Source organism: Phodopus roborovskii, unplaced genomic scaffold, assembly GCF_943737965.1.
Source record: "Phodopus roborovskii unplaced genomic scaffold, PHOROB, whole genome shotgun sequence".
Classification (NCBI taxonomy): domain Eukaryota; kingdom Metazoa; phylum Chordata; class Mammalia; order Rodentia; family Cricetidae; genus Phodopus; species Phodopus roborovskii.
Genome location: NW_026126517.1, coordinates 26,560,630 through 26,704,808, shown reverse-complemented (window position 1 = coordinate 26,704,808; position 144,179 = coordinate 26,560,630). Strand labels below are relative to the sequence as shown.

The 144,179-nt window shown below is 45.3% G+C and overlaps 3 protein-coding genes across 4 annotated transcripts; 2 read left to right on the top strand and 1 right to left on the bottom strand.

Annotated features, from left to right (window-relative positions):
• Positions 1–999: 999 nt before the first annotated feature.
• Ttc12 (tetratricopeptide repeat domain 12) lies at positions 1,000–43,647 on the top strand. The gene is made up of 22 exons (XM_051197381.1): positions 1,000–1,064; positions 2,456–2,528; positions 9,943–10,103; positions 10,617–10,638; positions 11,279–11,356; positions 12,158–12,279; positions 15,223–15,282; positions 21,370–21,441; positions 22,760–22,820; positions 23,173–23,361; positions 24,418–24,487; positions 25,396–25,484; positions 28,124–28,292; positions 34,236–34,328; positions 35,685–35,745; positions 36,404–36,541; positions 37,012–37,110; positions 37,565–37,633; positions 38,752–38,853; positions 40,261–40,360; positions 41,328–41,553; positions 43,484–43,647. Exons 2-22 carry the CDS (start codon positions 2,471–2,473, stop codon positions 43,557–43,559), a joined length of 2,115 nt encoding a protein of 704 aa, XP_051053338.1. The 5' UTR covers positions 1,000–1,064; positions 2,456–2,470; the 3' UTR covers positions 43,560–43,647.
• Positions 43,648–61,434: 17,787 nt separating this feature from the next.
• Positions 61,435–72,537, top strand: Ankk1 (ankyrin repeat and kinase domain containing 1). The gene is made up of 8 exons (XM_051197380.1): positions 61,435–61,687; positions 66,561–66,855; positions 67,885–68,036; positions 68,262–68,311; positions 68,806–68,961; positions 69,566–69,684; positions 70,290–70,326; positions 71,234–72,537. Exons 1-8 carry the CDS (start codon positions 61,503–61,505, stop codon positions 72,535–72,537), a joined length of 2,298 nt encoding a protein of 765 aa, XP_051053337.1. The 5' UTR covers positions 61,435–61,502.
• A 5,970-nt stretch (positions 72,538–78,507) lies between these two features.
• Drd2 (dopamine receptor D2) lies at positions 78,508–140,226 on the bottom strand. 2 transcript variants are annotated; one of them, XM_051197378.1, is made up of 8 exons: positions 139,897–140,226; positions 90,318–90,633; positions 86,910–87,019; positions 85,862–85,998; positions 84,496–84,686; positions 83,402–83,488; positions 81,600–81,930; positions 78,508–79,792 (listed from the first exon to the last, which is right to left on the bottom strand). In XM_051197378.1, exons 2-8 carry the CDS (start codon positions 90,600–90,602, stop codon positions 79,599–79,601), a joined length of 1,335 nt encoding a protein of 444 aa, XP_051053335.1. In that variant the 5' UTR covers positions 90,603–90,633; positions 139,897–140,226; the 3' UTR covers positions 78,508–79,598. The 2 variants fall into 2 exon arrangements, with proteins under 2 accessions (XP_051053335.1, XP_051053336.1); XM_051197379.1 differs by lacking the exon at positions 139,897–140,226 and adding an exon at positions 139,123–139,141.
• Between the last annotated feature and the right edge of the window lie 3,953 nt (positions 140,227–144,179).

Here is a 144,179-nt window from a genome sequence, read left to right as displayed (position 1 = left end):
GATCAAAATAGAGTGTATAAAACATTTATTATTTTTTTAAGCAGGAAGAGAAAAGAGCATGTAACAGGGGCTTAAATAGGAGGAGCTGTCTCTGCCTCCTTGTGTTGTATGTACTCCATTGGCAAGTACTCCTGCTAGACTGCCTCTGTACCCGGCACCCATGGAGGCTTCAAATAACTCTTCTACTCTCTGAGGTTATGTGTTGTAGAATCTTGCCATCCATGTTGGAAGTCGCAGGCTCTACCTGGACCTCTCTGCCCTGGTAAGTGCTACCACTGGGGACTGCTCAGCTCCTGCCACACAGTCAGGGGGTCATCAGCTCAATCTTCTTCCCTTCCAACTTCTCACCCACAAAGACCTAGCACATCACATGTTGAAACCTGCTTCAGGAACAGACTAGCACTGGGTCTGACGGCACATAGCTCTAATTCCAGCACTCAGTAGGCTGGAGAAGGAAGATAGGGAGTTTGAGGCCAGGCTGGGCTACACAGTGACAACCCTTGGGTGTGTGTGTGTGGGGGGGTGTCTCTTTAATAGTGTGTGCATGTATTGTGAATGTGAATGAATGTGTCCCAAGCTCTCGCTGGCCTAAATCTTGCTAGGGTTCTCTGCATACCACTTACTCCTGTAGTTAAGATCCAGGCCCCTTAACCATAATGACCCAATGAGAAAGTGCGGATTTTATTTTTGTTTGTTTCATTTTGTGAGAAAAATTGAGACACAAAGAGAGTAGTACCCTACTGCTTTGGAGACCACACATTGGTCATTAAACAAAGCTGGACTCACACCCAAGTACGCTGGATGGCTGACTTTGTAGGCTAATGATTAGAAACCAATTCCCCTCGTTCCTCAAAAGTGAAAGGGCATTACCAGCATCACTTCAGAGACCAGCACTTAGCTGCTAAGGTCTCTGGCTCTGGGTGGGACATCCCAGGCTCAAACTGGGCAGCTCGTTCCGAGAGTCATAGGAGGCCCCGCCCTGCCCAGGCCCCGCCTCTCCCCGGCAGAGGCCAGTCACAGTTTGCCCTCCACATCCACTTCCTGTCCGATCCTGGGCGCTGCAGGTCAGTTCAGCTGGGTGGCCTGGAGTCTGCCCTGGGCCTGGGCCTGGCCTGGCCTTAGAGTTGAACAGAGGCCACTGGCTTGGGACCCCAAGGATAGGCAGGTACCAGCTGCAGGCTGGGACCAACCCTGAATGCACAAGGCCAGGACGCGGAGCGGTTGCCAGGCAACAGTGCAGCTGTCCCCGCCCTCCAGTGGGGTGTACAGGATGGAAGGGCGGGACGTGGTCCTATCCTATCTGGTCCCACCTGTCCGGTCCCACTCCCTCCCCCCCACCCTCGCTCCCGCTCCCTGCCCGGGAGCTGTGACTGCGCAGCGGCTGACCCCTGACTTGAGTTTACTACTCTGGAAAGATTGGCGGTCTCTGTCGGTGAAGTGTTGTCGGTCCGTTCTAGCCTCACACCCTTGGAGTTTCCAAGGTTTGAGCCATATGCAAGCCTAACTTCTAGATAAGGGAGCCTCACTAATAACTCACCAAGTACCAGTTGCTATAGTCAGCCCGGTGGTGTCCTCTGGGCTCTCAATTTGGTTTCCGTAACATTGCATGGAGAAACTGGGTAAACTGTCCATGACGAAGTTCTAATTCACAGTCGTCTTTTATGTGTTGTATAACTGTGCGTTTTATGACTGCACTACCAAGCCTATGTACCAGTCAGAACCACAGTATAGTGAATTTAAAATGTGCATCCCTGGGGGGCATTCCCACGTGGGCCAAAGCTGGGGAAACTTCAGGTGATATTTAGCTGTGTGGATACCTTTGGGTACCACTGAGTTTATCATGCAGTCTTCATGTCCAAAACCAAGTGTAATAAAGCCTATGTATTTTGGTGGGGTAGGGGAAGGTACCGAAAAGCAGACCGTGGTGTACTTTGACACCTTTTGCCAATTTGTACCGTCTCTTCGTCCTCAGAAACAAGCCAGAGGCATGGGTTTTAAACAAGTGTGGACATGTATATGCAGATAGTCCTCTGTTTACCTGATGCTACCTGGCCCTAGGTAGTATCATCTGATTAGGCATGCCTGCCATGACCAAAGTTGGGCATTACTCTCTTCTTCTAACACTGGCATTCCATCGGCTGCCCTCCCAGCTTCCTTTGCATCTGATTCCTAAATCACAGTGGTTGATGATGCCTTTGGAGAAATTATTGGTAGAGCAATTTCCCCAGCGGAGGCAGGGCTGGCAGCTTTCCGGAAGTATTGCCACAAGTAATGTGTCCCTTAGCCTTAAACAGCAGTCAGAGGAAAATTGTTCACCCTGCTGTTATTCATGACATTTACAAACACAAATCTGCCTTAATAATAATCACTCGGCTCTTAGTCTCAGACAGATAATAAGCCCGGCAGTTTTTCAGTGTTTTATTATTAATTTCATAATTTATACCACCTTCCTTAGAGATTTGTGTCTGCAATGGCTGATGATCAAGAGAGAGACTTGCAGAGATTTCTGGAAAATGTGGATGAAATCAGTAAGTATTTGTAAATCATAGACTGAGTTCTGTTTTGGAGAGGTGGAATGGGTAAAGAGAAATGATCACTCTAAGTTAACTCCTGGCTTGTCTGGCAGGTTTATGACTAAAAAAAAAAAGTGTAATTGAAATTAAACAGAAGGGCTATTGAGAATTCAGTTACAGCATTGGGGCAGTATTTTCTGCCTGTTAATTGGTATTATAGAAGCAGTTATAGTCTCACTGAAATGTAGGCTGACAGCTTTCCTCCAAGCCCTTTTCCAGTCAATAAGAGCTGGTGTTTCCATGTTGCCAGGGAATCTAGGTGTTCCCTCTGAGGTCACCCAAGGGCTTATGTGATCATTTGGGTCCCTCTTGTTATAGGCAGTGTGTGGCTTTCCCTCCAGATCCATCAATTACATGAATGGCTTATGAGTTCCATCTCCTCTCTCCCCTTGGCTAAGAACACCCTTCCCGAGCTCAAACAGGTAGGACTTCAGAGAATATACTCTGAACCCACAACACACACAGAAGAGATTCCGTACCAGTCCATCTCTCTCCAGACTTTATGGAGCTTGGTTGAGGCTAAGAAGCCCGATTTAGAAATGGAATAACCTCATGTGGATACACACTTGTGTGTTCTTTGTGTTCCTCACCAGCCTCTCCTCCACTCCTTCCTGAATGCTTTTGTGGCCTTGATGCTCTGCTCACCCATCTCTTCATGTGCATCCAACTGTTGGACTCTTTCAGAGTCTCAGGCTCTGTGATCAAATGCTGTAAATCACAAATGCTTCCAACCTGATGTGTTCGGAATTGAGTGATCATCTCTTAATTTCTCTCCTCTCCCGCTCGTAAGTCAAACTCCCCTCTCTGCTGATTGTTTCAGTTGGTGGCACTGTCACCCCCAAATCTACAAGTCAGCGGGACTCCTCCCACCTTTACACCCTGTATCCAATCGGCCTTCAGGTTTGGCTACCCCACCCCACCCCCTATCTGTCGTGTCTGAGCCACCCTTTGTTCTGGTTCCTCTCTGCAGACTCTTAACAACCTCTAATCTGTGTTCCTGCCACCAGGCCTACACTCCCCACAGAGTAATGTATCTAAAATGCAGATCTGGCCAGACACTTCTCTGCTTGTGTTCTCAGTCACAATAAATCAGGAGCTCTCATCAGGACTAAGTCCTCACCTGACCTCTCATCTCTCTACACCTCACACAGGAGCAGCAACAAGCTGCTTGCAGTTTGCCCCCACACTCTGCTGCTCCATCTCTGCACTTGGACTTTGTCATTCCCTCACCTCTCTTTCCCTGTGTGGTTTTTATTCATCCCCGATCATTCAAGTATCATGTATATCAGCATCATGCAATTGAATTTTCCACAAGGATCCAAATGGGCGGGCACTCTGAGCAGTGGGAAGGTGACCAAATTGCTAATCCTATTGCAATTCATCAACTAAATTTAATGGCCAACATGCATATAGATTCTATGCATCCATTCCTCAGCCCCCTGCTGTGTATTATAGCTAAGTTCTACACAATGCAGTAAAATAATCATTTTTCTTTATGACATCCATAGTTCAGTGCGAAAACAGATATTAAAAAAATAATTCCAAGGTGATGTGTGGAAGAAGTAGAGGGTTGAAAAGTGCAGAAGTATCTGACCCAGTTCAGGCAGTTATCTGATAGCACTGTATTCACAAAATACCAGATGCTACATGAATTAAACAGGGAAAATATATTTTATCACTGTTTTTCAAACTGGACTATAAGCACAAAAAGTTGACAGGATTGATTTTTCCTTATAGCTCTGTATTGGTTTGTAGAAGGCCACTTCTCATTGTGTAATTACGTGTGTGTATGTGTGTGTGTGTGTGTGTGTGTGTGTGTGTGTGTTCATATACAGGTGTGTGTTCATGGGTATGAAATGCACATGTCTACTTTAAATTTTTTTCTTTTAGGTAGAGTTTCTCACTAGGATCTGAGGCTCACCAATTAGGCTATGGTCCCTGACCAACAAGCCCCAGGGATCCACTTTCCCAGCACTGGGATTACAGATTGATTACCACACCTAGCTTTTACAAGGGAATTGAGGATGAAACTCAGAGCCTCAGATTTGTGTTTTGGCAAGGACTTTACCAACGAAGATTTCTCCTTAGCCTCTTTTGTGTACCTGCTTTGGGGGATTTTTTTTCTTTTCCAGTGAGTAAGGACTATACCTAAATCCCCCTTTACTACCCAAGGAGAGCCAGGGAGAGGTGGTCAGAGACAAGTCAGATCTTCCTAGGAAAAGTACCTTCTGCTTGATCATTGTCCCGGGTTGAGAACCAGGATATGGAGCAGTGGGTCTTAAAATACATACAGGCACCACTCAGAAACTTCGATATTACCCCTTCTCCCTGTAGCCTTATCCCAGCCATGTAAGTCCAAGTAGTTCTGGGTCTGGGGGAGTGGCTATCAAAAGGGATAGTTTTTCAGTTATTGATTATATTCTTGATCCCTTTGCCTAAGGTGCTGACTCCCTAAAGATGTCCCTGAAGCAGGGCACAGCTCAATGTGACTCTTCACAAAGACCCCACTGTGCATATTCTTATAAAGACACTAGTCATATTGGGGAGCCCCACTCCTTATGATATCACTTAATGACCTCTCAAAAGACCAAATACAGTCATTTTGAGGTGTAGGGCTTCAGCATAGGTTTGGGGTACATGCATTCTAGCCTGTAGCAGCTGTCAAAATTTCTCTCAAGAAGTGACACTTAAAAAAAATCTAAAGGATCAGTAGGAGTTGACCTTTGTGACAAATGTGAAGGAATATTCTAATTGGGAAGTGAGAAAATAGGAAATCTGGGTGCTAAGGAGACAGTGTGGTGCTTCCTAGAAACAGAAGGCCTGAAAAGACCTGGAGGGGTGTAGAGATGTCAGCAAAGAGAGGGAGTCCCATCTGAGTGAGGAGAAGCCGAAAGAGGACAGCTGAGGAAGCCATAGTCAAGAGCTCACATTTACCAAAAGCAATGACCAGAGACCCTTCAAGGGAATCTTTAGAACAGCGTATGCATTGTGGACTAGGGAATATGGTGTGGAGACACCAGTCGAGAGGCTGTTCCCAAGTACTTTAGGGAGTAGAAGCCATCCGCTGGGCTCAGAGTTGAGGCAGTGGGAAAAGAGACACTACAGAATAGAAAACCACTTAGAAATTATTCTTGACAAGCTTTAATGTTCTTGGCTGTGAGGGCTGAGAGAGAAAGAGAACTCATGGATGTGTCCTGAGAGTTGAGTGACAGGTAGGAGGCCAGTGATTTACTGAAATGGGGGGGGGCATTTGAAGCAGAACAGACTTAGAAGAAAGATGGGCGTGTCAAGTTGATGATTAGGCCATCCCAGAGAAGATGACAGTGTGCAATAGCTTGAGCCTAGAGAGACACATCTATAAGACAGAGGTAGATTGAATGCTTAAAAATATAGAAATATTTATCAAAGAAATATTATGCAAAGAAAGTAGATGCCAAACATTAATATCATACAAAATGGACTTTAAAACAAAGGTTCTACTAAATTTTATTTAACAAAATTATACATATCTTTGATGTCATGTTTTGTATATATTATGAACTAACTGGACCAACCATATTTACCTGCCAAAGCACATACCTGACACCTCTTTTGTTGAACCCATTAAATGTTTACCCTCCTAGAATTATCAAGTACATAATTTTTACTATAGTTCACTGGTTCTGTACACTATAATGGAGGCATGTGTTCCTCTTGTCTGGATAGAACCTACCTTGTACTGTTTGTTCTCCAGTCCCCAGATAGGTTCTGGTGACCACCTTTTTATCCTGTTTCTATGAGTTGGGGAGCAGGCAGCATTGTCCTGTCTGGTCTCCAAGTGATCCAATGTTTCTATCAGGAATAACGCTAGTGAATATGGGTGTGCCAATAACTCTTTGTAGGTTGATTTTACTTCCTTTGTCTTCATACCTTGAAATGAGGTTTCTGCATTTTGGCCTCAGGGGTATTACATTTAAATATGAAATAAATCTGTTAAAAAATATTTAAGATCTTCATGGAGAAAATTATAAAATTTAATTGAAAGAGCTCCTGGTGGGGAAAATGGGGATAATATAAGCAACAGAGTAAACAACTTAGTTTTACATTATAATCCAAAGTAGAAAATAAATATTCATGAATTCACACTGACATGAATGAGATTGGATAAGTAAGTAGGCAAATAAATAAAGCAAGTCTCCTACCCAGGTGGATTCTTTATAACTTGTTTTTCCTTCAGGGAGGTGAAGCATACCTTTCCTCCCCTTAAATGAGAGATTCATTTAAGGCTTGCTTGCAAAGTATACAGTATGCAAAGTGGATATAAGCTGGCAAACACAACCTTCCACAAATGGTCACAATTAATGTCATGCTAAATCATAGTGATAGCATGTACCCTAAAATGCTCTGAGATGTCTTCCTCCCCTGTCTTATGGCCCAAGTCTAGCCATGAGAAACATGCCAAATAAAACCAAGTAAGAAAGCACTTGACAAATAGTGGCCCAGTACTCTTGGAAACCGGTCAAATGAAGCCAAAGAGACGACTCAGTGGGAAGAGGTGTTTGCTGCCAAGTCTGATGGTCTGTATGTTCTCCAGAGTTCTAGCATCAGAACCCACCTGGTGGGAGGAAAGAACCAACTTCCACAGTCCTTTGACCACTGTGGCACCTGCACACTCCCCTACCTCATCCCACCCCTGAAAACACAGTCATTGGGTAAATGTTAAGACCAATGAATAAAAACTGTAGAAGTCATCATAAACATGGAAGGCTTGAACAATAGCCACACCCCTGAGAAACCTAAGGAAAGAACTACTGCAACCTGCTGCCCTAGATGAGATCCCAGACCCGAGGAAGGATGTTAAGAAGTTAATTGAGTTGGGATGAAGTGTGGGGCTTGGTCAATACAGATTGTATTAAAAGACATAAGAGAACACCTATGTATAAAAAGACATATTTTTTTTTCCTCAGATATCTTTGGCAAAGACAACAGTTGTCCTCAAGTTCTTTTGCTCAGTTTGTTTACATCAAAATCCCCAAGGTGGTTTGTGTTCAAATTTAACAAATTGACTTAAAGGTCCATGTGGAAGATCAGGGGAAAAAATGGTGAGCTAACTCTCCGCTGTATGAGACTTAAACAAAAGCTCTATAATGATGCGTGTGGGGATGAGTGTGCTAGAAAGTTCCAGCAGTGCACGAGAAAGGAATGAAGAGAGTAGCATGGATTTCTCATCTGTAACAGGAAGGACAAAACACACAGCGGGGAAGATGGTGATTCCTCACCCTCAGTGAGCTGTGCTCCTACCCTGCACAAGATTCAAGTCTACACATGAATCTGATGCAGTGACAAGGAAAGAAAATAACTAAACCCAGATTTATTTGTGTGTGTGTGTGTGTGTGTGAGAGAGAGAGAGAGAGAGAGAGAGAGAGAGAGAGAGAGAGAATGTATGTGCAGTATGTGCAGGTGCTGGAGGAGGCAGGGAGAGGGTGTTAGACCAATCCAAGCCTGCATAAAAATAAATGAAAGGGCATTGGACCCAAGGAGAACTTAAAAGTTCAGGTGACCGTTCAGAATTTATATAGAAGTCACTTAAGTCAATGCAAAGGGGACAAATGACTAAGTAGAAAATGGGCCAATGATAAGAATAGGCTTGTCATAGAAGACTAAATCTAAATGGCTCTCAAATGAATAAGAAATTCAGTCCCAATCATAATCATCAAAGTGAAAAATAACATGTTAATGGTATTCCAGTCTCATTCATTATGGTGGCAACAATTCAAAAGTTACACAATAGCAGGTGTTGACAACAATGTGAAGGAGTGCAGCATCTTTCTATTTACTTATTTTCCTTCTTTCTGTCTTTGGACTTACTCTTTTAGCTTCATAAGGTTTACGGCTTCATCATAGGTCATTTTTAAACTCTCCTTATTTGTTTACCATGGAGAGGGGTTGCTTATGGGTGTGTGAAGGTCAGAGGGCAACTTTCAGAAGTCAGTTCCTTCCTTTCACTCTGTGGACCTTGGGGATGTAATTCAGGTGGTCAGCCTTGGCAGCAGACACCCTTATCTACTAGGCCATTTGGCCAGCCAAGAAACACTTCCCTATAAAATACTTATAGGTCTGAAACTTGAAATATTCATATCCTGAAGAATATACATCTTGCACATGTAGGTATTAGGTGTTCAGTTCAGCATTTATCTACAGTCAGAGACACACACACATAATCACACACACACACAAATCCACATGAATATCTGTCAGTGCTAAACTAGATTACCCTTGACTCTGGGACCACAAGTACCATAAAAATCTGTTAGGTATATTACAAATAAAAAGTAGGCTACACAATAATGCTCATCTTACAAAACCATGTATCCAGCATATTCAGATAGATAGAAAAACTGGCCTCAAGTGACTTTCTACACTTCCAGTGTACAATACGTTTCTCAAAACCTTGAATCTGTATTGGCCACATGACTTGCACAAGCAGAGGCTCAAACCTCGTACAAGAGAGACAGCATCTTTCTGCGGTGAGAACCAAAGATGGATGCAGATGTGCACAGCTGTGTGAATTTGGTGACATGACCTTGAAAGATCTCATCCATGATGCCATCCCTTCCCTCTTGAAATGAATAAGTTATGTCCTCATTTTGGAATGATCAGGTTTACATTATCCCAAACGTGAAAGTCTTTAAGAGAATAATGGACTGCCTACCCTGGGATGACAGTAGAATTGCTGCAAGTGTGAGGATCACTGACAGTCCAGTCGAACTGGGACCACTTTTCCCAGGTATATTCCCATCTTTTCCCGGCAGCATCAGCATCCCTACTTAGGGCTGCTAGATATGGATAGTCAGATTGGAGTGAGGTGTACAGATTCATCTGGCAGATGGGGTGGGAGGGCAGAGGAGAGGAATGTGTCTTAGTGACAATCTATGAATACTCATCTGGGTAGTCAGTGCAGTGAAGAGAGGCAGGGAGGCAGTTAAAGGCAGTTGTTTTGTGAATCTCGAAGCTGCTTGTGTTATGCTGGTCTCCCACGCAAGATTGCAAGCTTTTCAAACCAAACAAAGGGATATTTTTTATTCATCATTTTCTCTAATATTCAGCAAAACATGCAACTCACAATAAGTGATCCATAGGTTACACCTGCATTGAGTAGTGGTTTAAAACTATTCTCTTGCTGTTTGTTCCCCTGCCCCAACCACCAGGCAAAACAAATGTTATTCTTAATCATTTCATATTAGTCCCAAGGACTCACTGGGCTTCCTATTACCTTCGTCTCCTATCTTAAGATTCTCCTTATTAATTTTCAACACCATCCTTTCCAAAGGATGGAGTCTTTCCTTTTGAAGAACTTGTTCAATTGAGTCACATGTGATTTCTCCTCTAGCCAATTTAATTCAAGAAATGAATTCTGACGATCCCGACGTACAGCAGAAAGCTGTCCTAGAGACGGAAAAGAGGCTGCTGCTGATGGAGAGAGATCAAGAGGAAGAGGGATGCAGGACCACCTTGAACAAGACCTTGATCAGTCCCCCACAAGCACCCGAGGTTTCTCTTTCTGCTATGGAGTTATATAAGTAGATCCAGTCAAGAGGCCTGGTGTGACCTCAGTCTGCCCAATGAAGCTGGGATAGTGTTGTTTCTCAGGCTTGCTAAATCTCTTTTCCATATGGAAAGTATAAACTCTATGGGTGCTTTTTTCTCTTCCTTTAGTGAAAACTACCTCTCTACACTCTGAGCTTGAGTGTCATGTTTAGGTTGTACTTGTAAACTCATATGTTCTACCAGTTCATATTTCTAACACAATCACAGGTTGGGAGGTGGGGTCCCTTGACTTGGATCATCTTGTTTCTATAGAATCAGGCCCAGAATTGTGCCCATAGTTACATCTCCAGCGTTAGAGCAAGTCCCTTAAATTTTGGAGCCATCAGTATTGGTGGTTAAAAGAAATGACCTATCTCCTCAATTGCAGCTGCTTTGTTCTCTTGACTTATACAGATTTACCAGAGACTGAGTTTTAAAAATTGTTTCTTTGTTTTTATGATAACCCGTGTCTTGCAGAATGCAGATGAAATGAACCCAGGTAAGGACAGCCTCTCTCTTTCCAATATGTTTTATTCCTATATGATCAGGTTGTTTTGTTTTGTTTTGTTTTATAAAATGTAACTTCCAGACCCTTAAATGATAGCCCCTGGGCTTACAAACAACCCATGAACAAAACTCTGCTAATCACCCAGGCCCTGTGCTGTGGTCTGAAGAGGCAGCATCCAGAGACTTCCCTTACATATGTGTTTTTGTTTTTGTTTTCTCCTGGCTAATTTCTTTGTAAACTGAATTCACTTATTCTTTATGATCCAATTTACCCTTCACTGCCTAGGGAATGCTGATGTTTTCCATGTTGCTTAGCTCTAAGGCTCATTATGCTGAATAGAACCAAAAAAGGTCTCTCTTCAAAGGAAAAACTCTTTTAAAAGACAAAATTCAAATCTGAAGCATAATCACACAGGTTAACATTTAATCTCAGATTAAGAAAGTGACATTTTAGCTGCCTCAGAATTGTGTGTACAAGTGTGTATTTCATGTGTGTCCATGTGTGCCTGCTTATGTATGCATAAAAATAACAGCTGTGAAGTCCCACAGTAGCTTCCTTTGGAATAGGAACTAGAGGACTGATTGGAGTATCTGGCTTTTCTTTTTAATGCTGTAAACTGCTTTGCTGTCAGAGGCCTTCTTGGCATCTGTGGAGAAGGATGCAAAGGAACGAGCCAAGAGAAGACGGGAAAGCAGAGTCCTAGCAGATGGTAATTGTCAGTCCTTAGGTCCTTACGTTTCAATAGCTAGGATGACTGGAGCTGGAAAGAGCCTATGAAAGTCTTTGTGCTGATTGTGAGGACACTGAGCTCCCTGGGGAGTGTGGGGGCTGGGGTTTGTGATGGATTGGCAAGCCAGAGGACCTGACCAGAAAAAAAAAAAAAAAAAAAAAAAAAACAAAAAAACAAAAACCATTGGTGGATCGGTGGTCTGGTCTGACCTCTGTTCTTACTCAACACAGCAGTCAGCAGGATACAGCCTCAGTCAGCATCCCAGGTAGACTAAGACAATCAGATTCCTGAATGGTGCTTGGGAAGGAGGAAAGAAGGGAGGTTCCATAAACTAGCCTGGGCTAAAGATAGAAAGAAAGGTGAAACGGGAAAAGGGGGAGATGAAATAAATGAAAATTGATGAGGAGATGGGATATCATTGGGGTTGGGTATGTGACTGGGCAGAGTGCTACCTGGGTTATCCTAAACATCTGATGGTATGTGCAATGCAGACCTTGCCCGCGCTCCCTGTTTTCTAGAAGATTATGGGGGCCCTTGCATTGGTCAAAAGTAAATAGAATTGGGAGGATCAGATGTAAGCCTCAGTTCAGAAAAAGAGCATTTCTCTTGAGGAACCAGTTAGAAAACTCGAAGCATAGACTCGAAGGAGAGGGGGAAAAATTGGACCTCGAGTAACTGCAGAGAAAAATAAGTGGTAATGCACTGAAGTGGAAACCCTGCAACCTAGAAGGGCCTTCTGACACATGACGAGGGCTCACTGCTTGCCTTTTATTCTCCTAGCCCTAAAGGAAAAGGGGAACGAGGCCTTCATCAAGGGCGACTACGAAGCAGCTGTCCTCTACTACAGTGAGGGTTTGGGGAAGCTAAAAGACATGAAGATGCTGTACACCAACAGAGCCCAGGTGGGTGACCCATGCAGGGACTCATCTGCAGTGGCGACTCAGAGGACAGGTGCTGGGAAGCCTGTCAAAACAAAAACCAGGCAGACAGCACCCTGGTGGGCTGTGTTTACCAAGCAGCTCCTGTGGTTTTATGTTGCCCATGCCAGTTTCCATGGTATAAATACTCACCATAATCAGTCTTCAGTCACCCATGTGACTGGGTCTGGAGAGAGCTGCGCATAATTCTCAACCATGCAAGTTGGGTCCTGCATGCCACTCATGATGACCCAGCACTTTATCCCATGTAGATAAAGGAGAACTAGGAGGCAGAAATGGCCCATGAGAACTTGGAATTAGCCACCTCTGTGTTTCCAGGGCACTCTCAAAGGCCATTATCCTACTTAGTTTTCTGCTCATTTTATCAAACCTGCACTTTCTATTGTGTAGTTGGGAAGCCTATAGCCAGTTTCTCAGGAATTCAAAGTTTCTGAACCCTTTTCTCCTTGGGTTTATTTAACAGGAAACCTGTTACTCAAAACAACTGTCATAACTACCATTTCCCCCCCCTCCGCCCTGTTTCTTACCTGCTGCTTAACGAAGGCAGGAGGCTGATAGCTATCATTGGAAACAAAAACATCACTAGTAACCTTATTTTGAAATACAGTGAAGTTTGGGGTGGCAGATTCGTGGATGTGATCCTATGAGAGACAGGACCTGTCAGCAGGACCCCTGTGAGACAGACTTGATGCCATGTCATTTACCAGAGAGTGTGGCAGCCATAGAGCCTTGTCAGTTCCAATCTCTGTAACTCAAGAATGCCTGTCTGGGCTTTATGGAAGAGAAGCATGCAGAGCAAGACACAGGACACCCGAAGGCTGGGGAGTCTGGAGAGTGACATTGACTTAATGATGGATAAATCCAAGAGCAATACAGCCTTGTTACCTGAGCAGTTTGCATATATCTGACTAGAGCCCAGGTGTCCTTTCCCACCCTCATTTGTGGCAAAAACTTGTTATAAGAAGCAAGTCCATAAAAAACGATGCCCAGAAGTCGCTTTAACAGTGCCCATCTTTTTGCCCTAACAAGATTACAAATATGAAGTTATTAAGGACAAAATCTGCCATATATTTCTCCTTTAATGCTCTGTCTGTCACAGTTATCCAATATCCCATTACTTACATTAACACTGGAGCCATAAGTCCATTTAAAAAATTCAGAAGAATCATTTAAGTATAAGCAATCAATACAATGCTTGCTTTTCCTTCTTAGTCAGCACCAAATTTTGTCTTGGAAAATATCTCCCTACTGATGCTCATTAAGGCTAGTTACCCTGAAGTGATTAGAAAGCAATGGAGTTGGATTGCTTTTTAAATGTTGTGTAACTCAGACTCATATCTAGTGCAGGTTGTCCATACCCCGTGATTCATCTAAATTAGCTGAATTTTTACTGTGTTCAGTTTTAAGTCACCCTTTGATTAGTCATAAGGATCACATTAAGAGTGACTGTGGATAAATATCAGGAAATGCAGTGAAACGCTTGGGAGAAGCAATTTCTTCCAGCAAATAAACACAGAATGTGCTGCCTGGTATTAGGAATCACTTGAACCACTGTCTATTTTTAAAATGCCTCTACTGTCTGCATGCCATGCTAGGAAACAATAAGGATGCCGGGAAGTGACTCTTGCTTGCTAAAGAAAAAAGGAAAAGCCTACCCTCTCATTGCCTTTGTTTCTCCCCTACAGCTAATATTATAATCAAGATTGCTGGTGTTCACTAGATAAATCTGGAATTTAATTGCCATTTAGGGGAACTGGTTCTTCTGAGAATGGGGAAAGGATGAAGACACCACAGGGTGTCAAACTCAAGCCTTAAAAGAAAGGAAATAAGAGAAATAGAAAGGAAGAAAAAAGTAAAAGGCCATATATGATAAATTGTGGGAGTCCGTGATGCCATGTTTAGGGTTGCTCGAACTTTAACTCACAGTGCTATGCATAGATCATGGTCTTGGTGGTCTTCTAGAATGATGCTGACCTCTCCCTCCCTTATGACTTTCAAGTGCGACTCAAGACCGGAAGAAACCCATAACCAGCTGCTGTCTGCTCCCTTCTCGCTTTGTCTGCGTGCTTTGATTCCCCAGGAGTTACACCTGTAATTGGCTTCTTCATGGAAATAGCTCATCTTATTGCCAAGAATGTCACAGTCTTTTGAGAAAGTTTGGGTCATGAATAAACCTAGATGTGGGGTAGGCTTCGTTCTTGGTGACTGATAGGATCCTAGAGAATCACTTCTCCTGGTACTTGGGTTTTCTTTCTTACATGGTCTTACTTGGGATGACCATTGCTGTTTCTTCTGAAACTTTCCAAAACACACATGCATATATCCCTTATCTTTCTCCCATTTTTATTATTAGTAAATATTATTTTGAAAAATGGCTTTCTGGCTACATGACCCATACTTACATATATACATATACACACATAGATTTAAAGCTAGGAACCACATTTGAGGAGATTTGAGGAGACCATGCACTATTTGTCTTTTTGACCCTTTCATATATTTCCCCGACCAATCACGTTCCCAGCCAAGCTCATGTTTCTTTGTGGCTGAACAAAATCCCATTGTGTGTCCTATCATGTTTTTATTACCTATTTGTGTGTTGATAGACACGTAGGCTGGTTCCACCTCCTTGCTAAACATGGTAGGATGTGGAGTCCTTTGGGTTAGTGCCTAGAGGTGTTATAGCTGAATCGTATGGTGATTTTCTGAGGATCCTCCATATTGACTCCCATAATGTTTACACTAACCTGTAACTCCCACCTGTGAATAAGGTTCTGAGCTTTCCCCCCATATCAAACCAATTTTCTGTTCCTTCATTAATTGCTGATGCCATCTGCTCTTTCTGTACTGACTAATGACTCCTTGATACAGAGCAGTGCCTGATATCAGGTATTTGTGTCATTTCAGGCTTATATAAAACTTGGGGACTATGAGAAGGCCCTCGTGGACTGTGACTGGGCTCTGAAGGTGAGAGACTGTTTCCATTCCCCCATGGCAGTACTGGGCTTGCCGGGGCCCCCTGCCTGAATTCTGAAGGGCATAGACAGCAACTCCATCTAAAGGGTATGGCCTCCAAAGACAGCTCCAGTTTCCTCTGTAAAATGGGATGGAATAGTTGCTGTGAGGGTCTGAACGATGCACACAGTGTGCCTAGTTCATAGTTCACTCCAGAGATGCCACGCCATTGGTCTTTGAAAGCTTTGCACTAGCCTACTCTTCACTTGGCGCTGTCTCCTTACTCCATGTCATAGCGGATACAGCATTTCCTCCTCTCCAGGACCAACCACAAAAGCCAGTTTCTACAGCGCCATCTTCCTCATCAGTCTGGGCCTTTCCCTTTCTGCTGTAACCATTTGGAAGTAGGTTACCCTCTTGTGTTTGTGGAGGGACATCAGAAGTACAAATTGCTATTTTTCCTCTTGGGTCAGGCTCAGGCATGTACACAGTGCTTTGCTCCCTGTTCCCTCCAAGAGCATACGTATGGAGAATGAAAGGTGCAGGGAGTCAAGAACCACCCAGCTCCCAGATGCCACAAATAGTCCTTGGGGGCAGTGTTTCAGACTACTGTGTAAATAACCCTAAATCCAAGCCTCCCTATCTTTCTTTGTCACATGGGACTTTAAAAAAAAAACCTACTCCCCCAAAAACCCCTTCTCAGGGGAGAGGGTACATGAGCCCTCACAGGGCCTAGAAACAGGAAGCGATTTTATGTCCAAAATGCTTAGAGATTTTGTGTGGCATTCCATAAAAATGAATGAACCTGTCTTTGTCTCTCCGTGTGTGTCTCTCTCTATATATTTCTGTCTTGTTGATCTCACTGTCTGCCTCTCTGTGTGTATGTCTCTGTCTCGCTCTCTCTTGTTCTCACTCTCTCTGTCATTAGGCTTTTCACATATTAGGCAAGAATCCCACCACTTAGCCACATCCCTGAGCCTTGTATATTCTGAGACAAGGTCTTACTGGTCTGGCCCTGAACATCCTATCCTTCTGCCTGCCTCAGCCTCTCTGATGGTGCAGGCCTCCTATGACTATAGGCCTGCACCATCAGATCTAACGTCGTAAAATGTATCTCTCTGTTGTAATGTGACAATATTATTTTAAGCAACTTACTGTCAGGTAAGATTTAGAAGCTAGGAAAATGGTCCAGGTGCCTCTTAATTCCCCAGGACAGCATGGCCTAAATCAGAAGTACACACTCACAGCCACGTACTGGGCATATTCTCTTGATAATCTTTCCATTTTTAATCTCTGTGTGCATGACGTGTGGGTGAGCATGTCATAGCACATGGATGGAAACAGAGGATGGTCTTGTCCTTCCACCTTTAGGTGGGTTCCAGGGATTAGACTACTGTCACCAGGCCTGTGTGACAAGTGCCTTTATCGGCTCAACCATCTCAATGGGTCCTCTTGCTTATTTTTTATTGTTGAGGGTATAAGCAAGGGAAACAGGTGTGAATTAGAAAATCACCCTTGATTCTAGTGGTTTATAAAGCATGTGTGAACCTGCAGGTCACCTGATTATGTCATCCATCAGAAGGCACGGTGTGGGGGAACACTGCTCCAATCACACTTGGCAGGTCTTTCAGTCATGAGAGTGGCCCCATGCTGATGCCAGCATCGTACCTCCAGCGTAGACGTGCTCACCCACTCTGTCACCTTGTTTGCGCACAGTTTCTTTTCCTGTCACCAGTCATTAGGAGAAAAGAGAGCCCAGGATGTTTTCCTTGGCCGTTCCAATGGTAACAGCAAAAACACACGATTTGCTGTGGGCTCACAGCATACATTCTGTTATTTTCCACACTTTTCTGACCAAAAGATGAAGCCTCAAAGATGAATTAAGCACTTTACTCAGAATCACAAAGCCAGGGGCCACATTTATTGTAAGCCTGTACTCTTAACTGTCTACTCTAAAAAGCTCCTGCCGGAAACCCTAAACCCTGTGATCTCTGGGAACGGATCCCATTTCTTTCTGAGAAAGAAACAAGATCTCCTCATAGGACCTCCAGGGTATCTGTTCTAACCAGTCAAGGACCAAAGAGGTAGACCAACTAGTGCTGGCCCAGGCTAACACACTGGCCTCTGCCCAAAGAGGTAGACACACCCAGTGCTGGCCCAGGCTAGCACACTGGCCTCTGCCCTAATGTTGAATGAAAGTCAACATAATTAACTTAGTGATGACATCAAAACAGAGTATGCACAGGGAGCTAGTACTAAAATACTCACTGACACTGTTAAATGTCCAGTGAGGCTTCCAACTGACTAGGTTTGGGATGACACAAAAGGAATTTGAAAACTGGTTTCCCTCTTTGCAGAAACCATGACTTCCCAGAAAAGGTTTGCTCTCTATAAAACTCTTTAAAAATCTCAGTAGAGAATATCTTTAGCATTCTGCTATTAATAGGATGGGGACTTTTGTGCCAGTTTAACATTTTTGACACTTTTAAATTGGAAGAGACCAGCCCAAGAGATATTTCAGGACTGATGTTCCTTGTCAAAGGAGATAAGGGCGGCAAAGCTGTTTTTAGTTAGGAGCAGACTCATGTCATCTTCAGCAGAGCACTTCCTACCCAATGAAATCAATCCCACTCTGAAGGCCGCACCCCTTCAAAAAACAGTGTGGGGTTCATTGGAACAAATGCATATGGCAGAAGAAGTCACAGGAAGATCTATTAGTTGCTCTTTGTGGGTGGAGGAGGAAGGTGATGTCAAGGTATAGTCACTTCTCTATGCCACACCTGTAGAGGTCGTTGTCTTCGGCCTATAGACTTTGATGTCCCAGTCGTATGACCCTGGTATTCTGCCATGAATGTGCTCTGGATATTTGGTTCTCATGAGCAGAAGTGGGAAGCATCCTCCTTTCCCCTGGTCACTCCTTTCTGCTTCCTGGAGTTCATACTTTGTGAATTTCCTATGCTTACCACTCTGCTTGCTTCCTCCTTTTCTCTAGGAGCTGTGTCTCCAGAGCTCCCCATCTCCTCTCACAATCCCCATCTCCTCTCATGGACTCACCTGCCATCTTTGCAAGTAGCTTTCAGACCTGCTTCCCCAACTCCAGATCCATCTCAGCTACATCATACAGGTTTCTTCTTGCTTAACTTTGGCACCACCACTACCGCCACCACACCTGCCACCCAGAAAGTCTACAAGCTAACACTGTCTTCTCACTCACACAGCTTCTCTTCTACCTGCCTTCATGGTCTCTTTATGTTAAGGGCACACATGTCTTCCAGCTATCTTAACTCATCATGTCTATGTATTTAGTTGGTGTTGGCCTTACTTTGACATAGCTCTGAAGTCTGTACTTTCCTTCCTGCCACTGTCACCAGGACTTCCAGCATCCGCCCTCCTTCCAAGTTACTGTCTGGACTGTTTGCTCACCTCCCTGCCTTTCTCTGTTCTGGTCATTACCGCATGCCACTCCAGACCATCTTGCCCTCTCGTCACCACTGATAGTGTGCCCGCCTCTCTTGTTATTTGAGACTTCCTTGGGGAGTCTTTTCAGCTCACCCTTTCCAACCCTGTTGTTCCTCCACCCAGTACTTCAAGTTCATCTGTGCTGTCCATAAAGGCTCCCGCCCTTTCTTGCTTCTGGACTTTACCCATTCCTTTCTTTTTCTGTCATCCTCCCTTCAATTCTTCAATTCACTCCAGATTCAGTTCAAATCCCTCCCCCACTGCCTGCTCCATTTTTTAGACCCTCTCTCTTTAGAGTCTCCTCTAATGAATCTATGGGCTAGTGTGCCCTGTAGAGTCTATGTTCATTTTTTTCATAGCATATTTCTGAAAGAGATTTGGTTTTGTTCTTGTTTTGAATATTGGGATTTAAACTCAGGATCATGAGCCTGTTAAGCAAGCTATATCCCAGTCCTGATAACATTTTTAAAGCCCTGTGTCCTGGAATTAAGTGGCCAGATTTCAAATTCTAGCTCTTTCACTTACCAATTATATAGCATCAACCCTCTCTTGCTCTGGTTTCCTTGTCTGTGAGATGGGGATGACTGGCCTGTTTTCTTGCATCTCTGTGAGGCTTACAGAAGATGCTCCTACTAGTCATCAAGCTGGATGCTAGCACATGGAACTGATCAGCCTGGGCTCTCATTAGTGTCTTCATTACTTCCATTCATTTAGCAATAGATAGGAAATATTATACATAAAGCCACACCTATGAAAGTTTCTCCAGCATTTATTGTTCCCTCTTTTACTATTATTTAGTCTTTCTTTAAACCACATTTGCTGTGAAATGTATTGTTGCTGCTGTAACCACAGCAACAGTAGCTAATAGAGTATAACCCAGCACCCAGCAGAGTGCTACATGCTACATGATTCTTCCTCCCAATAGAGAGAAAGAGAGAGAGAATTAATTAATTAATTAATTACTATCTTTACTTTTCCGATAAGGAAAATAGTTTTTCAAAATGCTAGGGCCTAACTAGCATTCTTAGTTGTCGATACACCTGGAACATTTTAGACTTCTAAGACTGACCTCTTGAACCATCTAAATCTAAACCCTAAAGATGTCTCAACTGACTCAATACCTTGCTTATAAAGGGATCGGTGAAGGTTATTTAACTGATGTTTCAAATTTTAGTTCATATGCCTATGCTGGATGGCTTCCTGCAGACTCAGGATGAGGAGGAACAGGCAGGGGGAGGGCCCTTCTGTGAATGGTATATCCCTGGATGTATATTTAAAGCCTCCCTTTTGTAGGAGGCATCCATCTAGATCGTAAGTGATATTAATGTGAATTCCTGGTTGGTCTTTATGGTCTTTAAGCTCTACAATAGCCAAGTGCTCTGATTTGAATGAAGTGTATAACAAGCCAAAGTAAATAATATTAATATTAATAATGAGAGTGAGAGAGAAAATGCATGGTGGAGGAGAGGAGGGAAGTGGGAAAGAGAAAGAGCATGGAGGAGAGGAAGGAGAGAGAGAGTATGTGGGAGAGAACCAAATGTCAAATTAGGTGCTCAGAAGCATGGAGCAGAAGTTGACTGGAGATACCTCTTCAAGGCAGGAGGCTGGAGTTCTTGATGGAGAGTCCCAAGCAGAGCAGAGTGTCTGAGTAAAAGAACAAATAGCTAAAGGCAGAGCTAACACCATCAAGCCAGGCTCTCAGGACATCCAGCAGACACTGACTGGGGAAGCTGAGGCAGTCAGCTGGAGTTCCCAATAGAGCCTCCTGGCACAGAGGAGTTTTCCATAGCCAAACCCCTAGCCTCTCCTTCCCACCATAGGCATGCTCATCAGATGACCTATAGTGAGTGCTGCTGGGAATGCTTCACCTTCCAACTGTCCTCAAGGACACAGTGCTTTTACTCGTGGGCTGTTCTCTCTCCCCTGTCACAAAGTTAGGACGGCAGCCTGTCCCCATACAGGAGGCCTCATAAGACACTTTGTCACATACTTGGGTCTGAAATGGAATGGGAGGCAATGCCACTTCAAGACTCAGCTTCCTCCTCAGTGAGCTCAAAGAACATCTGACAATTGACCAAAATAATGTGCACTATAACATTGTCCAGGCTGTGGTTTATTTGCAAGAAGGAACCTACTGCCTACTAAGTAACCATAGTTAACCATAGTTGTTTGCCCAGGGAATTCTGTCTGCTAATAAGCCAGCAGCTCTCTTCTTAGCTATGCAGTTATGCCACCCAGAAAGCTGAAAAGTTATCTGACTGAACCCCATTTAGACAGTGATTTGATTGGTCCAAAGGCAGCCAGGTCAGGACACATATGGGCCTTACAGGTGATTCTAGCATTCAGCCAATGTTGAGGGCTGTTCTAAAGTTAGGGTTTTGCTACTTCTTGAGAGAGTACCTACATGGAAGTGAGAGCTAGAAGTATCACTAATTTGGAAGAGTGCATGTCTGTGTGTCCAGGCTCCTTGCAGGCAGCAATTAGCTCAATCACAAATGCATAGAAAAGCCTTAACTGTCAACCTGGTAGCTGTCCTGAGAACCAAAGGGCCGCCCTCCTTCTGTTCCCTAGGCAGGCAGGGGAGTGCCTAATGACTTCAGATCCTGAGAAACATCTGATCAACCATTCTCTTTCACACAGTGTGATGAAAAATGCACAAAAGCCTATTTCCACATGGGGAAGGCCCACCTGGCCCTGAAGAACTACAACAAAGTAAGTTCTTAGCAACACTTAAGTTAGCTCACAAGTTGGGGAGATGTTAGCCCACCTTTTAGTGTTTTCTGAAGTCCTGAGATAATGCAATTGGGAAGGATGTTGTGTGAAATCCAGGACAGTCCCACCAGCTGTAGGACTCATGTCAGCAGAGTTCCTCAGCAGAATGTTCTACTTGTACTGGTTCAACTTCCTCAGAGAAAAGACAAGAATAAAAAGGAAAACAAAATTCACTTGCAGTCCTGTTGCTCCAAATTTTTGTGCATACTCACTACCGTATCACAGAGTTAATCCCAGTGTTGGTGGTGGCAGAGTGGTAGGGAGTGACAGAGTCCTAGGTCCCAAGCCAACAGAAACCATTACATAGGCTGGATCTGGGGCTGAGAAGGTGTGGGGTTTAAGATATATACATCCATCCTGGAATAACGCTTCTTTTGAAAGTGTGGTATTCTGATTTTATTCATTCTCTTTTTGTTATTGTGTGTGTTCATGAGCCTGGTGTGGCACAGAGGTCAGAGGACAACTCTGTGAAGTCACTTCCCCCACTTCCTCCTTGACTTGAATTCCAGGTATCAACCCGGGTCTGGTTACCAGGCTTGGGTGACAAACTCCTTTACCTGCTAAGACATCCCTCCAGCCCTCTTTTATTCAGTCTTCATCTCAATTTTCCAGATAAGCCTCGATATATATTCTCCCAAAATCTCCCTGAACTGGTCTTTCTTTTTCTAGAAACGTTCTACGTAACCATTTCCTCAGTAACAGCTAACTAATAAACTCTCTAGATCGTTCTGAAGTGGCCAGTGATTAGCTTGTTTGCTGGGTGATTTTGCAGCCTGTATCTCTAACTCCAGGCTGTTCTCTATTCCTGGGTCTCAGTCAACACTGTCTCCAGTTTTGTTGAGTTTCTTACTCCCCTGGGTATAGCTGATAGGCTCTAGTGCAAATATCAAATCTAAGTTTAGCATATACATTATGATTATTCTTACCTCTGGCAGACATGAGCCACAAAAAAAAAAAAAATAAATAAATAAAATAAAATAAAATAAAATTCAAGACTGGGTAGTAGACATCACAGTTTGTATTTAACAAACAAGTTTTTAAAATGAATTTTTGCAACAGTACCTGCAGTGCCACAGGACCTGAGAAGCCCAAGCAAAAATATCAAAAGCTCACTGTTCTCTCTGGCAGCCTCCTGTGCTGGGAGCAGGGGAAAGATAAGACGGGATAATGAAGGACGCAAGCCCTGGGATGCCCCACATCTGCCCTGTAATCACCGTTACCTCCTGTCCACATTTCAAGGTCTGTTTCTGTTTCCCAGTCCAGAGAGTGTTATCAGAAGATTGGAGAGATAAACCCCAAACTTCAGACACAGGTGAAAGGTGAGGCTGTCCCTGCTGCTACAATCCATCTAAATCCAGGTTTCCTTTGCACTCCACAGGGGTTCCCTCCCTACTTTCTCTGCACTGCCCAGCCCTCCACCTTCACAAGCTTCCTATGCTCATCTTCCCTCTGTTTTCATGTTTAGACTCCTCTTATTTCTTTTCTTCCATGCCATCCTCCCATAGACTTCTAGACTGCCCCAAATTTCCAAGATGGCCCAAGACGTAGTTTAGATTTTACTTTGCTCCTAAACAGTTTCTTCCTGAAGAAGAGTCTGAATTATTTTCTTGCATGGTTCTTTCGATTGTTAGGCTGTTGCTTCATTTTGCTTTTGCCTCCTTGTTTTGCTAGAACACCTAAATCAAGTAACTCTTCGAGAAAAGGCAGATCTTCAAGAGAAGGAAGCTCGTGAGTCCCTGGGTTCAGGAAAGAACACAGCAATGACAACTAGAAATCTCCTGGAGACCCTCTCCAAGCCTGGCCAGACCCCCTTGTTCTATGCAGGAGGCATTGAGATCCTGACGGAAATGATGACTCACTGTAAGTTAGACATGTCTGTGGTCTCACAAGCATTGTCCCTGTGAAGGCAGGGTCCAGGAATCTGGCTCTGTGGGACAAAGATCCCCTCCCTTCTATAGATATCGATTGAAAATCTACACTAATTTAGGTGCCAAAGAGGGTATAGAAGAAATAAAACTCTACCTGTACCCCATCCTCTTCAAAGAATGCATTGACTTATGCAGGGAACACCATACACATGGCACAAGACACACACGGTGTATAACTGTTCCATGAGTGCTTAGATTACATACACCACACGCGTTTTGTGTTTATTTATATTTTGTAAATATAAATATTAAATAAATCAGTGTAACCTATAAACTTTTGCCTCACATGTGTTCCACACATCTTGCTTACATCCCCACACCCATGCTAACATCCTAGACCATGCACACACCCTACACCATGTAGAGACAGAAGAAATCTCTATGATTAACTATAGGAATCACCCCAGCTGCACTTAACAGCCTCTTGGAACATGAAAATTGTTTTGGAGGAAATATCTGTCTTGTAATGAGAGCATGTCATTCTGTTACCAGTTCCTGTAAACACTGATGGCAGAACTTAAACAACTTTGGTTGCTCGGTGACAGGATGTCATTTGTACAAATGGATGGAGGCTCTGGTCCCCCTTTAGTATGGAACAGAGGTGGCCCAGATGGTTCCCCTGGCCACTTTCTTAGAAACTGTTATGTTCTTCTCCAGAGCCCAGAAACAGCCTCAATATAAACATCTAGAATCAAATGGCTTTCCAGTTCTTTCCAGGGACCAAACAGCTCCCATACACTCTCAAAAGCTTGCAGAGGAATGAACTGATATGCTGACATTTCCTAAGCAGTCCCTCTAATGGCAACACATCGAGTGGTTGATGGCAATTGATCGCATTTCTCAGAGTGTGGTGATGTGGCTAGGTTTTTTTTTTTTTTTTTTTTTTTTTTTATGATCTTGCCCTTTAACGCTGGGATCTGGTGATCAGCTTGGCTGTGCTGCAGCTAGATGCCAACCTGGTGGGTCAGTTCTTGTGGTTCTGTTTCAGGCACAGAACGGACCTTGTTCAGAACATATGGTGGATTCAGCACCATCAGTGACCATGAGGTCATAAGAAGGTAAGGATTTTTGGAAAGAGCCAGATGTCTACAAGGAAAGACAGAGAGCCGTGTATGTGAAAGCAGTTACTGGCCACAGAGGCAAGGCCTTTGGACTGTGTCCCTGCTCTTCAGGCAGCAGAGTGGCCCTGCCTTGATCTCAGAGCCTCAGGCCTTTTGCATCATATTGCAGCTGACAGAGTGAGCCTGTCCCACAGGCCATCTCCAAATGTCCCAGTCAAACAAACACCACTCCTGCTGGTTTCCCACCAACATTTGTAAGATTTTAGTTCATTCTTTTTCTCATGTTACTGGTCATTAAAACAAGTAGAAGCAGCTGTGTCCTGGCTGGCTCCATTTCGAATTTTATCTAAAACAAAACCTACATGGAAGGGGGTGGCATGCTGTGTTTATTTCATATTGTGCTTGGATAATCCAGGAGGCTTAGGATCCTGACATGGGTCCGATGTTTGCATGTTCACTCATCACTGATAGCCCTTGGCTGTCCACATCCCTGTGTTTTCAGCCTTTGCATTTGATCTGGAACTTTGGAATCAGTGATGGGTAGCTCTAGCTATCTGTCTGTCTGTCTGTTTGTCTATCTGTCTATCAATCTCCCTCCCTCTCTCCCTTCCTTCTTCCCTTTCTTCTTTCCTTCCTTCCTTCTGTCTTTTTCTTTTGAGAGATGTCACTGTGTAACCCTGGCTGGCCACTCTCTATGTAAATCACCCTGGCTTTGAACTCACAGAGACCCACCTGCCTCTGCCTAACAAGTGGTGGAATTAAAGGTGTGTACCACCATGTCCAGCTTGGATATACATTTTAAAAATTCTCTCAACTCTTCATTTACTGAGTCTGGGGGTGGAACCCAGTGCAAAGAAAACAAGACCAACCCCCAGATTCCACACTGCTCTCCCTGTCTTCTCCAGGTGTCTCTTCTCAGCAGCGAAGGATGCTGTTGAAGAGGTTCTCTGTGTGGCTGTTTTGAAGCTTTGGCAAGCTGTGTGTACTGACAATGGTAAGCCTGGTTCTTCATTGTCCATTGCCAGCTGTGTGCCCTAGAAGAAAGAGCTGCGTGGTTCAGCATAGTCGTTCTCCCCAGTGGTCAGGCCTGGGGGGATTGGTGTCTGCATTCCATGCCTTTTCCTTCCCAAAAGTATGTGGATCAAAAAAAAGCAAGGTCTATATTGAAGTCATTCCCCAGCCCCTCCCTTCTCCTTCTCTTTCTGCCCTCCCCCATTTCTCCTCCTTTCCCTATATTCCTCTTTCTCCTCTTCTCATTGTCCCCCTCCCCTTCCTCCTCCTCTGCCTCAGAACACTGGAGTGGAGGGTGGGTAAGATCACTGTCAGCATAATGAGTACCCCCGGACACCCTGTGCCTCTCCCTTCTTTGCAGACTCATGACTTCTGCTCATGTCAGGAGCAATGGAAATAGTTTCCTTTTTTTTTTTTTTTTTTTTGTCTGTTTGAAAATACTTTGGTTTTGCTGACCATAGCACCCTTTGCAGCTTGATATACATGAGTACCAGCCAACATCTTTGGACACTGATTAGCATCTGTTACTGAAATAGGAAAATACCAGCGGGATTTTGTTTTGTCAGTTATTACCTTTCTTCATATGGCATCCTCCAGAGATCATTAAGTTCTTGCACAATCTTTCTTAGTCACCTTAATTGCTTCTGTGTATATCAAGATTTTAAGTTTTTCCCCATCATTTCAAAGAAATGTGTTTCACAGGAACAGGTTTGCTCTTGGGACAGGAAACACTAGAAATGAGGACAATGACAGGGTGGAGCCTGCAAGGAGTGTGCATACTATACCAGATTAGTATGAGGAAGCCATCTCCTTTCATTTAGTAGGCAGAAGGCTGAGAACTTAAAGTAGGCTGTAGGAAACTGGCCTATCAGGAAACCCAGCTACTGGAAGGGAGCAGTCGGTTCAGCCAAGCATCTCGTTTGTCTCAGAAACCACATTAACAACAACAGATAAAAACAAAACAACAACAACACAAAAACAAAAAACAAAAACAGGTGTGGTGGCATGTCAGGAATGTGGAGACAGGTAGATCCCCAGGGCTTGAAGGACAGCCAGCCTGGACTATTTGATGATTTCCAGGTCAGTAAGTCCCTAATAATAATAAAGGAAGGAAGGAAGGAAGGAAGGAAGGAAGGAAGGTAGGAAGGAAGGAAGGAAGATAAAGAAGCCTTGAATGATGCCTGAGGATGACATGTGAGTTGTCCTCTGGCTTCTATCCATATGCACATACACCCATACATAGATATGCACACACACACACACACACACACACACACACACACACACACACACACACAGACACCCCAAAACCAGGAATTAAACAAGTCTCTTGCTCAGGACTGTGTGTTTGCCAAGATTCCTAAAGGAAGTCAAGAAAGGAAGAACTTGGTGACTGTGTTTACTCGGTGAATCAAGCATAATAACCCAGATATTTTCATTTCTGTGATCCTTGGAGGCATGTTGTTTTAATGTCTGAAAAATATTGTCACCTGGGGTATGCATATGCGGTGTCTCAGGCTCATGGAATCTTGACATGTCAATAAACACAAAGCCATTTTTTTTTTAAAGAAGCAGAGACTGTGCAAAAGAAGACACATGAGAATACATCCGTGGCATATTGTTGGGTCAGAGAGAGGTTACTTCCAGCACATCCACAGTGACACCCCTTCTCCAACAAGGTCACACCTGCTAATACTTCCCAAACAGTTAGTTAGTTCCACCATCTGGGGACCAAGCATTCAAATGCGTTAACCTATGGGGACCACTTTCATTCAAACCGCCCTGTCTTGGGAATCATTATTGCAAAAGCCAGGCAGCCAAAACCTTTAACACAGGAACCTTTGAGTATATTTCAGATTCAAACCCTCACCTCGTCCCTCCAGTTTGCTCTACTGTTTCATGACTTATCCTCGTACTCTTGCCATGTCCTGTCTGCTCCCACATGCCTACTCCGAACACAAAGCAAGCTCAATTCAATGTCATTGAATTTCAGTGTTAAGACTCTGGGGAAAGCTCATGGTATATTATATTAAGGAGGTATACTTCTCACATGATATGGTTTCTTAGGAAGAATACAAACGGTTGCTCTGGCCACCTTTTTTATTTTATATTTTTATTCATTCTACATACCAATCATAGTTCTCCCTCCTTCTCCTCCTCCTGCTCTCCTGCATCTTCCCCCAACTCAGCCCCCACTCTCACCATTTAAAGGTTGATTCTCTGATTATATTCCAGTTAAGTTGAATGCTTTTCCTTCATTCACTTCCACATTCCACCCACTGAGAAAGCTTTAGTAAGAATAGTAATAGTGTAACTAATGTATGAGAGCCAGTTTCTGTCTAGCACCATCAAGCAATGGCTCGCTGGATGCTCATTAAAAACTCTAGCAGGTGGGTCATTGTCCTCATCTCACTGATGAGGAAGCCTAGGAACACAGGAGTTAGTGATGGGCAAACGGCATCACTCTACGTATTCGGACACATGAGCCCAGTTCTTGTAAGTCATTATCCTGCCCGGCAAATGTGTTAAGAAGAGCCAGCTTCCTGTTATGGTAGTGGGTGACAGAATACACTTAAATGCTGCCATGCCAGCTCAAGGCAGATTAACCCCTGTGTTCTGCAGAGGAAAACCAGCGCCTGCTTGTGACCCACCCAGATATGGCCAGGCTGCTGCCTTCCTTCATGACCTCCAGAGTCCTGGTTATTCAGCAGCAGAGCCTGGCCCTACTGCTACAGCTCACCCAGACAGAGAATGCCCGGAACCAGGTCATCAAGCACCTGGACCTGATCCGGTAAGCCTGTGCTGCTGGGGTCTTCCCTATGGCCGCTCAGGTCACCACTATATAGACAAGCCCAAGCGTCCCTCCTGCTGTCTCTGGGGTGTGGTTACCACCAGGTTGTCATGAACCTTCTTGAAAGACACTATCAGAGCCTCTGAGAGAAGCCCTATCAGGAGGGTGTCTCAACAAGCTCCTGGCTGAACTCAGGACCACACCCAGCTTTGATTCTGTACGAGTAGAGACCATTGAACTTGGCAGGACAGCTCCTCCACAGCCTGAAAATGAACCACATATTTCTGCCTTGTTAGACTCGGGCCTGGTTCCACCCTGTCTCTCCCTCCCCTGCTTTTCCTGTGTTCTGTTTTGACACAAGACTTGTGTTTTGTTTTGCATGTCCTTTAGGTATTTCTGAAACAAGAGAGTATAATTTAATAAGACAAATACTTTTTCATGGGCCGGTTTCAAAGACCTAGACATATGGGGATAGTGTGTGTACAACTTGCACTATTACTAAAAAGATTTCATAAAACAACTTACCTGAATCACGGTGACTCTTTCTGTCTGTGCACTTCAACTTTTTAACAATTAGTTTTATTTTTTTTGTTTATTAGTGATGTATTTAGTGATAATAAGGAAAGATGTTATATGGTGTGTGTGTGTGTGTGTGTGTGTGTGTGTGGTGTATGTGCACACACACCAAGGGAGGTATACATATGTGTGGGTACAATCGTGTGTACAGGTATACATGTATATGCATGCTTGTTGAGGTCAGAGGTCAGGCTTGGGTTGTTGTTCCACTGGAGATATCCACCTTGTCAAGATGTATTCCTGTCACTAGGACCAGGGATCACTGGTTAGGCAAGGCAGGCCAGCTAGTGACCCTCAGTAGCCTATCTGTCTCTGCCTCCCTGTGCTGGGATCACAAGTGTGAGTGGCCAAGACCCACTCATTCTGGGGTGCTGCAGATCAACCTCAGTCCCCAGGCCTGTGTGGCAAGCACTGTAACTGACTGAGCTGTCTCTCAGCCTGTATTTTATTTATTTTTTCAATTTGCATTGCTTACCTGTTTTCTGGTTATAAATTTGATCATATAAAATTGAAAGGTTGAATGTCAGCCATCTCATATGCTTTAAACAGATAGAAATAACATTGTCTGTAGCCACTTTGTAAAGGTTTCAGGGTAACTTTAGAACAGAAGCTAGTCTGACAGACTTCTTCGCTGCCAGATCAATTTATCTCCTGTTTTTAGGGACTGTTGCTCCCTAATTCAGAGTGGACAGGAGATGCTACAGCAGAAAACAAGGCCACATCAGCCAACTGTCCCCTCATGCTTGCTCCCTGGGGCCCAGCTCCTACCCTCTGTCCTCTGTAAGGGAAGGATCAGGGTCTCTCTGGACCAGGCTGAGCCCTCTCACCTGTCCATTTACAGAGGGGTCCGCTGCATGCCAAGGACAAGGTGGTCTCCATCTCACTGTTTCCATCAAGTCACAGCCCCGGTGGCTTCCAGGAATGTCCAGCAACCCAGAACTCTGCCCACCAGGCAGGTGGAGTGCTAGTGAACGTTTCCCAAAGCACTTCGTACTTTTCAGGGGGCTCTGTAGCCATCAGCTCAATCCCTTTATCACCTGTTATTTTCTCTTAAACTGCCCTTTGTCTCAGAGTAGCTATAGCTCTAGTTGTGTTAAGGCTTCTGGTGTCTTTGAATTGCTTCAGTCTCAACTTGAACTCTTCCAATTGTGTTATAACTTACGCTGATACATACAGTCTCATCGACTCTTAGAGCAGCAGGGAGATCTCAGCTTGTTGCTTGCAGGCCCACTAACTAGTCTTGCTAATGTCCATCATCAAGCAATTTATTGGTTCTCTGTGCTTAAATGAAGCAGGACAGGGCAGTGCATACCTCACTGAGGGATGCAGGTCCCCATCCTCCCCAGATGTGAGCTGGCAGGAACAGGCTTCCCACTTTGTAGGAAGCAATGGGGTTTTAGATTCTCACAGTCCAGTGTTTAATCCTGGTATTATTTTTTTAGTCTCTCTCTCTCTTTTGGGAAGATACAGTGTCTTGTCTGTACACACACTTGGAATGACAGTTGAGAGGGGTAATGGAGAGCTGGAGAGATATGTGGGCAGTATAGTAGGTTCTGCCCCTACGGGGACCTCAGTTCAGTTCCCAGCACCTATATTGAGGAGCTTACAAGCACCCGTAACTCCAGCTACAGATATGATGCCTTCTTCTGGCCTCTTAGAGCATCCACATACAGACATGCAACACATAAACACGCATACACATAAACAATAGTAATTATTAAAAGAAGTTTGATAAGTACCCCACACCACTTCTTTTTTTTTTTTAAGAAAAGATGGGGCTCCATGCTAAAACTCTTGCTAATACATATTAGAGTTCAGTTCTCAGCACACTAACCTCTGCCCTCGAAAAACAAGCAAACAAACAAAAAGCCCACAGAGATATGTCTATGTTGGTTTGATCTTTTTCTCCAACCTTATATAGACAATTTGCCCAAAAGGAACTTAAGTAAGACAGAACCTGGCATGCACCTCCCCCCCACACACACACATAATAAGAAAAGACTAAGCATAATAACCTGTAGCTTGAAGACTCCAAGGTCAAGGTCACTGTCCTCTTTACCTTCCCTTTTCTATTGGTGTGATGCCAAGCCCCGTATCCCTGTATAACACAGCTTAGCATCCACCCTCTTCCTTAAGAAAAGCCACTGCTTATTTCTGCTTGGGAGAATTGTATCCTGGGCTACCCAGGAAAGTCAGCGGCAGCTTCTGCAGCAGTCAGGCAGATTGGAAGGGGGAAGTGGTGACTGTGAGGCTGGCCAGCTAACAACTGCCACCATAGTACAGAGTCACCAACATCCATAGCTGATACTGGACATGAATCTAACAATGTTTTCATGATCATTGTTTCTCTCTCTTTAGGGTAGATCATCCAAAGTCTTAAGCTGGGGTAGTAGTGAAATGATTGGCTCCATGATCCCATTCTCTGAATTGTGGTCCACCCACTGGGATAGCTGCTTTTCTCTGAGCAAAATGAGGTGACAGGAGGCACACTGTCCTCTGTAGGTAATGAGAGTGCTTAAGAGAAGTGTTTTGTCACATGGTGAGGGAGCTTACTTGTTTTATGTCTCTTAAGACTAAACCAGGATGACCCTGACTGTTGTCTGCCCTTGGTGCTATTCTGGTTCATCAGCATTCATCTTCAAGACCAAAAAAACAGAGTTAAATTGGTATAGGAGGAATTTACTCCAAAGTAAATTACTTCTGATGGATGAGCACTAGAGTACACCCTTGAGGAAGTCAAGGATTTGCAGAAGCTTGAGGACACCTGAGCTTTAGACATCATGGAGCCTATCCCCATCCAGCATGGCTGCCCCTCTGCAGTGGCCCAACCCAGTCCATCCATGCTCCCCTCTAGGGAAGACCCAGAATTTCTATTGTATCTGCTTCCATTTGACTTGGGCCTGGCATTAAGACAGTTCAGAGACTGGAAGTCTTCCCAGGTAATGAGGATGTTAGTCCACCTCCTCAGGTAACCCATCTACTGCTAGAATTACCCTGACTGTGATCCCATACCTCTTTGGCCCAGGGACAGCCCAGAAAATGGAGGGTTTGAAGAGACCATCAAATTCTGTCATTCCCCAGAATTAGGAGCCACACACTAGGCTTTTCCAATTCTAGCATCCCACTTCCTATACCGACCCTTGGGTGATTCAGCCCTTTCCAGAACATTCTGCTAAAGAGAGTCTATCCCTTAAAAGTGATGCTGTCACCCCACTGCCCCAAGGCATCTGATCCTCTTGACCAGGCCCTTCTTGCAGCATCATACCATTGCTGTCAGGATATCACACATCCTGTCCCTCCTCCCCTGCCCATAGCACTTCCTTCTTGGATTCCTATACCAACCCTCCTTGTGCCATCATCTAACTCAGGGACTTCAGGATCCTACCCTGGCTGTTTTCCTGTTTTGGACTTTAAGAGAAAGAGGCTGTCCTCTCTTGAGGGTTAGGTGGCAGCACCCTCTGGTACTCGATCCTGCCTCTTTGTCTCTGAATAACATACCAAATTAAATGTGGTTCTTTGCACTTGACTATTTCACCTGGATTTCTTGTCTTCACATAGGGCATCCATCCATCCATTTGGATAATTCTAGAGTTGACCTGTTCCACCACCACCACAGCCGTAAGACAGTAGCTTGTTACCCTTGCTATTCTCCTCCTTGATCTCTCATCATTATTTCTCAGTCTCTATAATAGCTCCTCCCTTTTAAATAGTACCTTTCATCCTGCCACTGCCACAGTCCAGTCCCATGACCTTTATTGTCGGAAAGCACAAATCTCCCTGGTGGGATTCTCTGTCCCCCTGTCCTACCTTCTCCAATCTGGCCTCCATTAAACCAGCAAAAAGATATTTCTAAAATGTGTATTGGTCCTGTTGTTTTCCTCCTTAAATTTTTAAAATGGCTCTCCATTGCCTATAAGACTATTTTTTTTTTTAACTCTTGAAAAACAATTCCTAGGAGTCACCTGGGACTTGGCTAAAGTGTGGGCTCCCAGAGATTTGAAGTATAGAGTAGAAATCTGTGCCCCATTGTACCACTACCACTATCATGCAGAAATCACCTACCCATCACACTTTGGAGAAGGTGAACCTTAGGGACTTAAACCCTACCTTTTGTCAAAGTGTCTAGAAGACCCATCATGCACTGGACTCTGTCCACTTCCCTCATGTCCCTGTTCCCTATTCTCCTCTTGCTCTCTAGGCACTAATGGTAATGAGCTGCTAGTGTCCCCAAAGATGCTTCATGGTTTGGGAGTACACAGGGTGTTCCATGTGACATGCTCTGTCCTGTCTCCATGTGCCTGGCACTGGCCTGCAAGCTTGCTAATGCCAGAACAGTGTTTCATTTCATCTTCATATTCCTAGAGCTTGCCTCTTTGCTTGGACAGTAATCAGTGGTTTAGCACAATTGAGTGAGTGAATAAATAATAGTAACTAGTATCACTGGTCTCTGAAGATGGAGCCAAGACATCCTATACTGTGGAAGCCTCTTCTTCTCCAGTCCCCTAACAACTCCTCTTAGGTAGACTCTGAGGTCCTTAGCTTGAATCTGTTCTAGCACATTCCTAAACCTTTCTTTCATTATTTGTACATGTGTCACTGTAGACCAGGAGCTAGGTGTTGAGCACAGCACATAGCACACCAGAGATACTCAGTTTGCTAGAGGGGACTCCTAACTTTCTCTTCCGGTGTTCTAACAGTACTACATCCTCTTCAGGCAGCTTGGGCTTTCATAGCTTTTTCTAGCAGCTGGACTGGACTGTTTTCCAAGGCTCTCCACACAGTCATCTCAAAACCCTTGAAACGTTTCTGTGTGAATCAGTAGCCAAAGTGAGTCTCCCAACTCTGTTCCTCACTTACAATCTCAGGCTCTCAGTAGAGGACTCTAACTCTATAAAAATCCATCTGCTAAATTCAGCACCCTGTCAAGGTCTTGTTAAATATTTATTCCATCACCTGTCTAATTGGGGTGAGGGAGGGGACTCCCACTTTAGTTATGAGTAGATTAGTAAGTGTGGCTTGTAGATGTCATCCAAGTTAATGAACTTGACAGAGACATAGCCACAGGGAAGAACACCAGAAACTCTTTCTAAGCTAGTGCCTGATAATTAGAGAACTTGCATTAAAACTGTTTAGCAACCTGAGAATTTACATGGAGGGCTGGAGCCATCCCTAAAGGATGGTGTGCATGGATGGGTAAGGACCTGGGCCTCCTGGCCAGGCATGGCAGGTCCATCCTCTCAGCTTTTCTTTCCCAGATGCTGAGGCTTTACTGGGATCCTTACAAGGGTATCTCATTGGAGATGCTGAGAGTTTAAAGACAGTCTACTCAGCGTTTTGTGGCCTTTTTCTCCCAATGGCTCTTTGCAGACTGTGTGAAGCATTGCTGTCGTTTCTTGACTTCTCAGACAAGAAAGCCAATACAGCCATTGGACTGCTCACAGATTTGGCTCTAGAAGAAAGGTAATTGTTTTATTTTGTTTATGTGAATTGACAATTCTTCAACTGTTGTTAAACTTTGCAGTCTTTGAAAAAAAATGTCACCACCTACAGAGACTAGACAAATCTCCAGATGAGCATTACAAGATGTGCTGAGTAAGGACACTGATGGTTTCCAGAGGGCTATTGCCATCCAATCTCATTGCAGCCCCTCCAGGTGGAGAATGACCCAATCCTCAATGGGCTTGGAAGCAACAACACACAGTTATCCCTTGGTTCTGTTAATTCTGCATCTGTGGATTCACGCAACCATGGATCAAAAGTACTTCTAAAACCTCTGGACTGAACATGCACAGACCCCTTCCTGTATCATTCCCTGGCGAGTACATAGTGGGTGTTTACATAGCACGTTATATTGCTGCAGTACCATAGCTGCAAATGCTAAGACATGGTCAAAGTTCCCAGGAGGTTATACATAGCTATATGCAAATCCTGTATCATTCCATGGAAGGAACTTGGGCATCTGCACAGCTCGGTGTTTGTAGGGTCCTGGGACCAGTCTCACCCAGACTGGGTGGCTACAGAAAACGGTGCTTCTTGTAGTGAGTTTGCCAGCTGTGGCTCTGGGGGTGCTTCCTGCCTCTTGGTCATCACCTGGTGCATCACAACTGCTGGAAAATCTGTGTAAGCGAGCAAGTAGAGTGACAGGGAGGTGTAGCCTGCTCTTTGGTTCCCAGTAATACTGAGTAGCTATCTCTTCTTGCTTGCTTGCTTTGTTTTCAGCTGCTGGGGGAAGATGGAAAAAAAATCCCAGATTTTTAGAATTGTTACAAATTCTTAAGTCACTTCTTACAAGCTTTTAAAACATTCATTGCACCTGTTGTGAGTCTCACCTGGAAATAGTCATGGAAGAAAGAGCTAATATGCTCACAGCTGGGCCAGCTGGGCCAGGCGGTTAGCATAGAATGTTAACTAGCATGGGAAGAGGTATCTAGACCTTCCCAGTGGCTATGATTAGTGAACGTGTGCTCACTGTTTCCCACCTGCACTGGGCACCTGGGACACACAAACCCAGAGCAAGGCGGAGGGTTACAGTCAACTTGACAGACGCCAGGGAGTTCTAGCTACTTCTTCTTCCAAGAGCTGGTGCCTGAGACTTGCTGACTGACATCAAAGATTATTATCTGGGCTTAGAAAAATTAATGTCACGTGAGAGAACCAGTCCCTTTTAATTTTAGGCACACAGAATGAGTCGTAAGTGCTTACTGTAAGTCACACAGGCCCTGTTTGTAGCTCTCTGAGACATCACCTGAGATTCCAGCCTCCAGATGTATTTTGTGTCATTTAAAAATGATCCTGCCTGATGCTCTCTCTCGACAGATTCCAAGTGTGGTTACAGGCCAGCCTTCCAGCTGTCCTCCCTGCCTTCACGGGTGTTCTGGTGAGCAAACCCCAAGCTCTCTTCTCCGTGGCAGATACTTCTTTGCCAGGACAGAGCAGTTGAAACAGGGTTTCCATCCCAGCACCCTTGTTGTCCCTCAGCTTGATTAGTCACTTACACACAGCTGGAATTTACACCTTTCTAGGTTACCAAAACAGCTGCAGACAGGACAAGTAGAAGTGGCCTATGGACAGGGCTGGCTGTGGGGGGAGGGGGGAGTGCTACCTGTGGGTTGCATCTTATATGACAGTAGGGAGAGCTGCTCTCCATCAGAGTTCTCTTTAGCATGAAGTAGTGTCTCCAGGACAGGTGTGACTTTGCCCCCCGGGTGGAAATCACCCCCATCTGGACAAGGGTAGCAGTGTGAGGACTGAAGGAAGGGCTCTCCATAGGGAGGGCGCTGTGTCTGTTGAACTATAAAAAGTTCAGAAGATCTCAGGGGGGCAAAACCACGCTCCAAGATTTTGCAGCTGGTTGGTATAGAAGCCAGACATATGACTCCATCATGTGACCGGAGTGATTTCATTGATGTCATTGGGTGATGTTAGGCTAGGTATCTGGTTTCTAGCCTTTCGGTAAGCAAGGGACACTTCTAGAAAGGCCTGTGGCATCATTTATCTGCTGCCTGAGAAGTCACTTCCTCTGAATTCATTTGTAGAAGCGAGAGCCCAAGTTAACCAGCCCCTCGGCCCTCTGCCAGTGCATTGCCCTGATAGGCAACATCAGTGCTGAGCCTACTGCCCGAAGACACATGATGGCCTGTGAAGAGTTTGGGGATGCCTGTTTGGACCTCCTGGTATCACAGCCTTTCTATTCAAACTTGGCCCTCCAGTCTTCTCTTGGAACACTGGCTTTTCTTATAGTTACTCCGTTTCCCAGGAACTAGGGCCCCTTTGTCTTATTCCCACTATAACTATGGGCTTGGTGGGATGGCAGCCTGCAATGGCCTCTAGATTAAGTCTCCCTGACTCCAGAGAGATTTTGAAGCTTTTCCGATGGAGCTGATCATCTACCTCCTCCAGTTTCCATTGCAAACCCAGGGCCTGCTGAGCCAGAGTGCCAAAGCCAGAGCACCTGAGACACCTTCTGTTGCCCCTAAACTGATGCTAGTTCCTAGAACTGGTGTCTATGCTTCCACCATCATTCAAGTCCATGATATTGACCATATAGGGAATACGGGTGTCTCATGACACTTGTCTAAAGGAAGAGACAACCATGATGAGCTACAAAGCAGCAAGATGGTTGATCGCCCTGCTTTGTTTCCAGGTCAAGTGTGAGGAGGACATGGACTTGTTCAGAGAGGTCACATATACCCTCCTAGGACTCATCATGAACTTGTGTCTTGAGGTTCCCTTCCTTTCAGAGGTACAATGCTCCTGTCACCCTCCCTGGAGCCCTGGGATAGACTTGCTGTGTTGCCCTGTTCATGTATGCACAAAGCGAACAGAAGCAAGTGTCACTGAACAGTGCCAGTCTGGGGATATGGAAGGCTGAAGGGGTGATCTGTCACTTTCCTGGATGCAAGAGTCACTCTTGTCTTCATCAAGAAAGCTGTCCATGTGGACAGAGCATGCAGAGCCAACAGGGGCTACATCTCAAGAGTCAAATAAACTATGTCTTCTGCTATGGAATAACTGTCCAGAACTAGAGGAGACGGATATGGGAGCAATAAAAGGAGCCCCTGTGGGAGAAATATGGTCATGGGTGTTGTGGTTCCCAGACAGAGTGGTTGGCTCTGTTGGATTGCTTGGAAGATACTCTACAGAAGATTCTGACTACTGGGCTATAAAAACACCTCTGCTCTTTCCCATGTTTGTAGATATGGGCCGTGAAGATGAGCCGCAAGTGCCTGTCTCTACTGAACAGCCAGGATGGAGGAATCCTGACAGTAAGTTTCTCCAAAAGTGGACTGTTTCCTGTTCTAGTACAGTTTTCCTATTAATGGGTCTAACCCCATCTGCAGGCACCACCTTTGAACTCTATGTAACACTCAAAGTCATGCCCACAAACACACAAATGAAAGAGTTTGCCTTCAGTCTGAGAGGATTAGGTGACTTCTCCCCACACATGGAACCTTGTAGAGTACAGAACCCCAAGTTAATAATCCCTTGGCTGTGTGATCTAAAATCTAACCAGTGGACACAATGTTTATATTTCAAGGGATCCTTCAGAGGCCTGTGCTAGAATGACTTTCTTAATTGTTCTAACACTTGACTAAGAAAACCACAGATGGTCCTGTGGTTAGGGCAGTGCCCATGAAGACTGTTAGCATGATTCAGGAGGCCTTTGGTTGCCACCCTAGGGTGCACTCTTCACTTACTCATTTTTCTATCAGTTGCAGGACCTAAAACCTTGACAGACTAGGTGACATTCAGGACAGGTGTCAGAAAATAGACCTTTAAAAACAGCAGGCAGAGGGATTCACCTCAAACCTCCCCAAGTTGACCTCTGACCTCCACATGAACACTGTGGTGCATGTGCATGTGCACACGCGCGCGCGCGCACACACACACACACACACAACTAACAAATAATTGTAATTTTAAGACTTTTAAAATGAAATGAGAGCTGGGAAGTTGAACCAACAGTCAGAGATTTGGAAAGATAAAGATAAATGAAAACTGAAAACTCCAAAGGTGGGTCCTGGAAGTGGAGCATCTTCTAATGAGGATGCTGTTGATGCTGAGGTCTAGCAGGCACCCAGGAAGGACTTACTCTCAGGGTTGAGCTGACTGACCTTGTGTAAAGCTGAACTACATTGGGCCTCTGTGCCAAGAATCAGCATTCCTAGCCCTTTAAGCTGCCAACCTGGCAGGTTTATTAAAATTGAACTATGTTTGTTTTGCTATGTGTTCTTTGGCTATTATATTATTTGAAAATTAAGGAATGGATTTTGCTTCCAATACTAACAATTGCTTTTGCCTAACCAGACTCCTCCCCATTAACTTTTAAAGTTGTCAGCATGTCTGGAAGGAGTATTTAGTCGTCATCTTTGTGTCCCCTCAGAGAGCTGCGGGCGTTCTGAGCCGGACCCTCTCTTCCTCCCTAACCATCGTGGAGGAGGCGCTGACAGCAGGAGTGATGAAGAAGATGATTAAATTCCTAAGGGTAAAGTAACTCCACTGTGTACAACTTTTTTTTTTTCCTGGATTTCGGAGACAGGGTTTCTCTGTAGGTTTGGAGGCTGTCCCGGAACTAACTCTTGTAGACCAGGCTGGTCTCTAACTCACAGAGATCTGCCTACCTCTGCCTCCCAAGTGCTGGGCTTAAAGGCATGTGCCATCACCAACAGGCTTACTTACAACTTGTTAAATGCCCCGAGATACCTGTTTAACTCAGAGAGCAGGGTGAAGGTGAGCTTTGTTCACTTCACGTACTGAGATGCTATCCCTGCCGAACTAGAGAGCCTCTTCCTCCTGGACAGTGCCCTGAACAGCCACGAAGACTGTTGAATGAATAAGCAAATTGTCCTTCAGCTACAGTGATAAAAATTGCTTGCCCTCCAAGCCTAGCTTTGAAACATGGTCTCTGTCCCGGAACAAGGTGCTTTGAATGGCTTTCTGCAATGTTTCTTAGGCCGATTATTTTTTCCATGGATTCCTGGTACCTTCGCTCCTTATCTGGAATGTGTTGGTTCTAACTCCATTTGTGAACTATGGAGGCTGCAGAGTTGTCAGGTGACCAAAGGATGTTGGAATTTCCCAAATGAAATGAGTACAATGAATCCAAGAGAGTAACTAGATTCACCTAGAAAGGCAGAGCAAATTATCAGGCTGCTGCTGCTAGATACCATTCATGCACAGCTCACCCATGTTAGCGCTGCAAGAGTACAAAGCCATGGGCTGAGCAGGGCAGGAAGCAAGCCCCAAAGCAGGGTGGGTGGGAGAAGGTGCTACTAGGCTAGGGCAGACGACAAGGGGCAGAGTGGAGGAGCTCAGTTAAGAATAACACTTGATCCGTACCTGTCATTCTTGCCACAACTTTTGACATTACACCAGAGACTGTGAATGTATTCACACATACACACACACACACACACACACACACACACACACACACACACACACATCCTGAAGACTATGATACTGACAGTTATGGTTGCATGATATTCCCTCTTATAATGATCTTAGTTAATGAGTCTTCACAAAGACTGTCAACCTTTATTCTCCAAAGACCAAAGGACCCAGGAGGTTCATTTGCTTCCCTTTGGGGAAATATTTGCTATTGAAAAGCAGATGTCTGTGTGTATATCACTGTTATCTAAGCCACTCTCATAAAACCTCCCAGTGATGTCAGCTGTACAAGGGACAGGCCAGCATTTCTACCTTGGGAATGGGGCTAGGTTTACATTTGGGTACAAGTGACACTTTGTCCTTGCTCACCTAAGAAACACATGCCATTGCTTCATCTAAATACCTTATAGAAGCCAAGGAGGCCACTGACATTATTGTGATGCTCACTGAGGTATTCTAGGAAAGAATGATTTTGCTTTTCTGATTTGGTCCTGAAACCTAGATGGGAGGCCAGACTGCATCGCGTTACGCCATAAAGACACTGGCCGTCTGCACAAACAGCTGTCATTCAGCTCGGGAAGAAGTAATGAGACTGGATAAAAGTAAGTGACATTTTCATGAATGGAGCCCATACCTCAGTGGGGAATCCACCCTGGAAGCTGCAGAGGGAGGAGAAACTTAGGCAGCATCACTCCCTTGTAGTGTTTACACAACAGATGTCAGTTCATTTCCCATCACAATGTGTTTCATTGGCCTTTTGGCTATGCTTGGGTAAAATGTCAGGCAGCTCAAAGATCACAGGGCAGAAGTAGAACAACTCCCTCCCCTACCCCCAAATTAACCTGGAATTGTTTCTATAGTGATACTTGAACTGGCCTAATACCAGCTCTCCTCCTTCATGGATGAAAGGGAAAACAAAGCACCTTCTGCCATCAGAAAACAATGGGAATTTTGGCATTGAGCTCAACTTGCTTCGTCAAGTTAACCTGCAGTGTGTGGGATGTCTCTCCATTCATTAGATTGGGAGGCTGCAGATTTACCACGTGACCAAAGAATGCTCTAATTTCTGTGACCTAACTTCAGTCCTAAATCCTCTATATTTTTTGAGGGAGGGTCTCCTAGCAGAGGAAGCCTTCTAATGTTCTTCATACCTCCTCATCACACACTGAAGGTGACTAACTGGACAAGGCAAACCTTCCTTCTGAAAAGATACATTGCCTCTCAGTCAGGCTGGCAGGCGATGTCAAATGTGGAGCATCTTGAGAACAGACTTTTCTCATAGTCAAACCCATGTTTAAGACAGTCTCATCTGCAGCTCTAGCTGGCCTGGAACCTGTTATGTAAATCATGCTGGCCTCAAACTCACAGAGATCTACTTGCCTCTACCTCCCAAGCGCTGGGACTAAACCACCACACTCAGGCTTCAAAAACCCCTCTATAACACAATGCAGGGACACAGGTTTTTCCTCAGGGTTCTGGAGAAGTGTGCCATCTACCCCTTCAGCTGCTGTCATCAGCCTCTTTAGGGTGTCTGTTGGAACAGCTCCTTGTGCCCATATTTCCCTGTAGAATTCAGCACTTTGATATCGCTGCTTGACTCAGAGGATGAAATTCTGGTGGGCAACGCTGCTCTCTGCCTTGGCAACTGCATGGAGGTGCCCAGTGCTGCCTTGTCCCTGCTGAAGACAGATATAGTACAAGTATTGTTGAAGCTGGCAGGCAGCGACTCACAGAGATCAGCTGTGCAGTTGAACGCAGGCATCGCTCTGGGGAAGCTGTGCACAGCTGAGCCCAGGTTTGTGGTCACCCCTGAGCCAGGCCACCCAACTGGTAGTCACATCTCAGAAAGAATAGGGCAAGCCAAGCACTGTGTGAGGAGCTCCATGGGGGTACCTCTGGCCTTCCCCATGAATGGGGGGGGTGCACATGCCTGTAGGAGTCCCCATAAGCTGTCTCTGGAAGAAGTGTCCTTTGGGGAAACCACCACTTCCAGTCTGAGAAATGGAGTTCATTTGACAGGGTGTGGTCCCATGCATATGGTCAACATCTTCCAATTTGCTTACCCCTTTCTCCTCTCTTTCACTCATACCTTAGTCTCTTCTCTCTCCCTCTATTATTCAGCTTTCCAACACTGATTAAAAAAAAAAAAAACACCCAAAAGTCCACTTAAAGAAAGACTTCTTGTTGCTTTGGGTCTGTTAGCAGCACAGTGCCTTGTGGCCAGTGCATGCGGTAGAATGAGCTGTTAATTTATTTCATGGTGACCCAGAAGCCAAGACACAGGAAAGGCCCAATTCCCCGACTACCTTTTGAGAACACCCCTGACCTTAAACCCAACATACTAAAGGTTCTGTCACTTATGACGGGGACTGGGAACGAGGCTTTAGCATGTGGACCTTGGAAGTACATTTACTATCCAGACTACAACATATCCTGTCTCTGCCTTGCCCCCAATCCTTTTCATTTTCTTTCTTTCTTTTTTTCCTCTAGTTGGCCTGGAACTCACTTTATAGCTCAGGTTGATCACAATTCCCCTGCCTCTACCTCGCTAATGCTGAGATTATGAGTGTGCACCACCATGCTTAGCTTCTCATCGTTTCTTTACTTTTCTGGAACAGACTTATATTTTGTTGTTGTTGTTTGTTCCATTGTTCCATTTTTTTTATTTTTTTTTATTTCATTTTACATCCCAACCACAGTTCTCCCCACCTCACCTCCTTTCACCCACCTCATCTTCCCCCAAGTCCACCCCCAGTCTACTACTCCTCACAGGTAAGGGCTCCCATGAGGAGTCAATATAGTCTGGCACAATAGGTTGGGCAGGGCCTGGCCCCTCTCCCATGCATTAAGACTGAGCATTGCATCCCACCATAGGGAGAGGGCTCCAACAAGCTAGTTCATTGCGTTTACATCACGTTCCTACAGCCGGGTCTTTTTTTTTTTTTTTTTTTTTTTTTTTTCTGATTGATTGGCTGGTTAATTGACTGACTTGGGTCTAAGCAAATGGAGGACTGTTGAGCATGGGTAACAGTCTCTCCTGCTGAAGAGATAGGGATGCAGAACAGCACTCTGAGGACACCCAGCAAACCAGGGCAAGAGACTTGGCGTTTGAATTCTGCTCAATAGTTCCCATTTAGTTCTGCTCCTGTCCTGGATATGTTATGTGCTTAATCACTCCATAGTTTATGTTTTGGGGTGTTTCCCCATGCCATGGTCCCTTGGATAGAAGTAAGGAGACCTTGAGGATGGGCTTGAACATGGCTCCTGCCTCACAGATGCAGACCCCCCACCCCCACATTCTGCCCCCCCTCCCATTGGAAAATGAAGGTTTGGATGACACTGAAAGCCCTTTCAAGTTCTCTCTGATTGATCAAGAGGAAGAAAAAGATAAAAATCTTTCTTCCATAGGAAGCACAGCACATTAGCTATCATGAGTTCAAAGAGGCAACCTGCTGGGGTGGGATAGAGGGTTTCCTAAGAGCACGGCCTCATCTGAGCAGGCTGTCACACCTGACACTCCAGAAGAGAGTGTCTTTCCGGTATTGTATGGGTTCCCTGAGAGCCCGGCATACCTTCTTTGATCTTTAGGGATCTCCAGTGCCACTGTCACTTCACCTTTCTACCTAGAGTGATATGGCCCATGTCCATGGCCAGCCTCAATCTGCAGATGGTGGCTGTGAAACATGGCATGTATTGACCTGAATTTTGTGTCCTGATTACCACAGGTTTGCTGCCCAACTGCGGGAGCTTCATGGGATAGAAATTCTCAACTCTACGATGAAACACATGAATGATTCTTGAGGGACATGGTGCCATTGTAGAGTATGTGAACACACAGCTGTGTGTCATGGGTTATTGCTCTGCTAATAAAGTCTTTTTAAATACCCACCCCCGATGGAATGTGATGTCTGTTGGGTTTTCACCGGGAGGAAGAGAGCCGATGGCTGACAGTAGAAACTGCTACTACTCGCTCTAGCATCCATCACTCGTGTCTCTGAAAGGCTCCTTTGTTTTCTACTGAGACCAGAAACCAGCCAGCCAAGCCTCATTTCCCAGATGCCCTTGCAGCAACACCACTAGATGAGAACCAGATCCAGAGGGAAAGAAACATAGGGGTATTTTGCAGTGGCGTTTCAATATCTGTCTGCGGTTCTCAGCTCTTTGAGAGACTGGGGGTAGCCCCAGGGTGGCTGCAGCTCCCTGAATCCCAGCTGCAGCTATGGCATGTGCTTATGGATTCAGTGGGTTGAGTGGTGACAGGTGGCTCCCTGTCAGAGATCTTTGCCCAGTCCTGGGCCTGGGAGTCAGCATCACTACCTGGTTGAGTTTACAAGTGCCCTATTTTCTGTGTGAGGTGGTTCTGTACTTCCAGTGGCAGAGCACGGGCTTCTATTTACCCAAAGCCAAATGATGTCTATTTATATCCCTAACCCACCTCTTATTCCTATTTAGCCCCTTCCTAAAGACACTGCTTCCTTTCCCAAAAGCCAGGATCACCTGTGGCCTCCCAAATGAAAGGTTTAATAAATAACAGTTCTTTAGCTGCTCAGTGCCCTCGTGGGTTGATCCATTTCAGGGAAAGAGGCAGGATCTGCACTGTACAGTAAAAGACAAGAATCTCCAAACCAAAGTTCCCAAGACAGTTCCCCCTACTACCTGCCCACTGTGTCACTGTGTGTTGTGGAATATTAACTAGGCAAAGATGTATTGCAGTTGTTGACACTGAAGATAATATCACTTTGACTCTAGGAAGGTGTGTTACTTTTGCTTAACTATGTAAAGATGTGTTGCATTTGTTTCACCTTGCCTGCCAAAGGCACCCAATTGATCTAATAAGCTGGAAGACCAAGGGCTAGGCTGGAGATAGCTAGGTGAGGCTGTCAGGCAGAGAGAATAAGTAAGAGGAGAAATCTGGACCTGAGGGAAGAAGAGAAAGAGAAGAGACAATGAGGGAGACACTTGGGTCTGGCCAGGCAGCCTCCAGCTGCAGACAGGAGAAGCAATGGAAAGTAAGATATACAGAAATAAGGAAGAAAGGTCAAAATCCCCAAAGGAAAGGGTAGATAAAGAGAAACAGGTTAGAAGAGCTAGCCAGAAACGCGCCTAAGCTCGTCTAAGCATTCATAACTAGTAAGAAAGTAGTCTGTGCCATGATTTGGGAGCTGGTTGTTGGCCCAAAAGAAAAAGCCTGGTATAACTATATGAGTTGCTTAACCTCTGTGAAATTTTTCTGCTCCATCAGAAAAACCTAGAATAATACATATCCAACCTATGTTGTGAAGGTTATACAAGAACTGCAAAGACCCCCCGAGTTAAAGGCTTGGTTCCCAGCTTGGAGCTATTGACAGGTAGTGGAAACTTCATTAGCTCCGACTTAGATTTGGTTCACTGAGAGCATGCACTAGGAAAAGCTTGTGGGATCTTGGTTGCTTCCACTTCCCAGTCATGTGATGGGCAGTTTGATTTGTTGCTTGTTCCTACCATGAAGTGTGGTTCCCAGTAAGAGAGGGCTGAAAGTCATAGACCCAACTAGTCATGAGCTAAAGCCTCTAAAAGTATGAGCCCAAACTAACCTTTTCACTGTATAAGTGCATTGTGTATACTTGTTTCAGTAATGGAAAGCTGACATCAGAGATGACAGTACCGTAGATGCTATACTACTGGACAGACGTGACACTGGAGACCTTGCCTGACATCCTGTCTGCTAAGTTTGAGATTTTGGCGGGGTGAAAAATCTCGTGCCCTTTAAACAAAACAAACAAACAAACAACAACAACAACAAAAAAACCATACACTCCTCTAGGAAGATTTTATTCAACACACCCATAAGGAAAAGAAAATTTCACTGGTAGGGATATCTCTTAGCTTAAATTAAGAATTTTGTTCCTGAAAATGAAATGGATAGTTGCATGTTGGAAGTCTGGATGAAAATCACCAACCCAGAGCCCTCTCAGTGGGATCAGTGCCCTGTGGGTGGCTGGTGAGAACATACTGGAGTACTGTTTGATGATGTTGTCAGTGTCCCTGGGTAGCATGCAAGTGACAGGCCCCAGCAGAGCGGTTGGGACCTGCCTGCCTGTTCAGTGCCCTTGTGAAAATGTACCTCCTTGGAGCAGCTGAATTTCAAGGGTGATGTCTGATGCACAGAGGAAAAGGAGAGGCTGCAAGACCCACTACCTCCAGAGCACCAACCAGCAGGGCTCGGAAGACGATTAGTGCTCAGAGTCTGCAGGCTACTACTCTCTGATTCAATGCTCTGGGACTCCAAGTTCAAGCCCTCCCTCACTCTGCTATACTCCTCTCTGGCTCAGGAAATGGCTGTTAAGAATAGGGTCCTATCCCCAAAGAATGGGACATGTCACATTCTATTGTGCTTCAGAGTATCTGCAGGAAGTTGTGATGTTCCTCACGTTGAAGGTGCATCCACTGCATATGCTCCTCCAGGTGGAGAGAAATAGACTGTCGAGCTCAGTGTCTCCTAGCCTCACAAAGACACCATGAGGTAGATGTCTTCACTATGGAAGCAAAGAAAGAAACTAAGACTTCCTTGCCTGTGGTCATGTATTCTGTAAATAGAGGAGCTGGAATTTAACCTCAAATGTGTGTTTGTTTCTTAACTTTTCCTGTATAGAAAACATTTCTCTATCTTTAATGAATACGGCTTTCTGGGGTCTTTCTTCTCTTTGAATTGTGAGTACGACATACAATGTGTCTAGCATGAGGTGGGGGAAAGTGGGGTAAGAGGGACTGGCTTAATGACCACATGATTGGACCAGAACTGATCCCTGCCCTTCCCCTTTCTCTTTCCACCACAGGACCCATTCTCCTGTTAGTCACTCCATGTCACTGAAAAAAAGGCCACATTTCTCTCCCCACCCCCATCCTAAGCCTTGGGAGGTAAAGATAAGCATTCCCCAAAACCTACCTCTGCCTCCTATACACTTCTGAGACAGTCATGGAGGATGATAACCTCGACAGTGTGGTGGTGCATGCCTTTAATCCCAGCACTTGGGAGGCAGAGGCAGGTGGATCTCTGGGAGTTCAAGGACATCTTGGTCTACAAGGTAGTTCTAGTCTAGCTCTGTGTAGCCAGGACTACACAGAGAAACTCTATGTCAAAAAACAAAAATAAAAAACAAAACAAACAAACAAAAAACCAACAAAACAGAAACAAAAACAAACAACAACAACAACAAAAAACAATCCCAGAGGGGCCGGAGTTCTGGACATTTAGAACTCAGGAGTAGAGTAACACCACTCCTCCCTAGGAGCCCCATGCCAAGGCCTGGGCTGGCCTATGCTTGTATTTTTACCTACCTCTGACCAGCAAGGCGCTGGGGTCAGGTCCTTTCCCTACTGTTACTTCCTTTGTCTTAATTTCAAGCCAGCTAAATCTGTTGATTCCAAGAAACTGTCAGTCCGACCACATACCCCCTCAATGTATCATTAGCCTCATCCTTTCCAACTGCCCTGGAAATGGGGAGGGACAACCCACTGACTATTACTACTCCTCAGCTCCTGACCACACAGCAGCCACAAGGCAGCTAAGCTTTAGCTGTGTGTGTGTGTGAGAGCAGATACCAGCTAGATAGCTTGTTTCTAAAAAGATCTCTAATGAAAATCTCAATTTTCAGAAGACAAAACAAAGAGTAATGCCTTGTTTGGGGGCCTATCGCCCTTAGATGGAACAGGCTCTGACTAGTCTTGGGCCCAGCCCCCACAAGATGCAGAGACAGCCTGCCAGGTACAAGCAGAGCAGAAGCAAACATTGTCAAGAACCTCTGCCAGCCACCTCCAAGCCTCAGGACTCCCCAGGTGTGGAGCTGGGAGATAGGCCTTGCTAATTCTAGAAGTGGGCCCCTGTTACCAGCCAGTTCCAATGAGCTACTAGGGCTGTCAGTGCTGATTCAGCTCAGCTTGAGCATTGCTCCGCTGTCACATGTCCACCTCCAAACTCACTTTGTGCTTTTAATCTTCAGCGGTTCCTTCTGCTCCTTCAGACCCTGCGGTGCCCTCCAGCTGCAGCACACATGTGTATGCACGCCCAGTTCATCTCCTGAAGCTGAGAGATGAATTTGCACATGGGTATGGGTGAGCTGAGGTGTGATGGAGATTTAGGCTGGATCAAAGACAGGGTATGAGAGTGAGAATTGTAGGTGTGTAAGACAAGAAAAAAATGACTCTTTTGCCCACGCTGGCTAAATTTTATTCAGGGCTCATCTCTGCACGTTCTGCTTAGGTGGAATGGGGCTGATTTCATTTGTCTCGTACAAGTCACTACCCCCAAGATGTCTAGCTTATGCCTTCTCATCTTACAACAAGGAAGCTCTGATTCAGAAGGGCCAGGTGAGGGATCTTTAACATCTGTCCCCTAGTTGGACAATGACCCGACCTAAGAATCAAAGAAGTATAGGGACAAAAATCCAGGAGATCCTGGGAAGCAGCCGTCCCATGATCAGAGTGCAGATTCAAAGCCCATCTCAACCCTTCATGATCTCAGAGCCTAGGTGAGTCAGCTTTGCCCCCTTCGTGCCTTGCTCATAAAAAGTGGTGCTGTAGGGACAGAGCAGGGGTTTGTCCTGAGGATTAATTAGGGTGGTTCCTATAAAGCTTTCCTCACCGTGCTTGGCTCACAACAGGCATTAAAGAATGGGATCGACATCTAGCCACTGCTAGATGCCCCTGCTAGACAATGTCAGGAATGGGAATTTTTTATCAGGGATGGATAGGTTCCTGTGTCACCCTACCTCAAAGGTGGGAGACAGAGGGCTGAACATCCAGGTTGAGTGTTTTTCAGGTAAAGATGAGGCTGTAAGTGGGCAGGGCTGGTTGGTAGGAAGTCAGATGGGGTGAGGAGCAGGTTGTCAGGCAGGGAGGTGGAGTTGGAGAAAAACATCAAGATGCTGTTGAGTTAACACTGCAGCTCAGTGGGCAAGTGCTTGTCTAGAATGCTTAGATTCAATGTCTGGATTGACAGAAATGGGGGAAAAGGGCTAGCATACGAAAGAAAGGAATAGCAAAGCAGGAACAAAAGACTGGGAAATACTATTCCACTTTCTTAGCCCTACTATGCCATCTGCTACCCAAACAACATGTGGGTGAAAAGGGCTCTAACTGTCAGAGAAGGTGTGCCTGATGCAAATGACCAGTAAAGGAAAAGATCCTCTTGTGGCCATGAACTTTGGGCTCCTGGTCTTTCCCGACTTGCAGACCAGCTTCTGTGCTCTGTAGTTTCTTATCATTAGTAACACACTGTCTCTATTTCTACCACTATCCCTGTGTCCTTTGTTCTATTCTTTGTTCCAGGAAACAAAAGAAACCTCAGTGGGTATCCTTTGGAGTGCAACCTATGCCTATAGCACCATGGAGTAATGGGAAAGATTCGCACCCAGTGGCATTGGTGTTCTGAATAAGATGTCACCGTGCATTATCAGCATCGGTGGAAATAAAGAAAAACACAAGTTTTGGGTTCACTTCAGAAGCCTCCTTTCTGCTGGGCTCCCCAGCTTCCTCCAGATCAATACCATCCTGCCCTTTGCAGCCACTGTTAGCATGGCTTCTTGAGTACTTTCACATGATTGCTGTGTATGTGCATATGTGTGTGTGTGTGTGTGTGTGGTGTAATATGTGGGATGTGTGTGTAATAATAAGACCATGGAGAATTAAACATTTCCTCAGTTGTCACCGAGAAGGACCACAGTTTATCTTCCTTAAACTACCATTAGACACCTGTGTAGTCTCACACAGCGTATAAATGAGAGCTGCTATTCATAAGGGTTAGATTGGATATAAACATGCACATCTATTATCCCTCAAATTGCATCCCCTTAGAAAGTGCTGATAAAGTCTGATGTGGCTTTTGTACATAAGCCATCCAGTGTAACCTTACTGAGCCTTAAAATAAAGGCCTGGAGTGTGGTGCCAAACCCTAGCCCAGCAGTCTGTTTTGTATTGAGTCTCAATGAGTTCATTTCATCAGCATCAGCGTGGCAACCACATCAAGCAGGCACCATTATTCCCACCTGACGCCAAAGGCCTAGGGAGGCAGGCAATGCCTTGTCCAGAATTTCCTGAGGAAAGATGGCTGTACCACAATCAGCACCCAGTCTTTACCGTGAGCATCACTACCCACTTCCTGGCCCTGTGTATCCTCTCATCAGTTTTGCAGCCCTAGACAGCTTGCTAGGCCTTTCCTTGCCCACCCCCAAGTGTGAAAGGGAAATAAAACTCTAACTCCTTTAATGTCTTATCAGAAAGCCTTGCTAATCCACCAATAGTCTGTTAGATAACAGCCTAAGTTTTCCCACTGTAAGGGATTACTTCCCATCTGATCAGCACTCGGGAGGAGGGAGCTGTGGGGTGGTTGCCATCTTGTAGAGGTCAGTTTCATCTTCAAAAAAGGGAGACACTGATTTCCAGACACTGCCTTCCTTCCTCAGATGGGCAAGAACCTGAGGTGTGTGTGTGTGTGTCAACAGAAACTCAGCCAGCCATTGAAATGACTGCATATCCCTAGAATATTCCTCATTTATTTACTCAATAAACATTATTAGGCACCCACTATGTGCTAAGCACTGTGCTACATCATCCAACATGACTTTGGGTAAAATGGGTCCTCTTCTTTTATCAGCTTTCTACTGCAGTGAGTGAGTGTGTGTGTTTGTGTGTGTGTGTGTGTGTGTGTGTGTGTGTGTGTGTGATATGTATGTGCATGTGTGTCAGTATACATGGTAAGCTGTACATGTGTCAGTTGCATGGTGAGACCAGAGTTTGAGAGATCTGCCTCAATTGCACTTCACCTTTTTGTCTTTTTATTTCATATCTTTATTTTTCCTGGATGTACGTTTTGCCTGCGTGTGTATGTCTGTTAGCCACATATGTGTGTGGTCCCTGTGGAGATCAGAAGACACCCTGGAATAGGAGTTACAGGCATCTGTTAGACACTGTACGGGTGCTGGTAATTGAACCTGGGACCTCTGTAAGAGCAGTAGGAGCTTTTAACTGCTGAGCCATCTCTCCAGCCCCTCTCTGCCTTATTTTGAGACAGGGCTCTCACTAAACTTGAAGCTCACTGATCAATCACTTGATTAATTAATCAAGACTGGCAAGCCAGTGAGTTTTGGTGATCCACCTGTTTCTACCTCCCCAGCACTGAGAATGCAAGCACTGTGTCCTGCTTTTTACATGGGTGCAGAGGCTCTGAACTCAAGTCTTCATGCTTGCACAGAAAACACTTCAGTGACTGGGGCATCTCCCCAGCCCTTCCATTATAATCACAGCAGGATAGCATCAAGTCAGAAAACAGAGTATGTGTAAAGAAACACTCTTCTTAATGCTGTTAAGGTCTGTTATAGAAGCCATGATGAGAAACGGAAGGATTAACAATCCATAGCTCAGTCACAAAGGCTGCTTGGGCCCTTCCAGGTAAGGAAAGCTTGGGGTCTTGTGATCTTGGCCTGCTGCTATCACATCACTGTATAAATGTGTATAAACTCTTGGCTGATGAAAAAAATCTTCCACTAGGCAAAGTCCTTATTTCTTCACAACCCAACTGTACTTTTGTCCCAGGAACAGAGTTATTGCTTGATTGCAATTTGTTTCCCAAAGGGTTCCTGTGCCAGAAGCTTGGTCCCCTGTATAGTGGTTTTAAGGTAGTTGTGTAAATAGAGGTTTCTGAATAATCATTCAGAGGTTTACATTAGTTATAAATATTTGGTTGATGGCTCAGGCTTATTACTAATTAGCTCTTACATTTAAATTAACCCATATTTCTTACCTATGCGTTGCCATTTGGTTCATGACTTGTTACCTCATTTTCTGCATGTCTTGCTTCCTCAGCAGCTGGCTGGCTGGCATCTCCTTCTCCGTGTCTTTGTTTGGATTTCTTGCTCTATCCTGCCTTGTCATAGGCCAAAGCAGCTTTATTTATCAATCAAGGAAAGCAACACATATTCACAGCATACAGAAAGACATCCCCCAGCATAGTTGGACCGTTAAGAGGTAGGGCCTGCCACTCCATGGGAAAGAATTCATACTTGAAACTGTAAACCTGATCAAAAGCCGACAGGCAGGGGGAAGTCCCAGGCCCCATGGGGCATCTTACTGATGTTTTACTAAATGGACAAGTTGTCAAACTATAGCCATTAGATTCTGCTCTCAGGCTTGGCCAAGAGAAGCTTCTTTTTGTAGTGGGAAGAGGTTAGTATGAACAGTCAGAGTGAGTGTTAAATGCTCATTCCTAGGTGGGAAATCTATACCACTCCCTCCAAGGTTCAAGGAATGCTGTGGGAGAGTGAGTGGAGAGTATGTGAGACCCAGAGGAGGAAGAAAGCTCTGTCTTCTGGCTGTGCTCTGGCTGTTGCAATCATGAACACGCAGCAGCTGTGGCTGCCTGTAGAGGAGCTGCACAAAAAATAAGTGTAAGAGCAAGAAGACTAATTGAGAAGAAGAGGGTCAGGGGGTGGGTAATAAGAGGGTAATGGAGAAGGATTGACAGGATCAAGAAATACATCATGCCTGTATAAAACTGTGAAAAAGGTTCTAACATTGAAAGTGGTGGAGGCCAATGACTGACCTTATGAACCTTTTAATTGTGTGATAGGCAAATTGTGTGCTATGTGAATTACTAGTCAATTGCTTTAAAGAGAGAGAGAGAGAGATGGGACTTAGCAGGAGGTTTCTGGGTCACTGGAGGCATCCCTTTGAAGGGACTAGTGCAGTCTTCACTGGTGGGGCCCCAGCCTCTCTCTCACCGCATTTTATGTTCTGTGAGCCAAGCTGATCTGAGCACTATGCTTTTGAATCTCCAGAACTGTGCACTCAATAACATGCTACTAGCCTGTATAAAATAATGGGTTCCATGGTGAGATTTTCATACATGTATATACCATGCTTTGATGGTATGGCATCAACTTACCCACTGTTTTCCCTCCTCCCTCCCTTGCCCCTTCTACCTCTCAAATGTTTCCCTTTCTTTAAACCTAGCTACAAGAAACGAGAGAGAACATGTGATGTTTGTATTTCGTATTCTAGATATGTGATATGCCCCAGCTTAATGTGTGGTAAATAAGAATCTGGGAAACGATAGGCTGATGGATGTTTATTCGGGGAGAAATCACTTACACCGGAAACAGATGACCACCACATGTTCCAGTCCCAAGAATGCCTCCGGATGCTCTCTGTCTCCCACCAGGAAGTAAGAGAGTGAGCTTGGGTCCAGGGCCCTAGACCTAGTCCCCCCAGGTCACACCAGCGCCTGTCCCCACTCCCCAATAGGCATGGTCAGTGTAACATGTGCAGTTGAGGTGGATATCTCGTTACACCAGTCCATTCATTTTGCTGCAAATTGCATAATTTCACTTTTAATGGCTGAATAAAACTCCATTGTAATATTATCTTCACACATTCACTTAATGGTTCCTTTAAAAGTCCTCCCCCTCTTCTTTTCCTCCTCCTCCTTTTGGTGGCTGTGGCATTAAGGTCAACAGTGGTGGTTTGTGCATGATAGACAACAAGCTCAGTCCTTAAACAATCCTTTTCTAGAAAAGACACTTAACCTTGGACCTCAGGTGTTTTATTACAGTAATAAAAAAAATAATCAACTAAGATAAACAAGTTGTAATTATATGAGAAGAATGTAATCTGTCCTAGTAGGCATTGGGGTGGAAGGGGGCCATTTTCAACAGTCATGAATAAACTGTAAGAAGATATGATTTCTTCTTGGCCCTCAGTGTTTATCTAGTTGACCTTCCTCATTTAAATGCTGTGGGTTCAGTCCTGAAGTCCTGATTGCACTACATATTTAGTCTCCGGATCACAACAACAAAGAACTGAATGTTTCCCCTTCGCTTTGTTTCTCAGAACTAACGGAATCCTACAAAATTCAGGTCATGGACTAAAGTAAGAAAGGCTTTAACATTTTAAGTAAGGGGGCTGCTACTGTTATCACTGATGTCACTTAGAATAGAAAGTCCCCTCTGCATGGGTAGTGGTAGATATCCCACAGTGAAAAGTTAGAAAAGCTGGCCCCCACTGGGTAGCTTCTAGCCCCAAACATCAGGGGCCCCAGTACAATCCAAACAAGTTCTGGATACACATCCAGCCTACTGCTTTGGGCCTGGTCCTTTGACTTGCCATTTATTACCTTGGAGACTGACCGATGGGCTATTTGATTTTCCAGTTTACAGGGGAACCTCCCCTCCATTCTGATGCCAACACCATTTTTTTCCTGGGGAACCATACCTCTTCCATGTTTAAGTCACATATTTCAGGTGTTGCTGACTGGTTCATTCTCTATTCCTATAACCCAATACCACAGATTAAGTTACTTGTGGAAATTAATGACTTATTTTGGCTCCTGCTTCTGGAGAATAGAGTGTACTTATGCATCTAGTCAGGGCCTCCTCGAACTGAGACATAACATGGCTGGTAAGTGGAAAGGCAAGCAGGTACATGTTGGAGAGACAGGCATGGCAGTTGTGAGGGTTTGAATGTGAACTGTCCCCCACTGGCTCAAGAATTTGAATGCATGATCCCCTGCTGGGGTGCTGTTTGGGGAGGTATGGACCTTTTGGATATAAAGTCTATCAAGGCTAGCAGAAGTGGTTTACTGAAGGGTAGGTCTTGAAGGTTGGATCCACTTCTGGTTTGGAACACACGGTGCTTTCTGGTCTGTTCATCCCATGAGGAGCCACAGTTCCTGCAGCCATGGGAGTACTCCACCATGCCTTTCCTACTATGAGGCATTGGAATTCCCTGCAACCAGGAGGCAAATAAACCTGTCCACTTTAGGTTGCTTCTCTCAAGAATTTTGGTCACAGTGATGAGAAAAGGAAACTCATTCCCAGGGTAATTTACCCAGTGGCCACAGAGCAAGCACTCACTCCTGCAAGAGTTTCCTTAGTTCATGAGTGAGTAGCAGCTTGATCTCCTTTTAGTGCTCACCTTCCCCCCCACTGTCCAATACTCAATTTGAGCTTCAGAGGGGATAAACCATAGCATCTCATCCTCAAACACCCATTTTCACAAGGCAAGTACAGTGATTCCATCCAATCCACAGTCTTAGCTTGGTAGCCTGGCGTCCAGCTGTGAGCCAAAAAAAAAAAAAAAAAAAAAAAGAAAGAAAGAAAGAAAGAAAGAAAGAAAGGAAGGAAGGAAGGAAGGAAGGAAGGAAGGAAGGAAGAAAGAAAGAAAGAAAGCAATTCCCTTCTAAAGTTCAATGACAAGGAGGACCTAGGGAGATGGCTCAGTGGTTAAGAGTGCTTGCTGCTCTTGAAGAGAACCAATTTGGTTCCCAGGCTCATGTCAGGCTTTTCACAACTTCCTGTAACTCTATGTCCAGGAAATTGGTTGCCCTCTTACGGCCTCTCTTGGCACCTGCACATATATGTACATGTACACACTTATACATGCATGCACATATATATTTAAAAAATAAAGTTCAGTGACAAAACAGAATAAGTATCCCTAATGTAAAGGAGAGACATGGGCTGGAAGCAAGGGTTAACAGTTCCCACAAGCAAGACCAAAACTCCAAACAGCAGATATTAAATCTTCAACCTGGAAGACAATCACCTTTCACTTAAAAGACTCCTCTCTTTAGATGCACTAAGTGGGCTGGACCCCAAGAGTCTATGCTTTTTCTGGGCTTTTTCTTCTCAGGCTGGACTCTCGTGATTGCAGCTCTGCCATGAAGGGTTTACATCCTGGTAGCTCTAAAGTTCAGAGGTCCCAGCAGTACCCTGATCACTTCAGCTCTACCACAGATTGCTCTGCAGCAGCTCGAACTCCACATTTCCTCTCAGCATGGTTCTCTTGGGGGTTCATGTCCATGGTCTCACGTCTATTGATGTATTCTTTGAGATCTAGTGGGGGAAGACCATGGCTCTATGGGTCTTATATTATTTGCCTATAAAAACACCACCATGTGCATGCCATTGAGGATTACAGGCTGCACTTGAACACCTGAGTCACAGGTTGGTCCTAGGGCTGGGACTGCTTAACCATGTTTAGTTAACCAAAGAATGTTATCCTAGATTTGGGGAGCAGAGACCCAAGATAGCCCTGACCAATGATCTCTTCCTGCACTCAAGGTGCTAGAGACAATCTCAGAGATCTCTGTAAGACTTCAGAACCCATTCCCCACCCCCCACATCTTGTTTCTGATGAGCCACACCTGGTTTCCTTCATTCCCCCCCCCCCTCTCCCTACTAATTCAGTTAGAAAACAGTTCCTCAGGTGCACACTTGAGCACTTTTTCTCTTTGAGTTGCCAGATCAGGTGTTCCAGGTTTCTATGCCCTGCTTTACTTTTAATTATAAATTCTGCCTCTAGCTCATCCCTTTGTTCTCACAGATCACCCTATGTGGCCATGAGCTGCATGACGCAGCATGAATGCTTTGCTGCTTAAATGGTTTTTCTGCCAGATTTCCTAGTTCATTGCTCTCAGTTTGGACCTTGCACAAGATCCTGAAACACAGAGAGAATTCAGCTAAATTTGTTGCCAATTTATCACAAGAATGGCCTTTGTTCTGTGTGTGCCTCCATTTCTGTTCTGAGATCTCATTCATTAGTTTTACTGAACACATTTCTGTCAGTGTTTATACCAGTTGCCTTGATGCTGTAACAAACCACCAGGATAAAGTTTTTATTTGGGCTCCTGATTTAAGGGTAGACTTCGTCATTGCAGAAAGGACCTAAAGGCAGGAGTGTGAGACAGCTAGCCACATTGCATCCCCAGGAAAAGATGAATGCTAAGGCTTAGCTCACTTTCTCCTTTTAATTTAGTATAGGACCCCAGCCCATGAGGATTGTACTACCCACATTTAGGAGAGTCTGGTAGCTTTGGAAACGAATCCTATTTTATTTCTTGCAGATCTGTAACAAGTTTGCTGTGATTTCTTCACATACAGATTCATGGGGCCACCTCCATGGTCAAGATAGAGAACAGTTTCCTCATAAGGATTTTGCATCTGCATCCACATTCCTCTACACCCACTTCTGACACCCACTGCCCTGTTTTTCATCCCTATAATTGTGTCATTTCAGGACTGTGAATGGGGATGTGCAATATGTACGTATGCTTTTTAAAACTGGTTTTGAGAATCATTGCAGTTCTCCAGAGTTCAACTAAGTTGAGCCTGTCAAAAGTTGCTGAGAATTGCTCCACACTGTACATATGCCTCAATGTGTTTAACCTTCCATCTGCTCTGCCATTTCATACATTCTGATATTCCATAGGAAACAGCAAATCACATCATGTGCAGTTTCATTTCTTTGGGATTTATTTCCCCAGAGGGCAATTGTTAGTCATTTAGTAATTATGTATTTAATCTTCTCGGAGACTGCCTCACTGTCTTGCAGAGTGGCTGGGCCATATCCGCACCAACAATGCATATGTGCTCCATTTTCTTACCAGTATTTGGCCCTGTTATTTTAACCATTCTGTTACATGTACACTGACATCTCATTGTGGCTTCAGTTTGCATGTGCTTATTAGCTAATGACATTGAGCATCTTCCTTAGGTCCTTATTTGTCATCTGTATATCTTCCCCAGTAAAACATGTTTGAGTCTCTTTATTATTTTCTAACTGGATAACTTCATGTGGTTAATTTTGCTTATTTGCCACTAACTTTGAAGATATCTTTGTATATCCTAGAAACCAGCAGGACATGGTTATCCAGGATTCAGTTCACAAATATTTTCTCCCTGTGTGTGGTTTATTATGGTGGTATATTATTTATGATTTATTAAAGCTTGCCTGAGGAGTCAGAAAAGCAAAGTCAGCCACAAGTTATAGAGATCAGACAGTGGTGACACACACCTTTAATCCCAGCATCCAGAAATGAGGAGGTGGTGGTGCACATGTTTAATCCTAGGACTCAGGGTTAAGAAGGAAGGAAATGGGTCTCTGCTGAGTTCAAGGCTACCCAGATCTACACAAGATTGAGCCAGTCCTAAAGAAAAACAGCCCCCACAAAGATGATCTCAGCACCTTGGATCATATGCCTTTAATCCCATCACTAGAGAGTTATAAAAGATAGGAGCAGGGTCATCAATAGTATCAGGCTTTCATTCTCCAGCCACACTGAGGATAGGAAGACATTGAAGTCTCAGGATTTCCCAGCCACATTGAGAAGAGCATAGCAGTCTAGGATTTCAGTCTGAGCTTTGGTGGAGCCAGGATCCCCCTTTCAGCCTGAGCTAGAGGTGAGAGCTAGTAGCTGGCTGCTTTGCTTTTCTATCTTCAGCTTGAAACCCCAATATCAATCTCTGGGTCTTTTATCGTGTTACAGTTTATCTTATTATCATCTTGTGCAATCTCCAAGAGTACACATTTTTCATTTTGATGTTAAGTTTATTAATTTTTCATTTTATGAAACATGGTCATGATGTTAAGTCTCTCATAGGTTTTTTTTTTTTTTTTTTTTTTGCCTTACCTGGGCCAGGAAGATTTTATTTAGGGCCCAGAAGGAATGATACACACCTGCAATCCCAATGCTTGGGAGGCAGAGGTAAGAGGCAAGAAGACCAGGAGTTCAAGGCCAATCTTGTTTACATGGTGATCTAAAGGTCAATCTAGAACTCATAGTAAAACCCTGTCTCAAGAAAGTAAAGAAAAAGGAGCACTTTTCTAAAGGTTTTATGATTCTATTTCATATTTATGTCCATGCTCTGTTTAGATTTAATGTTTGTATAAGGTATGAGTGAATGGATATTCCTATGACCAAATCGTATTTTACAGATGGAGAAACCCAGAGAGATCTGGGGGAAAATAAATAAAAATAAAAATAAGGCCCAATAACTGCTAAGGAGAAAAAAAGCCAGCCACTGATGTTATTATTAATCGTCTTCCCTCCCCTGCCCTCTTCTCTTTCTCTCCTCCTTCTGGTGCATATGCCCCCAGCTTCCTGGATGCAGCCCTCCCCTCAGCACACAGGCTGAGGGTGGAGCCTGTCAGAACACATCTAGCATGCCCTCTGCAACATGTTTTCAGGGTAGAGGCTGGAGACAAATGGGGCAACTTCCCTGTATTCAGATGGCTTTGTTATTGGTTTGGTGAAAGGCTCCATTGGATTTCAGCTGTGCTCAGATTACAACAGGACTGCTGGACCACTGCACTGACACACGACTTTTGCACTCATGCTTGACCTTGGTCACCGTGTACCCAGGAAGGCTTCTTTCTCCTACAGTTTACCCAAAGACCCTTAGACTTTGTCCTGACCCACATTAGAGAGACCAAAGGAGGAACACATGTACTATAGCTGCCATAGACAAATACTTCACGCTTTGCCTGATGCCTCAGTACAGCTGGCCTGTTTTAACAGGTGGCTCAGCGTTAAAACCTTAGATCCAGCCAGGCAATGGTGGTACACACTTTTAATCTCAGCACTCGGGAGGCAGAAGCAGGTAGATCTCTGTGAGTTTAAGGCTTGCCTGGTCTACAGAGCAAGCAAGTTCAGGGACAGGTTCCAAAGCTACAGATAAACCCTGTCTAGAAAAAAACAAAAACAAACCAAAACACAACAACAAAAACTTAGCTCCAACAAGTCCATATTCCTTTCCCTTGGTGAGAAACTCACAGGGTTGTTTTATTTGAGGTCCTGGCAGCCTGCTTGAGCCCTGGCTGTCTGTCCCCTCTTCCGGGGAGGGGAGGGAGAGGAATGAATGCTTCCTTAGTTTTCCTGTAGGACTCTCAACACAGCACTGAAGGCTTCCAGGGTTCTGCTTTTCCTGGAGATCCCCTGCAGGTGTGACTGGGAACTGCCAAACTGGTTCCTTCCAGGAATCTAAGTTGGTCTTCCAAATGTTTGTTGGAAGAGGCCCAGGTCAGAGTGAGATTTCTTCCAGGGCAGGGAGCCATCAAAGTTTCCAGTCTCCACGTTTACTCACTTAGACTCCCGGCCTCCCGGTTCTCTTCCTCTGTCTCTCACACTGGGATGGGTTATCTTTCAAGTCACCCAGGTTCACAGGAAAGGAGAATGCAGGCAGGAGAATGTGCTCCAGAGGCCCTGCCTTGGTCCAGCCTAAATGAGCTGGAGCCTTCCCTCTGACATCATTTCAAGACCCTGCTCTCTGTAATGATTATCTAAATTATTCTATTATTAGTTAAAATTCGGGAGCCAAATAGGAGGGTGTGAGCCTGGTAGATCCAAAAATCGAGGGAGAAAAGCCCAGCTGATCCTTCTCTCTGATTTTCCAAGATCCAAAAGAGGCCCACCTCCTAAACCCATACTTCCTCACCCTTGGGTCCCTCTCTTCCCATCTGACTCCTCCAAAATCTCTGTTATGCTGATCAGCTGAACATGGACTCTGTCCTCCAAATCAAGATTCTGTTTATTGACAGTTTCAGGGGACTGTCAAACAAATTCCCCCAAACAGCTCTGAGTGTAGCCATCCCTCACCCCATCCCTGCCCCCTGTCATCTCCACATTCTTCCAGGGAGCACCATCATTTCCTTCCCTTTCTCCTACATCCTTAAAAGGCTGCCACTCAAGCACTACTACACCCAGCCCATTTCTCCAGGAACCAAGGGATCTGGGTTTGAGTATCAGTCACCACTTAATCTGATAGCTATGTGGAATGGACTGTTTTCATACTCAGTTCTCTCATCTGTAAATGCATGTTGATATCATAACACTGTTGTGGATTTAAACAAGAAAATGTCTATAAAGTACACATTGAGGCAAACAGCCACTGATCCTGGAACAAAGCTAATGTTCAGGTGATAGTGGCCATGCCTGGTCTCCATAACAACTGTCTCCAAGCCCAGCCTTCAGTCCTTAATCATTCATTCCAGAGAGTCCTTGTAAGATATCACATCATTGAGGGAACAAGTTGCCCAGCTCCCACCGAAACCGCCTTTACCTTTCCATTTCCCAGGAGCCCAGTGAACTATGGTAGGCACCAGAGGTTCCTATAGACTTGGGTACACGATGGAGCATTTCCTTCTCTGCTGGTGGACTCTTCATACTTGAACTTGATCACTCTTCAAGTTCCCTGTGGGCTTCAGCCCATCTGTCCTGCTGCAGGTGAGGTAGTACCTGCCTGCTGTCCTGGCCCGGAAGCATCTGTCTCTGAACAGTGGCCTGTAGACAGGAGGGAATGCTCCTTGAAGACGAAGTCCAGCTGTAGCCCATCTCTGCTCCAGCTGACCCTGCTGGCTGACCTCAAGGATGTGAAGACTAGTTAGCAAACTAACAATACTAGTGAGGGAAGCCATGAACTAGTCAGATTCAGACCGAAAAAACTCCATGGCATATTCTGCACCTCCTGTTTGCCAGGTAGAAAGCAGGCTCAGATCTCATCTCTCAAGAACACCAAGTTCTCTGTAGAGGTGTGGCAGGAAAATAAAACCAGTCTGCTCCCATTTAACACTGGGCCATGATGCCAGGCGAGCCTCTCAAGCTGCACTTTGATTTCCGGCTTCAGGTACAGCTCTGCCCTTCCCTAGCTCTGCTAGGTTGAGTTAACCTAGACTGAGGAAGACAAAGCTACCTCAAAGGGACACTCCCACTTCTAGGACTAACTTCCTCCCTCCCTTTGGCAGCCTCAGGCTCTGGGTTGGCTGGGTTTCCCCACCTTGGCTGGTAGAGGAGGGAGGACTGGTCCATCTAGTCATTCTCACCCTCCCAGACCTGAAGAGCAGGAAGCTGCCCACCCAGCTTGCTGTCACAGTAATGTAAGGTGCAGAGGTACTTGGGAGCCTGTGGAGCCACACAGGACCAGGAGGCCTCCAGACCCTATGGCAGTCAGCCCCTTGGAGCAGCGGCTGGGCAGCCTCACCATCTTCACCCGAGATGAGTTTGAGGATGAATGGCACCGAGTAGCCAGTGGTGGCTTCAGCCAGGTGTTCCAAGCAAGGCACAAGCTCTGGAGGACCCAGTATGCCATCAAGTGCTCCTCGTGCCTCCAGAAGGAAACCACCAGGTAGCTGACAGCCTGCTTCCACAGAGGAGAGCCTGAGGCAGAGAGAGTTTTGGGTCTAGGGAGCTCAGAGGATGGGATGAGCTGGGGCTGAGGTTGGCAATTGTCTAGGCGCTTTTAAATGGGGCCCTGTGATCTGAATTCCCCAGACTAGGCTCTTTTTCTGAGCCCACAATACAAGTAAATAATACCTGCTTGTTAGTGTCTCAAGAGGTCAAAGGTGAGTAGGAAACTACCTTACAAAGAAACACCTTTGTCTGTCTGGCCTCTCGAACTGTGTGATGATGCTCAGACATACTCCTCTGCACCCATCTTTTCTGGACAGGGCTGTTTTCCAAGGAATATGACATTTTGTTCAATGACCTGTAAGTGATCACCTTCTTTCTTTCTGTGCCAGTCACTGTAGACTGGAGAGGACTGGAAGCTGGGCACTGCCCCAGTAGGACATCATCCGGTAGCTGTTACCACACTACTGGCCTTCCACAGGGGATAAACTGAGGGCAGGACCCACCCAAGCCACTTGCCAGCCAACATAGGTCCTGCTGGAAAGTCAAGTCTGTTTTGGACCCTGGCTGTCATAGTGTGTGTTACAACCATGCTTTTCCTGCCTCTGGCTTTACTGACTGTGTATTCTTGCTATGTGCTTCTACCTTACAGTCAGGAAGGAAACATCTGGGAAGTTAGACATTGGTACGAAAACATGTCCTCCCATAAAGCATCTTGGGACATCAACTGGAAACTCAGTGACTATTACTTACATGCCAGCTGTTATGTTTTCTGAGCCTTGACAGTGTTCCCCAACAGTAGATTTTGTACTAGCTCTTCTCTGCACAGAGTATTCTGCTTTGGAATAGGGCCAGACAACTCTGAGAACTGTGTATCGTTTTTGAAAGGAAGAACATGAGGAAAGAGGGTGAGATGGCTTGGCATATAAAGGCATTTTGCAGCCAAGATTGATCCCCAGTACCTGCATGGTGGGAGGAGAAAACTGACTCCTGCAAGTTGTCCTGTGACTTCCACACCCAAACATATGAATGGTGACACATGCACATTCATACACACACGCATTGAAAGAAATATATTAATAAATAGAATGAGGAAGTGGATGGCATTCACATGCCTATATTGTAACTATGATTACAAAAACAAAAACAGGTTTCTTTCCTAAGTTCTTAGGAATGAAAAGGAAAAATCAAATTATTAATAATTATAACTAGTGTGTGTTATGTGTAGATGGCTATATTTGGAGCTTTGTGACTATTGCTGTATTAGATTCCCCATCCATCCATCCATCCATCCATCCATGTGATGAAGGCTAATTTGTTCTCAATGGGCCCAGCACTATACTGGACCCTGAGAGGAAATGACCAGTGCAGTAGACATGTTACCACTCTCTGGAGCTTGCAGCTCAGAGGGAGAGAGACATTAACCACATAATCTCTGACACACACAGGGAATGAATGGTTTATGGTCTGTCTTTTGAGCTCTTCCTGACAGAATTTGCCTGAGATCAGAAACCCTTCTCTGAGAAAGCTACCCTGGAGCTGAGATGTGAAGAATGAGTGTGACTTAAGTAGATGAGGAGAAAGTTTGCATGCAATGGGGATAAAAAGGACCTGTGACAAGAGGGACACAGTGTGTACAAAAATAAGGAAAGGGCCTTACAGCTGGAGTTGAGGACATGAAGGAGCAGAGAAAGATATCCTGAGGGGTTTTCAACCAGGTTGGAGAACAAGTGTGGAAAGGAAGCAATCCAATGTATCCAATGTGCAGCTTTCAGAATGGACTAGAGGTGTAGAATGGATGCTGTTCTTGTTAGGAGACTCATGTCTTCAGGCAGATGATGATGACACAGACTATCTTTCTTGTAGTGGAGATGGCATGAAAGGGAGGGAGGTAAGGAGTAGCATGACCTTGTTCTGCTGCTAGCTGACTGTGGGAAGCACAACAAAGGGTGCTGAGGTCTGCTTGGCATGCCAGAGGAAGACAGGACCCACTAGAATATCACTCTATGACAACAGGAGCTCATGTTTAGTTTGCTCACTGCTAGTGTCTGCTACATCATTATTGTTAAATTGATATATGTTAAATGATGGTCTTGGCATAAAAGAGGTCATGAATCCCATGTGTGAGGAGGACATATGCTGAGCATAAGATGCCCTTCAGTCAAGCATATGTCAGAGTAAAGACTGGTGCTTACATTATTAACGTTCACACGCTGTATGTTCTAGGTAGTAATTGAAGCCAGGACAGAGACAATATCATCCATTCTAAACCTTAAGTGAATAAACCCAAGAACCCAAGCCCCTGCCCTCATGGAGCTTCGATTCTAACAGAGGAAACAATGAGTAGATAAACAAATACAATTTTTATTTATAGTACTTAGGACTACTGGACACTTTCTTGACTGATATACCTAGGAGAGTTGAGTAATGGGATCACCAAGAATAGATCTGGTCTGGACATATTAATCTGTGGGTTACCAGCATGGACAGGGATGAAGGTAGATGCAACTGAGGCAGAGATGCCATTTATACAGGCTTGTTTGAGACAACAGTTAGGGCAATCTGAGTTATGTTTGAAGCAGATAAATGGTCAGGGCGTGAGTGAAGATGTTCTAGGCAGAGGAAACAACACAGGCAGAGTTCCTGAAGGGACAACACACTTGGCATGTGGGCTGAGAAAGAGGGATGGGTTAGGAAGCAATGAGGTCAGGGAGCTGTAGCAGGATGAAGGTGAGGAGACCACAAGGACCTTTGTTAAGCTTTGAGAGGCCCTTGTCTTCAGCTCTGAAGGAGAAGAAACCATTGGATGGCTCCTGGGAAAGCAGTGATGTTTTTGGGTTTTTTAGGGTTTATTTTTTATTATATATGTGCATGAAGATTGGGTATGTGTACATGAACCCAGGGGTCTACAGAGGCCAGAGGCATCATATCTGACTGGATCTGGAATTACAGATGGTTGGTTGTGAGCCACTTTTAATAGGGGTGCTTGGAACAGAACTTGGATCCTCTGAAAGAGCAGTCTGCACTCTTAACTGCTGAGTCATCTCTCCATTCCATACTATGTACATTTATATTTTAAAATATTTATTTGGAGGAAGAAGTAACAGTAGAAAGGCCACTTAGGGCATTTGGGCTCAGAGGCAAATGGCAGGGATAGCAAGTAGCCAGATCCTTGCTGTATTTCAATGATAGAACTGGTTGTGGGAATGAAGTAAGGGGTCAAAGAGGAATCCAGGACCTGTCTGAGGCCTGGAGGATGGTGCACAAGACAGTCTTCTGGAAAGATCAAGAGTCAAGCTTCAGATGCATGAAGTATCAAAGCAGCGAATGTCTGATGATGCTGATCATGACCAGAGAAATTGGAATGTGATGTGGGATGAGTAGAGAGCCTGGAATAAGTGTAAGGGCTCAGCATTCTAAATTAGCAAAGGAAACTGAAAAGGAAAGCTGCAGGGGAATGTGGACAAGGCTGGTATCAGGGAAGAGAGATTTGGACTGCCCACTGAGAGCTGGGGCAACAGGAGCTGAGGCCAGCAAGTCAGAAACCCACTGAAGAAGTCTGGGTGTGGCTGGGAGCTGTGTGGGGCACTATTCTCATTCTGCATGTTAAAACCAAGGCCCAGAGAACCCTGTCCAAAGTCATGCACATCTCAAGTGATAGAACTAAACCTTGAGATCAGAACAGTGTTACCTAAAGTCCCCAGAATTTGTCCACTTTGAGGCAGACACACATGGGTTTCCACATACCCAAGGGAAAGAGAGAGAAAGGTAAAAACACCCCCAGAGCTGTCAGGAAGACGTCTGGACTAGCAGAAGGGCTGGATGAGGCAAACCATGAAGTAACTAGCTGCTCAGATTCCTGGAGGATGGTAGATGTTCCTAGAGGTCAGACCCTCGGGCTGGTTTCCCAGGGTGACCCTGAGAGCATATTGTAAGCTGTCAGCAGCATCCTACTGCAGCATCAGAATAGCTTCACAGATACCTTGCCTTTTTTCTTTTTCTTTTATTTACTGCCATTCCTCCTTAATCCCTATCCCTGCAATTCCCCAACAGTCTCTTGCAATTTGCATATTTACAGTTCTGTGGGCACACACAGGGAAGTAGGGGGGAGGACCTGCCATGCTTGTTTTACAGGGCTTCCCCTTAAGTCTTGACTTCAGTTCACTTCCACAAAGATAAACTGTGCAATGCATGGCAATGGGTGGGGGTGGGACAAAGAGTACTGACTGTAGTTCATCCATAACATGAACTACCCTGCATCCATTAAAGACCATGCTTCAGGAGAATAACAATTCAGAGAATCGACAGAAAGGAGGGAGGGGCAAAAAGGAGAGAGAAAGGGAAAACGTCATAAAAGACCATACTAAAATGTTAGTCAAGGCCAACTCTGCAAGGTCAGATTACTGGCGGTTTAATTTTCTTTTCTACAGCTCTCTGTATCTACTAGGTTTTCCACGAGGTGCATGTATTATTTTCATAATCAAAATGGTAATAGATGTTATTTTAAAACAGAAGTATGAAGCATAATACTGGTCTTCCAGGGGCTCAAAAGCTGCCAGGGGAGATGAACATGAAAGCAAGTGGGTAGGATAAATGGCAGGCTGTGTTCCAGGCTTTTTATGGCTGGCTCTGCAGGATGGATGGACTCCCAGGCCTGCACACCCCTTGCCTTTTCACTGACAACTGTTTGAGCCCCAGTCCTGGCTGCCTGGGGAATTTCTACAGTCTCTCACTTCTTCTCTACTACTTTACAAGCTTCTGAGGTTTCTCTGGGTCTCCTCAGCCTGCATTATGCTCAGTTGGTATGTTCTACCCGTAGCTCACGTAATTAGTGTTTTTCTTTCTTCCATTTCATTCCTGCTTCTCCTCAGCTCTGAGATGAGTTGTCTCTTTGAAGAAGCCATCAAAATGGAAAAGATTAAGTTTCAACACATTGTGTCCATCTATGGGGTATGCAAGCAGCCCCTGGGCATTGTGATGGAGTTCATGGCCAATGGTTCCCTGGAGAAGACATTACCTACCCACAGCCTCAGCTGGCCACTCAAGTTCCGCATCATCCATGAAACCAGCTTGGCCATGAACTTCCTCCACAGCATTAAGCCACCCCTGCTCCACCTAGACCTCAAACCAGGCAACATCCTGCTGGACAACAATATGCATGTCAAGGTAAGGGCTCTCTGGTGATGTATGCTAGACCTCTTCCATGTAGCAGGGTTGTCTACCTAGACAACTCAACTCAAGAGTTTGAGCCATTTTCTGTTTGGATAAATAGTAAACACATGGGTTGTACCTGAAACAGTCATGTGTAAGCAGACAACTTTGGGAAATGAGACTGGGGGTTGTGGTACCCACAAAAATGCTCTTCTAAGATTGATAGAATAATCTCTACCCCTCATATTCTTTGTATGGAGCATGGATTTGTATAAAGAGGATTTTTATTAAGTCATAATGGCCTTTCTCTTTAGTGCTCAAAACCATCAATCTTTTCTTTGTCTTCAAGAGCCTTGCACATTCTGTTCCTCCAACCCTCTCTTTATCTAAAAAGTCTTAATCATATCACAGCTCTCAGATTGGTCATCATCTCCTTGGGGAGAACTTTCTTAATCTATCTCAACAGGGCCTTTGTATATACTCCCATTATACCTTTGTTACTTCCTTTTGCTGACCCTAGTTGCAGTATATAAGCATTCTACAAAAATTTTTTTTAGGTTAAGCAAAGTTGAATAATAGCTTCTTGAAGTGAGGAAAGGGTCTCAAAAGTGAGTAAAACTTGTTATTAATGTATGTACACTCTATCTGAATACCCACCCATCATGATGGTATGTGGTTTAAAGAGGTGTCTCTAACCCCATCTCATTGTCCCTTAATGAATGGTAAATGGCAGTCCAAAAGCAGAGAAAGATAAACACACTGTATGTTGTTAGTGTTCAAGGACCCATGAAGATGTAAAGAACAAGGCCCCTGGAGAGATAATGGTTTTCATCCTATAGATGAGAAAGCCGGGGCTCTGGGAAGATGAATAACAGGTTTAAGATCATCTAGGGAGTGGGTGGTAGAACTGGGAGACAGTGACATTGAAAATCACATGTGCTATACTAAGTAGCATATACTGATAAGGGCAGTGGGGAGGAGCCACAGATGGCTTCTAGAAGGTGTTTGTTGCTACCTTGTTCATGGCATCTGGCTTTCTTCCAGATTTCAGACTTTGGCCTGTCTAAGTGGATGGAGCAGTCAACCCACATGCAGCATATTGAGAGATCGGCTCTGCGGGGCACACTCAGCTACATCCCCCCTGAAATGTTCCTGGAGAACAACAAGGCTCCAGGGCCTGAATATGATATGTACAGGTGAGTGGGCAGCTGGACTATGTCATATGGACAGACTGGGGTCCCTATGGCTAACAGGCAGGTCAGGACAAGGATCAGGACTGGTCCTCCACATGCTGATGGAAGGGGAAAGGCAAAGAGGACCTGGAGAGGCTTCACCTGGGATTGTAGAGAATTTGGGGTTCCCCTGGCTAGGGATCATGGACATTAGATTAAGTCTCTCATCTAATATATTCCCCATTACAGCTTTGGGATTGTCATCTGGGAGATTCTCACTCAGAAGAAACCATATGCAGGTAACAGACGATCATGGCTCCATGCCTGTGGGAGGCTGAGGTTGGAGAACACAAGAGGAATAATGGGTTGTGTGAACCATAGTGTGAGCACCTCATGGATTTCTGTATTACTCTGCTTTCTCTAGTCCACAAATATTAGTGCTTATATAATAGTGAGCAAACATCAGCCTTAACCTTGTTTCATAGATCGAATACCCCAAGTTCCTTGTACTTTAAAATGTATAAAGCTGAAGCCTTTCCCCAAGCCTGATTGTCTGTTCTGCTGCCTTTGCACAGAAAAAGTAGGGATCAGGTTGAGTCTTGGCTAGAGCTGGACCAGTGACTCAGCTGCTCAACTGGAGCTTCAAGTAGATCCCAGACTCAGCTGCCTACTCCCTGATGTATAGGGCATCTGCTGCATCCACATCCTGTCAGGACCCTCCAACCTTCCACCCACTTGCTAGCCCTAGGTTCTCACCTTTTGAAACCTGCACAGCCTGGATCTTCTCTTATAGGACTCAATACAATGACCATCATCATCCGGGTAGCTGCAGGCATGAGGCCCTCCTTGCAGCCTGTCTCTACTGAATGGCCAGGGGAGGCCCACCAGATGATGGACCTGATGAAGCGCTGCTGGGACCAAGACCCTAAGAAGAGGCCATGCTTTATAAGTATCTACCAACCATTCCATGCCTAGGAGCAAGAGAGAGAGGGACAGGAGACAACCTTAGCACTAGAGCTCAGAAAGATGAATGAGGAGACATTTTCAGGGTGAGGCTGGGAGGCTCTGATATGCACAGCTGAGGATGGAGTTTATCATTGTTCACAGTGTGCCTAAAGGAGAGCGAGTCAGCAAAAGGAAGCCATAACATCTGAGCCTGGTCCTGCCACTGAGCTCTGTAGCTATCTCTGGAGACTTTGAATACTGTACAGTCTATAAGGTCATAGGCTGGAAGAGATGAGGTTATTTTGTCCTCTAGGGACAACACACAGAGTGGTGAGCATCTTAGCCATCATCTAGTCCTTACCTTCTCTTTCGGTGAAAAAAAAGACTTACTGGGGGGAGGGAGTGTCACTGACTTGCCAAGTATACCCCAACCATGTCAAGAGTAGGGCTCAGTTTCCTACCTCATTATGGGCATATGGGGACATACATGAACTTAGTAATGTGTTTAAGAGAACTCAAGAAATAGAAAATTATCTAATAGGTACTGAACACACCATTGAACTTGCCTGTTACCTCTTTTTTCTCTACCCCTAATCCTTGTGGAACAGATGTGACCATTGAAACAGACATGCTGCTGTCTCTGCTCCAGAGCCCTATGGCAGACCCTGAGTGTGAAGCTCTGGTCCGGAAGGTGTCTTGTAAGCCATCACTGAGCCAGCCCCACAAGGTGGATATGGCAGGCTGGGCAGGCCACTATAGGGATGCTGGAAGCCACTGTGTATCATCAATAGTCTCTGTCTAGTCTGGGAATAGGCAATGGGTGTCATTTACAAGGCTGCTCTACTGCTGAGGGTAACATGGGAACTGTAAGCCAAACTAGCTCACACTTAACTCTCCAACCCAGGGAGGCTAGGTTGGGGATGCCAGAATCCATAGGGGAGGACACAGTTCCTTATTCACCCAACTGTTCTCTAAAGGACATGGTGTTGTTGCTTAGAGCCCCTGGGAAGGACCTTACCCTACACTATCATGCTGTGGATGTCAGCATCATCCTTCAAGTCTCCTGTCCCTACTCTGACATGGGAATTGTCAGGGACAATTGGAGGGTTCCAGAGATATAGCCTGAAGTCTCTAAATGAAGAATAAGTTCCAGAAATTCTCTGCTTAGTGATTTCTTCTAGACATGTGCTGGTATAGGTAGCATGTGCTGGTATAAGTAGGTTTCCCAGGAAAGGTAGGATGTGAACATTGACAGACAACACAAAGCACTGGAGAAAGGCAGTGAAGACCAGATCTGATCCCTGATGACCCACTCTGTACATGCCTTCCCAGGTCAGCGATGAAGTCAACCAGGAGCTTTCACACAGTGGTGAGTTTGCCTGCTGAGATGGAACCAAAGACTCCACATGGAGGGAAGGGTGGGTCTATCCTTTCTCTCTGCTCATCCTCCTTGTGAGATGGGACCAGAGATTCCACATGGAGGAAAGGGTGGGGTCTATTTATTCTCCCTGTTCATCCTCCTTGACCCTCCCTCTTTCACAAGCTTACCACACATCAGGGATGGTCCAAAACACCCAGGTCCTTGGAGTTTCTCCTTCATGTTTGTGTCATTAAAAGATTAGATTCCTGTTTCTGTCATGAGAGATAGAACACTGGCTCTCAGTATTGGCTTTGTGTTAGGCTTATTTGAAAACATGAGAAAAAAATGTGTCTAGTGTCTACCCCATACAAATTAGAATCTGTAGGGGTTGGGCCTTGGCAGTGATCATTATTTAGTTCTCATACACAGTAGATGGAGCAGGAGGAGGTGAGGCCTGGAGGTCTTGTATCACACAAGCCCAAGTTCTAGTGCCGTTTTTATTTTCACAGCCTGCCTTCCTCTTGGATCCTTCTCTGAACATTCTTAACCACCTAATCTATCTCGCCACTGGTAAAATGAGCAAATATTGTTCACCTTCCCTTTAAATGGCTGGATATGGAGGCTCAAAGAGGCCAAGAACTATCAGGAGCCAGGGGATGTTCAGCAGTAGAGTGGGGATTTTAATCCAGGCCTCCTGGCTCCAACTCCATCCTGCCTTCTCTGTAAAACCCACGGGCTCCAACCTCTAACAGAATCAGTGACCCTTGATACCATGAAAGCCATTGCCCTCAGGTCTAGGCTGTTCCTGAAAAGTGTCTCCTGGAGGCAGGGGAATGTATAAAGTGACCTGTGATCAGGTAATGGTCTAGTTGTTGTTTGTTTTTGTTTTTATCAGCCTATCCCTTTATCTTAGCAGGCTCAGGTGACTCCTTGAAGTGGATCCTACAGCTCTCTGACAGCAAGAGCTTGGTCCCAAGTGACGAAGAACTACATGTCTATGAGAACAAAGTGACTCCCCTCCACTTCCTAGTGGCCCAGGGCAGCTTGGAACAAGTGAGACTTCTGCTGTCTCATGAGGTTGATGTGGACTGCCAGACAGCCTCCGGCTATACACCACTCCTCATCGCCACCCAGGACCAGCAGCCTGACCTCTGTGCCCTGCTCCTGGCACATGGTGCTGATGCCAACCTGGCAGATGAGGATGGCTGGGCCCCATTGCATTTTGCAGCCCAGAATGGGGATGACCACATTGCCCGTCTGCTCCTGGACCATGGGGCCCTAGTGGATGCCCAGGAGCACGAGGGCTGGACCCCACTCCACCTAGCTGCACAGAATAACTTTGAGAATGTGGCGCGGCTTCTGGTCTCTCGACAGGCTGACCTCAACCCTCGGGAGACTGAGGGCAAGACGCCCCTCCATGTGGCTGCATACTTTGGCCACATTGGTCTAGTCAAGTTGCTGACAGGACATGGGGCTGAGCTAAATGCTCAGCAGAGAAACCTGAGGACACCCCTGCACCTGGCAGTGGAGAGGGGGAAAGTGAGAGCCATCCAACACCTGCTAAAGAGTGGGGCATCCCCTGATGCCCTTGACTATGGTGGCTATAGCCCACTGCACATTGCTGTAGCCAGGGGCAAGCAACTTATCTTCAAGATGCTTCTCAGATATGGGGCCAGCCTTGAGCTACCCACACAACAGGGATGGACACCCCTACACCTAGCAACTTACAAGGGCCACGTGGAGATCATCCATCTGCTGGCCAAGAGCCATGCAGACCTGGATGCTCTTGGAAGTATGCATTGGACTCCCCTGCACCTGGCTGCCTTCCATGGAGAGGAGGTGGCGGTGTTGGCACTGCTACAGGGTGGGGCCAACCCCAATGCTGCTGAACAATCAGGCTGGACTCCTCTCCACTTGGCAGTGCAGAAAGGCACCTTCCTGGGTATCATCCACCTTCTAGAGCATGGTGCTGACGTCCATGCTTGCAACAAGGTGGGCTGGACACCTGCCCACCTGGCTGCTCTCAAGGGCAACACAGCCATCCTCAAAGTGCTGGTCAAGGCTGGTGCCCAACTGAACATCAAAGATGGAGTTGGCTGCACACCTCTGCAGCTGGCCCTCCGCAACCAAAAACAGGGGATAGTGACCTTCCTGGAGGGCAAGGAGCCTTCACTAGCCATTCTGGGAGTTTCTGAACCTGGATCCCAGACAGAAGTTTAGATAACTTCCAGGCCTCTGCCTGGAAGGGGAAAGGTTTGTGAACATGAAAGTGGTTGGAGAGGCCATTTCCCACCTGCCCATTTGACCTTGAGAGGAACCAGTGTCCTAGGTAGTGGAAGGAAGTGGTCCAGTGAGGTTGTTCTAGTAAGGCAGGAAAGCTGCAGAGAGCCAGGAAAACTGTTCCCAGCTCCCTTCCAAGTCATCTCCAGGCCATCCTTGCTCTTTCTTCTTTTCAAATAAGCTCATGTGCCTGTGATAAGCTTCTCTCCAGCCTCAAGACCTCAGTAACTTTTTGATACTTGTCTCTCGAGTAATGGAGCCCTTGCATCCCAAGGAACACCCCCAAAATAAAGACCTAGAGCTCCTCTAAGCTCCAATTTTGCATTCTAGGTGCTTCACCTTAGACTGGGTCAAGAGGGTCAGACACTTGCTTTACATCAGGAGCATGAACTTGGAATTCAAAGGATATGTCTGCTCACTGTTAGTCTCAGCCAGGCTCATGTCACCATGATGACCATAGCTTCTGGTGGCACTAGTCTCAGTCAATGGTATCACATATATTGGCAATGATGGAAGGATGTGCCCAAAGTGCAGATATGTGTTCATCGCTGGGATGACAGTTTCCTGTATCCAATCCCATGTTTCTCCGTGCCCATTTATATGGTCAGGTTCCAAACTCCAGAGTGGATAAAGCTGCTGATCACATTCTCCCAATTAGACATGGATCAGTTGGGTACCCATTGGGGCCAGTGGGGTTAATGTGGCTTATGTATGAATGTAGTGTCTAATGTGTTGTATGTGTGCATAATATATGTGTGTGAGAGCTCACAAGGGAAGAGAAAGGGCAGCTGAGGGGAGTTGGGTAGCTGTGTGTGTATGCATATGTCATTTGTCTTGTGTGGTCCATGTGCTTATATAATACCTGTATGTGAGCTTATGTGAAAATAGATAGGGCAGCTAAGAGAAATTGCAGATGTATGCATAATGCATGTATGCATATGAAATGCATCTGTGAAAACATGTGAGGGAGCAGGCAAGGTAGCTAAGAGAAAATGGAGGTATAAATGTTTAATACTTGTATGTGTGTGTGTGTAAATGCATGCAAGGGGGGAGGCAGTGCAGCAGAGAGGAAGTTGGTAGTGCAAGGGGGTTGTCTGGGCTTGGGGGTGGAGCTGCAATAGCTCCTTTATCAGCTCCTCAGAGAGCCGCTTTCTATGAACACAGATAGGCCACCCACCCATTGGTCTACCCATCAGTTGTGGGTAGATTGGGGAATGGCCAGGGCTGCTAATATCCAGCGTGTGTGTCGGTAGGTCTGGTTCAATGGTAAGTGAGGCAGTGGCTGTTAGAAGGATATGAGGAGAGCAGGTTTTCCCTTCTGCCTCCTCTTCCCATCATAATGAGGTGAACGATGGGGCAAAGGAGACTTGCTGTTCTATGTGGCGCCCTGCCTAGGGCATGGATTCATTTTGGCAACCCCACTTCCTCTATCCAGGCGTCTCTAGAACAGCTCCAGCTGGGCCCTGAACAGTCATGAAGCAGCCAATCATAAGCCTGGGATCAGCACTTGGCTGGTTTGTGTCCTCAAGAAGCAACTATCAGGCTAGTCTACACATTAGAATATCCTGATGAAGGGTTCTTTAAATATATCCTCAGTTGATTAAACCACAATCTGCAAGGCAAACCACAATGTGTGAGAGCACCATGACTCTAAAGTGGAGCAGTCAGGGCTTAGGATGACCACCAGGGGGCACACCCAAGGCACAGTGGAGTGGAAACTCCTGGCTCTGGGAACATCCAACAGATTGTTTATCCTTATTCTGTGCCAGCTGCCTAGTGTAATTATGATGATACCCCTAGTTCTGTCTCCTGAAACAATCAGTAGGAGGTGAGGGGCAGGTCTGTGTGCCCTTCTTGAACCCTAGAACACTGATGTAGCTCCAAGTCTAAAATTCCAGAACAGCCAGAGGAGATGCAGAAGCAGCATATTCACATTGGAAAAACCAAAGAAAATGGTGGCGATGGAGTCACAAGACAAGATAGTGTCTGTCTTATTACATAAGAAAGGGTGTTAGGGTAATCTTGAAGAAAGGCATTGGGGGGAAATACTTTGGCATTCATCCTGGTACATGGCAAAGGTGTTACAGGGGTGTGGTCGGGACTGTGCCAGTGAATCGTTTTGGCTCTGATGATCCTCAGATTCCTGCTTCCGTGAATCACTTCCTCTAAGAGCTAACAGAGGTAATAGTGTGGGCTCAGTCTTGAACAAGAGGGCATTGTTGTCTACTGTATTCTCAAGTTGCCCTAGACAGATACAACATTCTGAGCTTCATTTGGACACACCTGCCTTCTTAGTTATGTAGAAGTATTTTTGGTTGGGTTTAAGGGAGGTCCTTGAAATTGCTGGAAATAGGTCCCTAATGGGTTTCCACTGTGTTTAAAGTTTCTAATAATGGGAGTTTCTTACTGGACATTTCTATGTGGATGTCCTAGAGAACCCTTAAACTCAAATCAACCCAAAGTGTTCATTCCCCTCCCAACCACAAACTTGTTCCTTACCCCTTATCCATATCTTAGTTGAAGGTCTCCAATTTCCTAATCTAGGACTGGTATTTCCATCAGTACTGTAATGGAGGGAAGACATCTTTGGGATCTGCGTTACTTAGTAGGGTACCACTAGCTACTTGTGGGATTGAGTGCTTGATATATGGTAAGTGTAGATGAGAGATCAAGTTTTTAACGTCATTATATTTAAGTAGCCATATATGAATAAAATCAGCCTACGACCACCCCCTTTTTACCCCTTCTCTAGTCAGTTTCCAACTTAAGCATTAGGTTGATCAGAAAGAGCTACCTGAAAGGTGTCTCTGTAGAAGATGACACAGATGGAGCTGCAAAGGGCCAGAGGCCAGGCTTGGTAGAGGTGGAGGTATTCCATAAGCTCCAGAATGTGGGAGGGACAGACATATTTCTACAGGCAAACAATTTGATGTATTCCCAATGGGCAAGACTCGAATGTTTACCTTGAGTCTCACTGTGAGAGGATGAGGAGAGCTCCCATCTCTTTCCAGGTAAAGGATGGATAGATAGAGGCTGAGTGTCTAATACATTCCAAAGACCCCCGGAGCTGTGTGCAACAGGGAAGCTGGATGCTTTGGTGGGAAATTGGGGTTCCAGGCTACCACAGAGAATTTAGAGGTGGCCAACAAACCTGGGATAGAGTCTTCATTTTACACTTTATTAGCTGTAGGCTTTCCCTAGACATTACTGTTAGACAGGGACGCCTGTGGGTGCTTCAGCTTCAGTGTGTAGAAGAATTTTTGGATGTGAAGATGTTGCTGGATCACACAGCCCCAGCATGCACCAGCACTCACCTTCACTCTGTTCTCTTCTGTCTTCCAGCTCTTGTCCTTTCTTGTCAACATTGTTCCACTTACCTGCTCTTTCCTTATCGTGTACAGAAACAAATTCCTTTCCTATTCTAAACCTCTGCTAAGATGGCTTAGATCTGAAGGGAGCTATAGGGGACTAGAGACACCTATGGATGCATCCTCTAAGTACTTGCACCAGTCCTCTTGTCTCTTCCTCCAAAGCACCAGGAGTGTGTGTGCGTGCGCGCGTGCATGCATGCGTGTGTGTGTGTGTGTGTGTGTGTATGTGTGTGTGTGTGTACTCCTGATGTATGTGATACCAAACATTGACCTCAACTCAGGGCATCATGCATACTAGGCAAGCATGCTACCAACAGAGCTACACACCCAACAACTCCTATGCCGAACTTTTTAAAAATGAACTTGGGCTTTCTATGGCTCCACCAGGAGATAAAAAGTCTCTCTAGAAAGAGCAGCAGCAATCACCCTGGTCTCTGCTCTGGAAGACTCATGGGTAGAGTGAAGAATAGAATCTATTCTTATAAGGGTCTTCCCTGCCTCATCTATAGAGCTGAGATGAGTCACTTAGGTTTTCTTACCTAGAAGATACTGTATTTTCTTTCTACCAACTTCCTGCTTCACTTGGTATAGCAGAGTTATAGGCATGTGGTACACAAGAAAAGATGTTCAGAAACATAAAACACCCAGACTCTAGCGCTTTGCCATTGCTAACATTGTCCCCGCTCATTCTCCACCACCTGCTCCTGAACAGGAATAACTTTTGCATGGACCCTTGGGTACCATCCTAAAGGTCTGGTCTCACACAGGTTTTCTTTCTCTATCTAAAATAAAATATTAAATAAAAAATAACCCTGCCCATGTTAGTCACTTCACAGAATAGATGGCATAAGATTCAATCTGGGCTGTCACCCACCCAAGCACACCATCTCCTCAAACGAGTCCAGGGCACAGGAATGGCCCCTGGGACAGGAGGAGAAGACTACCAGGAAAGGCAGAGCCCAAAGATGCTCTGTACAGATAGATTATGAAGCCACAGATACAGACTGTGACCTTGCACCCAGGAGGACAGTGAACCATTTGGCACAGGGAAGAATGGGCAACAGCTGAGGGAAGCCATGTTGTCTCTGGGGACAAGGATGATCTAGTAATGGGCTCCAGGTATATGGGGACACTGGAAATAGGAGGGAAAGGAAATGGGGGAGGGAAAGCTCTGAGTGTTTCCTTCCCAAACCCATCAAGAGGAGCAGGGGCGGGGCCTTTTTGAAGAGCCAGAGCCTGGGATACCCCTTATTGCTAGGTGTTTTTGGATACCACTCCTCCCATCCCCTTGCTCCCAAGTGCTTAAGGGGGGAGAGGGTGGAGCCCAGCCCTCCCCCTGCCCACTCTAGCTGTCAATCTGCTGTCTGGAAGAAAGACTTGAAGCCTCCTGACAATTGTGGGCAACTCTCTCCTGCCCCGCCTCCCGCCCATTCCCTGCCCTCTTCCCCTCTTCTCTCTGACAGGATTCTTCTCTGATTGCTCTGGGGCTTGTCTCCCCACCCCACTTTCAGGGCCTCCCTTCCTCTCTCTCTGTCTTACTCTCTGTCTCTCATCTCTCTCTTTTATCTCTCAGTTTCACAGCTGGTAAACTTGAATGCCCTCATAAGACTTCTGATGATGAAACAAACTTTGACTCTCCCAGCCAAGTCAACATCATCCATCCTTAGGCTGACATCATAGCGTGCATGTGTGTGTGTGTGTGTGTGTGTGTGTGTGTGTGTGTGTGTGTGTGTGTGTGTGTGTTTGTGTGGTGTGGGGGGTGATTATTTGGTGGGTATCAGCAGCAGAGAGTTTCTTAGGGTTTCTGGACACAATGGGGGTTTGATCCACTTCAGGAGATGACAAGTAAGTTATTAGTGGCCCTTAGCTACCCTAGGGAAGCTGCTTGGTTTACCGTTTGGCACCAGGGTGCTCTGGGGACAAGAGCCTTTCTCAAGGTTTAGCACTACATTCAAGTTCAGCAAGAAGATCCAAGTCCATAATTACATGCTCAGGGCAAGTTAAGTGCTCCAAACTTTGGTGCTAAAAATATTATATTTAGCATGCAAATTATGCCCTGACAGCTCCCCAGAGCCTGAGCCCGTGGGTGCCACTACCTTGTTTGTCATTATTCCTGATTTTTAAGGTGCCAAGAACATTCCTCTTTCACTGGGTTGATTTCTAGTTCTCTTCTAAGGAGTCAAGTTTCCATTGCTGGGGCAGTGCCAGCCTGCAGACCCTGAAACTTTGGAGCTGTGAAAAGCCTGGAAGTGGAAGAGGGACATCTGTCCTGACCACTGTCTTCAGACATTCCCTGCCTCACACTACCTGTGCCATAGAATGGACAAGGAACAGACAGACACAAGCAAAGCCAACACCTCAGAGAACACCTTCACTGTAGAACTATCTCTGCCTTGGTGGCTGATTGGTCCTTCAGAGGCACCAGGATCCAGGGATCTGGGGGTAGTTGGAGTCCCTTTTTCATTGTCTGCTTTATGCTATATCTAAGTGTTAAAGATAGTATGGATCGTGGTCCAGGCCACTCAAGGGCCCATGGGAATGACTCTTGTCAAAGTTTTATTGGTTTGGTGCATGTATAGTGATGTTACAGAGTTGGAGCCCAGGGCCCTTCAAGCTGCAGCTTCCCCTCCCCCTTCAGGGCTGGACTATGCCAGGCCCAATAGTGGCAGTGGCCTCCTACCCACAATCCCCTCTAAGGCAGAGGCACTGGAAAGGAAGAGAAACTGGAAAAAGAAGGGATCAGCAGGGAAGTGGCAGGAGGCTACCCACTCCCCCAAAGAGTCCCAAGTTACCACCTCCAACTTGAGCCCCAACACGGGTCCCGGGCCTGACTTTCCAGGCTGGCCAGCATTTGCTGTGAGGAATGGATCTGTCCAAGGTTTGTCATGGGTTGGAGGGTGGCTTGGAGGGTAGAGGGAGATTAGCTACTTTTCTCCTTATGGACCTTGAGGATTAGAGTTGTTCCCCTCAAAGGGCACAGAAACCACACGGGGTGCTGTAAAGAGTAGGACACAGTGGTACCCACTGCTATGAAATGGGGTTCACACTGGAGTTGTGGAACAAAACAAATTTTCAGCCTCAATTTCTCTGGGGTCTGTGGAGCTATCCGGTGTTTATGTGTGTCTCCCAACACTAATGTTGCCTGGGGGCCTTGGCGTGTTCCCTGCTTTCCAGTGTAGTCCCTGTGAAGTCTGAACTGGCCTTCCCTCCTACCACCTGATCCAACAGAGGCAAGCAAGGGCCAAGTCAAGCCGACAATCAGGGTGTGGCCACCAAGCTGGATTCTGACCTTAGCAACTCCAGTGACCCCCGAGAAAGGTCAAGGAAGGCCACTGAATCTTTGGTGCCAAGGAGATGGGGTCTGGATATGAGAGGGACACTCTGCGAGCTGCCCTGAGCCATGGGTCCAACCCCAGAGCTGGTAGGATACCAGTCTCCCTGGCCCTTCCCTGGTAGGATGAGGGTGTGTGGGCAGAGAGGGGCACCAAGCCAAGCTAACACTGCAGGGCCTGCAGGGTCAAGAGAAGGCCAGGTCCACCTGGGCCTTTCTGCCCACAGCTTGCAGGGAAGATGTCTGGCCTGCCCAAGCAGGGAGGTGGGAAGCAGCTGCTGTGCAGGCGAGGGGCAGACTCAGCAGTGCAGGATCTTCATGAAGGCCTTGCGGAACTCGATGTTGAAGGTGGTATAGATGATGGGATTCACGGCACTGTTGACATAGCCCAGCCACGTGAAGGCGCTGTAGAGGACTGGAGGGATGTTGCAGTCACAGTGTATGTTCAGGATGTGCGTGATGAAGAAGGGCAGCCAGCAAATGATGAACACACCTGGGAAGAGGGCAAGGTCAGGTGGGCCCCAGGCCAAGGAGATCCTGGCCTGGGAGGGCCCCACTCCTGCCACACCTGTCTGCTCTGCCACAGGCTTCCCTGGGGGCACTAAGACTTCTAACTGCATGTGGTAGTCTCAGGACCACAGCAATAGGAGCCCTGGTCTCAGATCTAAGCAACCTGCTTTTGACACTATCTGTAGGGAAGGGTCCCTGCGCCTTCCTCGGGCCTCATTTTTGGTTTTATTTTTTCATCTGCTGAATGAATATGGCAACCATCTGCTGGGGAAGGAAGTGGCTTAAAAACAAGTGGGAAATGTTAGCCTTCTGATCCTAGTCAGTCTCTGCAAATGGGCACACAGACTACTTTCCAGTTACCACTGGGGACAATGTTATCCTCAAGCTGGTGACATTAGAAAGATTGTTCTCAGCAGTGCGGGACTACAATTTAGGGACAGAGAGAGCTAAATACCCCATCTTATTTAATTTTCCTGACAGCCCCTTGAATTCAATGGGAAACCAAATTTCATGTTGGCTCCACATTGTACCCAGGGCCTCTTTGCTCTTGAGTAACACAACTGCTATCTGATCCCCCTCTGTCTAGGTCCCTCAAATGGCAAGGATCTTGTTCCAGCCTTTCCCAAGATTGCTCAGTGTTAGTAGACACACCCTTTGTTGGTCCTACCAGAAGACCATGCCTTCTTACACAGGCAGGCCTCAGGAACTCTTGTTCCTGTTACACACTCAGTGTGTAGGTGTAGGAGGATGTTTTAGGAGGATGTTTAGAACATAGCAAGGCCCTAGAACTAGTGGACTGGCACGCAGAGCCTTGCTCTACACCCACCCTACCACACCCTAGATAAGTGGAAAATAATCCCTTGCCCTTCTAGGGCCCGTGCCTCTGAGCAGGAGGGTATTAGAACCTGCCCACTCATTTGCCAAGATTTCCAGACCATCAGATGGGATCCCAGTGACACATGGATGGCAAATTAACACCCTACCCTCCTTTCCTAACTGTCTCTATCAGTCTACTTACTCCTAGGATTTGTCTTTCATTACACAATTTCCTAGAAGTTAAAAATAATTGTGTGTGTGTGTGTGTGTGTGTGTGTGTGTGTGTGTGTGTGTGTGTCTGTGTGTGTGTATGAGCATCCATATGACACATGAAGATCAGAGGACAACTTGTGGGAATTGGTATGGGACTGAGGAACTGAAATCAGGTTGTCAGGCGTGGTGGTGGCAAGTGCCTTTACCAGCTCAGCTGCCCCTCCAGCCCATAGACACTGGAGCCACCTCTCAAGGGCCCATCTCATTTTTCACAGTTTTATTCCATGGGGACTGGGTTGAGTGAAAATGTATGTTTCCAAATTTCTCATCAATAGTAATAGTAACAAAACATACAAAAACTCATACATGTGATACTTTTCAACCCTGTACTGTCCTGACTATGACAACAAACCTGAGAGGCATCTTACTTCACAGACTGGGGGACCAGAAGAAGACAGTAACTTGGGACACAGGCTATGGTATTTTTCCATAGCCCAGTGAAGTTCAGACACTGTAGTCAAACTGCCTGAGTTGATCATGGTCAAGTTGTATAACTACACCAAGTCCTGGTTTACCCTTCTGTATAGTAGGCACAATAGGAGATTCTACTGAATATTGATTGTTTGAATGTAAAGAAGTACCCAATCCATGACCTTCCAGCCATGTTCATCAAGGCAGAGTCCGGGACCTGCAGGGATTACCCTTTCCCCTGACAAGGCTGGGCATGGCATGACTGTTGCCATCAGCCAGATCTGACTCACCAAGAACAATGGCAAGCATCTGAGTGGCTTTCTTCTCCTTCTGCTGGGAAAGCTTCCTGCGGCTCATTGTCTTAAGGGAGGTCCGGGTTTTGCCATTGGGCATGGTCTGGATCTCAAAGAACTTGGCAATCTTGGGGTTGGCAATCCTGGCATGCCCATTCTTCTCTGGCTTGGCAGGACTGTCAGGGTTGCTATGGAGGCCATGATGGGATGGATCAGGGAGAGTTAGTTGGTGGTGACTAGGTGGGATGGGGCTATACCGGGTCCTCTCTGGTGGACTGGTGCTTGACAGCATCTCCATCTCCAGCTCCTGAGCACGACGGGCAGCATCCTATGATGGAGGCAGAGAACTTAGGATGAAGTCCCTGGGCAGAAGTCACCAAGCCTCCTTGGCTTTCCTACCCCTCTGCACACTCCTGCAAACAACAGAGTGATTGCCAGGAAGACAAAGAAGACAAAGAAGGTCATCGCTGGGAGGCAGGGGCCATTTGAATACAGAACTCAAACTTAAGGCAGTCACTCCTAACCTACTGCCCAGAGAAATTCTTGTAAAGCCTCAATACCCTAGAAATACCGAGTGCCAGTACCCAGGCACTTATCTTTTTATAACCCGAGTAACACTTTTTAGGTCCTAACTAAGGGCCAGACACCATTCCACCTGTTAAGATAAGCCCCTGACTGATATTCAGTCTTCACTTACCTTCAGGAACTCAGTTCTGATAATGTGAAAATCATGCTCCCCATCCTCCCTGCCAGGGTGGAGTACAGACTCCTGCACCAGCAAGGGTATGGAAGCTGACTAGCCTGACCCAGAAGCCAAGGGCTGATCTGGAAGATCCATATCTTCCTTGCTGACTTGGAAGGTCTAGCATAGATCCATAAAGGGCTTCCAAGTTCCTCTTTAGGCCCTCTTGTCCTGGACCTTTCTGGTCTCAGACCAGCCTCTGAAACACAATCTATGTTTCCAGATGGTGAAACAGGCTTCTGCCTTGAATATAACCTGAGATCTGTCTTACCACCTGCTTCACAAATAGCTTATTAGAGTCCTACCCTTGGAATGCAGGCATCTAAGAGACATTGCTGGACTTTACATACAGTCCTCTGTGGGTTCCCTGTGCAGCTGCAGGCTGAAAGGCCTGCTTCTTGAACTCTGGTGCCAGCTAGTACCAGAAAGAGCCAAGGTATGCTATGAATCTGCACCTATGAGATCTACTTTCAAGGTATGCTTCTTGTCCACCTCAGATGCTCTGCTCTTCCCTCACCCCACCCCAGCGGCCAGCTCCCAGCCCCAGAGCTGCCCATCCCAAAGGTGGTGGCACATGCTGAATGGAACAGTGTGGATTCAGAAGTCACATAGATCTGGGCTCCAGTACATGCCCGACACTAACTGTTCAGACTTGGGTGAGCTACCTGTACTCCATGAGCCTTGGCTTCCTCTTCTGTGAGCTAAAGACCAATAAGATTTACTTCCCAGGGTCACATGAGGATTTGATGAGATGGCAGAAAGCATGGCAGGTGTTTGAGAAGTGGAAATAGCCTGTATTGTCACTTTTACTAGGTTACATGGGTAGGTCATTTCTCCCAACAAGCTTCTGTGTGTCTGTGCCTTGCAGAATTGAGATAGCTCATTGCCCCCATACTCCAAAGTATGCAAAGTGAATGTGCTCTCAACAGATACAAAGAAGCGGTGCCAGGAGGCACTTTTCCCTTAAAATAGCTAGCTAGTGAGGTCCCAGGATGGGGAATTGTGGGTTCCACTGAGGGTAAAAAGATGGTATTGGGTCCCTGACCTAAACACTTACCATTCTCCGCCTGTTCACTGGGAAACTCCCATTAGACTTCATGATAACGGTGCAGAGTTTCATGTCCTCAGGGTGAGTACAGTTGCCCTGTGGAGTGAGCCAGCACATGGGTCACACAAGACAGTGGGGAGCAGAGGTGGTAAGGGGACAGAAACCCAAGACAAGGGAGTTCATGGAGAACTCAAACTAGGGGCAGAGGCCCAGAAATTAGAGGAATGTGGCCACAGAAGGCAGTTGGGGCAAGAGTGAAGGCTGGTACTGTGAGGAGGAGAGGTAGGGAAGGGGAGGGGCCAAAGGACCTCACTCTTTGTGGAGGACCTGCTCAGGATCATGCTAGGCACATGCTCACATCCCTTCTCACATCAGATCTTCAGGACCACCCTGTGAAGTGCACATGACTCCCATTTAACAGACGAGGAAACTGAGGCTCACAGAAGCTAAGCAACATGCCCAAGGACACACATTTTTTTTTTTAAAAAAAAGTAATGTCACCAGGATTTGGGCCTGATGCATCCAATCAAAAGAGTGATGAAACCAGGATTTGGACCTGATGCATCTAACTCCCATAAGTTCTTGTTCTTTTCATACCCACATACGGTCTTCATTGTAAAATCTTGAGTGGAAAAAGGAGGTTGTATGATAAAAGAGCAGAGAAAGAATAGAGGGGCAGAGGAGGGAAAAAGAAAAGAGGAGGCAGGAATATGCATGGAGGGAAGGGCATAGCAGAGCAGAGCAGCTAAATGGAATAGTGTAGAGAAGATGGAGGAAAGGAAAAAGTAAGTATAGAGGTCAGAGTGAAAAAGGTAAAACTACATGAGGAGAAAGAGAGAAACTAAGGACCAGACCAAGCAAGAACTGCTTTGTGCAGCCACAAAGGTCTTCACATACAGTTCTAGTTAGCTCCCACCATGAACCCCATCCTCTCTTTCTAAAGATTCTGTCACTCAGCTGAGGTCCACACCATCACCCAGCCCCACCAGCTCTTACAGCCTAGATTTCCACTTTGCTATTATTTCTCAGGCCCCCCACCCAAGTATAGTATTATCTCTCTTGGTAATAGGTAGGGACCCATGTTGGGGCTGAGGTCTGAGGACCTTGAGTGGGGTCTTCAGGTTGGCTCTGAAAGCTCTGCTGCTGCGCTTGGTGTTGACCCGCTTGCGGCGCTTGCGGAGGACGATGTAGATTTTAATATAGACCAGCAGGGTAACGATGAAGGGCACGTAGAATGAGACAATGGAGGAGTAGACCACGAAGGCAGGGTTGGCGATGATACACTCATTCTGGTCTGGGGGGGGAGGAGAAACCCATATGGGCAATGTGTCAGCAGTCCCACCATGCCATAGCAACACCAGAGGACATCCATCCCCTTGTTGGGAACCAGAGCAATTTTACAGTCTAGGTACTGGCTGTTGCCTGGAAATGGTAGATACAAATAAATATTCAGTTAAAAAAAATAGGGCATAAAATCTCCAACTGTTAGTAAGAAGTAAAACTGGTACTACTGACTGCTTCCAAGGTTTGTGTTCCTTTTTTTTAATAACTTGCTCATTAGTTTTGTCCTTTCTAAGCACACAGGAGAGAGAGCCATGATTCAGAAGAAATGACACAAAGAAACATTTTCAAAAGAGGAAGCCATTACTTTAGCCTTCCTATGTAATGGGGAAGGAGCGGCCCTGTCACTCCATAATTTTGGTAACAGGATTATCTCACCTACTTACTGAACTAACTTACCTGTGTTTAATATGCATCCATGGTCCCTTCCAGGTAGACCAGATGTCTGTTGATATCAAGCCCATTCTATATTAATTCAAGAATAATTAGTCTTTTCCCCATTCCTGGGAATTCCTGTGGCACCTGTATTCTGAACTACATACTTCTGGAGCTTCACTGTAACCTATGAACCACAGAGACACCTACTTAGCTCTTGTCTCTCTGCTGAGAAGCAACTCTATACTGCAAATGTTCTGTTCCTCTTTTGTCTGAGATGCTCCTAACTCTGCCTCACACAGGAAGGATATTGAGGTTGGATCAACTCCTACTTGTTTCTAGATTTTTTGCTCTAGGAAGCATAGGACCCATACTCATCCTCCAAATAACACTACCAGACATGGATAGAGTAACCTCTCTGCTAAACACAGGAGCCTGCACACACATGTGTAAGGCTGTCTGGCTTCCTTTGACATATTAAATAAAATTGAAAATGGTCAGACCTCCTCCTCAGCCATCTTCCCTGCTCCTCAGCAAGTACCAATGTGCCTGGAGCCATTGTTTCCTCTCCTGCTTAATCTGGAACAACTCTGAGTTGGACAGGATCTGGGGGATGCATCCAGCCTCCTTGAAGATAAGACTGGGTCACCATTGGCCTTCAACCCATATCTGTATCAAAGACTCAGCCACCCAGTTCCCTGTATAGAGCTGAGAGATGGAGCAATGTGAACCCCAGGCAAAGACCAGACTTGCCTGTGTTGTTGAGTCCGAAGAGTAGTGGGCAGGAGATGGTGAAGGACAGGACCCAGACAATGGCGATCATGACAGTTACTCGGCGCTTGGAGCTATAGCGTGTGTTGTATAGCATGGGCATGGCCACAGCTGTGTACCTGCAAAGGTGGGGATCCTAAGTAAAATTTGCAGGCCAGAAGACTTCTCACTATATAAGATGCACCACAGAAGCCCCCTCTGCTTAGTTCTATGGTGCCTAACTAATCCACTCACTAAATCCTTCCCCTTGTCTCCACATTCAAACACACAATCAAGCACTTAATGAGCAGCAGCTACTGGATACCCCTGGACTATTACACTAATTAATTTCCCCACCTGGACTGCAGACTTTCTGATGGATCTTTGCACATTTGATACCAGGATCACTATACTGGACTGCAGAAGGTGGAAGAAATGTCCCTCAGAGCAAGGCTTTAATCCCATTTAGCAGTAAGTGATAACAGAGGCAACCATTTTTAATCCTCCCTCACATTCCTCTGCCAAGTTCTCCTCACTCAATAATATCTGATCTTCCAATAGTGCCGTGAGGGGGAAACACCGAGCCTCTGGAAACCTTCCTGTTGCGTCAGCATAAATGAGTGAAAGCCTCTAAGGATACAGCTTGGGAAAGTGGGCATGGCCTGGACCCCCTTGATCAGGACACAACATTCAAACTCAACACTGTGGCATAAGGGACAGGTATCATTTTCATGTCCTGAAAACAAATCATAGAGTTCAAATAACTTCCACAATCTTCCCATGAGCTCCAGTCAGAACCAACTCTTTTATACAAGTTATAATCTGGGTAGCCCATGGGGAGTATGCACTATCCTAGCCAAACACACACACACACACACACACACACACACACACACACACACACACACACACACACGCGCGCGCGCGCGAACTCATATATACACACACCCAGTAATTACCGTACTATAGACAGAGCCTAACCCTGAGAAGTGAGGCACTCAGCAGAAAGGTGAGTGACCAGGGTCACCTCATCCCACCTGGTTGCCCTTACCTGTCAATGCTGATGGCGCACAGATTCAGGATGCTGGCTGTGCACATCATGACATCCAGAGTGACAAAGATGTCACAGTGAATCCTGCTGAATTTCCACTCGCCCACCACCTGGAGACAAAACAATGCCATAGATGGAAAGCAGGGTTGCAGATATGATTTACCAATGGCTCATTACTCAGGAAGGTTGAGCAACAATCTCAGGACAGCCCCAGCAGTTGTATGAGCTACATTTCTCCTTTCTGTGATAAAACACCTGGCAAAAGCAATGCAATAAAGGAGTTATTTTTGGCTCACAGTCTAACATGGTGGAAAAGGCATGTTGGTGGTCGGAGCTTGAAGCATCTGGTTATGTTGAGTCAAAGGCCAGGAAGCAGAGAAAGATGAATGCTGATGCTCATCTTGCTTTTTTTTTTTTTTTCTTTGTATTCAATCCATCTGTTCTACACTGTAGGATAGCAATGCCCACATTTAGAGCAGGTCATTCCACTTCAGGTAACTGAATGTTTGAAAGTCCCTCATAGACATGTCAGAGGTTTGTCTCCTAGGTGATTCTAGATCCCATCTAGTTGACAGTCCCTATTATCCATCATAGAAATCTTACGGATCATCAGCCTGAGCAGCAGTGGGGAGCAAGTAGTGCCTAGGAGGACTTGGGGCCTGTATCCCTGACCTCTCTCCTTTCGCACATGTGAATCTACTTTGTACTGAGGACTTTGTGTTAGAAGAAAGATGACTCACCGTATCTGAGTGCCTCAGCTTTGAACCTTAATCTGTAAAGTGCCTGGGTGATTACCTAGTGATCTCCAAGAGTTCTAAAACTATGTCTATTTGGCATCCATTCACCACAGATAAAACTAAAGCCACTCTCTGATTTCTGGCAGCACATCTTACAAACCTAGGGAGAGGCTGTTCCTCCCAGGGCTAGCTAACTCTGCAAGTCTGGAGTTCCCCAACCATAGAGGAAACCATTAGCTTCTACTCACAAGAGAAAGGGGTGAGAAAGACCCATCCATGTACGGAGGAAGGAAGCACCCACTGTGTGCTCTCTAGCTCAGTGCAGCCCCACACTAACTGTCATATTGCTCCTTACCAACACTGCCCTTTTTTCCCTTCCCAGACACAAAACCAAGCATTCCATGTAAGCTCCTTTGGGGGTAATAAATTTGCCACCACTCCCATGGATGAAGCAGCAGTTTTTCTGTGTACATCTTCTTGGGGTTCACATGAACCTGTCCCTGCACTGTGGTAGCTGATGGCTACTGGATATCCTGCTGTAAAGCATGGACATGGTTTCCAAGATACAGAATTTATTTTCTAAAGACCACTGGGCAGGGCTCTATGCCCATCCTGTTCACACCAGCTTTGGAGTTCCTCCTGAGACTGGTATCTAGAAGCTGCCTTCATGTCCCTGGGGACCCAGGTCTAAGATGCTAAAGACCACTTCCCCATCTTTCCTGCCCTCTTCTCTCCCACCTGCCATTCATCCTTTCTACAGAGGTCTACTTAGCATCTTAATGTGTGCTACACTCAGGCCCAGACTTCTGGATCCAGAGGGGAATGGTTCAGACAATGCCTGCCTTCAAGGATCTCTCAAATGCAGATGTAGAAGAGGGCATGGAAGATCCTTTCTAAGTCGAGGGATTCTGGATATTCATCATTATTTCGCCATCATCAACCTTGTTATGCAGTGTGATCCATGAACTGTTCCAAGCACTTTCTATATAGGGGCTCATTGATTTTCCAATAACCCTACAAGGCAGGGGTTTTTGTTATTCCTAACTTACAAGCAAGGGAGCCAGGGTACAAGAGGGTCATCTGTGCTCCTATTTCCTCCTTCCTGTGATCCCTTGAGGTGCAGGATCCCCCACCTTTTTTTTTTAAAGAAGCAGGGGCAAATCAAGCCTGAAAATTAGGAGCTCTTCAGGGAGAGTTCTGCACAGGGCTTGGGATAGACAGAGTCCAGGGCCTTCACAAACAAGAGGGTCATGGAGGAGCTGTAGTGGGAACCCATGGTTGTTAGCTAGTTGTCAACCTGATGCAACCTAGGATCACCTGGCAAGAGAGTCTCCCTGAGAACAGGGCAGGCCTGTGTCCACACCTGAGAGGATTTTGTATTGTTTGAAGGGGTAATTAGGGTAGGAGGACCCACTATGAATGTGGGTGGTTCTATTTCATGGGCAGGGCCCCATAATGTATAAGAGTAGAGACAGCAAGTTGAGTACTGAGCACACACCCATTTATTTCTATCTGCTCCTGCCTGAGGATGAGATGAGGCCAGCTGCTTCAAATGGCTGCCTTGACTTGTCCCAGTAACAGTCTGTAACTTGGGATTATCAGCCAAAATAAACCCTGTCTGCAGTGAGTTGCTTTTTGACAGAGTATTTTCTAGCAACAGAAACAAAATGACAATAGTATTCAATACCTAACCATCTTCCCATGTACCTAGGCTTGAGAATGCCTCCTGTCCTGGACAGGCCACCCCAGGTTCCTAGGCAGAGAAAGCAGTGGCACCTCACTCATGCCCACTGAAGTTCTCCAGTCCCCCATATCTGCTTGCTAGGCATGCAGAGCATCTTCAGGGAGAAGGGACCCACTATGGGATTTCTCTACCGGCAGCAGCTGTTCCCTTCACTGGGAAGTTTGGGTCAAGATGGACAGCTTGTCCTCAAAGCCTCTAGATCCAGTTCCAGGAACTGAGCATAGAACCATCATTTCTCAGTTTCTCTGTCAGTGTCTGCAATGTGTCAGCCACAGGGCCCTTGGCAGGGGGCTGCCTGCTCTTCCAGCTTGAGGGACAGCTGGGCTCCGTCCTGGAAGGTTGCACTCCATGGGAAAGGCATTGCAGCAATGGCTGCCCACGGTAGCCTCTGCCAGGTTACAGGCACTGGAATAACCTGGGAGATAAGGGCAGCACAGAATAGCAGCCCCAGTTTCTGAGAAGTGTGAGTGCTGAAGAGTCTCAGGTCTTGGAGCCCAGACTGTCACAATCCCTCTTCAGGGATTCACACCAGTTAGTCCCACTTCAGTGAAATCTGCTGACACAGTCCCAGGGCAAGACAGATTTCTAACTTGGACTCCCCAGTTGTGTGAGCAGAGAAGAGATGTGTCTTCTCTGACCAGCTGGTCCATCATCTGCAACATGGTGACAGTGCCAGCTTCCCCTAGAGCTGCTGTGAGGATCACATGGGATGACTCTGTGTATAAAACACTTACCAGGGGCCTGTGCTTAGAAATCACACTGTGAACAACTATCATAATTATTATGACTGTCTATACCTTAAAGAGAAAAACTGAGTCCAAAGGAGAAGGAAAGACTACCTGGGGTAAGTGGCAGAAACCTGTGGGGTTTAAGAATCCAGACTCTAGTACAAGGTTCTCCTATAGCAAGGCAGGGACCCAGACCTACCTCCAGGTAGACGACCCAGGGCATGACCAGCGTGGCTACCAGAAGATCGGCCACAGCAAGGCTAACTATCAGGTAGTTGGTGGTGGTCTGCAAAGCCTTCTCTCGGGATACAGCCATACACACCAGCACATTGCCAAAGACGATGATAAAGATGAGGAGGGTGAGCAGCATGGCATAGTAGTTGTAGTGGGGCCTGTCCGCCTTTCCTTCTGACCCATTGAAGGGCCGGCTCCAGTTCTGCCTCTCCAGATCATCATCGTACCAGGACAGGTTCAGTGGATCCATTGGGGCAGCGGGGCCACTGGGTGGCAAGGCTCTGGCAGGGAGAAAGTAACACAGAAAGTGAACAGCAAAGCTTTCCAGGCATTCCCTCACCAGGGATTCCCTGAAGAAACCCCGGGCACTAGCAGAACAGAGAATTCTCCAACCTAAGGTTTTTATGTTCATATTCAGTGATCTTATAATTCTGGGCCCTGCTTCTGTTCTTCTAGAAGATGGTATAATAAATGAATAACACATATTTTTTCAAGTATAATAGAATAAATAAACTTCAAAAGAGCTTCTTATCCATTCTTTCATTTGTTCAACCCACTCATATGCACAGTAAGGTAGTTGGGAGTTCCAGTATCTGGTGGTAGAAACAGGATCAGGCATTCATTAATTCTTGATGCTTTTGACATTTATTAATCATCACTCTATAGGTGGATAGAAAATTAAGGCAAACAAAATATATATGGTTTTGTATGTTACATCCTAGAAGAAATAAAAGCAACTATGCTCATTGGCCTGGAATTCCAGTTGCCCCTGAAGCTGATGCAGGGGGATAGAGAATGCAAGGCTAACCTAGGCTACAGAGTGATTCAAAGTCAGTCTGACAACTTAGTGAACTCCTCTCAAAAATTCAAAGAACAAAAATGAGAAAAACCAATATATTAATAATAATAATATAAAATAAAATAAAAAATAAAAAATCCCCCAAAACAGATGTTTTAGTATATTTCAGTGGTAGAGTGTTTGTCTAGTATTTACAAGGCCTTGGATTCAATCTTTAATTCTATAAAGAAAGAAAAAAAGTAAAATAACAATAACCAATTAATCTAGGAAATAGAATGGGGAGAGATATACATCCTAGTTCATGTACATAAGCAAGGCTTTCTGATGGAAGCCACATTCAACTAAGACCTGAAGGATATATAGGAATTAGACATGGAGAGAGCTTAGGATTGTGGGAAGAATCCAAACAGAAAACCCAGGTGCCATGTTAGAAGGTTTAAAAGAGATTTGAGAGAGCAGAAGCCTAGAGGGTCTTGGCATGAGTGGAATCAGAGCAGCTGTATAGGTGAGATCACAGAGGGTCTGAAAAGTCATTTAGACTTGATCTAAGGGTGGCTGAAACCACATGTTCAGGTCTGCCTTGCAGAGAGATGAATCTGAGCATAGTACATAGTGGATGAGCAAGGTCCATAGCAGAAGCAGGGAACCAGAAGTAAACTATTGCAGGACTTCAAGTAAGAAATGACGAGGAGCATGCTTAGCAACTAAATGTTGGATGATGTTTCATCCAGGGAGAACATAGCGATTCTGTTGAGTTAAAAATGGCAATGAGGTTGATGAAAATTAAGTAGAGGGACATTCATAAGCCAAAATGGCCGGATCTTGTCAGCTTGGGAGTTTGTAAAAGCTCAGGAATAAATGAATGACAGCATTAAATCGGGGGTCTAGAAAGTTTACTGGCTGCTTAGGGTGGAAGAGAATGTAGAGTGAAGTCAGGTAACTGCAAATTCAGTAAGACGTGGTAGTCACTGAACAGAAGCAATGGAAGTGGACATAGACAGACCTTAGAAGTCACTGTCATGGAGCCTGGTGATAGAATCGATGGGATAGGAGAGGGAATGGGGCTAAGAAGGGAAAGAAACATCCATGGCAACTCATGAACTTCCCTAGGAGCTGACAGTGATGCATTCACGGAGTAAATGTAGCAGGGGATGCTTAGGAGCAGACTTGATAGGCATCAGGCTTGGCTTGGGTTATAGTTGTGATTGAAATGATGCACACATAACATAGTCTCAACAATGCTAACAAAAATGTTCTATTTGATGGGGTGCAGTGAAATGTATTGACATTCCGAGGCACTCCACACAAAGCCCTGTGACCTCTAGGTGCTCCGCCACCCAGATGGCCTTGAAAGTAACCAGTCAATGTCACTTGGGATGAAAATGGGGGAAAAAGCCCCAAACAACAACAAAAACAGATGGCTGGTCTCCTACTCTGTACCACCACTCTGAGATCCCTGGGGAAACAGAAATGTCTAATTCATTGTGGTGTGACATGAAGTGCAAGCCTGCATCAAGTTTCCCAATTCAAAGGCAGTGAAGCATCATGTCTTATTGATGCTGTCCATACTCAGCAAAGCCAATGGGTCCCTCCTCCCACTTGGAGCACATAACAGGAGACCTGTGTGTACATATTGATCAGGCAGCTGGGTTGCTTCTGACGTTAATTTATTCAACCAGAGTCTATTGAACCTGCTACACATGAAACACCATGCAATGTACTGGAGTCTAGAGGAACTCTTCACTCCTGTTTGCTTTCTTTCTCGGCACTGGGGTGGGGGTGGGGTTGAACTAAGGGCTTAGTACCTGCTAAGCAGCACCACTGAGCCACCCTTCAGTCCTCTTTCTCCTTTTATCTTGAGACGGCCTTACTAAATCACTTGGGCTAGCCTTAAACTCACTCGGTCACCCAGGAAGACCTTTAACTGGTAATCCTCCTGCCTCAGCCTTCCCAGTCACCAAAATAAAGGACTGTACTACTAGACCTGCCACTACCCCAGATCTCCCCATTTCCCTTGTCATCACCTTTAGTCCTTCTCCGGGTCTGGCCAGTGGTATTTCCCATGATTCTCTGTTCCCTGTAGCCCCTCCCTCGACCCATTCTCACATCAGACCAGACCTGTGGTTCTGCAACACAGTGGTGAGCTAAGATGATGGTGGCATGTATTTAAGGGCTTGAGAGGTTTCCAAGTGATTTCTAGATACACTGTCCCAACCTCTAAACAACTGTCCACAAGCTCTCACTACTACCCCAACTCCACACTCGAGTAATGTATCCGGAAAACTCCAGTGTGAGCATACACATGCTTCCAAGACTGACTCCAACTCCTTTCCTGAAATAGTCTGGACTGTCTGTCTCACACCCTCCCTGGAGCTCCTGCTTCTCCATTCTAGGTTCTGTCCTGGGATGCCCCTACTTATGTGTCTGCCTTCTCACTGAGGTGCAGCCTTCGCAAGGTTGTGTTATGTGTGGTTCCTGCTTCATTTTCATGGAGTAAACACATAAAAAGCAAACGGCTTGTTCTTTCTTGACTCCCTACTCTGTGGTCTGTAGGCACTGAGTATTGAACAGATGCTTGTTGAACTGAATCAAAGGTTCCACTAGTAAACCTGGGGAGGAAACCCCCTCTGGCCCCGAAATGTGCTTATTAATACTGGCCATTAGATTCACAAAAGCCCAAAAGCAATACAGCCCAAGAGGCTGAATGGTGGCTCCAGTAACAGGATGTATTGTGTTCCTCACATCTGCCTGCAAAATTCAAGTGCTAAAGCCCCAACCATAGTACTTCAGAAGATGATTGGAGACAGGACCTTTAAATGGGAAATTAATTTAAAATGAGGCCCCTAAGATAGGCCCTACTCCAAAGCGTCCCATAGGAAGAGGAACTCTGGACAGCAAAAGTGTTACCAGGGTTGCAAGAACAGAAGAAGAAAGACCACACAGGGATGCCTTGTGAAGGGGAAAATGTTCCAAGATGAGATAAAGCTTGCATCTGTGCCCTGGCTGCAAGACAAACACATTAAATGAGGTGGCTGCTAGCCTGGAGGATTCCCCTTTCCCGGGTCACCTGCTCTGGCCAATTGCTGTATGGCAAGCCACATATTTTAGGCTCTCAGAGTGGAATGTGGGCTTCAGTGTTGACTTAGGCAACACCAAGAAAGCAAAAAAAAAATACCATTAATCTCCCGCACATCCTAAAATGTTGTCAGTTCCAAAAAGCATTCTGACTTTACAGACACTGAGATGGGAGAGAGACATTGAATTTTAGAATGGATTAGGCAGCATACCTCTCTGGTACCCTCAGAAACCCTGAGAAAACCTGGTAGGATCAGGCTCCTGTGTCCATCCACCTCCTTCTTTTCCTTCAGCCTTTGGATTGCACTGGTCATGGGACCCCACAGAATATCAAGAGACACAAGCACACTGGAGGATCTTCCCACTTCCCGTGACCTTTCCCTCTAACCCTCTGGCTTCTTTGTCCTTCCCAGAGAGTATCTCTGTTCGATAGACAATGAGAGTGTCTGTTGGGTCCCCCCAGGTACCCTGGGCTGGCTGTTACAAAGATGTGGTCAGTGTCTGCTCTGAGACTTGTATGCAGAACATGAGAAGAAGGGTCACACAGCAGCCAGGACACGGAATTGGCCATGAAAAGACCAAAATTTTTGTTCTTTCCTTTTTTTCTGAGAATTGCCCTGAGTGAATTATCCTTCCAGTTATAAGAATTTTTCAGATAAATATGATCACGTGTCAGAACAAAGATTTTAGTTAGAGCTTTAAAAATACAAAGGAATGGCTCACTGGCCTCCAAGTGCAACCCCCATTTACTCGTAGATGGCTCCTACCTCCTGCAAAAATACAAAGACTCCCTATTCACAGCTCCCAGTCAATGAGCACTTACTGACCAACAAATGCAAACATGGCCATGACCAATCTCAGCCCAACAGGCATAGCCACAGGACTGTGTATCCTGGGACACAGACGAGTCACCCAACACTGAGATGCTAGGCTCATTCAAGGAGTGTCTGGGTCAGTCTCCCTTAAGTAGTGCTACCCAGTGCAGCAAAAGGATAGTGATTACCACTCCCCATCCACCTCAGGTCCATGGGTACTGACTGTGTGACCTCTGAAGCTTTCCTTTTCCTATCATCCCACGACAGATGGGATCATAGGAAGGCCTTTAATGTAGGTGGCCTACAAGCCTCAGGCCACTGAAGTGACAGAAACAATCTGCCCCTCATCTGTTCCCAGCAGTCACTGTTTCTGCCCTTGTTTAGAAAGGCAAAGGCCAACTAAAAGATGCTCCAGAACCATCTATTCTGGTACTCAGTATCCTGCCCCACAAATGTCCCTTAAACACACAGCCCAGCTCCAGCCTGCATTAGCAGTAGCCTCTTCAGGAGCTTAGAATGGATGTGGGGAATGAGCCAGCTTTCCCACAGAGAAACTGAGAGACAGGTTGGTGCTAAACTGAACCCCAGGCAGCCTAGGCTGACACCCTGCAGAGACCATCCCTGCTGAGCTAAGACCAGGAGCATGGGGCGGGGAACAGAGACTGTGGTATGGAGTGCCCCACGGCCCCCTTCTCCCAATCACAACCCAGAGACAGACAAGGTCCCAGCCTGTCAACAGACTCACAAGCAGGCTGGGGAAATAAAGGCCGCTTTGAGGTGCCACAGTTCAAGGATGAGTCCCAAATGAGGCATTTTCTCAGGGTTAGGGTTTGAGAGGGGCTGAGGCCAAAGGGTTCCATGTGCTGGGGCAGCTCGGGTCACCAGAGAAAAGTCGGTTGGTCCCAGAAAGTGGTGTCACCCTTTCAAGCCCCATTGCTGCCTCTGTGTCTTCTCATGTCTGTTCATGGAACGCGGAGCTGGCAGGTGGGGGGAGAGCAACTCCATGAACCCAAGCAGCCTGCTTCCTGGGCTCGCCCCTCCACTTCTCTTGTGCTGCCTCCTCTGAAGTTTGGCACTTGAAGGAATCTAATTGTCTAATTAAAATTTAACAATCCCTTATCAGGCTCGATGGCGGGTGAGACACTGCTGTCTTAAACACATCAATTTTTTTTTTTCTCCTTCTTTTCTAAGACTTTAAGCATTTCAATGAAAAAGTAAAGGGGGAAAGCATTTCTCATTTACATGTCAAAAGCAGTTTGGTGGAGTGATTTGCGGGGATGAGGTTTGGGAGTGAGTAGGTAGGGTGCTTCTCTCCAGGGCCCCTGGCAACCCAAGCTATCATATCTCTCCTCTAGGCTAGGGGCCAGGCTGTGGTTCAGGAGTGGTTCTTTGTCCCAGAGTCTCCAGAAGCTCCATGAAGGCAGAGTGGGCCTGGGGGGGGGGGAGAGGAGGAAATGTGCTGCCCATCAAGTGACAACTTCTTATGTGTTCTTGACCAGGAGGCAGCTTCAGCCTGGGTAGGGCATGGACAGATCTCACACCAAGAGTCCTAGGTGGAGCACCTACCAGGGATCTAGTACCAGCATCCACCTCAGAGGCACCCACCATGGAGATGCCAAGAGCCTGGTGTGGTGGACAGAGACATTAGCGTTATCTTAATGTCAAGGTTGCTTAAATCCTGGGCTGACAGTCTCAGGGGTATCTGTGGAAAGGATAAAGAAGAGTGATGAAACTGAGTGTTAGGATGGAGCAAACCATGGCAAGGGGTGGTGGTGGACACGAGGCATGGTGTATATTGTCAGCTCCTGGTTTGCCGCCCTCCTCACCCCTGTACATCTTTCTCAACACCCTGAGCCAAGGCACACTGAGAAGCTGGGTCTGTCGTAGGTGTCAGCAAGCTACATGTGAGTAAAGAATCTGGAGGGAAAGAGTCTCTGTGGTATGGATCTTAGATGTCCCCCAAGGCCAAGCTTGGCATTACTGGGAGGTGGTGGCAATAAGAAGGGGAACATGTTGGGGGGGTTAGAGCACTAAGACGAGCCCTCAGGAACTCTTACCCATCCTCTTTCTCTCTTTGCCTCCCAACCGCTGTGAGAAGAGCAGCTTTCTCCACCACAGCCTGCTGGAATGATGTGCTACCTCCACACAGGTCCCCAAACCACAGAACCAAAAGACTGTCATCTTTCTCTCTAAACCAGTGGTTCTAAACCTTCCAAATACCACGACCCTTTCATAAAGTTCTTCGTGAACCCCCAACCATAAAATTATTTTGTTGCTACTTCTTAACTGTAATTTTGCTACCCCCTTGTTTCTCTCCTTCTCAGAGTGACCAGGTGTCACAGGGATGTCCTGCATCCCTGGCAATATGGATCTCCCCCAGGAGGCCCCAGCAGCAGCGGACTGATGTCAGAGCTTTGTCATCTGCCTTGCTTGCAGGCCTTCAAGGTCTGCACTGGAGTTAGGCAGCATCTGGAGATTCAGCAAAGACAAGCAGGCATGTATGGCTCCCAGGCTCATCCCTGTGGATTTTGATGGCTCCGTAAAAATGTCTCCGCACAAACTGTCAAAGTGTCATACATTAATTAACTATTAGCTGAGTGACTCAGTGTGGGGAGGGGAGGGGAGAAAAGCTCCAGTGGTGCTAAGCAAGGTACCATTCGGCATGCGCTGCCTTTTGATTAAAAATCTTCACAGTGCGAGGGAAGGGGCAGATCTCCAGGGCAGCTCTCATGCAACAGAACATTGACAAGTGGGATAAAGACAGGCGGTGGGGCCCAGAGACCCTCTGGAGAAAGGAAACATGGAGGGGAATGGAGGGGGAACTTCTGTGAATATTTTCTCTCTTTCTCTGTCTCCCTTCTCCTCCCCCACTCCTCTTCATTCCCCCCCCCCCAAAGGAAAGACCTGTGGAGGTAAGTTTGATTTTCCCAAGGGGGCTGGTCTGAATAACTGAGTTCTGAATGCAGCCAGGAGCAATTCCCCCTCTGCAGGAGCTGGGATGGGAGGGAGTCAAGTCTCAGACCAGCCTTCTTGACCTTTACTTTAATTTCAGGAAAGAATTGAGAAAACACACTCTTGAAAGTCAAGAGGGAAACAAATCCTGAACCTTATTGCTCTAGAAAGAGGGAAAACAATCTTGGCTATTTGGCAGAAAATTGTTCTGCTTTATGAGAAGGCAGCCCTGTTCATAAAAATAAAATAAAATAAATAAATAAATAAAGATGGACACACAGACTGCAAAGGCTGGTTCCGCTGTTTCCAGCAGGCTTGTGATCTTGCTGCTGGGGACATTCAGGAAGCAGTTCTCCCCAACCTTTCCTTCTTAGGATGCAGCAAGTGAAGGCAAGGGCCATTTCTGTCCCAGGCAAAGAAGGAGAAAGGACCCCTCCTGCAGTAAAGTTGATAGGCCAAGCAAGACTGAACTTTATGGCTCCTAAATAAATAGCAATTTAGTTTCAGGACCTTGAAGATGAATAGATGGTAAACTTCACCAAAGGAATAGAAAAATGAGATATCAGAACATGCTACAGGGCAAATGACCTGCTTTCTTCAAAAATTAAATAAATAAATAAATAAATAAATAAATAAATAAATGCCAACTAAACAAACAAAGAAACAAGAGACAGAGAGGATAAGAGCCACTCCAATGCTCGGTTAACCAGTTACAATGTATAAAAGTATTTGGATTCTGAATCAAATATACCAGCTGTTCAAAGTCCATGACATTTCTGAGACAATAGAGAATCTTAGCAAGGGATTTTTTTTGATGTGAAGACTATGAATAAGGTGGGACCAGGGCATCTTGGTTTGATGTTTTTCTTTTTAGAAGCAAGGTCTCACATAGTCCAGGCTGGTCTTACGATATAGGTTACGATATAGCTAAGGATGACCTTGAATTCCTGACCTTTCTGCTTCCACCTCCCAAGGGCTGAGACGGCAGGCATGTACCACCACGCCCAGCTATACTCCCGTTAAACTTTGATGAGATCTTGTGCTGTTCTGAAGATACAGAATGAAATGTTTATAGATAAAGTTACATACTGTCTGAGATTTATTTGAAAATGATTATGAAAGTGGTGTAGTGGGAAATAAAAAACGACCTTAAGTTGTGGTTGAAATTGGTTGATGGAGACATTGAGTTTGTGCTGCTACTCCTACAGTTTCTGTATATGTTTGAAATTTTCTCTAACAAAATGTTTTTCTAATAATAGCTTTATAATTTCCTTATCAAACCCCTACACTAAAATGATAAGTATACACCAGTACTCAAGTTTTATTTTCAATCCCTCATTATAAATGTTGGTTTCCTTTTCTGCCAGGCTGGCTAACTGATCTGTTGGCCTTGTCCAGTATAGACAGGGTCTCTGGGACTCACAGATTGACAAAGGGAGGGCTTTTATGTACATTCTATAGTCTGAGATGATTCCTAATGGAGCGTGTCCTCTTTTCATAGAGGATCGTAGCTCAGCTGCTCAGCTGGTCAGAACAGGAGACAGAGTGAAATTCCCACTCTAATGGCAAATAAACATCTCCCGAGTTACTTTGCATGCCAGGAATCATGTAATATGCTGTGCATTGCATTTACTTTGTGTTTCATCCCTGTAACATTAGATTATCCCATGGTATCAGTGCTTCAGCCCTGAAACACATGGTACCAGTGAAGATGCAGACCCAATGAGAGTGAGACACTTTTCCAAGGTCACCCAATGAGCTGGGTGATTGTGATTTCTAGTTTTACTTAAAGTTGACATGAGCTATATCCTTTCAGAAGAAAGGATATTCCCATAATATTTACCTGTGGGAAATCCTGTGCCATGTATGTATGTATGTATGTATGTATGTATGTATGTATGACTGATGATTGATGTGCGAAGGCCTAGCCCTCTGTGATTAGTACCACCCCTGAGCAGGTGGTCTTGGTCCTATAAGAAAAGCAGGCTGAGCAAACCACAAGGAGCAAGCCAGTAAGCAGGGTGATTCCATGGCCTCTGCATGAGTTCTTGCCTTGGCTTCTACCCTGACTTCCCTGGATGATGGACTACAAGCTGTAGGATGAACTAAATTCTTTCCCAAGGATATGATCTTTATCACAGCAATAGAAAATCTGACTAAGAAATAAATTGGTACCAGGAGTGGGGTACTGCTGTGAGAGTTATTGCTGTAGGCTGACCTGAATCCAGATACTTCCTCATACCAGGAAAAGACTCTTAATTAACCCATGGAAGAGAGGATAAAGTTCTTCAGGCCCCAGGTCTGAGAGGCAACTTCAGATCCCACCAGCCTGTCAGGGGGCCACAAGATGCAAGATGAAATTCTCACAGCCTTGTAGATCAGAAGGTTAAGACCCAGATCACATCTAAAGTTCTTGATATTTCCCAAAACTGCAATATCCTTGGAGTACCCAGAGTGAAGTCTCAGGAGGGCTGAGCTCAGGGGATTTAGGGTAGAACCAATATGTATGGAAAAAACTTGGGTGACCCTCATCCTCTCTTAGCTCCAGAGCAGCCTCGGAAATCTTCTCTCAGGCCCAGTCAGCCTGACTTCCTCCTGTCCATTAGGGCTTCTCCTTCCTTGGGCCATGGCTCCTCTACTTCCCAGCAGTAATATGGGTATGGAGCACTTATTCTCCTGGTCTGTTAGATCCTTAGAGGAAAATAAGACATGCATTTTGCAGAAGGAAGCATGAGAGCAATGGCCCTATCCCATCTGCAGGCTGGTGACAGGCACAGAGCTTCCTCCTCCCAATATCTCCAATCTCTCAGGCCTTTCTAGACAGGGAAAACCACAATGTAGTGTGATGGTCAGGAGTTGATGCATTCTGTGTTTGTGTATTTTCACCACAGAGAAACTTGGTCCCAGTCTCAGCTTAAACATTTCAAGCACTGTGTTCCTCGGATTTTTGTTTTGTTTTGTCATTTTGGATTTCTGGTTTGTTTGTTTCTTTGTTGTTTTGAGACAGAGTCTCACTATATAGCTCTGGTTGCACTGCAACTCACTCTGTAGACCAGGCTGGCCTCAAACTCAAAAAGATCTGCCTGCCTCTGCTTCCCAAGTGCTGGGATTAAGGTATATGCCACCAGTGCCCAGCTTTGTGCCTCACTTTTATTATCTAGAAAAGAGGGCAGTAACCCTCCCTCATTGGAATGGCTGTTAAATTAACTTAGGAACTATGACTCCATTAGCAGCGACAACTAGCTGATATAATAAAGAGGGATGTGACAACTGCCAGAGACATACATGAACCTGAGCCATATAAGGATCCCCAGGCAAAAACAATCAAACAAACAAACAAACAAACATACCTCATATTGGGATGAGAGACTGTGAGAGAGCCCTGTGACTTCTCCATAGCTCCCAATCTGCTTCATACCTAGAGACTTCACCCCATAAGGCCACAAAATTCCCACCAGCAGCCATGAGCTGAAAGCCTGAGATGTTGAAGCACTCCATAGTTACCCTGAAAATCTTCTTGATGCGTGCCTTACAGTTTGCAGCAACCTTGATCCTTCCCTCTATATCCCACAGAAGTTAAGTCATATCTAGCCTGTGGGACTTCTAGTAAATTAGAAGGAAACAAAGATGTGAGGCATGCCTTTCCCCTGAAGGCAGAGATGGATAAGCAGAGAACTTAATCAGGAATGGAAGACTCTGTGATCTGTAAGAGTATCATCAACCATGAATTAGTTCATCCAGCTGCAGATGTACGACATGCAGCCATTTAATTGAGTTCCCTTGATGAGCCATGTTCCAAATTCTCAGTTAAATAATTAATAGTCAATATGAATCTGATAACGAGTGCTCTTGTTCCTAATTTCAGAGAGTGGAGGAATCAAATAAAATGGTATGTTTCAAAGTGATCTGCAAACTTGAAAGTCTTACAGAAAAAGTAGCATTCTCTTGTCATACCAGTTTTGGACATGTACAAATGGATGATGATATACGATCACTAGGTGAGGTAGTTGATAGACTGCTTGCCTAGCATTCACAGAGCCCTGGAGTCTATGTATAGCATTGTATAAACCTAGTTTATATAATAGCATACAAAATCTTTGTATTTGGGAGGCAAGATGATTAGGTATTCAGGCTAGGGGAAAGCAACTTTATCTGCAGAGCCATCCTGCAAGTCCAGGTCTTCTTGTTTTTACTTTCTTTTAAGACCATGGGTGGGGCGCATGTGTGCAGGTACCTGTAGAGGCTAGAAGAGGATATTGAATACCTGGAATCTGGAGCTAAAGGCTGTTGTGAGATGTACAGTATGGGTGTTAGGAACCGAAGTCCTGTCCTTTGCAAGAACAGCAAGTGCTCTTAACCAGTGAGCTCGCTTTCAAGTCTTCCAGTTGTATTTTGAGACAGGTTCTTACTTTATAGTAAAAGCTGGCCTGGAACTTACTACATGGCTCTAGCTAGCCTCAAACCCATACTAATTCTGCTGCCTCTGTCTCCTGATTGCTGAGATTGCAGGCATGCACTACCATGCCCAGCTCAGCAGCCACATATTAAAGTAATGATGTGTTGTTTTTATTTTCACTGAGCATTAATAGGTAAGTTAAGCTTGAGGTGGTAGGCATGCAGTTCACCACGAACTCATCCACATTCTCAGCCTCCTCCTTTATTTTGATCAACAGAACAATAGTGAATCTTAGAAACCCACTTATGGGGTAAGAGAGAAATAGAGAAGGTACCCCCCCCACAAGGAACTGTCGCACTGTTCTGTGACCCTGAGAACTTCAGAGACAGAACAAACACTTGGATCATATCTTGAGCTCCTGGGATACTGATGAACTAAGTTCTCTGAGCCCGTGTGGCAAACAACATAATGTTGCTAATCAAACTTCCTATGCACCCACCCAATTTTATAAATCAGCCTTTTGATGCACTAAGTGAAGATGAATTAGCAGTAATGAGGCTGTGACAGCTCCCTGAGGCACGGGCTTGACGAGAGCTTTGATGGCTGTGGCATGAAGGAGGGGGACTCCTCTCCTTGCAGGCATCAGTGCATGCTGCCAAGTTCATGCACCCAGCTTCACTTGTAAATGGTGCACTCTCCCTCACACATGAAGTCGGCACCTGAGAAAGTCCAGCCTTTGAAGGTCTGAGAAACTGAGCCATGCACTTGTCATGAGCTCTCAGGCAGTAGCAATCTTGAACCATCTGCAACAGACATCAGTCCATGTTTGTATATGGGGGAATATGAAGGCCAGTTATAGCAGGCTCCAGCAGTCAAGGCTACCTACTCTCTGGACAGTCTCTACCAGCCCAGTGATGGTAGCTAATCCTCTTCAGCTCAAATGTGCAACCTCATAGCCTATGGGCCACATTTAGTTTTGCAAGTAGAATGTGTTGGGCTCACACAATGTTGTGGGGAAAATGGAATTTGTTGTCATTATTTAACATCTGAGGACTTCATATTTAAATATGGATCTCTAGTTTTTTCTTATTTAAAGAATGCTAAGTTTGTTTGTTTTTTTTTAATATTGGGCCACTTTATGTACGTATTTGATTTATTTTTAGACATGGTCTTTTGTAGCCTAGGGTTGGCTTTGCATTGCCTTGCTGATCTCCTGATGCCCCTGCTTCCACCTCCTCAATGCTGGGGTGTTGGACATGTGTCACTCTTAGCTCTGGATCAGCATTCTTATACAGCAGTTACATGCTGGAGCCAGGCAGAGGCAGCCAGCTTTACACAAGACTCACGGAACTGAAGAAGCAGAGGGAGGACTGTGCATAAGCTACGACAGTGTTCCGAAGATGTAAGAAAGGGAGGATCACCATCTCTGCCCTATATCCCTCGTTATTTTTTCCATAGTTGCCTCATATCAAAAGAGGTTAGGCCTCAAGAATTTACCAAAAGCCTGTCATAACACACAGTCTTGGCTGGCTGGGGACACAGCCACAAACACTACCAGTCTTTATAACCCTATAACCAACTGGTTTCATCCCGTTCATATTTGCTGTCAGGTCCCAGAAAGCATTTAAGTTTGTGTTTACTGTTTTTATGTTTTCAGAGCATCTGAGCTGCTAAATAACAAAGGCTATGTGTGAATGAGCCTCTGGAATCCTCTCCCTGGCCACCCCCCATCACAAGGTAGCAGTAGAAGAACAGATTGTGGAGGTTGGAGGTAACGCTAGTGTTTTGGGGGCAAAATGATTTTGTGTACCTCTTCAGCCCTCCATGGAGACAGGAACCCAGGCTCAGGACTATTTCCCTTGGGCCTTTTTTCTCCCTTATGATAGTAGAAATGACATCATCATCATTTTTATCATCATCATAACCTGTCCCTCCTCAAAATTTCTATTTGAAGCTGAGTGGTGCTGGTGCACACCTTTAATCTCAGCACTCAGGAGGCAGATGCAGGTAGATCCTTGTGAGCCAGCCTGGACTGCAAAGTAAGTTCCAGGATAGTCAGGACTGTTACACAGAGAAGCCTTGTCTTGGGGAAAAAGAATGTCCAATTTGCTTTATATTTTCTGTGACTGATCATCTAATTACACCAGCAATTATCTCTTTAGGAACTGGGGTACACCCTGCAGATCGAAACAAAGTATTCCATCTTCCTGGCATGCACAAACAGAGAGCTGGCATCTGCCTGGTGTACCAGCCAGATAAGCAAGGCTATTGGTGACCTAGGGTAGGCCCCTGCCTGCCTTTATCTTCTATCTTTGCTTTAATTTAGTATCTTTGCTACTGTCTTCACTCTGTGAGTGCTGAAACATCTGAGGGAAAATTGTAATCTAATACCTCAGCCCTTTCCTCCTCTGTAATTCTAACACACAAGGTTTGCTGGATGTCACAGAGACCAAGGATTCCACTCCTCTCTAGCATGCTGATACTGTAACATGTAACATGTACTCAGCTGCTGGTACCTGCAATTTCCATGCCAGGGAGCAACCCTGTGAGCATGCATGCTGGTACAATTCATTTATTTGAGAGAATGATGTCCAGTTCCTTTCTCTCTACAGATGTATTGCTCATATGAGACTACCTCCTCTCAGAAGCTTGCTGCAATCTCTCCCAGGAAGAATTCTTTACTTACTCCCCTTCAGAGAACAACATATGACTTGGTTTTGGTGCTGGGGTAGCAAAATCCACAAGTCTGCCTTCTCTGCCTCCTAGGCTCACCAATAGCAAGGTTTATGTGGTATTCCTTCTTGGCCATGTGAGCACCTGGCATTTGCTGGTGCAGAGTGGGAGCTAGGCAGGGGCTTATGAAAGACCATATTATGAGAAAGCCTCCAGTGACTTCTGAGTTCTTGGTACAAGAACTCATTGCTTCAGAAAAGGAAACAGATGGATGCCTACAGCAGGTACACTGTTGCTGGCAGGCTGCAAAGTTCTGCCACATCATGAAAAATCCAGAACGGTGCAGAGCCCTGCCTGTCATGCTCAACCCTTGGGAGGAGCCAGGGCTCTACCCACCATCTCAGTACCGGGAGAGCTATAGGAAATGGGCTTATGTTGAGCCAGCCACTTGGCATAATCTCTCAGGGAGTAACAACCTTGAATGGTCCATAACACAGAATCAATTAATGTAGTCATCAAGGGGGAGATGGTTGGCAGTGATGACAAATGAGAAAATCAAGGCTGCTGACTGCTGGTCAATCTCCACCAATCCAACAATATTGGCTAGTAAGTTGTTTTGATAATGTCATTAATTCAGTACTATTTCACACATCATGATATACAGGCATCAGCTTGTGTTATTGACCCATGAAAATGAACTGGAAAGTATGGTGAGAATTTTCTGACAAAGGCATAGTGTACATAAAAATTTTAAGTTAAAACTACAAAAAGATGAAAACAATAACAGCAATGGAAGAAAAGGGGCTGGATACAAAAAAATAAATCGTGCTTAGTTAAAAAGGAATAGGATCACTCCAAACATTGTTTAAAATCTACATTTATATTTTTGAAATTTTAAATATTTGTTTTCCTTTTACAAAATTGGAATTTGTAAAGTCTAAATATACTGATTCAAGTAATTTGAGCTAAACTTCAAATAGTGGACTCAGCTATAAATACAGGCTGTCAGATGGCCCCAAATAATTCAGACTATGAACACATATGAGTGCTCTAAGGTAAAATGAAATGATGAATCTATTATCTGTTAGCAATTCCCCTTTCTAAAGGCCCTTTTCAATGAGCCTATCAATCATGCTGAATAAAAGGGAGTGATGGTTAATAAAATATCACCAACTTGGCAAGGTCTAGAAGCACCTCACAGACAGACTGCTGTCATTTTGAGGAAGCTTCTAGTCTGGGTTATTTATGTGAGAAGTCCAACCCTAAATGTTGGGCAGCAGCATCCTATGGGGTAGAAATAGAAGGAGAAGGCAGGATGAAAGTCAGACGAACACCCGCATTCATGGCTCTATGAGGGTACAATGCATCCAGTGACCTCCAGCTCCTACAGCCGTGACTTCCCTGCCCCAATGGTCTGCATCCTCAAACTGAGACAGAGTAAACCATTCCTTCTATAAATTGCTCCTGCAGGCTGTTTTGTAACAGTAATTAGAAAAGTAATGAGTTCAGAGGACTTGTGTAGGCGGGGTGGCTGCTGATGCTGATTATGGTGACTCCATGATCCAGTGCATCTTATTGAACCTGTATTTGCAGCCTTGATTAAGAGCTATAAGTACACCACTAAGCAAGGCAGGCCAGTCTCCTTGCCCTTGGTGAGTCTGCTTAGTTAGAGTGGCTGTGAGCATAAGCTGGCCCAGGGCAAGAAGGGAAAAGCACATGCCTCTTGCAAAGGGAAGGTGGAACGGCTAATGTAGCAAGCTAAACAGATTAACTCGCTGCCACTCTTGTAGCTGTGTAGGATCTATCGCTCCGTAGGGCAGATTCTTGGCAGAAGCAGTATCTCTGGCAGCAGAGAAATATATGAAAGCAAAGTGTGTGAAAGCAAGCCTGCCAAGCTGTGCACTGTCCGTGCTACCACAGATGCTCAAAGTAGGTGCCACATATTTGTTAATGACTCGCTGCAGCCCTTCAAAAGTCTCAAGGGTCACAAAAGACAAGGTAAAGAGAATTGTCCCGGGTTGAAGAAGAGTAAGGAGGCTTGACAAACAGACCTCTCCTTGCGCCCAGGCAGAAGGTAGAGAGAATATAATTCCTAGGCAGTCAAGAAGCTGTTAAGCTTCCCCTTCACGTGGGCAGCTGAGCATCAATCGGGGTACATCTTGCCTGCCATTATGGGGCACCTGAAGGTTTGTGTTCATTTGTTTGGGATAGTATCTCACATACTCAGGCTGGCCTCAAACTCTCTAAGTAGTTAAGGATGGCCTTGAACTTGATCCACCTTTCACTGACTCCTGAGTGATTACAGGCATGTACCACCATGCCCACCTTGACATGTGTGCTTTATCTGAGGTAACTTCAGAGAGTTGCAAAAGCAGTTTAGAACATTTACAAACCCCCTTCACCCAGCTTTCCCGTATCTTCATGTTACACAACCAGAAAACCATTGTTCAATGTTATTAACAAAAGGACAGAATTTCTGGGCATTTAGTCAGCTTTTCCCTAATGTCCTTTTCCTGCTCCAGGCTCCCACTTGGTCTTCAGCTCCAGCTGTCCACCCACCCCTTCCAGATCTGTACTGCTGGATGTGAGACAGCCTGTGGTGCTGAGCTGAGATGGACCCAGCCTCTAACTGCCAGATCCTTGTCATTGGAGTGGTTGTATGTCACTTATGTTAAAAAGATGGGTCCCTTCCACCTGCATTGAGAGACCCATGAGAGGCCAATGCTGGAGAAAATCTATCCTCATTTGTATTAGGATAACAGTAAGAATAATCATAATAGTGCAAGATGGTTCTTCAGGCAGTGAGTGAGCAATATGTTCCTCACTCTACACACCTCTTTCTCCAGCCCCGAAAGAAGCACAAGTGGTAAATATGACTAACCTTTTATTACAGATGAAGCAGGAGCTCTGAGGGAAGCCAGTACCGTAGCATAGCTAGTGAGTAACTGTGGAGTACTAAACTCTTGAGTTATCTATCAGCAAAGACCTTGTCTCCTCTGGGAACAAGGCCATCCACTACTGTACTATGAAAGCAAATGGGACATATAGGATATTGCAACCATGTGGTTGCCAATCTGCACTCTTAAGTCAGTTCAATAACTAGATTTACCAATATTGATTGACACGGATACCTTTGGAAACAGGACTAAGAACCCTGCAGTGTTTCAATACTGATGCATGCAGGCATGCAGGCTGTCTCCCTTTGGACAGGATGCTGCTGCCTGCTTCCACAAAGCATTCCTTGGAGAAACGACTGATTACATGGCTAATCCATGATCTCTAAACTATGATCTCTCCACCAACTTCAGAGCCGGGTCCCACTAGCCTTGGCCTAGAGAGATAGGAAAAAATTGGTATGTGGCATCATGGTGTCACCATTCAGGATGCAAGTATCTGTGTCAAGCATGGTAATACATTGTTGCCTTCAGGAGCCACCATATTTTCCTACCTGGTGGATGCTGAAAGTGCAGATAGACTGAAATCCTAACTGGCTGCCACTAACCTTTCTGTGACTTTTAAAAATCAATTAAAAAAAGCTTTGAGAATACTTTATTATTTTCTATATTCAAGCTCATATAAAAGGTCTTACATATTTAATATAGGGCATTATTCCTGTACAAATGAGAAAAATAAACTCAATGTTTCAAGCCAGTACAGTTTGAATGAGAAGGGCTCTCATAAACTCATATGTTCTGGTACTCAGTTCCCAGTTGGTGGAACTGTTTGGGAAGGATTAGGAGGTGTGGCCTTGTTAGAGGAGGTTTGTCACTGGGGGCTGATCATGAGGTTTCAAAAGCTCATGCTATTCCCAGTAACTCTCTCTGCCTTGTGCTTATGATCATGATTATAAGCTAGTTACTGATCCAGCACCATGCCTGCTGCCTGCCATGCTCCACACCATGATGGTCATGGACTCACCCTCTGAAACTGTAAGCCTCTATAAGTTACCTTGGTCATTATCACAGCAACAGAAAAGGAACTAAGACATAGACCAATGTGGGTATTAATTTCTGTAAATGCCAACTCAGCACAGTAAATTGGAAGACTTTTTATTTTTACAAAGATGACAGCACAGCTAAAGTTCCAAAAAATCAAATATATTGTATATTCTATATAATAGTACATCTTTTATATTTATATACAACATAAAATTATATTTATACTTTATATATTATAAAATTATACTTATATATTGCATAAGGATTTAAAAATATATAAGAAAGTGCCAATAACTGAATGCTGTGCGTCAAAGGCAGTAACAGCTTTTTAAGGCATTGCAGTCATCTGAACAAAATGATAGATACAACCAGTTCACGACATTAAAAGTAATGCTAATTAAAAACAAGTCCCATAAAAGAGCATGGTTATGTAACTGTTGTGGTACCTGGCATGGTTTATTGTTATTTGGTATCATCATCATTATATTCTTCATCATCATCTGGAAATAAAACATTCTGAATAGCAGCACTGGAAATAGCTTTAATGATGCATGACCACTACAATGCATCACAAAGCAGGTACAAGCTCTTCTACATCCCCAGAGGTGTAGTACTGTGCCATCCCACATCTCTACTGCTGGAGGACACAGTTGAGAGGCCATACTTGAGATTTGATTCTACTTTTCAAGCAGAGCTGCTGTGACTTTGATGCTTAAGAAGTATTAGCACCCAGCCAAGAAGGTGGCTCAACAAACACTGAGTAAATATAGACCTGTGCAGAAGTCCTCCAGGCCTGGGGAATGCATCTTGCAATATATTACACCCCCTGAAGACCAACCTATCCCATCTCAGGGCTCCAGCATTCACACATAGGAGCCCACATAGACTCTTGGCCTGGACTGAGAGCAGAGTGGGCTGAGAAGATGTACAGAGCTTAGCAGTCATACTTTGCTCTGTGATACCTATGCCTGTCTCCCCCCTCCCCCAGGATCTCCTCATTCTTTCCTGCACCATTTTTGCATCCTACTCTCATATTTCCTATTGGCTAGACAATTCTTGGCACATCTGTGGTACAAGATGTTGGATGGGCATGGACAGAAGTGGCTTTGAGTACCCTACTCAGGACTCCTATTTGACACTTTGAGGAAAAGAAAAGGAAATCTTGGTCCACATTCAAAGATGTGAAGCAGCCAAGCATAAAACACTCTTATCTTGAATAAAAACAAGCCCACAAGGACACAGATAGCATCCAGGATGCAGGTGGGCCCCTGGGCTAAAAGAGGTGAACAAGATAAAACAGGGCAGCTGGGAATATGATGTGAAGAAAGAGTCCTTTCTAACTGTGTGCTCCAAGCATGTCACATTGCTCTTCTGGCCCTCAGCCTTATGGCTGTGCCAGAGGCTACATCTTCCCAGTTATAGACTGAACCTACCATAATAGGGTCTCCAGCCCTATCTGTGCTAAAGATCCAGTGAGCATAGGATTTCCCAGAACCTTTGGGTTGTCAGTTACGGAATTTTTGTCTACTGTGGCTATTGTACCTGCCCAGCAGGGGTCTATGGCTATGAAGAGGGTAAGGAATGCTCCCTGGGGTAGGCCTAGCAGCAGTGAATGTGAATAAATGAATATCAATCAATTAGGAAGTCACCATCAGTCTGTGAAATGGAGCTAGATGAAGAGCCAGTGAGTTAGCCACTAGGAATAACAAGTCCCCAAACGGGACATAACTCACACTCTTCTAATCACAATGAGAGCTATAGCCCTTAGGCCAGTAGAGTACCCAAGCCTAGAAGGCAACCTGAAGCAATGAGAAAGGTATCTAGCCTCAGCCTGGTCCAAGCCAGTGTTGGAAGCAAGCAGCTCATGGCTGCATACCCTGGCTCACATGAGCTGTGAATCCACAAGTCGTCCTTAATGATTCTAGGAATAGGAAGATTTCTGACTTCCTCTCTGAGCAGCTCTTCACTCCTGTGAGCACAGAAACCATTGCCACAATGTTTCCTACTGCAGGAGGAGGTGGCAATCCTTCTACAGTGGCCCTGAGCATCTCCTCTTGTCCCCAGAACCATCACAAAGGAGAAGGGAGTTGAGGAGGCGTAACTGAGAGGACTGGTGTTCTTAACTGACCTCCCTCAAGGGCACAGCTTCCTGTGCTGTTCCTTCCTCGATCCTATCCTTGCATGCGGGCTGTCCACAGATAGGAAAACTCCATCAATAACAGGATGGCTCTCCCTGCTCCCTTTGATTGATCAGACCAAGTGTCGCCTGTGTCAGTGAAGCCAGTGCCATAGGCCTTGAGCCTGGGTGGGGCACACTGGATTGGAGGTCTCTTCATCCGGTCCTATCCACCACCCAAAGCCATGGCTTTAGGTTTGTATTGCCATGCCTGCCTTCCTAAACTGAGCCTCTGGCTCTTCTCCCGTGAAAAGGCAAGGCCCTACCTGGGACTGGTCTGTTTTGTGGCTTTTCCTGCCTCCACATGTTATGTCATCTGCCCAGTCTCTCAAATTGAATGTCACTATTTCTCCACTTGCTTCCACTTCCAGCTATCTAACTCCTGTCAGGCTTTGACTTCCTAAAGGAAGCTCTGACTGCTGAGCTCATTGTGGCCTCTTCCTTCTGGTCTCCTGTGTTCTCACAGAGGGATCAAAAGAGATGGCATGCAAATGAACAGCCTAGATCCCTGGGAGAGCAGGGCACTTGGAATACCTTGGGAAGATAGGCAGGTAAGGAAGGAAGATTTTGGCATTCTCTCAGTTTAGAAATGTCAAGCATTTGTTGAAAGCACATGGGCAGTGATCTGCCACTTCCTTTCAGTCAAGAACTGAGAACAGGTTGTGAACAGGGTTTTTCCAAGGACCACAGAAAGTATTCAGTGAAATGGATTGGGTGAATGAAGGCCTGTGAGAACTGAATATGGTGGTTAATACTACCATCAACTTGAATGGACTGACAAACCCTGAGGTAATTAGTGAAGCTCATCTCTGGCAGTTATCTGTGATGGCATTTCCAGAAACAATTAGATGATGAGGCTCTGACCTAATCAAGAATTAATCACTGGACGGAGTCATAATTTAATGGCATTATATGGAGCTGATAGGAAAGTAGGAGGTAGGTCACAGGTAACAGAAGTGGGCTCCTGGGGGAGGAATGTACCTGGGAGCTATATCATGCCATAACCTTTCCCCTTGATCCTTTTCTCTACTTCTTGCCCAGGATAATGTGAACTGCCTTGTTCTGCCATGATAGACAGACACCTCCCAAACTATAATCCAAAATATGTGTGATTTTTTTTTATTGTAGCAACATAAAGTAACAAGTACAAGAGTGACAGTCATGACAGAAATGACCCCACCAAGATGATGTTTCCCATGGGACAACTGTTAGGAGGTTAGGCCCAAGATTTTAAGCTGGAGTGAGAGTGGAGGAAAGATCGGAAATGGCCTTTATCTCTGGCAAGTAAATAGAAAAGATAGGTATGTCGTCCACAATTGGAAGCAGAGAAACTATCTAATAGGATGTCAGATATCACACTATCTGAGTGTGAAAGGGATGGCCATGGACATAATTAGTCCCTTCATCTACTATTGATGTATGAGACTATACCAGAGTTTTCTATATTTCAAAAAAATACAGAAAATCATGATTTTATTTGAAATTTTATTAATTTGGAAATGGTTGTGACTGATCGATAGTACCCCATGAGCCAAAGCATTTCTGTGGGGCAGATCCAGCTTGCTCCCTCTATCCAAAGCCAAACAGTAGCCACAGTTAAAGACATTGTATTCTTCAAAGTCCTCACAACAGCCTTCTGGCCAGCCCTCTTTACGTGTTGAAGAAACTGTTCTCAAAGAGGCATATTAGTTTGTCCAGAAACTTTCAGCTAGTTAGTAGAAGAGGCAAGGCCAGAACTTCTCAACAACACTCTCTGTAGCACTTTCCCCAGATTCTACATTGTCTCCAGGCTGGAAAGGACAGCCGAGCCTTGTTATTAGGAAGTCCAGGAGCTATGGCATTGGCTGCTAGCTAGTCTTGATATTCATAAAAGACAAATGGTGAGACAGTCTATTACATCCTCACTTAGTCTTTACAGGCAGAAGGGTTCTAGATCAAATGGACAAATGGCTTCTTTGAATCACCCAAATAGAGCCATGGTCTTCCATCAATTCCTAGAGAGACAGGGTCCTATTGAGGAATGTCCCAGGTTCATTGTCAAAAGCCACAGAGTGAAGTTTTTGCCAGCCTTCCCCAAAGGTATCTCTGGACTTGGCAGGATAACCACACATTGCAAAATGTCTTTGGAATGTACTGGGTAGCAGCTGTGAATGACAATGATGCCCAGTGGTCCAAGACATCAGTGTAGGTCTCTAGTCCATTGAAGTACTTATAATCATAGAGTCAATGAGATTTATCTTAGATCTTTCACCCAATGGGTTCAAAAGGTCCCCCAAACCAGTCTAAGTATTTCTCATAGCTGCAAAATCATCCAGAACACAGGATCAGCTAAATTTCTTAGAGCTGTTAAGGGTTATATTATCTAAGGGTATCTAAGGGTCATATTAACCCAAGGAGTTGCATTTTATGAATTCAGGGTTTGCTGCCCATACTTCTTTGCCCAATATGGTAGACATTAACAAGAATAAAACCTGGAAACATGCAAAACCTTAGGAAAGATGAAGATAACCCCAAGTTTTGAGTTGTATTGAAACCTATAATCTACAGAACACTGAATTTTATAGCAATCCCGTGCCAGCTTTCTTCCACTAATGGGTGTGTGTAAATATGCATATATCTTGTTTGCTTTTTGCGTTGTTTTTAATGATATTTTATTTGTACTTCAACAATTATATCCATGAATCAAATATATTTTGATCATAATCATATCTTCTTTTCCCAGCTCTCATTCTCCTCTCTCTCTCTCAACCTCTTCTCCCCCAAGCAGACCCCCTCCGACCTCTATGTGTTTATTTTGTGTGGATGACTCACTGAGTTTAGTTAGGGATGCTTGCATACCAATGAGTGTGCAGTTATTTACTGGAGTATGGGCAACTTCTCAGTGGCTACGCTACTGAAGAAAAATGAGCCCCTCCACCCCCCAGCCACTAACTGCCAGTAATTCGTCAGCTAGGATTGGGATTTGAGAAGCCTATACATGACGTCCTTTGGTTTTTCTGAGACAAGGTCTTGCTATGTAACACAGACTAACCTGATACTATGTAATGCAAGCTGGCCTTGAACTCACTGCAGTGCTCTGGCTCAGCCCCCGGAGTACTGGGATTACAGGCATGTATCCTCCACTCAGCACAGGCATTTCTTGTATTCCTTTGTAAAGCCAGCTTTGTCATCTCACTAGTTCCTCAGCTAATGAATTATGCAAATCGTTGGCACGCACATGTTTGAGAAATAGGTTTTTTAACCTTTTGAAAAGTACTACTCAACAGTTTACGTGACTCAAAAGATAAACATCTGTGAAGGATTCAGCTGGCTGGATTAGCAGGCAGAACAATGCCTGGTGTCTTCCCTGTTCTCTCATCAGGACCCTGCAGCCTAGCACACTGAACTCCCATCAGCCTCCCATCAGCACCCTGGGGGAGGCACTGTAGAATGACCTGCCTGTGTATGTGGAATACAGACACTCTCCAGTCTCGGGCAGCACAACCACACTATGAGAAAGGCCACTATTTCCTTCATAGCCTGGGATAGGAGGCTTCTTAAGGTACCTGTAGATATAAAATACACAGAAAAGAAAACAGCTACCCAGCCTTTTCCCTGTGGGTTCCGTTAGATGGGGGGAGGGGAGTTTGCTTAATGCTTTTCCTTTGCTTTCCATACTGGGGAGTAGGGGTAGGGCCACAGATATTGGAGGGGTTGGGGAGCACAGGTACCTGTATGTGTCTATGTTTTGGGGGCACAGGTCCCCACATGTGTTTGTCTTTGGGGGTCACAGGTATCTGTGTATGTGCCCAAGGTACCTGTGGGGGACACAGGTACCCACATGTATGTGGAGGGCAAGGTACCCGTGTGTGTGTGTGTGTGTGCACGTGTGCACGTGCGCGCATGTGCGTGTACATGTATGCATGCAAGACTGAGCTGAGGATGGGAGATGGCAACTGGAACAAGTTAGCTTTCCACCCCCCAGGGTACAAAAGCCCACACATCTTCTGCAAGTGTCCCTGGTCCCTGGTGTCAGTGCTTCCCTTTTTCAGAGCCAGCCCTTGTGTCTAGACTACTGCACACCACACTGGTCATTTGATCAGGAATTAGAAGGTCTGGGTCACCACCTTGGTTAAGATTAGTTACTTTCTCTCCCTCCTTCCTCCTTCTCTCTCTCTCTCTCTCTCTCTCTCTCTATATATATATATATATATATATATATATATATATATACCTCTCTCTCTCCCCCTGCCAAAGCCTCAGTTTTATCAAATAATAATAACAGCTACTGTCTTATTTAATAGGACAGTGAGCATCAGGCTTGCATCTCGGCTCTCCACATACAATGTCAACAGCCAAGAATTTGTGTGTCACCTACTTAGCTGCCGCTGCTCATTTCACTCATGTAGGAATAAGGTGCTGATGCCAAAGGGGCAATATAAAGATTGAACCATTGTAAAGTTTACCTGCAATACTTAGCAATGTGTTTTGAGTGATTGTATCAATACCTGGCATACCGTAAGTATTGCAGAAGTACCACTTCTTTTAACTACAAATTCTGAGGCAGTGGGGTTTGCACCCACTAAGAAGTACTGTATTTATGATTACTTACTTTCTTCTATTATTCTGCCTCAGATTTGTCAGTGTTGCCTCTTCAGGTGTATCTATTGAATACTTAGAAAAATACCAGTAGGTGTGAATGCAAAAATAAACAACACAGAGTCCTGGTCTTCAAAAAGATCACAGCTCAAGAAAGAAACAAAGGTGGTGGTAATTAACATAGCACATTTGTGAAATGACAGCACCTGGAGATCCTTGTGACCAAGCTGAGGTTCCTGAAGGCCAGGCTAATCATGTGATGTGCAAAGATGATTCCTTGTTTCTCCCGTCTTTATGCTCTGCTACTAGAACACAGCTTTGTACATCACAGAAGGTCAGCATATAATTGTTGAATAAACATGGAGCTGAGTGACCTTTCTTAGTGTGTAGGTCACACAAAGTCCCTCGGCAAGGGAGAAGGAATAGCCACACTCATCCTCATCCTAAGCACCAAGAAAGGCATTTTTCACATGCACCTGTGTGATGTGCTAATGCTCACTGTATATGTGGTGTGCTAACTCGATGTACAGATCACTCCCCGCAGCTGGGCGCTCAGGTGTCTGGCTGGAAGTTTGCTGCAGTTTGCTAGCAGCTGGGCTTGGATACTTGCACAAGGAAACTGCCAAGCCCCACATGTGATAGTGTTACTTTTCCTGGCAGGTTGGCCATTAAAACACTCCTCAGTGAATCTGTTTCACAGATGAGGAAATAAAAGCTCAGAATCGTTAAGGAATGCAGTCCACTCGGAACCCCATCTTTTCATGTGGCCCACCCTTTGTCCTTCGATTGCTTGATGTGGCGTGGCTCAGTCCACTTGCCCTGGCCAAAGGGGAAGAAAAGAGGCTCCACTTCTATTCAGACTCCCCAGAGGGTTCTCCCGGCCCTTTTTTATTATCTACTTTAGGACCCCTTGTTCAACTCCATCAGAAAGGATGGATCTATGAGACAATAGTCAGCCTCACTAACCAGGACAGGAGTATAATATCAGCTCACATCTTTACTGTGGTCATTTAGGGAAAGCAGAAAAGAACAGGTCTTGACAAGGATGTGGAGCAATCAGAACCTTTGTACACCGTTTAATACAGCTGTAAAAAGGTGTGGCTGCTACAGGGAATAGCAAGAGAAAGCAAAAACTGTGACTGGAATTGTTATAAGCTCTAGCAATCCATTTCTGGGGAAACATCCAAAAGAATTGAAATAATAGTGCACCCACATTTACAAGCATTATCACAATAGCAGAAGCAGCAGCTGCCATTGGAGAGATGATAAGGGAATTGTGGGCTATCCATAAGTTGAATATTACACAGGCATTAAAAAGAAAGAAGGCCTGGTGGAATAGAGATAGCAGAGGTAAACCTTGCCAGCTATTTTTGGTTGATTTTCAACAAAAAGGTCATGAACATACAGTATAGAAAAGACAGTTTCTTTAATAAGTGGTTTTGGAGAAAACTGGTTATGCACAAGTAAAGTAATGAAATAGGACATTCATTTACATTTCTCCTTACTATAAACATTTTCAAAATGGATTAAAAATTTAACACTAAAACCTGTAACTATAAAACTACTAAAAGAAAACAAGGAGCACTACAAGATTATGAGCTGGGCAGTGATATCTACCTTTCACATGACCCCCAAAACACAGGCAACAAAAGAAACCCAGGCAAACAGAATTAATTACACGGGGCCAAAGCGTCTGTGGAGTAAAGGGAATGATTGGAAGAATGTAGAGACACTGTGAGAGAATATTTGCAAAATCCTTTATCAGCCTAGGAGTTCACACCCCAAACACACAGGGAATTCACGCTCTTTAGTAGCAGGAAAACAAATTAGTGTAAAAAAAAAAAATAAAATAAAAAGGTGAATCACAACTACCTGTAACTCCAGACCCAGAGGACCCAATGCCCTCTTCTGGCCTCCATAGGCAACTGCACATCTATGGGACACACACACAAATTTGTAAGCAGATAGATAGATAGCCTGAGTGAATATTTCTCTAAAGAAGTCATATTAAAGTCAGATGAACAAATGAAAAGAGTTTGAACTAGGAGTGATGGCTCACAGTTGCCACTTTAGCACTTAAGAAGAAACTAAGGCAGGTGGATTGACATGCGTTCCAAGAGCCTGGGCTATGCAATTGGCTCTAATCAAGTTGGTCTACAAAATAAGACCCTTTCTCAAAAACAAACAACCAAATAAAAATAAATCATGAGGAAGAATAAGTCAAAATCCCAGGATAGTTCATCCCACTGTTAGGATGGGTGTCGTCACCACGGTGAAAGGCAATGGGTTTCAGGGACAGAGAAAGGAGAGCTTTTGAATTTTGGAGGAAGTTTGATGTAGCAGAGCCATTTTAGCAAAAAAAAAAAAAAAAAAAAAAAAAGGACCACAGATGTCTCTAGAAAATTAAGGTCTGCAAGATGGCTTAGGAGGTAAAGGCACTTGTTGCCAAGTCTGAAAGCCCATTCCATCCCAGAACTCACATGGTGGAAGGAGAGTACTGACCTGAAAGTTGTCCTGTGACCTCCACACATAACACACACACACACACATACACACACACACACTAAATAAATAAGTAAAAATATAATTATTACATGATGTAGCAATGCTGCTTCTAGTATATACACAAAATAATTGATATCCATTTGTGGAAAAGATGTGCATGTTCCCATGTGTATTACAGAATTATTCACAACCAAGATCTGAAAACTAACTACCAAAGGGAAGCTGAATGGATTTTTAAAATATGCAGTATGCATATACAGTGAAATATTATTCAGCCTTTAAAAAGACTGAACTCTCACTTGAAAACAGCAGGGATGTGGAGAGCATTATATTGTGTAATACCACAGTCATAGAAAGATACATGTTACAGGATCTCACTTCTGCCTACAATCTGAAAACTATCACTGTCAAAAGTAGGGAGTCTGGATAGTAGTTACCAGGTTGTGAAGGAGAGAGAGAGTGGGCCAGGAAATCAATCTAGTCAAAAGGTGCCAAGTTCCAGCTAATGGCAGGACTGACTGCATTCTAGCTGTCCACTACATAGCAAGGTGTTTGCCATTAATAGGAATACACTGAGTAGTTCCACATAGATTTGAATTGTTCTTTCCACAATGAACTGATGGAAAATGACAGACAATGATTTGCCTGCTTTGCTCATTCTACAACAAAACCCATTTCAAAGCCTCATCCTGCAGTCCTAAATATGTGTAATTATCACTTTCAATAAAAAATAATTTTATGGGAGGGGAGGGGGAAGGCGAGGAGTCGGGGAAGTGAACAAATGAGAATAACATTCAATGGAACATATATATAAAGATGCTGTGATGAAGCTAATTGTTTTATACACAAGTCTAAAAAGACTACTGTATTTTTATTTTTATTTTTTGGTTTTTTGAGACATGGTTTCTCTGTATTGTTTTGGAGCCTGTCCTGGAATGTGCTCTGTAGACCAGGCTGGCCTCAAACTCACAGAGATCCACATACCTCTGCCTCCAGAGTGCTGGGACTAAAAGCGTGTGCCTCCAACGCCCGACTAAGACTAGTGTATTTTTTACATAACTTTTTATTATAAGGGAAATGCTACCACATGCTACAACGTTGATGGGTCTCAAGGACATTGTGCTAAGAAAAAGACATGCTCTACAGTTGCCCTAATACAAAGACTCTACAGACTGACAGAGAAGAAAGTGGAATGGTGACTGGCAGGTGCAGGAGTCTGGGACTATTGGGAGCTGATGTCCAATGTAGAGGTTCAGTCTTGCAAGATGAAGGTATGCTGGACACTGTTCAACTGCACACAGCCGAGTTGGGAGGCTGGGGAATTAGTTCAGCCAAGTGCTTGCTGCACAAATAGGAGGACCCAAGCTCAATCTCACAACAGGGTAAAAAATTGGACAGAGCAATATATGCCTGTAATCCCAGCACTGGGGATGTAGAAAATGGAAAATCTCTAAAGCTCATGATCAGCCAGCTCAGCTGGATTGGTTAGCTTCAGGTTCAGTGAGAGTCGTTGTTTCAAAAAATAAAGAACAATGGAGGAAGACCTCTATCCTCCACATGAAGGCATAAAGGCATGCACACATGTGTGCACACACACTGCACGTGTGCACGTGCACGCACACACACAAACACACACACACACACACCCCACACTCAGAAACGTTGGTCTCTAGTGGAATTAATGCACTGCCCCACACCCCTGAAAGAATGAATGAATGGATATGGTGGACCTCGTGCACAACTTCTGAGGGCACCCATCCCTATGGAAGCTACTAAGACAGGAGTCTGGACTCAAATGACTAAACCAGCTCAGAAGCTAAGGTTTGAAAATGAATGCATATGTTTTATTTATCAGCAGGTACCTATGTGTACTGTGTGCAGACCTTTTTTCAGGGCGCATAGGTGATGTAAAGACAGCACAATGCTTCTCTTCTCCTCCGCCTTCCAGTCTGGTGGGAAAGGTAGATAATGCTTGAAAAGACAAGAGTACCAAGAGTATGTGGGAATCCCAGGTATGTGTAAATCCAAACTGTGAGGCACTGGAACTATGAGATGCTTGGGGGCAACATCAGAGTATCTCTTTCCCCTTTCCCCATAGACTGGACCATTAAAGGAACAATCTCTCTCCCTCCCTCTCTTGTTTTTTGTTTTTGTTTTTTTGTTGTTGTTGTTTTTGTTTTTGTTTGTTTGTTCATTCATTCGTTGTTTTGTTTTTCAAGACAGGGTTTCTTCTCTGTATTGCTTTGGAGCCTGTTCTGGAACTAAATCCACCTGCCTCTGCCTCCTGAGTGCTGGGATTAAAGGCGCGCACCACCAATGCCCAGCTGGAACAATCTCTTTTACTCAGTGTGGCATGATTCAGTAAATATGCATTCATTTAACTACAGAAGGATAAATAACTAAAGACGGGCCTTGCTCTACAGTAAGAAACAGAGTCTAGAAGCTGGAGCTGACTCAGCCATTTACAGCAAGTACTGCTCTTGCAGAGGACCCAAGTTTGGTTCCCGGGCTGGTGTCAGGCAGCTCACCACTGCCTGTAACTCCAGGTCCAGAAGATCTGATGCCCTCTCCTGTCCACCACACAGACATATATGTATACACATAGTTTTAAAAATAAAATAAGTTTTTTAAACATGGAAAAAGGAAACAATGTCCGTCAATAAAGTGCTTGCTTTAAAGGCATGAGGACCCAACATCAATCTCCAGAGCTCATGTGAAAGCTTAAGCTTGCACCCAGCTTTGGACAAGTAGAGATATGAGGGCCCCTGGGTCTCTGGACTCAGTCAACCCAGGCTGCTTTGCTGAACTCCAGATCCTAAGGGAAGCTGTCTCCAATGAAGTGGACAGTAACTCACACACATGAACACACACATGCATACATGTGCACGCACAGGTGCCATCATGCCTGCACACACAGGTGTATGCCCTGTGTTCTTCCTGGCAGTGAACTTTAGGGTGAATCCTCAGCATTTGCAGTACTTTTCCAAAGTGAGATCCTGCAGCAGTAGAATGAGCTCTAAGCCAGCTTGATTTTTCAGACAAATACCTCCTCCTACTGCCAGAGACTCTAGGAAGTCACACACACACACACACACACACACACACACACACACACACACACACACACACACACACACACACATACAGTATCACTCTGAGAAGCAGGACCAAAGAAAGCATCTAGGGACTTTCTGGGAACTAAAGCTCCATTTGCATCTAAATGAAATGGGCTAGTGTTGGGCCTGCTTGACTATGAATGAAATCAGTTCTCCTGTCAGATTTCTGTGTCTGCCTTTGCCAGCTTCTGCTAGAGCTGCCTCAGAGCTTTGTGTGCACTACAAAATAATCCAGGCCTCAGAGGCATCTAATTTGGAAATTATGGGCTGTCTGCGGCTGCTCTCCAGGCCACTAGCTTAATGCTGATCCAGGTCCCTTTGCAGGCAGCAGCTCTAACCAGCCACAGGCTCTGTCACCTTGGTTCTGCTCATTAGAGACAAGGCCAGTTACTCTCATCCTGGGAAGCTAAACTCTGATTCCAAGGGCTGCCCACAGTGGGTGGGATCTGGCAGGTGGGATCCCCAGCCTGACAGGACAGTTACCAAAATCTTGAGCTCTACAAGGCAGTACGGAGGGAGGCTAGACTGTAAGATAGTAAACAATAATAATAATTAGCTTAACTCCCTGAAGGCTCCCAGCTAGCTGGTGACACAGAAAAGACCTGCAATTAAGAAAACAACTACCTGAGGCCACAGATCAGCTGATGAAATGGTGTCTATCCTGGGCATTTAGCAGACTTCATACACAAACACACACACACTCCTGAAGCACACAGAGTTGCCCTTTTATAAATGCTCCCTGAAGTCTCTTCCTCCTTGAATCCCTTCTCCTTGGATTTTGTATTCTCTGGCTTATGAGGGTGAGGTAGGATGCCAGGTCTGGATCTACAGAGAGAGTTCATCAGGAAAGTGCAGGAGAGAGTGAGAAGTTGTGTCTGTTTCCTCAAGAGGAATGTGGCCCTTGATAGTCTCTGATAGAGAGGGCACAAGGGTCAGCCATGCACAGCTGGGCCTCCCTCCGGCTTCCTCCCAAAGCATTAGCCAAAATTAAAGCCTTAATTCATTTGAAAGGATATGTGCCATTAAAGAAAATGCAGTATAAGTGTGTGTGTGTGTGTGTGTGTGTGTGTGTGTGTGTGTGCGAATTTACATGAAGACTGTACAATCTTCTTGTACATGAGGTTGTATGGACACATTTTTTCCTATAAGTCTCTAAGTTATCTGTGTTTTAAGTCTTGGAATGTACCATTCTCTCTCTTATAGAGGCATTCTCCAAATGGTCCTAAGAGGCCTTCACTAACTTCCTGCGCTGGAACACTAATGGGGTACAGGAAGAAAGAGGCCATTCATGATATTACCTTCTACTATAGATTATAATAAACATGGAAAATAGCACAGTGGCATGAGGTAGAGTTTAATGGGACTCAGGGGTTTCAAGTCCAGGCTCTGTACCAACTTCAGTTCGCATCACCAGTGCAGTCTAGAATACAGCCACTTAAAGTTTCCTGAGTCTCAATGTCCTCGTCTAAGAATGGAAATAATAATTTTAACCCTTAGTGATGGCTTTGAGACAATTAAAAATAATATGGAAAAGGAAGATGCTCTCTCTCTCTGTCTCTCTCTGTCTCTCTGTCTCTCTCTTTGTGTGTGTGTGTGTGTGTGTGTGTGTGTGTGTGTGTGTGTGTGTGTAGGTCAGAGAAACATATGGCAGTGAAAGCCAGATCTCCTGCTTCTATCTCCTCAATACTCTAAATATATGTATTTTTTTTTCCTTTTCTCAGACAAGGTTTCACTGTGTAACACCAGCCAACCTGGAGCTCATTGTGTAGACCAGGCTGGCCTTGAACTAACAGAGATTCAACTGCCTCTGCCCAAGAGCTAACATTAAAGGGATTCACGACCACGCATCCCCAGCTGAAGTTGTAAATATCAGACACAAATACCCAAAATAATTTGAATAGAATACCTCTGTGGGTAAGAAGTACCTAGTCCTCAAGTGGACACTAGTAGTGTCCATATGTGAGCAAAGTTTTGGACCCTCTAATGCAGCCCTGGGTAGAAGGAGGTGGCCACAGAGCAACTGTTGGAAGTGACAGTCTGTCAACACTGGAAAGGACTTCTCCCAACCCCATTCATCTTTCTAGAAATAGGGAAGTAGGGAAAGAAAGGGTTAATGTACATAGGCTGCCAATTAGGATAGGGAAGTAGAACTAGAACTGGAAGACTCCAGATTGCAGAGGCAGCTGGGAGCCCCAAGAGTTGGGCCACAGGCAGAGCCTACAGATGAGAGGCACACAGGCAGCACACTCCAACTCTGCTTGTCATTTGTTTGTTTGGTTGGTTAGTTGGTTGCTGATGTTTCCATTCTGTTAGATTTCCAAGGGACTCTGTCTGGAGGGCAGAAACTTAGAGACTGTCATTAGAGACACTATCAAATTGACTGTCCAGACAAGTGGCTCATTTCTATCATCATTACAGTTTTCCTGGTCACACTGTTCCCAGGGCCAAAGAAGCCAGAAGCTATTAAACAGGGAGGGACTCTGAATCTTTCCAGGCAACCTTGTCTGCCATGTCCTTAACTACCTTAGACCCTGCAGAGCTTATGAGCTGCTGCCTGTGGGCAGAATGGAATCTGAAGAAGAACCTGGGGACTACCAGGGTCGTGTGTGTGTGTGTGTGTGTGTGTGTGTGTGTGTGTGTGTGTGTGTGTGTGTGGGTGTGTGTGTGTGGGTGTGGGGGTGGGGGTGGGTGGGTTTGGTGGTGGTGGTTAATTAATAAACACAGAGGGCACTATTTGGGGGCACCCATCAGACCTTTCCGGAGAGGCTAAGAGTGTAACTGAGTGCCAATATCTGCCCTGAATATAGACAGCAATCTCTCCTGAACTGGAGTCCTGGACTGAATTCAAAGAGGAAAAGGAAAAAGCCAGCTGGATACGGGTACTCATCTCTCTGCTTCTGGTTCCTATTGAGATCTGAGGAGATGAGGAGGCTCAGGCCACTCCTATCCCACCGTGGTGGACTGTGTAACCATGAGCCAAAATAAACCCTTTTTCCCTTTGGTTTGCTCATGGCAGGTATTTAATGCCATAACAAGAAAATGAAGTGACACCATAGGCTTTCCAGGACCACACAGAACCTGGATTCTGTACCCCTTGAATGTACCCCACCTAAGGAAGACCCGTATACACACAGTTCACCAAATTCTAAACGCCTTCTGGGTACAGATATTACTCTTGTTGCTCAAGGGCTACCTGATTGGTTTTGTGTGTTTGTTTGTTTCTAGGCAGACATAGCCTCAGAGGCACTGAATAGGGCCCTCAGCCTTGACCCTCCTCACTGCCTCTTGGCCCACTATGCAGAAGCAGCACACCGGCACTGCTGGCCACATGCCCTCCTGCCTCTGCCCTTTTCTCCTCTCTCCTCCACCAGGACCATAGGCTTAGTGGCTGTGACATTACCATGGAGACTGGGTAAGGAAAGATGTAACAGAGGGCAAGTAGCCAGCTGCTTGGGGATACAGAGGAGATGGCAATCAGAGCAGCTGGAGGCAATGGGGAATGAGAGGCAACATCCTAGGAGTTCAGGATGACAGTGTAAGTTGCAAACCACATCCTGGTTGGAGCCTCTGAGAACTCAAGTCCCAACACCAGGCTGAAATAAGGTCTACAGAACCCCACCCTACCCTGACACTTCCTTTCTTGTATGTTCTCTCACTTGCCACAATGAGGGTATGCAGTCTTCTCTCTGGACTCAAGTGTCATTCAAGTGGTCCAACAACTCCTTGGCACCAGCATTACCTCCTATGTCCTGGCACACTGGCTGGCTAGGTATCCATAATACAACCCATTCAGGTCCCACTAGTCTGTCTGTGGGGTCCTCTCTCTTCTCCATGGGACTCTGCATCCTCTATCTTCCCTTTGTCACTCTTGGTAAAGCTGAACTTGTTGACAAGAATCTAGAAATCTAGAAGCTTCGTTGTTCCTCCTTCCACCTCCAATCCCGACATATCAACTAGCAACAGTAAAATGATTGGTAGATATAATTGTTCAGTCAAGCCCTGTCCAGACACGGGGATGTATTGTTACCTAGAGAAGCCACAGGGGCCCTTGACAGACTGCAGCCCTGCAGCCTGTGAGAAAAGAGTGTGGCTGTGTTTCACATACACAGAGACTTAGAAAGGCTAGATTTGGGAGTCTTAGACAATAACTAACCCTGGCCTGTCAGAGCCTCTGTATGGTTACCTGTCAAGTAAGTACATAAGATAGAACCTAGTGCACAGATGGCCTTAAATAAATGTGTGTATGATGAATATTGAGGGAACAATGCTAAATCTCTGAGTCCGTTGAAACTGTATAAGGAATCTAACAGTTGTACCCAGCCCCTCCTTTCTGGAACATTCCAAGGACTCTCTTCCTCTGCCTGTCTTCCTCAAAACCCTCCCATCTTGCCCCTCCACACTAACCACCATGCCAGCAGTGCAGTGAATCCCTTTAAGCCCCAGATCCCAGTTGTACTAATTGTTTTCTTTCTTGTCCTTATTTGCCTTCCAACTTGGGAGGTGAGACTTCAGTTAGGTATAAGAACAGCTGTTCCCAAACAGGTGACTTGGAGGGAAGTGATCCTGCCCTGGAGGAAGCAAAAGATGCCTGTCTAAAGGGACCAGGAATGTGGGAAGCAAGAAAGCTCCCAGAACTTCAGAAGAGAAAGGGCCTTGGCAGATGTGGTTAGTAGAGATGGAATCATGTTGAGTTGGAGTGAGTCTAAATCAGTGAGTGGTGTCCTCACAGGAGAGGGGAAGCAGAGACACAAAGAAGACAGTGAAGATGGGGGCAGACACTGCTAGAGTGATGTTCCCACAAGCCAAGAAATGTTAGGAACCACAGGAAGCTGGAAGGCTCAAGGGAAGTTCCTCCCCTGGAGACTTGAGAGGATGCAAAGCCCTGCAGTGTGCTGACACTTGGCTTCTAGCCCCTAGAATGGAGAGACAATTAAGTCTCTTGTTTTAAACCTCCCAGTTTGGGATACTTTATTACAATAGTTACATGAAACTAGTAGATACCTCAAATTCTCCCAGCCCTACACATTTGAGCACATGACTGTGAGCTTGGCAGGAGTCTTTCCAGATCCCTTCTCCCTCTAGAGGGTCTCTTGCTGCCCTAGGCCTTTAGTGTCACAGTCAGATGTACAACCACCCTGCCCCATGTGCTTTTTAAATCTTTAGTGGTGTTGTGGATGGAACCCAGGGCTTCATGGATACTAGCTGAGCATTAGCTATCCATCCCTCCCAGGACCGACTCTGTCTTTGAGCAAATTTCATTTGCTTATGCATCCAACGTGGATTGATGCTTTATTAACCTCTGAGTGTGTGCTATGTGCAGAGCCTGAGGACTGATCATTTTACTGTCCCCTCTTTAATGCCCAGCTCATAAGATCTGACTAGTTATATGAGCCATCACCATACTTGCTCTATTATGTTAAATGGCAATAACATAGCATCTCTCTGGTTGTGTTTTTGTTTGTTTGTGTTTTGTGACAGGTCTCATATAACCCAGGCTGTCCTTGAGATTGATATATAGCAGAAGATGATCTTTAACCCCTAGTCTTCCTGCCTCCACTTCCTATGAGTTGGGATTACAGACATGAACCACCATACTTGATGATAAGGATCAAACCCAGGTCCTCATACATGCTAGGCAGGTAGCTGAGCAACCAAATTACATTCCAATTCTGCTAATGAACTTTTTCATGATGTCTGATATACAAAACACCAACCTGTCCATCATGTGCTTTTTTGTGAGATAATGGAACATTTATGGCTCTACAGCCCTGATACTTGATGTGATAAAGCCTCCAAAGTGAGGAAGCAGAGAGAAGAATGGTAAAACATGACCCAGGGCAGAGGTATGGACCATGTCTCAAAGCAGGCCCACCTGTCCCCTCATCTAACCCTCTCCAGTTTCTGTGCCTCATTACCACTCCTCTACTCTCTTGTAAAGACCCTGGTCTTCAGGAACCCATGCCACCCACCACAGCATCCCCATCCCTCTTAGTCTCAGTTGTATATGAATTCCTTGTATGTTCCCCTGCTTCACTGAAGCTTTTGAAGCCTAGCTTGCTGTTTTTCACCCAGCTCCAAGCTCTGTCATTTCTGTAGGTGGAATTAGCTTGCAACACCTTGGTGTTTCACCTCTATGACCCTCAGACCTTCCAATTCAAGAGTGTTTCCCATGACTCCATCTTGGACCCTTCATCATCCATTCTGTGTCCCTACACTGGGACTACAACTGCCTCTGCATCCCAGCACAATCACTCAACGAGTCCAGCTTGTTCCAGTTCCCTGGCAACATTGGCAACATCAATCTGTTGATTATGCTTCATCCTGTATCCACAGCCTGTCTCACTGATTCAGGTTTCTGTCCCAGAATTGAGACACTTTGACAAATATCCTTAACATGCCATGCCTTTTTGTTCCATAATCATCCTTGGCTTCTCTCTTCACCTCATCCTCTACATCCCACCAGTCACCAAGCTCTAGCATCTTCCTAGATCCACTGTCACCTTTGTCCAGGTCACCTGCACCCATGTCCTGCACAACAGTGAACCCTTTACTGAGCCTCTTCCAGTAATTCTCCCCTGTAATTAGTTCCCTCACACAGGAGCTTCTGCATTTCTTAATGCAATTCAAAATCAATGGAGTTACTCTTCTGCTTAAAGTACAGCCCTTCAAAATGGTTTCTTGGTTCCTTCATAAGACATGGAGGTCCACAGTGTGGTCCCTGCTGATGCCTCTGGCCATACTTTGGACCATCTCCAACTCAAACTCTATTCTTTATCCACTGAGTTCCTAAAACATTCCATACTCTATCCTGAGAACAGCACAGAGGGTGGAAGACAGGCCTGGGGCTGTAGAGAGTGGAATCCAGCCCTACTGTTCCCTTGCCCGGGGGGTGGGGGGGGGCAGCACTTGATTCTTCCAGAAGAGTCAAGTCCTACTTGTCTGATTGCATTATCTGCAATGATGTCTTTCTTATCTCCAGAAGAGAAGAGAAAATGCAGAGCACACATTGGGAAGGGTCCTGCTAAATATAACATTAATACCAATAAATGTTATTTAAACCACATATTTGTTTGTTTTATGTGTATGTATGTGTGCCTGCATGAGTTCATATGTACCACGTGAGTGCAGTACAGGTATGTAGAGAGGCCAGAAGAGGATGTCTGATGCCTGGAAGTAGAGCTACAGCTGGCATTAAACTGCCTGATGGGAGTGCTGGGAACCAAACTGTTTTTCTCTGTAAGAGCAGCAAGTGCTCTTAACCACAGAATCATCTCTTTAGTCCCCAGTAAATACTGTATGTCATGTGCCAACCCAAACACTTGATATGCACATCTCATTGACTTAGGACAAAACCCCATCAAGTAAGTGCCACCATCATTTTATAAGAAAACAGAGAAGTTTGAATCTAAAAAAAGTGACAGTAATTTGGGCAACATCACACAACTCACTAGAAACTCAAAAAGAAAAAAAGAAAAATATCTGAGAGGAGTGAGCCTCTATCAATTGAGCTTCCAAGTTCATATTTTGAATTGCTTTGCAATACTGAAACACAAGTAGATAGCCTATCCAACTTTATGTGTGTGTGCAGAATATGTGTGTGCCCTTGGTGGGGGGCATGTGTGTGTGCTCACCTGTGCATGTGTAGAGGTCAGAGGTTGGAATCAGATGTCTTTTTATATCACCTCTCCATCCTACTCTTTAGAGTTGGTCCCTCCATGAACCTGAAACTTGCTGACTCAACTAAACTGGTTGCTAGTTCCAGGGATCTCTATCTCCATGTGGCTGTCCAGCTCTGGGATAGTAATTGGATGAACCGTACGATGCCTGGATTTTTACACAGATGCTGGGAATTCAAAATGGTTCTTCTGCATAAATGACAAGCACTTTACTGATTGACCCATCTCTCCATCAAGACATACTACTTTAAGAAATACTTCCGGGATACAGAGGAGCAAGATCTTAGTGTTTCTGGAGAGTCTTGGATTAACAGGTGCTCTCAGCAAACTGAGGATAACCCACCTTGACAAACTGTGAACCCCAGTTTCAAAACAGAGGATCTACCAAGAGCACTACAAACCCTAAGCACTCCTCCACCCTGAGTGTCTTGGGTCCCCAGGATGATCTGCACCAACACACCTGTCTGTTTTCTTGTTTTTCTGTACCTTCATCTTGTCATGAGTATCTGGCTGATGTAGGTTCTAAACATTCAGCATCTTTCCTTCCCACAGGATATAGAAACTATGGAAAATATTCAGCCAAAGCACAACATAGCAATGGCAGGTAGCTAGTATTGACTGAGGATGAAGCATCTTGTTGACCCACAAACATGAAGGACACTGTACACATTGCCAGACTTTTGAGCTTCAAGTGAGTAGAAAGTGTGTGAACCTGTCAGGAAATAACATCACTCACTGACCCATCACTCACCCACTCCACAATGTAAAGTGACTACCAAGCACTCAGCATCACTTTCAGCTACAACAATTTCCAGGGAAGTAGACAGATTCTCCACTTCAAAACCCTCATAGTCTAGTGGGGAAATAAGAAATGTACAATCAAAATATTAGCATCACAATGGCAATGTAAGGATCTGGGGAGACAGCTGGGTAGGGAAAGTGCTTGTGTGCAAGCATGAGAAGCTGAGTTCATGACCCAGTGGTGCACATGTGTAACCCCAGTATTGGAGTGGGCGGGTGAGACAGGTGGACCCCATCCCCACTCCAAAGCCTGCTGGTCAGCCCTTATAGCTGAAATGGTGGTTTCTAAGTTCAATGAGATACCTCATTTCACAAACTAAGGTGAAGAGCAATAGGAGACAAAAGACAATGACTACTGACCTCCATATGTGCACACAGAGTGAGAGCACTCACTCACACACACACACACACACACACACACACACACACACACACACACACAATTTTAGAAAAGCAAAATGTAGATAGGACTATGGAATATGAGGGCTGGGGATGTAACTAGGTGGTAGAGCTCTTGCTGAGTCTCCCAGGGGCTTGGTTGTCTCGGCACTGAAAACACAAGAGTATGGGACGACATGAGGCAATGACTAGAGATTCTGAGGCTGTTTCATTTCACCTCTCTGAGCCAGTCTACACTACAGATCTTAGCAACTATCTCAATGGGTTACTGCAAGGACCTGCGGGGACAGTGTGCATGAAAGTGCATCTCAGATGAAAGAGATTATAACTGCTTGATGGGTTCTGAAAATTAAAAGAGGATTCCAAAACACAGAGTATCATAACTATTGTTTCACAGGGAATAAGACAATTATTTTAAATGCTTGAAAGTGAGCCCAGACTGGATGAGTCCATTGTCTGGAATGTCTGTCTTCCCCTGGATGTCTGAACAGCTCATTTCCACATTCTTTAACTCTTTCCTTCAAGTGTCTTTCTTTACACAGGGTCCATCCATCCTGCACATCTTATTTATTACCAGGGTTATCTCTGGCTCTGTACCTCTGCCTTCTGGATCACTGCAATCCTAATCTGTTCCCTCTGTTCTCTAGTATGTGTTACCTTCTGACATACTCAGTAGTTTTCTGTTTGTGTTATTGTTTGCCACCTGTCTCCTCCCAATAGAATGGAAATTCCAGGAAGGCAGAGATTTTGTTATGTTCATAGGTGTATTTGCAACCAACATGAGTACTTGGTACACAGAGGTGCTCAATAATATTAGTTAGATGAGAGAATAAGAAACAAAATTCATGTTGCATGACTGCCATGGCAGAGGGTACCCAGAGAAGAGGGATTCAGGAAGACAGAACATGAAAACCAGAACCGGTCTGAGAAGATGATGGTGGAGGGGGCCGTGGTGTGCAACCACAAGCTTCCAGTTTTTAGGATAACACAAGCAGAGAGACCACTGACTAAAGCCAAGCCATTTTTATAGAGCAGGCAGTGACAGATTCCATGTCACTTCAGAAGACATATTAGCAAAGCCATAGAGAATCATTTCTGACTCTGTACCTATTATCCATTGTTGCATAACCAATTGTCCCAGGACTTAGTAACTTAGAACAATAAACACATTGCCTTGTAGATTCTGTAGGTGAGGAATATAGACAGCTCAGTTAGTAGGTTCTGGCTCAATCTTTCAAAAGGTTCTGGTGACAACATTGGCTATTGCACTTGAAGGCTTATCTGGAGAGCAAAGGCCTGTTTCTAGGACTGTTCACCTCATGACCAAAACTAGTTCCCCACCATGTAGATTTCTCCAGAGGGTTCAAGGCATACCCTCATGATATTTTGTAGCTTTCCCCAGGAAAGTAATCCAAGACAGAACCAGGTAAAAGCTGTGATCTTTTTGGATTTATTTTTAGAAATCACATTCTGTGCTTTAGGCCTTATCCTTATCCTATCTCACAGGGGTCCCGTGCTTGTGGAGGAATGGATCCCATAAGAACATGAGTGCCAGGATGTGGAGAGTCTGAGGGCCACCCAAAAGGTTAGTTAGCATGGAATTGTTCCTTAGGAAGTTGCCAGGATGATTAGAGGCCAGAGTTGGTGCACTGACATTACTAGTTTCCCAAGCTCCCTAAAGAATATTGGCCACACATGTGTTATCTCCTATGCAAAGTCATATAAGGCCTTCAGATATATACATCACTAAATAAATAAATAAAAAATAAAAATCTGTGTATCAAAGCTTGGATCCACCTAGGAGAACCTTGCATCCTTTGCTTGAGCCTTGAATGCTAGCTTCTGCTTATCAGTACTTCTTATCAGTACTTCTTTTGTTGAATGAAAGAACAGATGTTCAGAATCTAAGACAGGAACAACTGAGGATGCTGACCTGGGAGCAGGATCTGCACCATAACTTCCAAAATCTCTTCCCCTCACTGAGAAGCAAGCACATGTAATTGGCCCATGGCTACATCAGATACAAGGGTTCTTTACACTGAAAGATTCATAGACGGATGAAAAGGCCCAAGAGAATTAAGTGGCTTTCAAGATTGGAAAGCATCAGCAACAGAAGCTATTAAATTCCTCTTCTTTTGCAAGCAGGCCTGTACTTCAGTACATGAATGGCATTTGCTTCTGTTACTAACAACCTCAGAGGATAGGAAGAATGTGGGTTGGGTTTTTATTTCGAAGGGGGATTGTTTTCATTCTTGTTGTTGTTTCTGTTTTGTTTGTTTGTTTTGGGGGTGTTTACTAATTATAGGGGTCTGTTCAGTATGAACTGCTCAGGCCCTCTTAGTTTGGAAAAGGGATAAAATACTGGTATGTTTTCTTGTTCTCTCTCTCTCTCTCTCTCTCTCTCTCTCTCTCTCTCGTGTGTGTGTGTGTGTGTGTGTGTGTGTGTGTGTGTCTGTGTGTGTGTGTTGTATATACTGGTGTGCATGATCACCCATGTGTGCAAGTGCAGAGGCCAGAGGAGGATGTTGGCAGAGGGGCAGGGGGCTTGCTTTGCTGTGCTCTGCCTTATTCCCTGGAGATGGAGTTTCTTACTGAATGCAGGCTGGAATCCAGGAAATCTGAGCCATACTCCTATCTCTGCCCATCCCATGCTGATGAGATTATAAAAGCACCTGACCATATCCAGCTTTTAACATGAGTGTTAGAATTCAAACTCAGACCCTCCTGCTTGTACAACAAGCACTCAGCCACTGAGCCTCTCTTCACCCCTTATCTCTTATCTTAAATTAAAAATAGCCTCTTTCAGAGTGTATACTACTTCACACATCTCTACCAGTGAAGAAAGATCAACAACAAGGTAGCATGTGAAGGACTTGGGATGCTATGGGGAGGTAAAGGACTTGGGATAGTTCGGGGGATGAGGCCATATAAAGTCATCACAAGGAAGACTGACACCTCCTCCTAGCTTATACTGTATGGTATGGGAGATCAGAAGTGCTTAATTCAAAGGGCTGGCAAGTGATTCAAAACCCTCTCCCTTGGGATGAGTTAAGGGTTCCTGACAGGTGCCGGCCAAATAATTTTGGTAAGGATAAATGTAGAGTGTAAGAGAGAAGTGTAAACTTGACTTCTATGGAACTCTTAGGGATTGTCATTTCAGAGATGTAAAATCAGCTTGTGAATTAGGGGGGTAGGTAGTGAGCAATAACAGCCCCCACAGTGAGCACCCAGAGACCGCTAAATAGGGTTTAGCAATTTCAATTTTCAAAAATTAAAAAAAAAATGCATTTCAGATGCCTGATTTTGTCTGTTGCCTTTAGTCATCATTGCCATGCAGCATTAGCATTGAGACCCACCCATAGAGAAACCCAGGGTGATAGAGATTGCGATTAATCCTTCTGCCTCTGATCGCATAGCAAGAAAGTATCAGAGTTAGAATAAGACTCCAAGATGCTGAGGTCAGCATCCTCAGGCTTGCCTGCTTTCCTAAGTTGTTTAAGTGGTTAAATAAAGAATTTGTTGGTAGATGTCATCCACAAAACACATGGTGAGATTCAACAACAAACCAGGAAACTTCTAGATTCCTTCTTTTACGGTAAGTATCATTTTTCCAATAATCTAATGGAGGTTTTGGTGCTGTTGAATCCCAGGGCGATTCAAATGTGTTAGGAAGTATATTGGCTCCTTTATTCCTTTATTTTGTACCTGGAGACACTCGTGTGCAGGTTAGATGCTTTGATCAATGATGCTCAGACTTTTCCTGTCTCTGCTGATTAGAAAAATACCAATCAGCTAGTGCTCTCAGGAATTTCCCCTCTATTGGTTGGATCCCGGAACTGTCTATTCCTGTCTATTTAGTCAAGAAGCTGAGTCCAGGAGACTAGTGACTGTTCAATCCAGGTGTCTATTAGGAAAACAAATCAACAAACAGGCATGCATGTTGTTGACAGGAGTTTGCTTTTTCATTCCTTAGATTGAGTCACTCAGATGTGGGAAAGAAGGCCACGTCACTAAGCTTCAGTCCAGCTTGAAAGATGTCATAGCCACCCCTCATCCTTTGCTCCTCTCTCCAAGCTGGAAGGCTTGGATGACAATTCCGGCCTTCATCCTATATCTGCCTCCTGCACCCAAGATTCTATTGCTCACTGTGGTACCTTCCTGGTGAATTGTATCCAGAGGAGCTCAGAGCCAGAATAGAGCAGTGCTTCTCAATTGGTCCTAAATTTAAGAACGCCACAGAGTAAGTCCGTGCATCATCTTTCCTAGTAGCATCTGCAAAATCTACTAGCACTTCATTTATTAAAGAAGACTTATCCAGACTGCAGAGATGGCTCAGTAGTTAAGAAAACTTTCTGTGCAAGCACAAGGACCTGAGTTCACATCTCCAGCGCCCACATAAAATCCAGTCATACCCATGTACACCTATAACCCCAGCACAAGAGGGATGGAGGAGGAACCAGCCAGTCTAGCCGAAAAAGGCAAGCTCCAGCTTCAGGGAGAGACCCTGTATGGAGGGAATTAGGCAGAAGGTGATTAACCAGGGCATCCACACCCTCTTCCAGCCTCTGCATATGTGTGCAAGAGCACATGAACAAACACACATTTCTTTCCCTCTCCCCCACCTCCCCATACTTGAAAGAAATAAAAGAACTTACCCCCTTCCCCATTCTTCTCCCTTTATCATTATTTATGCCAGTTACATAAGTCAGCAAGGCCTATTATTTAACCATCACACAGCCTGCCTTTGAGTCTCTACCCCACACCTTAGCTACATGACCTTGTATGAGCCACTTATTTCTTTAAGGCCATGAATCTTTCTCTGCCAAATGGGGATAACGAGAAAACGGTTTCTAGAGCTCTTACAAGATGGTGAGTTGAAATGGAAAACACATGTCAAGTGCTGAGCACAAGGCCCTGCCCTCAGCAAGTGAGTGCTAAATTTTTGATGCTATGATGATGAGACCTGAAATACAGGAAGAGGGTACTGGTGAGCAGGCCCATTTGTCATGAGCAACCATTGTAAGGAACCTTGTGAGTGAGGAGGTTCTTTCTCAGATCGAGGGTTCCCAGGGAACTGCTTGTGATGTTGCTGCCTGGGGTAGCAGGAAGGAACTGAGGCAATTATACAGTATGCAACAGAAATAATTTCATTTCTAATGCCTTTCCCCTGCTGGGCCACTTTAGACCCAAATAATAACAACAAGGTGGAGGCGGGGACGAGTGGGGCAGGCACGTTCTGAAGTAGCTCAGTGATGAATAGATGGGTCCCCAGGACTCATTTTGTCTTCTAGACATCTACAGCAGAGAGTCCCTGGGGCCACAGCTGCAGTTCTGTGCTGATAGGCAGTGCCTTGAGCCACTAGAGACTAAAGCCTCACTGTGGGAGCAAGTTGACATCATTCCAGGGCTCCAGGGAAGTCAGGGGTCCTCCCTTCTCTTCCTACCTGGCCAGGCAGCAGACTTCCCTCTTCACCTCCTGGGAAAAGAGGAAGTCCTGGCAGGTATCCATATTGCATGAAACTGATGCCTGTATTCAGTGTATTCATAATGCCATCCTATTGTGAGAGCCCCCACAAGCAATTCTCCTCTGCTCCCACTTACACACACACACACACACACACACACACACACACACACACACACACTGCCCCCACAGTCTCCAAAATGCTTCATTCAACCTCCAGGTCTCTGAGTTTGGGGCATTGCAGTAATATGCCCTTTTCTACCTAGGGGAGTCCCCAGGCCCGAGTGACTCATCTCTGCCTCCTCCCTGTACACTGAAGCCAACAAGAGCCTCGGCTCCTCGGAAGAAGAACGCTTTGGTGTCTCCTAGGGAAAGAACGAAGCACTCTCTCCCAAGAGCAGCGTGTCTGCCAAAGGTGTTGATTTAACCCACTTGTCAGATTGAAGAGACAGAGACAATATGAGGCAAGTTTCTCTCCTTTCTCTGGACTCCTCTTCAAATTGAATGGCTGAGTCTTATAGTTTTATTTCTCTTCAAACCTCGCATAATGACAAGCTATTTTCCAAGCCTATACATTTAAATAATATGATTCCATTATGTTTTTTAAATAAGAAAAAAATCTTCAATTACACTGCTGATAGGGAGAAGTGAAAGGCAGGGAATATTAGCACTGGACTCCAGCACTCTTACAAGTATTAAGTGTGGTGATAATATCAGTCTACCACCCAAAACTTGGTGAATAAACCGCTTCCACATCCCCAGTATCTCCATAAATTACCATAGAGGTCTGGAGTAGAACATATGCTCAACGACAAACCACGACATCCTCCCAGGACCATAAAACACCTTGTGTGAATAAAGGGGAGGGAACACGATTCACTTAGTTGAACTCAACAAAGTAAGTGGTAACACACAGAGACACAGAGGAGGGTTCCTAATGAGAAGCTGAGGCAAGTTCTTTCCTTTCTGGTGTCTGTGGTTTTCATGCATTTCCTATGTGCCCAGAAGGGTCCCTGCTAAGCAGAGCATCCAACAAAATTGAGTTATTGGTCAGTAAGTCAAATCAGAGCCCAGGAGCTGGGAACTTGACACCACTCTTTCAGAAGACAGTCACAGGGAAGCTCAATATTTGGCGGCAGTTGCCCTGTTTGGAAACAAAATCGTCCAGGATGACCTCCAAGGAACCCAAAGAATCTAAGGTTCTAAAAGTCCTATAAATGGTATCTGAGGAAAAAAAGACTGGGCCACATTCTAAGTTTTCTTCAAGATCTAAAACCTTAGGTGACGGTGAGTGGGTGATATACAACATGACCCTGGGAGGTTCTGCAAATATGGCTCCAAAAACAAATCTCTGCTTGGATTCTCCATATCCTGTGGAGATGCAAAAACACCTTCTCTGCTCTTGTTCTGTAGATATTAACCCCAAAGGAAAGAGGGAACAGCATATGAGAGGGCATAGGTCTCTAAAATTGGGAGGGTTGGCTCGAGGGTGTCTCATCATACATGATTTTCATCCCATGTATGTGCTCATGTGTGCATGAATGTTTGCACACACACACACACACACACACACACACACACACACACGCACACACAGGCACTGTGTGACTTTCATAGCCATACTTCTTACTGCAGCTTTTCACTAGGAGGAGAGATGGAGATAGCTCTATCAGGAAGAGTCCATGTGTCTTTCCCCTTACCCTTGTCTCTAAGAGAACAGGGGCAGGAGACCCATTTAGCTTCAGTAAAATGACCCCAGAAATATTTAAAGCAGTCTTTCTTCTGAGACTTTGAGATTCCCACCATGTCCCCTGGTATCAGAAGAGAAGCCAACTGAGTTTCTTTCGAGTTGAGGTTCTTCTAAATTATTCTCAAGATTACATTTGCATATTGTAAACAGAAATAATCCAGCTTGGAAGGTAGAGAACTGATGGATGATTCATCCCCACAGACCTCCCAGTTTATGGAACAGACTCAAATTTGTGGAGTTAAGGAGTCACTGCCAAGAGGGCATGAATGGCTACCAGTCTTGGGAAGCATGGCATGCTACTAGGCAGAGCTAATCGCGTGCTGGCATTTCAAGAGCAGTGTACTAGCAGGAAAGACCATCACTCACAAGAGGGGGAGGGTGGGAGGCACACATTAGGTTGGTCTCCAGAGAAAGATTCTATTTACACAAGGCTATCTGCACCCTTATTGGTGAGTCATAGGAAGGAAAAAAATGCATTTGAGGAAAATCAAAGACTAGAGAATCCTGTGGGAGAGGAAATTGGGCTGTGCCTTTGCTGCCAGCAAAGGGACTGGACCCCAGGCCCATATTTGAAAATTTTAACATGAACTTTAGGAGAGAGTGGGATAAATGAGAGATAATTTTTAATGGATAATTTGTATCTATTAAAAATGTCTGCAGGTTCTTACAAGTCTGAGCTTTCATGAGAGGTAAGTATTCAAAGTGTGTGTGTGTGTGTTTGTGCGTGTGTGTATTCATCCAGATCCTTGTTAAAAACATAACTTCATGGGCCTTGGCTCTAGATTCTAAGTCAGCATCTTATTTGGAAAAGAAGCAAAACTACACATTTTTAACCAGCTTCCCAGATGATTCAGGTGCAAAGTTCCTTGCAATTCCTCAGGGAAGTGTTTCCTAAGACCTCTACAGCAGATCAAAATCTTTGTGTTCTAGGCAAGGAAAGTTGATGGAACTCAGATCATTCTTTAGGAGACAAAAACTGAGATATGCCAGTGTATGCAAGACCCTGGGATTGATCCCCAGCTCCACAAACAAACAAGAACACCACAACTTGGAGGTTCCCACATAATTCTGGGTCTCATCCTCCCAAATTTCTTCCCTGTTCCACATCTGTTATCAAAGCCCCCATGCATTTGTGAATATGAAACAGCGAAGCCCAAAGCTGATACCCAGCAAGTCAGCTCCTGATTCTCTTGAAATCCGCTGCATTCACTTAGGCTGCTCTCTGCCCACCCTTGTTTAAAAAGCAGCACATGGGAAAGATGAAAAGAATGCGTTCTCAAGTGGCCTTATTGGGGCAGGATGAATCAGGTGTAAACACAGCATTTGCATGTGAAGCAGGGTTAGATGGTGGGGCAACACTGAACATCTAGCTCCCAAGGAGAGGAGCAAGGATTAGCCTAAAGATTTGTAGTGTGGTCATAAATGGTAGGGTGTGCAGAAGAACCCAAAGAGAGAGAGTCCACAAACTGGCTCACATCTCACATTCAACCTCAGGAGCACAAGAGCAGAAAGTAGCAGGATACCCAGTGAGGAAATGATGAGTCGCTGAGGCAGCTTCCCTGTGACTGAGAACAAGGGCCTATCCCCAGGGAGCTGCAGTGCTGTGCCTTGTGTCCATGGCAAAGCCTATTGTGTAGATGGCAACGCGCTCTCTTACCTCTTCTCCCAAAGAGGAACCTCACAGACTGCCCGCTGCAAAAACGAATTGGGGGGAGGGTGCTCTGCTTGACGCTAAGAGAAGCTTCTCATCTCCGCATAGGGATCTAGTGGGGCCCTTGTTCCATTCCAGAGCTGGACAGTCACCCTCTGAGACTTTCCCCGCCCCCACTGTCACCCACACTCCCCCAGGGTGAAAGGGTCTGAAATCCCTGGCTTTCTTCCTGACTGGGTGACAGAGTAGACAGAGAGCAGAGATTCAGGACCAAGGACAGCGCAAAGCCTTGGGGTGGAAGACTGCTCCGGAAAGCCAGTTCTCCATCATCTTGGCCTTTGCCCTTTCACAAGTCTCAGGTTGCACCAATAACAGAGATGTTAAAAGCAACCCTTCTTCCTTTGGGGTGGTGGGGAACTCTGATGCGGGCCTGGGGTCCTAATCTTAGATGCCAGGAAGACAGTGCCCTACCAAAATCATCCGGGTCATTCCCCTCCAAAGCTGCAGCTATACCCCAGGTACTCAGGATAACTCCCACCCAGGCAGAGCAAATGATTCCAAGGAGGAAGCAGAGGGGATGGCATTCTCCGGGTTTCCAAAGCTCGGAGCGCAATCAGCCCGTCGGAGACTCAGAGGAAACGGTGCTCCGGGACAGGCGGCGCTAGAGTGGCCTCACAAACTTCTGTTCCCGGCCGCTCAGCTCTGGACGCTGCCTCTCCTCTCTCTGCGACCCTTACAGAAGCCACGGGCAGCTTGTCGCTGCATCCCGCCGGTGCTTACCTTCAAGCCATAGGGCGCCCGGGGGCAGAGACGGCGCCGGCTGCTTGAGGCTTCCGGCTCCCGCCGCATCCACGCACGGCCGCCCCTCCGGCAGCTGTCCGGGGCCGCCGGTCCCCTCCGCGGGTCCCTCGGCTCCCGGCCCCGCCGCGCCGTTCAGATCCCCGGCGGGCAGCCGCTCGGCCGGCTCGGGCCCGCGGGGAGCAGTGGACGGGCCGCGGCGGGGCAGGGCGGGGCGGGGTGGGAAGGCGGGAACGCAGAGCAGGAGACCAGGAGCGGAGGCGGGTTGGCGGCGCTGAGCGCGAGAGGCGACCAGCTCCGGCACTGAGACTGGACAGCTCCGAGGAGTCAGAGCGCCGCGAGCGCGGGAGGAGGGGGCGGGGCCGCCCTAGCCAGGAGGAGCCTGGAGCCCCGCCCCTAGGAAGGCCCCACCCACCCAGGGCCCGAGTGCAATCTCTGCACTGTGGGGCCTGGGGAGGCAACCCTGAAGGCCTGAGATGTCGCATCCATCCATGGCTTTGAGCAGAGGATAACCTGAGCTCTGGACTGCCCACCATTGTCCCCCTACACTCATCAAGTAACACCCTATCCACTTAAACCTACTCTGGTCCAGTATTCGCAACACTAGCCAATCGATCCCTTCCTTTGAGTAGTCAGGGACAAGGGCCAGGCGAGGTCCTAAGGGTGGTATATCAAGTCTTTGAAGGAGAAATAGACTCCGGAAGGACATCCAGGGTCTGTGTGCAGACCTCAGATCTGAAGATCGTGACGGTTAGTCCTGCTGCTGTGTTTTCCCAGAGGAAGACTTGGGGGCAGAGCAGATCTGAGATGGAAATTATAGAGACGGCCCTGGGAGTTAACAGCTCACCTTGTGCCTTCACTGAGGTGCATGTTCAAGGCAGCGAGAGGAGGAAGAGGAAGAGAAAACACGCTCCTGTTCAGCCCTTCCCAGGGCCATTTCCCATTCAGGGAACCTACTCCTTTTTCCTTCCTCTCTTATCTTTTTCATGAAGTTGGTGCTTGCTGTCTGTCCTGCTCCCATTGGCCTCTATGTCAGATTCAAAAGTCACAAAGAGGAATAAAGCCAGGTCCCTGTTCTCACATGGAACCAATCCAGCAGAGTAGTCACTTCCAGAAAAATACCTGGGCTTAAGCAGGAGCTGTGGAGCACCAAAAGGGAGGACTCACAGAACTGAGCATTCAAGGGCCATTGCAAGTCCCCAAGGAGAAGGTGGCACAGCACAGAGGTAGCAGGGAGTCAGCCCTGCCTAGCTAGAATCATGCCACTTAGTCACAAAGAAGAAATTTCTTCCATTGACCCACACAATGCTAGAAAATTGGTATTGGAAAAAGACCTTGGTATTCAACTTATCCCTGTTTGGTTTCAAAGCAGAAAACTGAAGCCCAGAGAGAAGATGTGCCCTTTCAAACCCCACGGGGACTGAGCAGTGGAGCAGTCTCTACCTCCTGAGACACAGCACATTTTCCTTTGATGTGGCCATCTATGGAGGCATTTGGAGGTGGGGAACCTATTAGTCAATGTAATGCTGCTTCTCTGTGCCCCTGTCCATTATATATGACTATCTATGAAGACAAAGATGGGGGAAACTGAGTGAACATGACATACCCTCCCCAGCTCCTGTTCATTTACTCTATGTAGCTAGCCTGTCCTTGCTCTCCTTTAGGCTTGGTGGGGAAGTGTTAGGACCACCAGAAACATCAGTGCTTTCCACATTTGCTTTTAAGGCATTCAAACACTACAGATGTTGTTGAATCCCCACGGTTTCCCTGTGCGCCCTTGCCAGGGCCTTGGTGATTCTCTATGAAGTCTCACTTATCCCAGTGTCCTGCCTCTGTCATCAACCGGCTGTAAGATGCTGCCTAAATTGTTTTAATCTCTCTGGGTCTCAGTGTTGACCTCTTTACCCTGGTACACACAATGCCTATTTTCTCTGGATGCACTGAGGATAATAGATGACTTCTTAATATAATAAGCACTCTGACTGCTCTTCAATTGGGAGGTTGGTTTTGCTGGCTGAGGAGACAGAAGCAGGAGCCAGGTAACCTCAGTGAAGAGGCCTCTACCCAAGGACACCACACCTCTGTAATGCCTTTTTTTTTTTTTTTTTTTTTTTTTTTTTTTTTTTTTTTCGTATCTTGCATGGCTGAGTGATTTCATGCTGGCTGTGAGTGAGACGGATGGATCTTTTAGTTTTCAATTAGCAAACGCCTTGCTTTTTAAACAAACAGTACAGCAAGCAGATGCTCTGGGTGATTGATGGCAGGAAACATCTGTGGCCTAGCAGTGGCTGCACCACATATTCCCACCTTCCTATGCCAGGGCCCCTCTGCAGGTCATTCAGTGCCTCCCAGACCATCACACTGCACTGGATCCAATCCAAGTAGGTCAGGTAGGGACAAGATACCTCTTTTCCTCATTTGCTTCCTGGAAAAGGGGGTACAATAGTGTTTTTCTTTTTTAACTCCTTAATTGTAAGCTACAGAGCTTGGGAGTTAAGATGCTCTATCTCTCGTGCTTCCTGGCTCTTTACCTCTACCTTTGGTGTGTGATGGGAGGTAAATGCACACCTTTGTGTGGGCCTGTGCATATGTGTACCTGTGAATGCCAGAAGTCAGCATCAGTCTTTCCCCATCTTAGTTTTCAAGACAAAGTCTCTCATTTATTGAAGTTCATCAATCTGGCGAAATTGGCTAGCCACTAATCCACCTGTCTCTGCCTCCCAAGTGCTGGAATTATAGGCCAGAGCTGTTGACTTTTGCTTCTGGGAGATCAAAGCTAAGGTTCTTATGTATGAGTAGCAATCACTTCATTGACTGAAATTTCTGTCAAGTCCAAGATCAACTCGCTGATAGATTCAGCATCTGGCATGGGTTTGCTTTCTGAGAAGGTTAGGAAGGTCAAGGGATGAAGCAAAACAATGAACTTGGCCCTTAGTGCCTGATGGTGTCTGTCATGATCCAGAAACCATGAGAGAGGTCCAGTGTTCCTAGTTACTAAAGTTGCTGAGAGCCACAACCCTCGATGGAAAACCCTGGTGAAGGGATTGATGATGGCTAAGATTAATCACTGTGATGGGACAGGCTCTTCCAGAAGGACAGAGGTTCAGGGCACTGTTTTCCACCAACACAGGAGAGCAGTTACCTGAGAGCTTTGACAGCTGTGTGTGAAAGTCACCCTTACAGACCAATTTCCTTAACAGCAGACTCTAATGGGACTTTGCACCTCAGTGTGAAATGGACATGTTTGTAGATGTTTCTTGTATCCTTCTAATGATAAATAATAAAAATACAGGTGTGACCCACTTTAAGAAATTCAATTCTACAACTCTTCCCAATTACAAAACAGAAAAATTAGAGGGCAGCTACCCATGTAGTTTATTTACTTGCCTTGTGGTAAGGAGTTCTGAAAGTATATGACTTATTTACACCCATGCCCACAGAAGTAATATTTTTAGCAGATGATTTTTACTTTGTCTTTTATTATTATTATTGTAGTTGTTGTTATAGTAGTTGTTGTTATTGGCCAAGAGTTCAAAACTCCTGGGCTGGCCTGGAACTTTTCTGTAGATGAATATGATTTGGAGTTGCTAGTTCTCTTGCCTCTAACCACAAAGTACTGGCATTGTAAATTGTCTACTTCCACGCCTGATTTATGCAATACTAAAATTTGAATCCAGAGCTTCATGCATGGTAGACAAGTGAGCACTCTACATATTGAGGTACATTCTGAGCAACATTAATAGTAGCCAAAATGTAGAAATGATAGCATTGTGGATAAATAAAATATAATATGTGCATTCATGGAATATTGCTCAGCCTTTAAAAGGAGGAGTTTCTCACAAATGATACCATGTGAATGAATTCTAAACACATTATGTAAATAAAATAAATCACTCACAAAAGAGCAGACACTGCCTGATCTCACACAAAACATCTAAACATCTAAAGAAGTTAATTCGTACAGATAGTGGACTGGAGGTCAGGGCAGAGATGGATAGCAGACTATTTGGAAGGCTCAGGGTTAAGTTTTAGAAAATGAAATAGTTGGAGAGGTGGCTGGTAATGATGGTTGTACAAGAGTATGGATGCCCTTGATGTCACTGAACTGGACATTTACATAGTAGTGTATTGTAAATGTATAGTCATGTAACCATGAGTATATAGGAAGTTATTTTTTTTTATCATGTAGTGGTTTGAATGAGAATGGCTCCCATAGGCTCACATGTTTTAATATTGGTTCCCCATTTGGAGGAACTGTTTGGGGA

Bases quoted from the DNA above. Each gene is read 5' to 3' on its own strand.
- Ttc12 (XM_051197381.1), top strand. From the start codon at position 2,471: ATGGCTGATGATCAAGAGAGAGACTTGCAGAGATTTCTGGAAAATGTG. The intron at 22,821-23,172 runs GTGAGGCTGTCC...TTGTTTTGCTAG, and splicing joins ACTTCAGACACAGGTGAAAG to AACACCTAAATCAAGTAACT. The intron at 40,361-41,327 runs GTAAGTGACATT...ATTTCCCTGTAG, and splicing joins AGTAATGAGACTGGATAAAA to AATTCAGCACTTTGATATCG.
- Ankk1 (XM_051197380.1), top strand. From the start codon at position 61,503: ATGGCAGTCAGCCCCTTGGAGCAGCGGCTGGGCAGCCTCACCATCTTC. The intron at 68,037-68,261 runs GTGAGTGGGCAG...TCCCCATTACAG, and splicing joins CCTGAATATGATATGTACAG to CTTTGGGATTGTCATCTGGG. The intron at 70,327-71,233 runs GTGAGTTTGCCT...TTATCTTAGCAG, and splicing joins CCAGGAGCTTTCACACAGTG to GCTCAGGTGACTCCTTGAAG.
- Drd2 (XM_051197378.1), bottom strand. From the start codon at position 90,602: ATGGATCCACTGAACCTGTCCTGGTACGATGATGATCTGGAGAGGCAG. The intron at 87,020-90,317 runs GTAGGTCTGGGT...TTTTGTCTCCAG, and splicing joins CCTGGGTCGTCTACCTGGAG to GTGGTGGGCGAGTGGAAATT. The intron at 83,489-84,495 runs GTCCTCAGACCT...CTCACTCCACAG, and splicing joins ACCTGAAGACCCCACTCAAG to GGCAACTGTACTCACCCTGA.